The 123,634-nt window shown below is 41.7% G+C and overlaps 1 protein-coding gene and 1 long non-coding RNA gene across 3 annotated transcripts; both read right to left on the reverse strand.

Moving 5' to 3' along the window:
* Positions 1-2,905: 2,905 nt before the first annotated feature.
* LOC133221331 (uncharacterized) lies at positions 2,906-103,266 on the reverse strand. Of its 2 annotated transcripts, none has more exons than XR_009727973.1 (4): positions 103,065-103,266; positions 4,853-4,987; positions 4,121-4,256; positions 2,906-3,036 (listed from the first exon to the last, which is right to left on the reverse strand). It is a non-coding gene; the product is annotated as an uncharacterized LOC133221331 (long non-coding RNA). The 2 variants fall into 2 exon arrangements; XR_009727972.1 differs by having other exon boundaries at positions 4,121-4,253; positions 103,065-103,262.
* A 5,432-nt stretch (positions 103,267-108,698) lies between these two features.
* On the reverse strand, positions 108,699-113,389 carry INHBB (inhibin subunit beta B). The gene is made up of 2 exons (XM_061370109.1): positions 112,718-113,389; positions 108,699-110,071 (listed from the first exon to the last, which is right to left on the reverse strand). The coding sequence occupies exons 1-2, from the start codon at positions 113,118-113,120 to the stop codon at positions 109,296-109,298; spliced, it is 1,179 nt and encodes a 392-aa protein (XP_061226093.1). The 5' UTR covers positions 113,121-113,389; the 3' UTR covers positions 108,699-109,295.
* Between the last annotated feature and the right edge of the window lie 10,245 nt (positions 113,390-123,634).

The raw sequence follows: 123,634 nt of genomic DNA on the forward strand, positions 1-123,634 counted from the left end.
CTAAGCGGCACACTCCCACTCTCCCTATGTGCATCTTAGCACCGCAACCTCTTCACATCTCACGAGCTAGCGTGGAACAGATGCGTCCCTCCGTCAGGAGGCAGCAACACCCCTCCCTCCTCACATGACTCATATGATGTCAGAGTTGTCCTTGTCACCGACCCCAATTCGGGCTCACACGTCAGGGACATGCTTGCTCAGTGGATCCTCTCAGCATGACGGATCATCCATCCATTCTCATCTGGGTTCCCTACTTCCTAGCTAACCGCAGAAAAGGGAGGACTTTTTGCTAGTTGAGGAAACAGCTCCTCCATCAGTTCCAGCAGCACAGCCTCACCAAGAAATGTTGGCAGAGGCTGCAGGGTTCTGAACCTTTGACAATTAGGTCAGCATCTCCTTGTACAAAACCAATGCCCCCTCCCCCAGTGTCCAATACAGAGATGCAAATTATTTTCATAGAACAGTCATGTACTTTCGTGTGATCTAATATTAGCTGTGCTGTATATAATTATTTTATGTAGTACTCTGCGTTCTGGTTGCACTCCCATCGATATGTCTAGTAGATATTTGTAGTTCCCTAGTAATTTAATAGCTAGTTTGTGCCCTAAAGCATAAAAACATTTCTACCCTATCTAAAGTAACCGTGGGTGGTGTTATCCATATAAAATCTTTGAGTCCTAATGAGCTTTTGTTCTCAAGTTATAACCCAAAAATACATCACCCGGCTGTTCCGTTCTCTGCTGAAGATCCTCACTATGATGTGAAAGGAAAAGAAATTAAAACTTTAGATAAATGTGCTCGATCTGCCACAAAGAGGGAAAAGACACCCCTCTTTATTGTATCTTGTTAGGATTTTTTCCCAACCCATTTTCTGTTCATTGCTAAGTGCTTAAAGGCTGAAGAGAAGCTACATGTTTGCAAACCCTGAGCTGGAGACAGCTGCGGTCTGAAGTTTTAGGGCGGGAGCAGCATGATGGCCCTGCTGCCCTGCAGCAATACCACAATAGCTGCTAGAGCCTGGACACGATGCTGCAAAGCAGTACGATATTTGGGGTTCCTAAGAGAAAAAAGGCAGCAGATTCCTCTCTCCTTGCAGAGATGCTGTTAGGGAGCCCCCACCCTTCCACCTGGGGAAAAGATGATTCTGGGACATGCTGGGGAGAGCAGGTCTCTCAGGCAAGTAAAGCCCATCTCTTGGCCACCCTGAGGATTTGTTTCACCTTCACAACGATCTTGGTACTGTGAGTAACGTGGAGTACGGTGATGCCAGTGTATTCCCCTTCCCTCTTCCTTAACCCGTCTTTATTTGCAAGCCATGGATGCAGGCCAGAGCCAGGTGCTTACTGGGAGCCAGGCTCAAGCCTTCCCTGGCGTGCCCACCTCTGCTCTTTAGGAGAGGGTACAAGCTGTACAATGTATCATCTGTTATGCAATGATACTCGGTGTGTTCTGCTTTGCTTCCCTGTGGTAGGAATACATCAGCCCCCTCTTCCCCTCCTCTCCCATCCCATCCCCTAGCCCCATTCATCCCCACCACTTGCTGCTTACTACCAAAGCCCTGTAAGTGGGGAGCACCTTGGTGCACAGCAAACCGGCCATAGGAATTACAGTATTTTGGCCAGGGGAGGAGACATGCCAGGGAGCCAGCTCATAAGAGATTTTTTTTGGGCCAGTTTCAGTTCTGCCACCACTCTCCTGGAAATAATTGCTCTCAACTGCTTACATCAGGTCTGAATGTGCCTAGCCCTTCTTTCTATTACATGTGGTTATTTTAGACTGAAAATAAAACAAAAAGTGTGCGAAATATCACAGGGGAAGTTTAACATCCCAACAGAAACAAAAAAAGTACTTTACCAGCTAGGTAGCAAAAAAGTCCAAGATAAAATCCCTGGATAAGCACCTCCTGAAATACCACAGAAATTTGTACCCAATTCTGACCTTAGAGGTAACACCCATCTCCAAACACAGAAGAGAAAGTGCCTCAGAGGGTGAAGCCTGGCTGCTTCATTAAGAGTGAACAGCAAGTCAAGGATATTCATCTAGGAAGCAAACAATTCCTTATCACATCAAAGCAACAGGCAGAAATGCCAGCAAATCCTATCTGCTTTGTTCAAAAGAGATTTTGTAGTATCTATGCTTGGAAACAATGAAACCTAGATAGAGTATTAGCTGTCATTAGAAAGTAAATGAAGACAGTGGGAATTAATTCTTCCACTCACAGTTCAGAAAGATTTTGGCATTCAGCATTATCTGTAAATCCCAGAAGTAGCAATCAGCAGGTAATCTGTTCAGTGTAACTAGATAGTCCCATCACATATAAGGATTTAACAAGTGCATCACCCCAGAGAGAGACCAATTACAAGATAATCAACTTCCTCCTTCCTTGACTCTGGGGAAAACTTTAATAAAATTGCAATCCAATCCTTGCCATACCACACCTTACAGAGCCCCTTTCCTTGTTACTTGAACTAACCAGAAAGATGTGAATTGGGCGTTGGTGAGAAAACGACTGTTTTGCAAAATAAACAGCACAAATATTTGAAAATCTGGTCATTCCACTGTTTTGGTAGGAAAAAATCAAGATACCATGTCACAGATAACAGCCAAGTAATTATCACATTTCTTTGATTAGCTCAAGGAATAAGGCTTAAGATTTTGTAAGTTTAGAGGAATACTGACTTAAACCAGCATCTCAGGTGAAAGCTGCTGACAACCCAAGAAATACCCCCATTCTCTCAGAAAACGCCATCCTGAACCTCAGAAACCTACAGGAAATGTTCACTGAAATTGTCAATATAATAAAGAGAAATTCCTGTGTCAACAAATAATTTTTTTTTATCCTGAGAATACTTTTCATATACACTGCCTGTAAGCGTATCTACTTCCACCATGTACTTGTTGCACTTGCACAGAGGTCTGATGAGCTGTTTGGGCAAATACTTTGAGGAAAGGGCTCAGCTGCAAACATTTGCACCAGGGCAGAGGCCTTCTCTTCTCACGCTGCCCTTGAGCATGTTTAACATTAATCCACATTACCTGAAAAAAAAAAAATAAATCTGAGATCCCCAGGAGCCAGGAGAAGAGTTGAATATTCACCTCAAATGTAAAAAAGCACATACAGAAATACCCAACAAACAAACCTAAAAGAGCTCCAACCCCCCAAAAAACCCAACATAAGAATGTCTCTAATACCACCACACATGACTGCAATATATTTGTGCCTGAAGCACCCCTCTCCAAGGGTGCTAGGGCTCAGGGTGAAAAGCTCCTGCAGCCCCACTCTTCCCACCCAGCAGCTTGCCGCCTTCTGATGAACTGCCAGGTACTTGCCAGGGCACCTCTCAGGCCCAGGACCTATACCTCCAATATCTCTTCCAGCACCCAGGTATGCACATCCAGCTCCATTAGCAAGCAAAGGGACCAAAAAATACACTTCCCTTATCTCCCACCTCTTCTCTCCCTCCCATTGCTCTCCCTCAGTATATTTTAGCAAGGAAGTTAAAGAAGGCATAGCAGCTGAGACACTGAATGACAGCCATACAAGCACAGTTCTAGAAAGGGAGTGAATAAATAAGTTGTGTTCATCCCTTGCATCCTGCAACTTCTCTGTCTGCTGCTCTTAGTCCTTTCTAATTTCTTGCTGTCACTCACTACCCCTTTCTCTCTTCCTGCTTCTTTCTCTCCTCCTTTGGCACTGGAGCTTTAGTCTCTTTTATATTTGGGGAAGTGCATTCTTTGTTGTTCTCCTCCAAATGCACTCTACTCCTTTTTCAAATCTCTTACAAACACCCATCTTCTACATATTAACATCACCTCTCCTTATTATGCCAAGCTGCTCTGTGTTTTGCTTACACTGCACCTCTCTATTTTATAGAACATTTATGACACCATGTACATAGTACATAACCAAGCATTTCAGCATGGAAGCAATTGCCTCTTACATTGAAGTAAATCTGGAATTGACAGTTCTAAAATGCTTATAACTGCAGGACTGTCTTTCATAGACTCACAGATTTTAAGGCCAGATGGGACCATTAGATCATCTAGTCTGAGCTCATCTGAAAACCTGCTCTGGTTCTTCCCTAATAATGGGTGTCCATGCGATGCCATCAGGACTTACCAGCACAGCATCCCAGGATCCGTATTTCAGTTGTCACTATGCACAGTGCAGCCAGCGTATCAGCTGCATGAAGCATCCTTCCAACCTCCGAACCACCGAAGCACACAGCAACTATTACCTTCCTCTGACAATCCTACTTGCACAAAGGAAGCAGGTAGGTAAGAAGGGAATATAAAAGGGAAATTTGCCTTTTTAGGAAAAAGTCTCCAAAGTAGTTTTCAGAAAAATCACATATACCATTTCTGTCATTCCTATTGCAACACAGCTTAAATTTAAAGTACAAAAATAAATGAAAACCATAACCGGTTCCTGCACAAAGAAGCTAATTTAAAATACAACAAAATAAAAAGGCCTGTGCACTACTGCCTGTGTCCGCACTCCCCACTGATTACTTGCAATGTTTTATATTTCCTTAAAATACATATCCTATTTTTATTTTTCACCTTTTAGTATTATTAGAGTTGTGTATTTCCGTTATCAGGTAGCTCTGAAAACCTAGATAATTTATTTACACAACGCTCTCTATTTATATTTAAAAAGCTGGCAGAATTTCTTGCATTTGGATAACTCAGGTATATAAATAGGGTTTTGTCTTCAATAAATCCTTATGCCTTGCATGTACAAAATAAAACACAGAGAAAAAGTCAAAGATCAACCAAAACCCCAGAACTAACATTGAATTAGAGAACATAGTAACCTATCTAATTCAGGCTGCATATAATGGGAACTTACTAGTAATTTATCTATATGTCCCCATAATTTCAGTATCTCCCAAGAAGATGCAGCAATTTTCCTGTTTGCTTCCAATCCACAGGTTTTTGTGTGTAGGTGTGTTTTAATGCTTTTCCCCATTTCTGGTGTGCATATCTGCATGAGAATATGCACAATTATCATCTTTAAAAGGCTAACTTGAGCATCTGAGTTTTAAATGGAGTTCTCAAAGGGATAGATAATTTATACTTCATTCCTTGACTGTTAACTGGATTGGGAAAGTACAAGTAAAACCAAATTATTTTTGCCAGCTGATTTTCAGAAAATTTTACACTAGCCAATATGCAAATTTCTTAATGAAATCCATCCTGGGAATTTATTAAACTGTTCATACTGAAGAAAATTACTTGCATTTACATTGAAAAGTGAAATATTCCATCCTGACCTATATATGTGCTTGCCAAGATTCTATCTCTGCTATACTCAGGGTCTTTACCATGCTATCACCATGAAGAAGAACAATTTTTCCTCTTTTTTTTCTTTCTTTTTTTTTTTTTGTTAATAAAAGTTAAATAATAGGCACTGCCAATAGCCATTGTTGACCGAAGTCAAAAGTGTTTGAAATTAATTTATCCGCTTTGGATGGTGTATAAATTTCTCATTACGAGTGTCAGTGATGGACAAGAAACCATTCCAAAAAATGTATTGGGTATCATGCCAAACTCTGTAATCAAGGTCTCTTGCAGAGACTCTGGAGTATACAAAGGGTTTCACACAGTCAGGAGTGTTAGCTATGCATGCTTTCCCGTTGCCTGGGCTCAGCCAAATACTCTGTGAGAACAACACGTATATACACTTTGTTTTATTATGCCTCGCAGATGCTTTTTTGTTTTATATTTCAAGCTTTGTCAGGTCTAATGTTTGCTTCTTCTTCACCCTTCAGCCTTCACCCTTCCCCCTGCACCACCCCCCCTAAATTTCAGAACAGCTTCCTAGACAGACCTGGTATCGATTACATAAACTGACTTTCTTGGAAAGTAAAAGAGGTATCGGGGGGTGGAACTGAGATTTCTTCTACTTGCAACCGAAAATGGCAGCCGTTGAACAGATCTGGTCAATGACAGTAAGAGAATAAGCCCAGCAGAAAGTGGTAATATATTGTGTTACACTTATGCCAACTTGCCAAGTCAAGTTCTTTTTCTCAAGCGCATGTACAGTTTGTTCTTGCTATCCTCAGTTAACTCTGCTTTCTGAATAGAGGAGATGGGAACCGCTCAAAGGCCACAATAGCATGTTCTACTTAAGGTTTCCTCTCCACACTAACCATTGTGGATAGCACTCTTTACAGTCAAGCGCTCTTGAATAAGAATGCTCTCATTAAGGATATGAAGCTATGTTTTCTTTACCTTGCAAGAATTCTGCAAAATGAGATTTTCCTCATTACAGGCAAAGTACCTGCTGCTAAAAAGCAGCACAAAGTTGGCTTGATTTCCTCAAATGAATCTGAAGCTGCCTTCAAAACTAGCAGCAAAAGAGCATCAAAATGACAATATTGTACAAGAAATGCATCAGGAATGACTGATTAATCTATGTTTCTATGGGAACGTGAGAAATGACATCTTGGATCAGATGAGTGGCCTGTTTAGTCCAAGATATTCTGTCAGCTAATACCATACACTGCAGCAAGCAAAGGCTTAGTGCCCCGTAAGAAACAACTATCACCAAAACCCTAGAAAACACAGGGCAGCTTCACAGCAAATATCAGTTGATGCTCTGAAGTGGGTGGCCTAAGATGTGTTTTGTAACAGCAGTATGAAGAAAAAAAATAAAGGTAATTTTGCAAAAGCAAGTATCGTTTTATTATTATTTTTTCCATCACTGAAACTTGGTAACACTCCCTTTCTTAAGCTGAGTTTTTCAGACAAGGGAGTCTGCCAAAGGGTGGGTCAAATTCAAATTCAAATTTCAAAATTTGATCCAAATTTTTATAGGGGTTTGAGGTTGTGGGGTTTTTTTTCCTTCTCTTTGTTTAATGAGGAATATAAAAAACATATAAATTCTTCAATATTATGCATTAGAACCATCATGATGAAACCTGATGTAGCAGGCATGTATTTTTCTTTACAAAATACTTCTTAAAAAGCAGACGTATGTGAAAATTATTACCAGTCCAAGGAAGGACAAGGATGGATCTTTGATTCAACTAGCTATTCAAAGAGTACAGCAACAATTCTGCCAGTGCAATGTATTTATTGCAAGCAAATTTCAAATGTAATAAAAATCTAAAACTAGCAGGAAAATCCAGGTACCAAGATATTATGGGGTACAGTAAAGTAAAATTAAATATGGTAGGGTAAAATAATAGTAATAACTATTTTGTCCATGGATAAAATGTGGCTGAATTAGTAGTAATGTCAGTCATTTTAACTGGGGAGGAAATTCATGATGGAAAAAAAGACCCCAAACAATCACAATTTGCACATTTTCCAATCAAATTTTATATTTTTTCCTCACATGTTTCTTCTCCCCAAAGGAAATTATTCCTAAAAAGTGACCATTACAAGAGTCCATTCCTATGTGTTTCTGTGCCAGGAAGCAGAGAAATTATTTGTTCTCATTTTATTCACCAGATTTGAATGTTTACTCTTGTGTTCAGTCTTTTGTGGCAATTTTTTTGCTGTTTGTAAAAATAACAGAAATTAAATGTGATATCTCAAAATGCATGAAAAAAATGAACAGAGAAAAATATCTCTTCCTTTAGAAAAACAGAATATTTTTACTACAAAATGTCTGTGGTCAATTCTTGCTGCTACATATGTCTCTGGCAGTCCTTATGCTTTTGTTCTTTTTCATACATAGAAGTAAAAAACAAGCCAGAAAATTCTATTAAAATTTTTTTAAAGCATGTATTGAAACCTCACAAATAAAGACATGTAAAACTGAGACTGGAGGTTATTTTCAGCAGCAACCTTAACCTCTGCAGAGACAATCTTTTAATTACACCACCATATACCATAAGAACGTATTAAACAGCGCTAAGCATTAGAATAACATAGAATAATGATAATGAAGTGGCTGGCACGGTTTGCCCATCCACATTTGCAATTAAATTAACTTTCTAGTTAAGCTAATTGTTTCTGGCATGACAATATGGAGCAGTCAGTTAAGACACAATTTCTTTAATCACGCTCTGTTTTCCTGTGTCGAACAAGAATTTGATGGAATTAGATGCTGTATTCTGTGCAATGTGGCGTTTTGTGCTGGCATGAGTAAGGCAGAGCTTGCTGTGGTTCTCCATTGAGCCCAAAAGCTCCAGTTACCCTGGTTTGAGCCCCTCTGCTCTTCACTCAGAAACACAGAAAACCAGGATGATTTCCAGGGGTATTCTTGATAAGTAATGTTCCCTTCTGGCAAGCATGAAAGCTGGAGAAGGTGGTGAGGAAATGGACAACTCACAGGAAGCCAGGAATTTATAACCCCACACTTTTACCTCTCAAACTTGCACTTTCAGGTCTCTGGCTGCTGACACTGGGTCACAGCCATTTCTGTCCTCTGCTTCATGCTTGGAGTTTGTGAAAAAGCTGAAAACAGCATCCTGGTCTCAACCCTGAACATCTTGGCACCCCTAGCACCTGTGCCAATTATATATCTCACTTTTACTATTATTATAGCACCAACACAGTAACTCAATGGATTAGTCATTTCTAACTCCAGGGACTCTGGGTCCACAAGGTGAGATCAATCAGGTATTAGAGCACAGGTTAAAGACTAAATTTACTCAGCTAAATATTACACCTAGAACATTAAACCTTTCCCTTTAGTTAGGAAGAAACTAGCATCTATAAAAACGGTAGTTATTATCCACCATGCAGCATCTCCAAATCTATACTACAGATACTGAGACCTAGTCTCTAGTTACCCGTGTGAGAGGCTGATGCAGTTACACAATGGCCATATTCCATAGGGAAAGAGCAGCACTGAACTATGCCATGCCTCATGTCTCACTCCACTTCTTGCATAAGCATTTTTTAGAATTCAGATATTAGCAGTTTGCTAGGAGTAAAATACACATATTTGTTGGAAAGGAATTTGGAGTTTGACTTCAGTGTTGTCCTAAGAGACAAGAACAGTGGTCTGATGCAATGTCTTCAATTAGAAGTGAAATTTTTTTCCAAAGTTATTTTTGCATAAATTTGTCATTAAATAAAATCCACTTTATTTCTCTTTTCCACACCTATTCAAAATCAAAGAAAAGTGAAGAAAGAATCCTGAAGTTTTCCTAAATTAATAACTTTTAATAAAAACATCAAAAAAATAGAAGTCTTTTTGCTCCTCCAGAGAATGAATGATTTACAGGGAAAAAAAAAAAAAACAAAACAACCCAAAAAAAAAAACCTCTAAATTTTTCATTTAAGAAATATAATGTTCTCCAAACAGATCTCACCATCAACACTTCTGGAAACAGATGAAGGGTCAACCAGTAATTAGAGGGCCACTTGAGAAGTTCAGTTATGTTCACCCAAGAATTCACCCTAAACGCCATACAGCTGCTGCCCACCTGTTCCTGCAGTGTGCATATGCACCTCAGTAGCCTTCATCCATACAGCTGTAAGAAAGCATCACAGTGGGATTGACCAAAACTTGCTGAAATCATTGAGTAAAAGAACTGTTTTTCATTTGTACCAAATACAAATAAACATTAAGCTCATTTATAGAGCAAAATAATCAAAACAATGAAGAACAACCAAAGCATAAACATATGGGAAGTCTGGAATGAAAATAAGCCCTGGAGCCTAGACGGTTAGGACCTTGATTGGTAGCAGAATGGTTGTTTTGGATGTTTGCAAGAGAATCTCCAATCAAAAGCCAAAAGGAAGCATCAAAAAGAGCCACAAAAGCATCAACAGCATGACTTTGAGATAAACCTTACGGAAGCTATTGAGTCAAGAGTTGACTGAAAGAGACAAGGAATTGCAAGCAAGGGAATTATCGCCTGTTTGATTCTACTTACAGATACAGAAACCAGGACTTTGTAAATAAACAGGATTGCATCAAAGATAAATGACTCAATCATCAATTGCTCTTCTTCAAACTCTGGGCTTCCTATAACAGGGTTAAAGACAGAACACCCCCACATTCTGGTTTCCAGGAACAAACCCCGTGAGCTGCTATCTCTCCTGTATCAGCACAGAACAAAAGGCAGTACACAGTTCAAACATGTAAAGAACAGGAGGAGTTAAAACACCACCTGAAAACGTACTGGTAAAAAATAACCCTTATTAGAAAGCCAGTGGCAAAATGTCCAAAGAGACTAGGAGGCGCAGCTGCAACAGTTGTGGTTTGAAATAACATTGGAAAAGTCTACGAAAGCTTTGACCAACCTGAAGGTTGCTATCTGATAAACTGCATAAAGGGCTCAGAGAACTGAAAAGTGTCCTACAGAATGAAAATGAATCAGTATCAACAACTGTGATGCTCTCAAGGAAAGGAAGAAAAAAATTAAACCAAAACAAAAGAAACAACCCACCTCCATTTGAATGGGGTGGGAACAAACCCTTTCCCTGATATACTCAAGTATCAGTAAGGACCTCAAGGGCAAATTGGCTACAAACCAGTTTACAGACACTCAGGTAAGAGCCAGAAATAAAGATCAGCAAAAGACAAAAAGATATTGTACTGACTGTAGAATTTACTACAGATCCTGAACTTTTTTCACAGCTGCATACCACAAAAGGAAACAGCTGTGAAAAATAGAAGAAGATGCTAACAATTTGCCAAGATCTCTAAAGTGCAGTTCTCTATCTCAGATTCAGCTTGGCAATTCTAATATGGTTCATGCCATTATTTTGCCTTGTGGAAGGAGGGATGATCAATCTAAGTTCATAATCAAAAGAAATTGGCAAAAATGAAGAAATGCAGTTGAGGTCATTATTGATCCTGGAGGAATGCTTTCATACAAATACAGGCATAGTGAGAAAAGAACATTGTGTTTTCCAAACCAGATGCCTGACACCAAGATGCAGCACAGGGAGGAGGGGGGCACCAAGAAGAACCAAATTAGAAGGCTCACACACCAGTAGGTTCTGTAGGGAGCTAGATAGTTAATTAAATAAATTAATAATAAAAAAAAAGTAAAAAAAAAAGAAGGCTGTTTTGAGTGTAATAAGAAATAATGTGAAATGCACAAGAATCATGAAGTCTGAGTCAGACTTCATTTACCTAGCAAGGCCACTATTCTGGATTTCCGAAGGGCCAAGTTTGGCCTCTTCAATCAATTGCTAAGGGAAGTTTCATGGGAAAGGGTATTAGGTGGTAAATTCGCTCAAGATAGTTGGTCAGCATTTAAGGACCACTTCTTCCAAGCTCAGGATCAGAGTGTCCTAATGGGTAGGAAATCAAGCAAGGGAGCTAGGAGACCAGCATAGTTAAACAAAGAATTGCTGGGCAAACTCATGTAGAAAAAGAGAATCTATGGATTATGGAAGGAGGGGCTGACGACTTGCGAGGCATATAGGACAGTTGTTAGAGGATGTGGGGAGGCAATTAGGACAGCTAAGACCTCCTTGGAACTTAACTTTGCAAGTCGGATTAAGGACAACATAAAGGGCTTTTTCAAATACATAGCGGATAAAACTAACACAAGAGGCAATATAGGCCCACTGCTGAACGAGGTGGGTGCCCTGGAGACAGAGGATATAAAGAAGGCAGAGGTGCCGAATGCCTTCTTTGCCTCTGTCTTTACTCCTGCAGACTCTCCCCAGGGGCCCAAGATTCCTGTAGCCCCAGAAGGAGTCAGGGCAAAGGAGGAGTTTGCTTTGGTAGATGAGGATTGGGTCAGGGATCAGTTAAGCAGTCTGGACATCTATAAATCGATGGGTCCGGATGGAATACACCCGCAGGTGCTGAGGGAGCTGGCAGAGGTCATTGCTAGGCCACTCTCCATCGTCTTTGGTAAGTTGTGGGAAACAGGAGAGGTGCCTGAGGATTGGAGGATGGCAAGTGTCACGCCAGTCTATAAGAAGGGCAAGAAGGAGGACCCGGGTAATTATAGACCGGTCAGCCTTACCTCCATCCCTGGAAAGGTGATGGAACAACTTATTCTTGACACCATCTCTAGACATATCAAGGATGAGGGGGTCATTAAGAGCAGCCAACATGGTTTTACCAAGGGGAAGTCATGTTTGACCAACGTTATGGCCTTCTATGAGGAAGTAACTAGGTGGACGAATGATGGTAGAGCAGCAGATGTGGTTTTTCTTGATTTCAGTAAGGCATTTGATACTGTCTCCCACAGCATCCTCATAGATAAGCTAAGGAAGTGTGGGCTTGATGATCAGGTAGTGAGGTGGATCAAGAGCTGGTTGAAAGGAAGAAGGCAGAGACTTGTGGTCAATGGAACAGAATCTAGCTGGAGGTCTGTGACTAGTGGAGTCCCTCATGGGTCGGTGTTGGGACCAGTGCTGTTTAATATTTTCATCAACGACCTGGATGAGGGAACTGAGTGTACCCTCAGCAAGTTTGCTGATGATACTAAACTGGGAGGAGTGGCTGACACACCAGAAGGCTGTGCTGCCATCCAGCGAGACTGGGATAGGCTGGAGAGTTTGGGGGGGAGAAACTTGATGAAATTCAGCAAGGGCAAGTGTAGAGTCTTGCATCTGGGGAAGAACAACCCCATGTAGCAGTACAGGTTGGGGGTTGACCTGCTGGAAAGTAGTGAAGGGGAAAGGGACCTGGGGGTCCTGGTAGACAGGAGGATGACCATGGGCCAGCAATGTGCCTTTGTGGCCAAGAAGGCCAATGGCATCCTAGGGTGTATTAGAAAGGGTGTGATTAGTAGGTCAAGAGAGGTTCTCCTCCCCCTCTATTCTGCCTTGGTGAGGCCGCATCTGGAATATTGCATCCAGTTCTGGGCCCCTCAGTTCAAGAAGGACATGGAATTGCCTGAAAAAGTCCAGCGCAGAGCCACAAAGATGATTAAGGGAGAGGAACATCTCCCTTATGAGGAGAGGCTGAAGGAGCTGGGTCTCTTTAGCTTGGAGAAGAGGAGACTGAGGGGTGACCTCATCAGTGTTTACAAATACATAAAGGGTGAGTGTCAGGATGATGGAGCTAAGTTTTTTTCAGCGATGTCCAGTGATAGGAAAAGGGGCAATGGGTGTAAACTGGAGCTTAGGAGGTTCCATGTGAACATCAGGAAAATATTCTTTACTGTGAGAGTGACAGAGCACTGAAACAGGTTGCCCAGGGGGTTGTGGAGTCTCCTACATTGGAGATATTCAAGGCCCATCTGGACAAGTTCCTGTGTGATGTACTCTAGGTTACCCTGCTCTTGCAGGGGGGTTGGAGTAGATGATCTTTTGAGGTCCCTTCCAACCCTTGGGATTCTGTGATTCTGTGATTTAGTTAGGACACTGAGAAGAAAGGGGAATAGGTAATTCAAGAACACAGATCTCCTTTGCAGTGGCCAAGTCCCACCTTTAGGGGCAGAAACACCACTAGAAATTAGAGGCAGTGTCAGCTTTACAGCAAAAGAAAGATGAGGAGTGTTCTAAACTTGCTTTGAGACCCCTTATCTCTGGGACTTCTGGCTGCTGATGTTGTTCTGAATCTGAAATAAGAGTCAATCTCTATCTATTTGCTGAATGCCTCTGACAATAGTCAGAAGGAGACGGGGAAAGTGGGACCAGGATGGCAAAACGTGGACCTGGTAAATTAATACAAACTATAAGAAGATTAGGGGTAGCATATGATTGCTTATGAAATGTATTAGCCTTTAATCTGACACCCTACCAAACATTCAAAGAGAAGCAAGAAAATGGTTTTGAGACTGTTTGGTTAGAAATTACTTTATCTCTCTGACAAATATATAAGTTGCACTTTACTGCTTCTACATAAGAGTGATTCTGGGGAAATGGGCTACCTAAACTAAACAGCATTTTTCTTTTCAGCAGGGAAGCAGTAAAGAAGTCTTATATGCCATGGAAGAAACAGGTCAGGAAGATAGAACAGACCCTTCAGCCTGACCGCCAACTGAGTCCAGTTAAGGAAAAAAGACGACAGCATCAGATTATAGAAAACAACACAAGTCATCTAGTGTGTGTTTTTCTACTACTGTAAGCAGTATCCTAGATTCTGGTGAAAGCTTTGTCTGGTTTACTACCCTGAATCTTAAAAGTGTAGCTATTGGCAAGTGGAAGTGGATCCTGGGGGAGAAAAAAAGCTTTCACATTAGGACAAGGACTCTGGCAATTTAAAATAATGGCTTCTGACTAGTGAAATACATCAGCTACATTTAAAAGTCTAACGGAGAGGGTATTACATGGCATGCCTCTCTCAGCCTGTTTGTTATACCTAGATGATATCCTGGTGCATGCTAAAATGCTGGAACAAGAACTGATGCATTTACAAATGGCTTGTAATTAGCTTAAGGCTGCTAGTTTGAAACCCTCTCAAAAGAAAGCTAAGAGTTTATTTCAAAAAGAGGTAATTTACCTAGGGCAAAACCAGCAAGGAAAGAAGAAAGATTTCCTTGGACAATGAGAAGCTGCCAAGAGCTTGCCAGTTGCCCCCACGCTGTCGAAAGACTGTTTCTTTTTTTCAGGACTACCAGCATATTTTTCAGATGTGCAAAACCACTGAGTTGATAAGGTAAACCATCCCAATAGTTAGCCAGTATAAAGTTAACATTTCCAGACTTGAAAAGGGCTTTTGCGATTGCTTCTGCTACCTGCACCCTGAGCTTCTTCATGCTGCGCACTCAGTGCTTGGAGGCAGGTACAACTGCACACAAAACTTGGAAAGAAAGCAGATTACAGAGAAATAAAAAAGTGCAAGTATCTTGAAGGCACTTATTCCTCCCTCCACAGGGAGATGCCACAGCAAAATATTTTCCCCACTATGGGTCTGCAAAGAAGCTTCTGGTCAGCATAGAAGAAGCTTTCACAAAATGGCTCTCTTTGTGGGAATCTCAAGATGACTAGAAAACCAGCAACACATGGTTTCATAATCACACCGGTTATTGAACTAGTCTTCTGATGCCTGGTCAAGTGCATCGTTAAGGTTAATAATCACTGAGGAAACTCTGTCATCTACCCTTTTTCCATGATTTTCAGAAGCATAAATGCTCCTACTTCATTCATTGAAAGAGGATTTGTCAGCTTCCCAAGAAGAGGATCTCAGTACTTATGACATAACGCATGACATAAACCCAAATTGGTAAATGTTGCCCTTAGGAGACAAATCCCTCAAAATACCTCTCTGAGTCAGAAGACGAAGTATAGTGCAGGCAATGAAAAAGCAAGTAGGAAAGAATGCCCAGGACAAACCCCACGTATAAGGAGTGGTTTTGTTTGCAGTAGTGGCCATAATCAGATGCTAGATATGAGGAACAGAGCAATCCTATTTATGCTATTTCCCACTCATACTCTCTCAGATTCCAGCTGTTTTCAGCTCTGAGATTTGCTGACCCATATATAGTTTACATGCAGTTAGTAATTCTCAATGATTTTGTCTTTCTTGAACTTAAATGTGTAAATAAATCACATCCATAATGCACTTTGGCAGTGAGTTCCACTGGTCTACCACCCACTTTGTGAAGACATTTGATTTGGAACATCCTTGTCCTCTTTTGAAATTTTTAGCTTCCTGTCCTACAGAAATGTTCAGAAGGGAAAGGTTCAAAATGAGAGTGCATTCAAGGCGATCCTTGATGTTCTTTGTGTTGTCCTCAATGCTTTCCCTGGTAACTATTACCGTTTTTTTAATCATTGTGGAGGACCGAAGATTTCACAGAGCTGTCACATTTCCAGCACCTTGCTCCTTCATTGTAACAGTCAGCTTAGATCCTAGATCCTGTCATTAGGTTATGGGGAGACTTTGCACAGGGAGACCTGTGGGGTTTTTTGGCATGCTTTTTTTGCATAACATGCACTGGTGTCAAAAGGTGATGAATATCATGCAGATGTATGACAATGTGCTATCAGAGAGCATTGATCTCTTATCCTTAAGAAAAGATAAAGCTGCTAACCAGTATTTGCAGCTGATTATCAGCCTCCTTGTTTTCTTCTTCAATCTGATCTTTTTTTTTCTTTCATCAAATAGATCTCACTGTACCCATCTCTCTCCCAGCTATTTCTTCATTTTGGAGCTCTTCCTGTTATCAAGAGTTTCTTATTTGCTGCCTTACAGCTACCCAGTTTAATCTCCAGTCCCAGTTTTTCCCCAATCCTACTCCATTTCTAGTTTACTCATATCCCTTCTGATTTTTTCCAAGTTTCTGTCTGCCAAGCATCTGCACTGGGTGGTTTCTCTTTCAGCAGCACATTGAAGGAAAAGTCAAAACTCCTTCTCTGCTCTAGCATTTGGTACTTGCCTGCCTTAGACCAACTGTGATCAGCATGGGTCAGTATGGCTTTGCTTTTGCAGCTTTAATCTTGAGAGTGTCTCAGTGAAACCACAGGAGACAGCTACTCAAGAGATTACAAAGAAGGACAGATGTTCATCAGGACAAAAAAAAAGGCCTGAAACAAGAGAGGTACTTTCTGTCACTTTTTGGGGAAAAAATAATTACTGGCCCAAACTCAACCCAAAGCTAAACATGCATTGGTAACACAGGCTTATTCAGGGAAAGCTGTGTTTTTCTAAGAAAAAACACATTTGCTTTTCTCAAAACTAAAACAACCTCTCTTTCCATGTTGTGAAACTTGGGGCATATTTGGCAACTTCAATGCTCTTTAGGTTGGCAGTAATTTATGGAGGAAAAAACCCAACAACTATGTATTACAGATAGCAAAACTGAGTCAGAGCTTGGAAGAGAGGCTTGACCAGTGCTACATCAGACGTTGACAACAGAGATGAGAACAGAATATGTACTTTCCAAGCTTCAATCAAAAGGCACCGTATATCCCAGAACAGTGTCATTGCCTATACATATGCAACACTGAACAATGAATGATGCTGAATGTTCAGTGCACCTGCCAGTGTATGCAAGTCTTGAAACACAGAATGGGAAAATCAATATACTTAGAGTTTAAAATGTAACAAGAAAACAGTATGGATCCAGAGAAGTGAATTCTAGTTAACACAGCTGACAAACTGGAATGCAGCAATACAGTATACATGTGAGAACTCTTTCACAAGGTCTGCTGAAAAGAGCATACAGAGTAATAAATTCATGCTCAGCTTTCTCACAACAGGAAAAAATGTTAGAAAAAAAGCATCCTCCTGAAATCCAGCTACTTGAGTTTTCTCCCTCGAGTGTGATCATGCTCCTTTTGATAAACTCTGACCAGAAGTAGCACTACATGCAGCAAACAAGAAAGCTTTTCAAAATCCAGACCCTGCCTGAATGTTGTGCTTCAGTCAGAGGTGTAAAAACACCCAAGGACATAATTTAACTAATGTAAGCACTTCAGGACTCCTACTGAAACGGCTTGGAGTGGTGTATTCAGTTGTTTAAGGTTTTTTTGGTGTGTTTTTTTTTTTTTTTTTGTCAGAGGCAAGATATATGTTTACATGGCAGACTTAATTGCTGTTTTCAGAGGACTAATGCTGTGTAAAATCATAGTCATCAATACAGCCATTTATTTTGACTATAATTAACAAATCAAGTCACAGCACGTTTTACTTATTTGCCAATCTGTTGAATATTCACACTGGCCCCAAGTCGCCTATTCATTTAGCAGTAAACATGTAGCCTAGCAACTGACTGTCAATATCAACAGTAGCTGATGAAGTTGTTAATCTCTGGAAGACTGACAGGTTAAACCAAATTCTCCTATGCAAAACTCTTGTTGTCCAAGCCTTAACATTAGCCCACAAGGATATCTATGTTCAAAAGATACCACATCTCCTTCTACTATTAAAATTAAATGAAGTGTGCTAGAGGCAGGAAAAGGCTATGTGCTCTGCCTGCCATGCATGTTTTGCATGCACCACAGCATCCAGCATTGTGTTTGCAGGATGTATTGACCATTGCTAATTTCCAAAGACAATTGAAGACACTTTTGCATCTGTTCATCATCCTGGAATAAACTATCATATAAGTGCATGCTGTGCACCAGAATATTGATGAGGTCAGGAGAAACACAAATATCTCCTTTGCTATGCAAATCTCCACGGGAACTGCAAAAGAGAAAGCACGTAAGTATGGATAAAGAGCTTTAATATGGGGTATTGAGAATCAAAATCCAAGTAAAGGAATTTAAAAGGAGCATGAGCAGTTTGACTGCGATAACAAGAGAAGAATGTGATTTAGCACACAATAAAACTTAATACACCAGGACCGAGCTAAACAATTTTCTAATCATTTAGTTGTACAGCTCAGAAGTTCCACCAACACAGTACATGAGAGATGTGGACAGACTAATTATCTGCAAATATACAGTGAAGTGTTTCAGAACAGCAGGAAAAACCTGTTGTTTTGTGCTGTTTATTACAGGCCTGAGCTGGATCAAATTGCCTGCTGAAAGTACTTTCTATCTCACTTTGATATTGACAGCCATGCCAGTTGTAGCAGAAATTCCTGATGTAATATCCTAAGACAACTGCAATACCACAGTGATTTCATCCCTTCCCAAATATTTACAGAAGAGGGATGGTTGTTGTTAGCAGAGCAGCTGTAGAATTGTATGACTGGGAAGACTGTCTGCAGGACTTCTTCCTCCAAAATAGAATCAGCTATATGTTGTATTATTCCTGTTCTTAAAGCCCTCCAGCCACAAGGGTGACAATCTGTTCTAGGACTTGTAGCACTGCACCAGCTACTAAGAAGGAGAATAAATGACTGCTACTGCTGAACCCAGGACAATGAATTACCAGAAAACTCTTTTTTTTTTTTTCCTAATGTCCAATTTTTCCTAACAACCATTTCACCCCATTTCATCTTACACAAAATGAAACTTATTCCTTCCATTCAGCTCCATCCTTTTACATATTTGGAGACTCCTTTTAGGACCTCACAGCAGTCTTCCTTGACACTAAACAGCATACATCCATGCAATCCCTCCATGATGGCCATAACATCTTGACTGGACATGGTGATCATGTCCATTGCTCTTGTCTGGATTGTCTCTAAGTGGCCAACATCTTTCTAGAAGGACAAGAGTACCCCCAAAGTGAACACTGTTTTGGGAAGATGTTCACAGAATCATAGAATGGTTTGGCTTGGATTGGATATTCAAGGTCAGCTAGTTCTAACCCCCCTGCCATGGGGAGGAACACCTTCCACTAGACCAGGTTGCTCAAAGCCATGTCCAGCCTGTGCCAGTGCCCCACCACTCCCAGAGTAAAGAACTTCCTAATGTGTAATGTAAATCTACCCTCTTCCACTTTAAAGCCATTATCCCTTGTGCTATGCCTACATGCCCTTTTAAAAAGTCCCTTTTCATCTTTCTTATAGGTCCCTTTAGGCACTGGAAGGCTGCTCTAAGGTCTCCCCAGATCCTTTTCTTCTCCAGGCTGAACAAGCCCAAATCTCTCATCTTGTCTCTATAGTACTCCAACCCTCTGATCATCTTTGTGGCCTCCTCTAGACTTGCTCTGACAGGTCCATGTCTTTCTTTTATTGGGCCCCAGAGCTGAACACAGTACTGTAGGTGAGGTCTCATGAGAGCCTAGTAGAGGAGGAAATCACATCCCTCAACCTGCTGGTCATGCTTCTTTTGGTGCAGCCCAGTATATAGCTAGTTTTCTGGGCTACAAGTGTACAATGCCAGGCCATGCAGAGTTTCTTGTCAACCAACAACCCCAAGTCCTCCTCAGGGCTGGTCTCAATCCAAACTCATTGAGTACATCTCAGCCTTCTCCATGTCCTGAGTAACCAGGTCTCCTTTTTCCTTCTAGAGAGGGCCCACATTTTCCCTTGTCTTTATTTTATCACCAATGCATCTATGGAAGCTTTTCTTGCCCTTGACATCCCTGGACAGATTTAATTCTACCAGGGTTTTAGCTTTCCTAACCAGATAGCTAGCTGCTTAGACAATTTCTCTGTATATCCTCTGAGGCTACCTGTTCTTGCTTCCAACCTCTCTAGGATTCCTTCTTGTGTTAGAGTTTCTCTAGGAGGTCCCTGTTCATCCATGCAGGCCTCCTGGAATTTTTGCCTGACTTCCTCTTTCTCAGGGTGCAACACTGGAGTTTGCAGGAGATGATACTTGAATATTTACAGCTTTCTTCAGCCACATTTCCCTCGAGGGCTTTATGCCATGGTACTCTACCAAGCAGATACCTGCAGAAGTCAAAACCTGTTCTCCTGAAGTTGAGGGTAGTGAGCTTGCTGTGCACCTTCTCCAGCTCCCTAAGGATTTTGAACTGCACCATGGTCACTGCAGCCAAGGGTGACTTCAAGCTTCACGTTCCCCAGCAGCCCCTCCTCTTTGGTGAGAACAAGGTTCAGCATAGCACCCATCTTCCTTGGCTCCTCTATCACTTAGAAAAGGAGGTCATCATCAATGCATTCGAGGAACCTCCTGGATTGCGTATGCCATGCTGTGTTGTCCTTCCAACAGCAGTCACCCATTCACAAGCCCATGAGGGCCAACGCTTGTGAGTGTGAGTCTGCTCCTATGTGTCTACAGAGGAACTCTCTCAGTCTTCCTGATTAGGCTGCCTGTAACAAATCCCCATTGTAAATTCACCCATCCCTGCCCTCCCTTTTAGCCTGATCCATAAGATCTTGGTCAGCTCCAGATCCATCCCAGTGGGACCTCCATGCATTCCATCTGGTCACTGAGACACCCTATCTTCATTGCCCCTGCCCATCCTACCTAAAGAGCCTGCATCTTTTTATTCCAGCAGTCCAGTCATTGGAACTATTCCACCATGCTCCATGATGAGAAAAGATCATAACCCTGCTGGTGTGAGTACATCTCTAACTTCTCTTGTTTATTCCCCGTGCTACATACTTTTGATTAGAGGTATTTAAGTTGGGCCGCCAATGAAGCCAATTTACTGGCTGGAATGGCTGTAATTCCTTTGTGTTGCTCTCCAGGTGCTCTCCTGCTGACTTGCAATCCTTCTGCAGGCTTTGGACATCTCTCACTGGCACTAAACTAGTACGAGTGGGATGGATTGAGGCTTCCCTCCCTCAGCAACTTCAGTTTATAGCCTTTTAGTTTAAAGCCTAGCCCATTGCCAGTAGTAGGCATAGCAGAGGAGTTGTTCACACATCTTCCAGATTATATTGCCATTTATGCATTCCATGATGATATTTGCCATTTTTGCAACAGCATGATATTGCTCCATGTTCAGTTTGTAATCCACTATAATCCCCAGAGATTTTTCTAAAGAACTGCTGCCTAAACAGTTGCTCCCCATCTTGTATTCCTGCAGTTTATTATTTCTGCTGAACTTCCAATACTCTGTACTTATTTTATTGTTTCAGCCTATTCTTCCAGACCCTTTTCTCCATTTCTCAAGGCCATTGTGACCCCAGAAAGCTTTGCACTCTTTTTCACTTTGAATCTTCTGTAAATCAAACATGTATAACATGGATTACATCACTCAGGTCATGGTCTGATGGGAGCTGGGCCCTGCTCTACAGAATACCACGCAACACATCCTTCTGTTCTGATACTCCTTCATCCTCCCAAAAGTTATACTTCAAACCTGCTTCTTCCAGTTAGTTTTGTCCCTACCTAACAGCATTTTTATCCAGCCCTTGATTCAGAGAATGTCATGTAAGCCAACTTTAAAGATCTCACTATACTCAAGAGACATGATGTCAGCTGTTTCTTCCCTTTCCATGAAGTCTGTTACCCTGCTGCACAAGGAAATTCAAGCGGTTTGACAATTCGTTCTTGACAAATTCGTGCTGGCAGCTATTCATTTTCTTGTTATCCTTCATCTGCTTTCAAATGTTTGGTTTAATTTCTTCTTTTTTTTTCCAGAATTTTTCTGTGGACTGAAGTTAACACTGATTGGTCTGTAATGCACTGGCTCCTCTTTTTTTCCCCCTTTTTCAAAATGAAAGACACTATGTTTGCTCTTTTTCCAGCCTCTGGTACCTCATCTATCTCACATGAGCTCTCAAATAACACTAATGGCTTGGAGACTGCTTTAGGCAAACCCTTAAATATGCTAGCATAAAGTCCATCACAACCAGTCAATTTGAAAAAAATCTAGTTTCTCTGTAACTCCTTAAGTTGGTCTTTTGTACTTTTTGGCTAATATATTCTCCCTTTTCTGTTGTTTTTTATAGTTCTACTAATATGAGAACAATGAACCTTATTTAATGAAATGAATGCCAAAAAAAAAAAAGGGGGATTCTTCAGAGTCTTCCATTAGCAGCCTGTTTTCTCCTGTAAGCAAAGAGTAATCCTTGTCTGGATTGTCCTCTTATTAATGTATGTTGAGGGCGATTCCTTCGCACTTCACCAGCCCTAACTAGCTGCATCTCTTATAATGCCTGGACCTTCCTGATTTCATCCCTACATGCTTGTACTATTATTTGGTACTCAATCTTCTGACGTGTTTCGACTTCAGTGTGTTTTCTTCTTGTCATTTTTGCAGAGCCCAGTCTTTAGCCAAGTTAAACTTCATACTGAGTTTTTCTGTGCTTGTACAATAACACCATGTCTTTGAGGATCTGGCAGTTAATTCACCTTTACTTTCAAGTATTATATTTGCCTCTGGGGACATCTTAGCTATCATTCTCTCAAGTCCATTTTGTTACATTGTTGTTCCTCCTCCATCTCTTTGCGAAGATCGTGAAATCTCATTTCATGCTCAATTTAACCCAACTTGCCTGCTGCCTTTGTACTCTTTCACTCTCTGAAATCTAAAATATAAAAAAGCCTTTCCTCTGCATCCATTTCTCCATTCTATAAAACAAAATACAGATCAAAACTAAAACCCAATACCTTGCTAGTATGCTCAAACATCCTTTTCCCACTACGTTTTTTTTTTTTTTTTCCCCCAGGAGATGTCTGTACATAGTTAAAATTTTGGATGAACATGAAATTCTCATTAATTTCAGAAAAATCCTAACTCATCCAATGTTCCTGGCTTTGCAACAGATTATAGCCCACTTAATTCCTACACGTTTTCATCAGACGTCTCTCTCACAGTCTGGGCCTCAGGATATGTCCTCACCTTTCTTTTATATTCTCTCTTCAGTTACGTTTGTTGAGCCCCCCTCTCCTCCATATCCCCCCTTCATTAGGCTACAGTAGCAAATTCGAGACACTTACTCAGAAGTTCGTAAGCTTTAAACTTTCATTCGTTCTCACATAGCAGATGCTTCCCCACCTGCCATCCCTGGCCCCAGCAACTGCAAGGGCTACAAAGCAGGTCACACTTCATACTATTTCTTGCAAAACTGACCCAGTCAGGAATCCAATAGGTCTCCATCTTGAACAGAGGGGACAAGCTGTGGTCCTTGTCAGGGCACAGTCAAGCATTTGTCTGTCACCTTGGCTTGAGCCTAAGACGCAATTTATTTCACTGGGTTGAACTCCTGCCAGCATTTTTAGATTTATGTTCCAAACATCCCTCAAGACATAAATGGAGCATCTGAACTAGGTGGTGGAGGAAATGCAAAGGTTGGTGTCGACTTTGCACCTAGCACATCCCACGCAGTGTTCTTCAGTAATCCCCTGCTAACGCAATGTGTGTCAGTGGAACAGCCTGAAGCCTTACAGGACCCCACACAAGTGAACCTCTGGGAAGGAAAGCAGTTGCCTAACATGACTCTGGATATTTCCTCAAAGAGATTTAGACTGAAACCACCAAAGTACATTCTGTTCCCCCTGCCAGACAAGAGGCAGTCCACCCGTTTGCTGCCTGCTCTGCCTTTGGCTCCATATAGAACAGGGCAGAGTTTGCATTTTCATCTTATTGCATCCCATCTCAGGTGAAACACTTAGCTGCAAAAAAGTCCAAGCTCCAGAAACATGCACAACTTTTTAGTTTCCTTTTTATTTCAACTTATATTTATGCATACTCTCCCTGGTTTAAAGTTTTTCTCATCATTAGCAAACAAAACACGGTATCTGTCAGATACTACGAGTTAGCACTTTCATTAGATATTCATTTACTTGTTTAAAAGCTGTTCCATTTAAAAACAATATCCAACCAATATCATTGCTGCATTTATTCCCTTTATATAGGTTATTCTTCTATGAAATATTCATTCAAGTGGGCGCTGCTATATTTAGAAATCAGAGAAGTGTTTTATACATGTAGCTGCTTTTGTATTCTTGCTATGCAGGCAATATAAAAAAAAAAAAATCCAGCAAACTGCACTCCCATTGTGCTTCAATTCTAAACTACATATTCTGCGAGGTTCAGGCAAGATTAGATGTTTTGTTTCTGGCTAAACAACTTCTACAGAAGTCACCTTTAAAGCTTAGATGCCCAATAATCAATAGGTTCTGGATTGCATGGTCATGTTTTCAATTCCTCTTCTGATTTTAAATTTGGTGTTTAAATATGTTTAACTACTTAGACAAGAAAAAAAAGACCTCATTTTTTTCCTTATAGATCTTATTTTCTTCAGTTAAGTCTTTGCTAACCTTACGCAATTTTTTTCTTCCCATAGCTCTTTTTATGGTACACAAATCATATCAGCTTCAAGTACCTAGTATTTTTCAAACAGAGTCGCTTTAAGCTACTAATAAATTCTCAATGTAACTTTTTAGCCATGTGAAGCTTTAACAGCTGAATTACTACTTGACTCACTTGGTAGATGATTAAAACTACTTTACGGGAGAAGTATGGGTATTAGAAAGACTAAGTAAATGTGAGATCAGTATTTTAATTAATAAACAAATTACTTAAGGATAACTGAATGTCCTGAGATTGTAAAGTTTTTCTCTACTTTTACAGACCTCAGAGAATGGTAAGTATAAACTGTCTGAGGTCTTCTGTTACTTTGAATTCTGTTACTCTTTTAAGCAATTGCTAAGGAAAAGCTACCAAAAAAAAAAAAAAAAAGAAAGAAAAAAAAAGCTGCATATCCAGTTGTATTCCCATACATGCAAATGGAATAAAGGTAAAATTTGGGAGAAACCATGATTTTCATAAAATGGTAACATTTTTCTTCACAAACTACCAAGTCACCCCCAAGATCATGAAGCTGATGATGATAGTTATGAAGCAGCAACTGAGCACTGGAAACAATAATAGCTACATGAAGACAACACAGGAACTAGAGATGAAAGACATCTTGTTCACCACCTGCATCTCACTGTAGCTCAGGATTTATCTTCTGAACACTTCTTCCACATTTTCACCAAAAAGTTCAGTGCATTGGAACAGCCCCTGGATTTTTCTACTTCCAAAAAATGCAAGTATTTGGAATAGGGACTAATTGCATTCAACTTTAGTATTACATTAAGGAAATTCACCTAAAGTATAAATTCATACCATAACAAAGCCTGCAACACCTTTATTTTTATCCTCAAATTCCAAAAAATCAAGACAAATTGGTGAGGTGAGAATAAAGACAGAATAGCATTCAAAGGCATGACAGAAGGAATCATTGGGATGTGTTTTATGGTCTACCCTCTGGAAAATGAATTCATTTAAAAGTCAGAAAGAAAAAACATGAAAAAGCTTTTTATTTCTCCAAAATTGGGATTTTGGAGAAATCTCAGAAAGAAAAGGAACAAGAAAAAGAAACGCTTATGAACTGTGATATTTGTTGTGCTTCCTATCCTTTCAGGGCTCAGATAGTGAAGCTGCAAAGCCCAAGACAATGAAAAGTTCCTTGCATTCTTGATGGCATTTCCTTCTAGATTTCATTACAAATACATGTGCATTTATAATCTCTCAATAGATGAAAATGAGAGTGCTATTTCACACAGTTAATACATTCCTCTACTTTACTGAGAAAGACCTGAGATGCCCCCAGTACAGAGAGCTTTAAAGGTGCTGAACTTTGTGCTAGCTGTCTAAACACTGACATTTATAAAGCTAATTTTACTGGAATATTATGCATGCCTTACAACAGAGCAAGAATTTAACTGACATCAGTAATACCAGGGCTTTTCCATTGACTTATGAAAACAAATCCAAGTCTTTCATGGAGAACCAGTTTAAAAAGGAGAAAATGGATTATACAGTATGAAGCGTAAACACAACTATGAATCTGTCTGTAATATCTGCTATACAGCACTCACAGGCTGAGCACCCAAGTCTGACTCATGAAAGCTAATACCTGCCCTTCCTGTCTCCCACCACACTTTTTGGGGAGAATCATCTGAATTTTTAGACCCCCACTCCTCCACCACCACTACAAGACTGTCATTTTCACTTAACAACTTCTCAGTTCATCTGGGGATTGAGTTGATAATCCCCAGACTTTGAAAAAGCAGCTGTGTTGGATTAGCAAACCTGATACAGAGTCCAATGAAGTCAGCTGAGCCTTCCTGCACATGATGGGAAATCATGGTTATGGTAAACAACAGTAACCTTACGACATGTATGGCAGCCTTGTAATCTAACATGCATATGAGTGTCCCAGGTTACCCAGAATTTATTTTTTTTAATATGTAGACATATATAATATGTATTTGGTTAACATTGCTCATAACTGCTAAAAATAAGGGCCAGATAATGTCAGCTCTACAGATTTGTACTATGTGATAATAACAAGCTTTGCAAGGAATCTTGAAAGAGGTTAATAAAAAGTCAGCTCAAAATGGAATCATGTCTCATTCAGCAAAACCAAAGCAATTCAAAATTAATTGCATTAGAACACAAACTCAGACAAAGCTTTCCAAGGAGATTAAACCATACCAACCAGTGCAACAGGATTTAACAAACAGATGAAGAGCATCGAAGTGCTTGGAGAGAAGAAATCTCCTGTGCTGGAAAGGAAATTAAATACTTCTAGTACATTTTCAAGTGTATATCCCATCTGTTTTAACATTTGAAGTGACAGGACTCTACAACATCTGTTATAAGACAAATTGCTGCCTAATGGCCTTGCTGCCATAACAGTTTGGTCTTCTGGAATTCATATTCAAGTTCACATTTTTTTTAAAAGGAGAAGCTATTATTTATCGTAAAGAGCATCTCTCTCTGAAGGCAAAAAAACCTCTGTTGGTCTAAAATTTTTGAACAATGGGTAAATACTGAGCCAAGACAATCTCATGTATTTGTTTCATGTGCTGTCTCTCTTTGCAAACTATCAAATCAGCCTGTGAATATGTGAGATTTTCATTGAAGTTTGGACAGTGTTTGGATATAAGACCTCGAAGAAGAAGGGAAAAAAAAAAATTTACAAAAAACTTGGATTGTTGCAGAGGTAATTCGGTCAGAGTGAATTTTTTTCCTGAATGAACACTGAGCCATTATCCAGGAAAGTGTCAGGATGAACATTATCTCATTACCTGCTGCCTTTCAGGCAATGGTCATTAAAGGAGGCAATGGTCATTTAAGGTAAGTGATATCACAAGACAAATCTTTAACTGTAATATAAACTGCATAAGGTGCTCCCAGCGTGAACCAAGAGGCTTGGCCAAATTCCGCTTCCGGCAATTACTCTATGTCAGCCTAATAACTTCTCTCCTCCTCCTGCCCAGCTCCCACAGCTTCAAAGAAACAGTTTTCCTCTTTGTGTCAGTTGGCATCAAACTGATCTTTACTACAGGTTTGCTACCTGAAACTGCAAAGGGATTCTGCAGCGAAAGAGGCAGTAGCAAGCCCCAGCTGCAGCCTGCATCCATGGGCACCTGCAGGGTTATGGCCCCTCCAGATCACCTGAAGACCACTTACCACCCCAATGTGATAACAAGGGAGGAAACACACCCCTTTAACTCCTAAGTGAATGTATGCCTGAATGCTGAGTGTAGAGGGGGTTGCGACATAAATCAGAATAACCAGTAGTGTCTGTGTTCTGCAATACTTTCCAAGAAATAATTTGCATTATCAGCACGGCACGAATGACTTTTTCTTCCTTTAAATGGTGCAAAGATGGCTGTGCTCATCAGACAAGGTAAGGCACATGCTTCATGTTTAAAGTGCAAAAGAGGTCAAAGCGTTGCTCACCACATCAGGAGTGAGAACACAAAAAGGCATTGTAAATTCCAAGGGAGAGAACAAAACAAGGAAGGGAGTCAGGTGAAACTGTAGAGATATCACACGTATTAAGTTTAATACCCAGATGAGAATTAGATTACTATATTGCCTTTCACAAACTGCAAATTTTTAAATGTTGCAAATACTTCTCTGTGATAGATGCAAATAAATTAATGCTGTCATTAATCTTTCCATTTATATCTTTCTCACTTCTTATGTCTGCTTTCGTCGTTGCACTTACCATACTTATATATATATGTTAAAGAGGCTGTCATTTTCACTTCAGTATCTACTATTTCTTCAAACAAGCACTACCGGATTCTAAAGCAGAAAATGTTTTTTTTTCTGAAAATTATATTTTGTTCTTCATATAAGTTGAAGAATATTCTGGGTGAAGGTATCCCACTGAAATCCTTAGATAAATTGGGAATATTGAATAAATACATAATTATGTCCTCTGCAGAATGCTTTTGTTTCTAGATTATTAAGCAGGAGGATACAAATAGGCTATATAAAACCATCTCAATAGAAACTCTTTTCATTAATGCTTTAACATCAAAGTCTTAAAACTCCAATTAGCCACACTGGCAAATTTTAGAGTACCTATGTGACTAAGGGCAACTCAGATGTGTGCAAAGCTAACGGGGCTGGGCTCTTATTCTATTGAAAAAGGCTGCATTGAAGAGATAAGCAGACTTATTTGAAGGAATAACTCACTCGCCCAAAATCTTAAAGGCACAAAAGTGCAAGCTAGGAGGTATCTCAGATGTTCTGAAGCCCTCAGTCCAGTACTGATTGCCCAAGAAAAGGAACTCCCACTGAACCTTCTATGTTTTTCTGTGTGTAATGCCAGTACCTGAACAACTCAGCTCCATATTGCCAGCAAGTCAGTAGTGCACAAACAGGCTACAGCTGAGCATGGCATCTCAAAACACCCCAAAACAAAACAAAACCAAAAAAACCCTCACCCAAAAACAACCAACAAAAAAGAAAACCAAAACAAACAAAAAAACCCCTACCTACCCAAACCAGGGTTGTATCCCAAACACAGAGCCTTTCTGTAGGTATGGAATAGTTCAGTTTCCTATACTACGCTTCTGATGCAATTATGTCTAAACAGCAGTCTAAGCAGCTCCTGAGTGGAATTAGGATTGTTTCCAGATTTGTCATTTAGTCGCTATTCAACCTTAGTCTAACCACTTATCTAAAGCTTTCCAAAAGTGACTCTGCTACTGGAATGGAAGGCATTCTTCCAACATAAGCCTGCGACATTACTGATTGTCATCATCCAAAACTCCTACAGTCTTCTCAGATGCCAAAGGAAGTTAAATGCCCTCAGACTCCCAGAATATTAGCAAAAAAACTCTTGTTTCTTCTCAAAGTCTCCAATCTCTAGCAAAATTATGAGTGCCCAACATTTCTCATAGGAGGAGAAAAATAAAAGCACATGCAAAGTTCTTGGGATCTTCTCGACACATTCTATGCTCTTCCCAGCATTATGATAAGTTTCAGATTGCCCATTTAAAGACCATATTTCAGAAACCCTCAAGTCAGCTTTAGTATCCTCAAATTAGTGTACTGTACGTTTGTACCCAACGTATTACAATAGTTCTTTATTTTAACAACTTTGCAGCTATTTGAAATTAGAAGTTACTGCAAGTTGATTCAACAAACTTTACCAGAGCCAGACTGAATTTAGTTCTCATGTAATCCCCTCTCAGACATTAAAGAAAGAGGCATTATAGCGGAAGGGAAGTGCCCACCAAAATCCTCTGCATATAGCATCAGGAAGAAGTTCCTATAAGGCCCTTCTGATTAAGAGTAGTGCAGAGCCTACAGCAGCTCTGCACTAAGCAGAGTTATTCATGCTGCATAAATCAGATATCCAAATTGTTCTGCAAGACTGATTTACTGTTTCCTTCTCTGAATGGTATTTATTTACAGTCAAATTTGGCCCTGCTTACAGAGGCAGAAAGGTATTTTACTTCCCAGACTCCAGTGCACTGATTTCTTGCCCTGCCACCCCCCCAGAACAAAATAAATCTCAGCTGTTCTCAGAACAAGCCTTCGGTAGACAAAGTAAACTGAGGTGGCACAAACAGGAAAGAAGGATTAGTTGCATAAAAAGCAAGACAAAAAGTTAATTGCCCTTTCATGTCAATACTCATATTGGCAAAACAAAGTCTCATTTTTCATTTGAACGCCACGTGCAAGTCTTCAGAAACGTACACTAGCAAACTCCCTAAAGCAAAGGGATAAAGATAAGGCTTATGCAGACAAGTTTGCTAGCTCTGGGGAAAGGAACTAAAACTTTCAGTGTACGGTCATTAAAATTTTTGAAATCTAGGTCCATATTTTCAGCTGCAGCCTGTGGTTGTATGCTGACAGAGGGAAAAAACAACACATTCATATGCACAAATGCAAATTCGGCACGAACACAGCTGGGCCCATGAATAAAATTTGCATGCACAAATTTAGAAGCGAGTTTGAGTCCAGATGAATGATTTGATCGTAAGAGCTTTAAATAAGCGTTTATGTAAGCAAAGATTGGAGCCGGCAACTATTAAAGAAGTGTATTAGCTGAAAAATATTACCAGAGAAAACAGAGCTCTCTTGGATAGCGCAGGCAGCCCTTCTTCCCTTCTCCTTTCCCTGCCAGTTTTTGTGAACACATTTGAAGTGGTGGGGGGGGGGGTGTTGCAAGGATCTCTCACAAAGCTGGAGCACTGCAGTGGTCCTGGGGGAGGGAGAGAACCGTGGCTCGGAGCACCAGCATTGCTTGGGGTTTCAAAACTTTCCAACATCTGAGCCCGGACGGAGGGACGGGTGCTTGCTCCTGCTCTACACTTTGTCAAAGTGAACAGATCAACTCTAAGCGCTGACATTTTTTCACAAGAACAAATTTGCATCACAGCAGTGTGCAGCAGGGTGAGAAGCGGGCTTGCTCCGCACCCATAGGTATGTGCCTCGCAATCTGAAGTCGCAGCAAAGTGTCTCACTGGCATCACACATACACCATAAGGGCACACAGCATTTGCATTCAAGCATATTTTAGCCATCAGCCTAGGAGGATGGGGGCAATTGGAACTTGTAGGAGCAATGAATACAAGGCTGACTCCCTTGCCTGCTCCTTAGAAAACATATTAAGGATTTCTTGGGATAAGTTAAACACACGGTTTCTTTAAAAACATATCATGAGGAAAGCAAGGAGTTTGTGAACTTTGTGGAGGGACACTGACTTTGTTCAGTTGCATCTCAAGTGACAGGATAAAACATACTTTTCAGCAGCTGTGTTTTTTCTTTAGAACAATAGAGACACATCACCAAATTCCCCTACACAGCGCGAAATTAATCTAAGAAATATTTAGCTACAACAGCAGTATTGAGTATTGCAGTGTTGTCACCACCACCAGGCAAGGAGGCTGCCAAACCCCTGGAAATCCTGGACAAAGATTCCACTACAGTGAGCAGTGTGGAGCATCCTAGATGGGGAAACTTTTCTGCATAAACACCTGTCAGCCCTGCAGCCTCAGGTAGGTCAGACTTACCACCTGCAACTGTTGCAATGTTTTAAGGCAGCTTCCTGCAGTGCCTTTTCGCATATGCAGCCTGGCCAGGGGAAGAGCAACTGGAAATCTCAGCAGATAGGCTGTGGCCACTGTGACTACAAAGTTTGACTATAACATCATTGCCAGAGATGTATATCAGCTATGAAAGTATTATTAGCCCCAAGAAGAAATGTATCCTGCCACCTGGTAGCCGCAAAGAGATTTCACATCCCACTTGGTGGGTTGGATGGCCGCACGCTCCTCACTAGCCACCACTTCTCCTCCCAGTGCCTCCATTTGGAGTTACACCCAGACACACGTCCCGCTCCAGCGTGAATATTTCTCTTCTCCCCTAGGAGCAAAGCTCCTTCAACATGTGCCGTCTGCTGTGCCAGCGAGACCTGGCATAGCAGCAGGGTACAAAAGAACATCCCTGACATCCTATGAATATTCATGATTTATGAATATTCATTAAATTAGCATCTTTATGACTGGGCCACCAGATTCACAACTGGCGTCTCTGGAAAGGGGTTATTGTATTTTAATTAAATACCAGACAATTACTAAACAGTTATATTCGCTGGGATTTAACTGATATGAAAGGGATAGGTACTGAGCTACAAACGTTAAGAGCGACTCTCCCTCCACACACATTTAATGCTAATGAAAGTCATGTGTAAGCATTGAAAAGGAAAGAAAAAAATCCTCTATATGAGAAACCAAAATAGCTTCAGATTATCTTTTTAATAGATTCATACTGTGTGGGAACCTTCAGCATTTCCCTGGTGCCTAAGCAGACCAGAATAGCAAAGTAGTTATTATATCTGTCTTCAGTGAAGAGACCACATGTTCACAGATATTTGTACAGCACCTAGCGCAACAGGGCTCTGATCCATGCATCTGGCATTGCTGTAGTATTTAAACAGCAATAATAACGATATAAAGCAATCTTTGTCAATATCATGAGAGAACAATCTAATCTAGTTATCAGATTATAGCTCATTAAATGCCACCAGAAAAGGCTATCAACACTTCTGCACATTTACTGGCCTAAAAAGAATTTTAAGCCATTAATTGCTTCCATAACGTGGGGTGAATTTTCAGCATGGTGCCTGGAAAATTAGGCACGCAGGCTGTGTAATTGTTAATGGGAATTGTGACCCAATTTTCACGCCTGGCACTGAAAGTTTGCCCCTTGCAAAATATTTACATAATTTGCTAGTAGATTTGCCATATCTTTTGCATGTTAATTTCACTTCAGTGACAATTCCTTGAAAAAGTACTGCCACCAGTGTATTAAGAGTAACTTGGACATTTATGCAGTACTTCCTGTGAGTTATCTCAGGCTACAACTTGCAAATCATTACACACTGAATCTTCAAGGATATGCCATTAACTAGTATATTCATCACAGGATACAGCCCTTGCCTGTCAGGAAAGGGAATTGATGACCACTTGGGAAGGCACTTTTCCATTTGGGCCCTAATTCTACAGTGCAATAGGATGCTTTGTAGCGCTCACACCTGACCCCAGTGCTTTTAACAAACAGGTTCACTCGCAATTGCCACGTTTGATGTTTCAGTGCAGAATCTACCATTTTTTTCTTCCCTATAACACACACAAGAGCCTGGATTTTACATCTCCAGACCCTCCGCACTTCTCCAAGCTGCCACAAACTGTTTGTGGTAAGGAGGTGGGATCATGTTAAAGGTTCACAATTTCACACAGCTGCGTCTTTGCCTGGAAGCACAGTGATATTCTGCAGGCAGCTTAAGCTTTTAAGTACCAGCATCTGTCCTCTTAGCAGCTCTTGACGGTTGTTTGGGTGGCCAGGAGACTGACTACCCATGCTGCAGGGAAAAATAGGAACATTTTGTTTCATCCTCTCCTTCCAGACAGACATCCTTTCTTTTGCTCCAGAGGAAAAGCAGCAGCATGCAGAAGCACATCGAGCCATTTTCAGCTGCTCTGTAGCACTGACACCAGCACGGCTATGAAACAGCAGTGAGCTGGAAAAGCATTCTGGGTATAGAGATGCAAATGAACACACTAAGCCCTTTCCCAAAGGACACTACACAGGGACCTTTCATAACATAAGGTTTCGCTCAAACGCTTAAGACACAATTCAAAGGGGTTGCTCAGGTAAAACTCCCCTATGCCCAAATGGAAGACATGCACGAGTCCAGAATAACACCTGCAGAGCACATGGCTCCTGCCCCGGATACGGGCAGCAAGATATACTGCATCTTTTCCAATTTGAATATACCCAATCCACACTTCAAATCAGCAGATTTATGACCAAAGTTGCAATCAGTCAATATTTCCGGTTTGATAAAGCAAAGGCAGGCATGAACCAGGGACCAAACAGTGCTTTCCCTAACCTTTGGCTAAAACTAATAGTTGCGCTCATGCAAACACATGCTGAGAGGTCATCTCTCTGCTGACCCACTTTCTGCTGCAGCTCCTCCACCTCTGGTAATGCTGCACTTTGTCCAGTGAAGCTGCCTGCAGTAACTTGCAGCAGTGCGCAGCCACCTGGAGTGTGAATCATTTAGCAATCTTTCTACTCAAACAGGTAGAAGTTTTCCTGAAACAACTTAGCCTGCATACTGACTGCAGCTTCTATGAGTACTTACACATGTAGTGGTTTTAAGTGTGTTTTTTAAGGTATCAGATGTACTGCTAAACAGCAGATGATTGAGAGCATTATTCTTCAAAATAGCTAGAAGCAGATATGTATTTGATATTACCAGGACTCCACCTGAATGGAACAGGAGTGTGCATCATTCAGCAGAAACACAGTTCATGCACAGGCTTGGATATTTACATGACTAGGTTGGGAAGCGACACATATCATTGGAAAAGGATTCTGCTTCCCTAAACAGAGCACCTACAGTAAACCATCATTTTTTCCTAGCCTTACTCACACAAGAGAAAGATGCTGCCAACTAGAACTTGGTTTCCAAACTGATGGGTAGGGGTGAAAAAGGGAAGTGCTACTGTTTGCTAATGCAGGCTTGGGTAACATGGCTCCTAAAATGAAGCTGTAATGCAGGACCCTTTCTAAAACTAACTGCCAAGTTAGGACACGATTGGGATTTTTTGCAGCCAGTTGTACCAGACCAGATCTGTTTGAATTCAGTGGGGCATAATCCAGCCCAGCTACATGTATGATAGAAAAATGTCTATGATTTCCTATCAGATATTCTTTTCCGATATCAGACAACCTTTTCAAGTGTTTTAGGAGTCTAAATCTCTTTCTTAAACTTGACCTAGACGTTCAGGAGCCTCCAATGCATTGTCTTCCAATGATACTTAAACTCCTAGAGATGCCTGAAAGAACTGAAAATGAGACTATAACACTGCTGAAAATATTGCTGTCTGTTCAGAGATGAATTAGTGGTTCAGCCCAAGCCTGGGAAAGAGATTTTTTTTTATTTTTTTTTTTTAAGTTATGATGTTCCCTCTGTGGCCTTGGGAAAATCATCAGTCTTCCTGCCTCGGTTTCTTCATCAGTGAAACAATTATGTATGAATTCCACAAGCTGTTCTCAGGATTTGACAGTATTCATTAGACTGAATAAAAATGAATGCCCTTAAGTGTTAACCAGTTTTATTTAGTCAACAGATAAAATCAAAAGACAGCACACTAGGGCCTTTACTATACTGCATCCCAGTTCCTAGAAGACCCTCCACAGTCCTTCAGTCGTCGCCTTGCCCTCCCATCACAAGTTCCCCCTGCCACCCTCAGGCTCTCTCACTCTCTCTAGCTGCTCCTGATGGGTAACATGAAAATCCCTTTTTTTCCCCTCCCTCTTCAAAATTCCCTTCAAGAAGGGTTTTCTCCCCTGGATCTTTTCCTTGTTCAAGACTCCTGCTCATGCACGGTTGTCCTGGGTCTTGTCTTATTTCACTCGCAAGCTGCTCAGGACAGGAAATGGGCCCTACCTACAGTCCATATCACACACGATATTCCCTTTGGAGTCAACATAAAGTTAAACATACGCGCTATAAGCCTTTGTTGGATCAGGGCCTACGCTTATAAAGTGCTGCGTAAGCCTGTGTTGCCACAGCATAGAACTGTTGAGCAAATAAAATATTATAAAATATTTTTTGGTTTTAAAAATGGACCTGCTGCTCCATTCACACTGCTCCTCCGAGTTTCATGCAAGAGCAATATTAGATACAAAGCTTCCAGATAGAAGGACTGCAATGGGAAAAACGCTAGCAATTATTCAAAGCAAATGTAATTTTCACACTGCCGCTATTTAAAACACTTAGAGGAGAAAACAGTTCATCACACTTGGAAAAAAAAAGAAAAAAGCGCAATATCTTTTTTCCGCCTCCTCCCCCGCACCTCACACCCCCCCTTTTAACTTTTACTTGAAGTGTTTGAGGATCAAGAGATCTTCCCTGTTCATCGTGAAATAAATCTGACATCACACTCAAAGCTTTTCAGCACTTATCCTGATTAGCCAGATAGTAAGATGTTCTGCAGTGGGATCTGGCTAGGATTAGCCATTTTCCCATTCTCCCCATGTGCTATGTGCTGCCCCGTGGTCCACGGTGCCTCTTGTTGCTCAGGGATGCCAAGAGCTGTGCTCCCCCATCCCCAGCAGTGGAGTTTTGCCACATGAAATTATCGAGGTTGCTTTCCATAGCAGACAGCGTAGGGACCCATTCATTAGCTATTAAAGCTTTCATTTTCCTAACAAAACTAAACACTCAGCAGACTAAAGTTGGATGCAAAATATGTTTTAGTAGTAACAAGTGATTTCCTGGGAGGCATTAGTGAACCACTATGTGATAAACCTGTCTAGCTGGTAGGGACATATAAGGTGTGAAAAACACGCAGCTTGTTTAATCAGATTCAGCCAGCATGCTTACTGAAAGCCAGCTCTGCCATGTGGGGTTGACCTTAACTGAGGGTATGGCCCACAGACCTACAATACACCCTGACTTTAAACATCCGTGTAGGCCAGTGACATGCATCCACACATGGCTGCAAGTCAAAGAGGTCTGAGGGAAAAAAGAAGAAAAAAAGAAAAAAAGGAAAAGGAAAAAAACCCCTACTTGTGCAACTATTCCACTCATCCCTGGGGCATAAGATCACATACATTTAGCCTTATTTGAAAGTTTTCAGGGTCTTATGTATTTTTTCAAGCCAGACCCCAAAGGAAGTGCAGACAGAAGAAAAACACTATTCCAAGGCTCTGTCCATATCTAATGCTTCTTTCAAATCCATTCCAAAACCTGGGATTTACCTTCCCTGCCTCACACACCTGCACCTGGCACTTCCCAAACTCAGGAAAACTGTTTCAAATCACATCAGTTAAGCACAAGTTATTCTCATTTCCTCTTTCTTTAAACAACAAATAAGGTACAGTAACCATAAACAAATCTACATTTTAGGCAGCTGCATTATTTTCCTTCTAGAGAAAGAAAAGAAGGAAAATTTCACAAAATGTAACAGCCACGCTTTCCTGTGAGTATCTGGAAGTATTCTGGATGCTGTGCTGACAGGGGGAAATGAGGATTGAACCTAAAGACAAAGAGGAGCAAAGGGACCAAAACATCTGAAACAACCTTCAAACATACATTTGTAACAAACATCAAGAGGTTGGGAAGAGCTTGCACATGTAAGAAAATTCTCATTCTCTTCTCAGTGTATTGTCTCTCCATGCCAGCTCTGCCAGGGGCAAAGGACTTTTCCCAGGTCAGCCTGTGTAGTTAGTAGTGATGCCACACTTGCCCCCTTCTTTGTGCAGGACTTCAAACAGCGCAGAGATCATCTCAAAACATCAGTGTAAAACACTAGCTAACTAGCAATGCAGCTTCTGTCTCTCAATACCAAGACCAAGTTTAAGCATTTTTCCAAAACAGATGCTCCAGTTCATCTAGTTATTGAACTAGATGCAATCCCACAGTCTTCACATGCAAGAAGCCAGAACACACTGTGACAGTGACCTTTTGCAGTGTTTGAATTTTAAAATCTTAGACTGTCACCTGTTACAACTTTATGACCACCTTTGAGCCACAAACAGCAAGAAAAGAACTGAGAAGGATAGTAAAGAAGATAGGGAAGTCGTTCAGTGAAGAAGAACCACTTCTTCTCTTCCAGAGGAAAAAAAAAAGATAAAAAAAACCTCTGTGTCTGAATATATCACTTGAAGCAAACATTCAGACACCTTAGCAGGGACACTTACAGTAAGTAGCTCCCTTTGAAGCATCTTACCTTGAACATTTCTAATTCATCAGCTCCTAGAGTAAGTAGAAGTAAATACACCTACTGTGTTTCCGCATATTAGACTTTTGACGTACATTTAAAAAATGACCCTGAGCATCATATTTATACATGTGATCAAACAATCAGTTAGTCAATTGATTTATTCATGCTTAGTTGCTATTTTCACAGGCTTCAGAAATCGGTCTAAAGAGATTTTTTTTTCTTGCTAAAAGAGGTGGAAGGGATTCTGAGGTGGAGCAGATAAGACAATGGAGTACAAAACTAAAGAATGAAAAATCCAGATTTTCAGAAGACTTAGAAGCACTAACAAGCTGATGACTGTATATAATCCTTTATGAGGGTGCAAAATGATTAAAACAAACCCATTAGATTTTGAAAAAAAAAATAATCTGCAAGGTTAAAATATAACTATATAGTTGTGCCACTGTTGCAGCTGCTTAGAGACAGCATTTTTTGAAGTTTATTTAAACTCTCAACTGACTTGTCTCCAGTGTATAGGAGTTTGCTTAGTGCTAGGTCGATGTTTGGTCAGGCTATAACGCTTCATGGTTTTTGACACAGCTCTGAAATAGAAGCTTTTACTCTGGAGACAGCAAACAACATGGAAGAGAGAAATGGTAGGAATTCATATTTCTGTACTGTAGACATTCATTTCTCTACAGTGCTGTTTTGCAAACAGTTCAAGGTTTTGGAGCTTCAAGAGCCAAGTGTCTGGCAGATTTTAATTCTGAGGCTAATTTGATCTCTAATATTTTAATCTCCTCATACTTGCACCAATCTGAAGTTCTGCTTGTGGAAAGTTTATTAAAATACAAGTCTAACATGAAAACAAAACACATCACTTCCCCAAATGCTCCCTTAATTGCTTACACCATAAAAGTGAATATCCCAGGAAAGTTTCAGAAATATATTTCAGGACATTTTTTAATCATACAAGATAACACTTTTTTAGTGCTTTTACACTTTCAGTTTGTTTGGGGTTTTTAGTTTTGATTTGTTTATAAATTTGGGTACAACCACAACAGCCATCATCACAAAAAGAAGGGATTGAGCCTCCGACGCCTTGCACGGGCATCACTGTTAGTAGTGAAAGGGACACAGAGGCTGTTTCTGTTCATGAATGCAGCAGGAAGAGAAGAAAATGTAGGCTGTAGTTTGGAAATTCATCCAATTCTTGAGCAAGAGACATAAAAAAAAAAAAAAAACACTGAACCATTACCTATGCCAGGAGATCAAGGGGAGATTTGGGAAACGTGAGATCAAGATGGGTCTGATTGCCAAATGCTACAGAAGGTTCCTGCAGCCTCCATCTCCATCACCTGAGCGACAGACTAACAGGGATAGCCAGGACTATTTTTAGCTAACAGAAAGGGGGAAGCTGATAATGTGTTAATCACAGCACAAATCACGGATGCATATACCACTTCCAAGGTGTCACGTATATGACGAATGCAAGCACAGGGGGAAGTGGAAGGAATCCGTACACTGCTGTGAGCAGCCTCAATAATAAATGAGAGGAATTGGAAATGCCTGTGAATGCCAGTTTTGAAATGTCAGTGTAAAAATGCTATGTAACTACCTTGCTTAATTACAGTAGTACTTGTCACTTGTATTTCTGGGGTGCTAACTGGGGCCCTTCTCTTTCACTTACACTGCAGCTCACTGCACAGCAGTGAATGAATTGCTCTTAGGCAGCTAGAAATATTTTATAAAACCTGCTTTTTCATGTAACTGCTGGTGCCTACTCAGGTTACTATCCCACATTCTATTAATGGCAGCAGGTGAACCACTAATTCAATTGGTATAAGGTGCATATATCAGAGGCTAAATAAATGGCATTTTCCATTCTAACATGCTTTTAAGTCTTACCCAGAAATAGGTGAGGGGAAAGCACCAGATGTGTTATTCTGTGCAACAGATAAAAGATTGAGCCTTAAGAGACAAGGTTATTAAAAACTGCACCCTTCACCTAGGAATTCAAAAGATTTGATTGTACAATCACAATGACTGTCCAGTTACAGTGGGACTATCCATACATTATATGTGAGGGAAAAACGTATCTTTCACACTTCCTGTCTCCAGTGTCCCAACTTTAATATACCATTAAAATTTGTCAAGATTTCCCTTCAGCATATTGCTTCCCCTGTGAGGGAGTGTTCACTGTGGATTTCCTTAAGGGCTTTGTTCTCAAGAAGGCAAGATACATTTTAAATTATCATCATTTTATTAAATAAATATTTCTTTTTCTTTCTTTCTTTTTTAATGGTCATCAGTTTGGAAAGACTTCTCAATCCAAAAGGGATCCTTTTCCTAACTTGTAGGAGAACATTTACCTTATCCACACTGGGATGGAGTAGCTGAAAGAGAATTTCCTCTCTGGACACAGAAATGTTGCCTCTTTCCAAGTTCCATTTTCTCAGTTGTTGAGTGATTATCAATTATGTAACAGTGACATTTTGTAAAGTGTCATCTGTGGGTGGTAGTGAATTGGAAGTAAGAGAATGTCTTCCACAGAAATGAACTTGTCAAGGGTGGTCATTAACTGGGTTTGGAGGCCATGGGAAATGCAGCAGTAATGATAAACCATACTTTTTTTTTTCTTTATTATTTTTTGCCCTCCCCCTATATAAAATGAACCAGAGAAGATTATGCAAAAGCCTCTGAGCCCATTAGTAAGATCTCCAACAGCACAATATAAAACAAATTTGTCATTGTTTAATACACCAAGAAGTCACTCAAGCAATGGATTTTATATGTTTTTCTGAAATACCCAGTGAGCAGTTCAGTTCCATACCAGCATGCCCCAAGTAGCCAGTAGACTGCAGCTTAGGGTGTCAGGGAAAAGATGAAGTTTCAAATTCCTTTTCTAATGCTTACTCAACTGGAAATTGCACCACAGTATCTTAAATTCTGGGTCTATGCCCCAGTCACAGGGCTCTTTAGTCTTCACAGACACTGGGGATGACAAGGTGTGATCTCAACCCTTGTTTCATTCCTTTCCCAAGCCTCCATAAATTCCTGAAAATTGATAACTTCAACATCTCTTTAGCCATAAAAGCCATTTCAGAAACCTCCACATCTCACAAATGCTTACCACTTATCCCTGTAAGTGTAAGACTTCAGTGTAGGAAAGCAACACCAGTTTTAAAATACTGGAACAACTTACAACTGCAGTGGTTGATATTTCTCTGAGAGACGTAATGCAAAGTAATCAGAACTCCTTGACTGGTACTCCTAGTTTGCTGGTCTAACTTTGATTGTAATTATTACAGTGACAAGGAAAGGCTTGCATCACACAGAAATTCAAATTAGCTGATTCCCCTTTCCTGAGAAGGGCTTTGCAGATATGATATTCATAACAACAGGCAGAATTATTTCCTGTTATATGAAGAAATTACATAGATGTAGCTAAATGTCCAACCATCAGACACTGGTATATGCAAAACCTCTACTGCACAAATCTTTCCTGGAATGAATCAAGCTTTCAGGAGGTAAAGCGCTTTCAGGAGGTAAAGCACCTTCAGGTAATACTCTCATTGCACAGCACACAAAGTATGACTTAAAATAAGCCCTCATATTTCAGTTCTGCATCTATTCAAATGACTTGATCATTAACTAACAGTTTTGTGTGGCCAAATTTTAATTTTTTTTCAGTTAAAACCCCCTTTGTCTTTGCAAGACACAGAACGTTCAACAAGAAAGGAAAAAAAAAGTCACAGTGTGATGCCAAATCACAAAAAAGAAAAAACCACACACACACACACAAAACTAACCCAAAACAAACAAAAAAAACCCCACATACAAAAACCAACCAGTCTGTTGTCTCATTAAGCATCAAGGTGCTGTTTTTCCACAGTTGCCAAGATTGACACTTCACCATTTCCCACAACAACCTTTTTATTCCTGTTATTTTATCTGCTGTAATTGCTCACCAATTTTTGTTTTGTTCCATACAGTATTTCACCTACCTACAATTTATACTCAAGAAATTTTTCTCTATGAAAATTTTGCATAAGAAATGCCTATATGGTATTTTATGCACCTTGATAAGGTCTATTCACATTTCCAACACCAGAGATTGCTCTTCAGTTAAAATCTATTATTGTCATTTTACAAGCCCCTCCCATTTGAGAGCTCAGAACAGTCTAAAATGAATTCCCCTGCTATATAAGGAAGTATTACGGTTTTTCCCCCATCTGTGCAAAGAGAGTATCTTCACCATCGCCCTGCTCATCCAATGAGCTCCATTTGAATAGGAGCCTCTGTTAGAGTCAGAAAGGCACAGAAGAGCTGTTTGTTCAGAGGATTACCCATAAAGCACCTATTCCAGGATCAAGGCCAGTGTCTTTTTCAAAAACTTTCCCATGGTGATATATCAAATCAGAGTCAGGATAAGAAACAGAACTAGCATCTCCTGACCCCTGCTGCTGGGCTCTAAATGCAGGAGACTACCTTTCCTCTTTTGCAGCAATTCATCACTTCTGCAATGCAATGCCTGTGCAAGGCTAGTGTTACATAACAAACTCATGTAATAATGTTAAATTGTCATCCTATAAGACTTACAGAAGATTTTCATTTGGGGTTCATGTTTAAAAATAATATAAATTATCTTGCCCCAGTCTCTATCCATTTTCTAATAAAAAAGTTTGGCAACGATGGTGGAATTGCCAAAGTAAAGAATGCATTCCTCAAGCCGATTACATGATTACATTTCTGGGAAAGTATGTGTGCCAGGCAGAGAACTTGAGCATTCAGTTTATACAACATTGGCTCATCTCTATCATCTTTGTCGAAGATACCTACAATTTTCAGCTTACAGGTTACTCAGCTGGGTCAATTTGTTTCATCTTCTATATAAAGAAAAAAAAAAACAAACAAACAAAAGCCCCGCACCAAAACCCACCACCTCTGAACTTTTATACTCCTGTGTGGTTTAGCTGTGAGTCCTAAATGGAGTCTCCCATGAATAATTCATGTTCCTCAGTTTCTTATTTTAGCATCAAAATTGTAGCGATACGTGACTAAAGTAAGTATAGCCAAGATCCTATGGAGCTCTAAGTCAATTTGAAAATGAAATTATAGATACTTTTATGACAGCAATTAATCAAAATATTATAGTATAGCTTGTTGAAACAATCCCTAAACTCTAGTGCTTTATCTAAAACCATGAGGGAAAAAAAAAAAAAAAAAGCTAGTGTTAACCTATAATTAGGTAAAACTATGAAAAGGGCTATTGCCAATTTTGCCAATTTTGGAATGCTACTTATTTGGAAGGGTTCCAGTAGGAGCAATGGTGAAAGGATATAAAAGGTGATGACTATATCTGTATTACATAGCAATGATTTTTTCAAGGACAAGACAAACAACAGGTTTTTTCCTTATTACATCATTCTCCAGATTGTACCAGTTTAGCAAGTTTAGTCTGAAGAGGAAATGATTCAGATTTCATCACTGCAGCCTAATTCAGCTTTTGTTACTTGTTTGAAAGAAGAAGAAAAAGCACTCATGCAATTTCTAACCACATCAATTGAGTTAAAAGGTGACTAATAAAAGGTCTTGAACCTGTTGCTGTTTATAATTGAAGGAAATTTTACCTCAGTTTTACTGGTGGAAGAGTAAGTCCCTGTACAGTTTGGATTTCATACAAATTTTTTAACATACCTGGGACCTCCTGCCCCAGTAGAATACAAAAATATTTTAAGAAATATTTCCAAGTTTAAGAAAATTAACAGGATTCTAGGTAACAAACATAACCTATCCAGCACCAAAACAAATTGATACAAGCCATCGCCAAGCAGGCATTTATGTTTCACCTTGGTAGAAGGAAGCTCAGTTTTCTTCTGCAGAAATTCCCCTGTAAGATTTAGCTGCAAAGCAGAAAAACTGCAGAAAAATCCATGTGTAAACATTGCTGCCCACCTTTCCCATCTCACAACTTGTAGGCACCACATATGTCAGCTAGGAAATAACGCTACCTCCCTCTTTCCCAACACACCTAGCAGGTTAAGTAACACAAGAGCTAAATCAGACTTGAGGCACCTTTCTTCTACTGGTTAGCCATGATGAAATGAGACCTTAAATCCAATTCTTTGCTTTCTCTCTCTTAACTGCCCTTGGAGCCAAGAAAATACGTGTCTTTTGAAGTACATCTTAAAGCATTTTTCACAGTACTGGGAAGGATTTTATTTCCTTTAAAGGTAGAGTTTTGGCTTAACTACTCGATTTAACCAATAAGGTTTTTCTGCATTTTTGCCTCACAATATCATTCTCCCTCTTTTGCTTTTATACATTGAAGGTAATTCAAGGGAGTTGTTATTTCTTGTTCAGCTATTGTCATTATGACTAAACTTCTGCATTTCCCGTAAGACTGAGTGAAATACCACTTAGGTTCATTAGAATGCACTGGTTTAAAATATATATATATATATATATATATATATATATATATAATGTCAGGAAATTGCTTCCATTAACTACAGCCTCTCGCAGCTTTAAGTACTCTGTATGGCAGCAGATAAAAATATCATTTTTAGACCAATATTGCTTGATTTTATAGCTTTCCTTTACCTAGTAGGAGCCTGGTAAATAAGAAAACAAGTTTATACGTGAAGATCCAGGTTATGTTTTGTCCATATACAATCCACAGAGTTTCATAATCCTTCAAAACCTTGCTTGTAGAAGACCATCAGGCACAGCTTTGCTTCCCAACCTCTCTGGCTATGCCTGGTTTTCACTTACTTTAACTTAGCCTCACATGCCATTGACTTTACATAATATATTGCCACATCCCTTTTACCCTTTAATTCAATTACAATTTGTTTCCCACCCTCTATTGTAATTCTTTGCTTTACCAGCATCTTTAGCAGATGTCTCTGATTTGAGTTTCTCATTTCCCATCAGTTTCCTTAGATTAATTATTACTCTGAAATACTTGTTTTTGTATGCCCTGAAGTATGGTTCCATTTTGATTGATGCATTGCCCATCTTTCCTGCAATATCTTTCCTCCCTTAAGATGTCTACAAATGCCTAACCAAGTTTAAGGCCCTCTGCTCTAACATACCTATTTAGCTACACTTTGGAGAACCTGAGATTACCTTGACCTTACTGCACCACATAATGCTGGAGAACATCCAGAAAAAACTGTCAGAGAGGCCTTCTGTTGAAGCTTTCAGAAGTTAACTCTTCAAAACTCTCTCCTACACCAGTGCCAAAATATGTCAAAGGTTTCCTCTCAGATTTATCAATTATTTTTTATCTAATTGAGAATCACCAAGCAGTTTTGAGGTCATCCCATACCCAACTGTAGCTACAGTTATAATCAGCATAATAGCTGATTATCAGATCTCCCATTCCTTTGTAATTACAATGTCTGAGATGACTTTTATACCACATAATAGTTCTACTAACCAGACAAGTCCCTTCACTCCACCTTACAACCATCCAGGATTAGGAGATAAGCAATGAAGTGGGCCTACACAACTGTGAGAGTAATCTGAGACTCAGATCGCTAGAAAAGCTTTAAAGAGCAACTGTATGGATGGTCATGCAGGACACTGAAACATCATGGTGTGGCAAGCCTACAAAAAGTCATGACAAGACTGCTTTTTATAGACAGATCACAGGGATAAGCATCACAGAGGAAAATGTGTTATTTAGTCAAATTAAAAAGCTGGCACGTGACAACTGGGTGTGAGCTTGTCTTGAATTAAGCTGGGAGTCGAAGCAAGTTATCTATCCAGCAGGTGTGATAGTCCATCAGTGCAAGGTATGAGGAAAGGATTGACCTTTGTTTTTTTTCTTTTTTTTTGAAGTGTGATAAATAAAGATGTGGTTAATTGCCTCTGAAATAGCAAACTAAATTCAGAGGTGCAATAGATCTTTTCGCATCCTTTAGAGATGTATTCTTTTACAGACAAATGAAGGGACCTTCAGAATATTATAAAATGTCCCTTGCTGAATGCACATCCAACAGCTTACTGATAACCTAGCCTATATCCTCAGTATGTTTTCTAGAATTGTTACACCCTTTGGTACAGCTACTGCTCTTTTTTTTTTTTTTTGTACTTGAGTGCATTAAATGGCTAATAATCTAACTCAGCCACATCCAGGTTTATTATATTTAACCTCTCTAAGCAAGCATGGTTCAAATGGCTTAGTTCAAGAAACTGATTCTCCAAAGTCAATCAGGGAACTCCAATGGAAGGAACAAGTTTGAAGTCAATGTTTTTCAAAAACCAAGTATGAAGTATCTAGACTATAAAGTCAATAAGACAATGGAAGAAGTTAAATAAAGCACATATTTAAACGCTTTTCTTCTTTGAAGCTGTAACTATTGGATCCCACATAGATATCTGTGTTTTGTTTGGTTGTGTTTTTTAAAAAGAAACAACGTTTCTCTTTCTTTAAAAGGTCAGGCTAAGATCAAGCTTAATAGACCAGGGACTATATATCAAAGATTTAAGCATACTTTTGAAGTGGAATTAAATCATATTTCTTAGGTTAAGTGTAGCTCATCACAAGAGTTGAAGTCATCTCAGAAATCAGAGATCTGCAGGCTATTGAGCTCCTGTTATTATTTTTTCCATTTCAGCTGACTAGTGCCTAAAGGCTGATTGCACAGAATAGTTATAACTTGTTGGGGGAAGAAGGGGCAAACCCGGTCTTCTCTTGAGTTGGATTAATGAACTCATTATATATTACATATTTACAGGCATCATGAAAGGACAGACAACATGAATCTAAAAAATGGTCAGTATAAAGCTCTAGAAAATTTTAAGGAAACATACATGAGTCAAAAAAGAAAAATAGGGTGGGATTTTTATTTCTTGGATTTGGATTTTATATTGCGTATATTTCTACTCAAAGTACCATCATATTTTCCTTTATACACATCTGTTGTTAACAGGTACTGTCCCCAAAACCCATAGTAAGACAGAATAGCACATGAAAAAAAAAAAAAGCAGAGACTTCCTCTGGTAAAAGATAATCACAATTATAATATTTGGCTTTCTAATGTAACTAAAAACCAATTTAAAGCTGGATACTTTTATGTCCTTTGTTCTTTGTTTTTTTTTACATTGCAATCTGAATTTCAGTCAGTTAATTTAAAAGGGACAATTAGAGTCTAAATAGCTTGCAATAGTTTTTTCTTTTGTAGACTGCAAGTGCAAATCTAACAGTTAAACTGGTAATTAGTGATAGCAACTGATCACTTGTCCTAGGCAGTTTTCATCAAGTTTAATTTTATGCATCTAGGTGAAGAGTTGCCCAATAGACAAAAAAAAAGGCAGAAAACAGGAAATTACATTAAAAAAGGACTTTATAGTTACAGCTCTAGTATATTGGTAAGAAACACAGTAAACCAAACTAAACATATTTTCATTCAAACAGACTTTAAATGGTGCTCCACTAGAAGTATTACATAACCAGTCACAAAGTTTTTGCCTTTATATCACGCTTAAAGTGTCTCATCAAAATTGCATCTTGAAGGAAAAAAAATCACGACTTATTAAATATAAATATATGATGTTAAAAACTGCTTTTAGTGTGGTTATGTAATATTTATTGTTCTGTGGCTAAGGTCATATAAAGATCACATGTGACAGGTGATGTGTTTTATTACTCTTTTTATATTAAATGCCTTTCTACTAAGCTAATTTAAATGTTCTTGTCTTCTTGTTCTGAAAACTATTTAAATCATGAAGTTCGTAGGAACTGTTACACTCCAAATAATTCAGAAGCCAAACCAGAAGTATTTCAGAAGTTACCTTTTGGAGATACCAGAGTTTGAGTTCAGGTGTCAGGATTATATTCCTGTTTCTTGTGCCAGACTATTGCAAAACTACTACATTTACTCAGCTCTAACTGGTCCTGGCACAATTTTCACACCTAGGCTATGATCACCAAAACTACTATTTTCAAGGCTGGATTTACCGATATTGGAAAGCCACTGCCCAGCCTGGTACTAGTGCCAGAATATTGCTTAAGAGAGAGTAGGGCAGTGCAGCACGTGAGTATGGGGTGTAACTCCTCCATGACTACTCCTAGCTCTACCTGGCTATGCATGACCCTGTCTTTTGAAGCCATGGCATCCATCAGTGGGTTTTTATTACCCTAGCTGACACTCAAGGAGAGTGCTGCTCATTCACAGAGCAGGTAGGACAGAAACAAGTTGTGAAAGCACAAGAAATTTCCCACCCCTGTGCCACTAATGAGCTTCAACCTTGACCTGAAAGCAGCAGTAAATGTTGAACTCCAGGTCTATAACAGCCTTAGCTTCTCTTGGGCTGCAAAAGAGAACAGCCATTTGTGACTGATTTATAATTACCTTTTTCTAACTGTTGTACCATTGTAGTAAGGACTCTCTAGGATAACAAAAAATACTTGTTTCATTCTTTGCCAGGATTTTTTTTTTATTTTTTTATTTTGGTATCACTGAAGAACAAGTACCAGCATTTACGAAAGAGAAGATATCTTTGTTCATATCCGACCAAGGGATTTCTATTTTGAAAGAAGGCAAGCCGCACCTTTGGTAACACCTTTTGTGTGGCCAGTGTAAATGACTGTACACCTGTATCTGCGAAGTGCTGCCTCTCTTTTGACAAATTAAACATGGTCCAGAGTGCTTTTATGGAACCTAAATGAAGAGGAATAGATCTTCCTTCTTTTGAAGTTGTGGCTAACTTCCAAGTTACTTCAAAAGGGAAGAAGTTTGGGTACTAGCTGAGAGTTAACAAAAATATAACAGTGGAATTTGGCTTAAGTGACAGGAAAACAGTCCCATTAAATAGAGAGATAAGAATATGTCATGTTCAACCCAAAACCACTCTACTACTTTTGAAAGAAGACAGACTAGCGCCATTGATGTACTTGCTAGAAGTAGAAGAGTTTCAAGGCCCAATATCAAAGTTTGGGTCTGTAATTCAGGGAAGTCGAAGCTTTTTTTACTGAGATAGACTTATGTGTCTTTTTATAATCTTTGATAAATTCTCAAGGTACCAGTTACTTATAAGCATCAATAATTACTGTATTGTACAGTATCACACACTGAAAATGCAGGCAAAAAATGTAAATGGGCTGTAAGTGTCAATGCAAATTCTCCTATTCTGAGAATGTGCAATATGCAAGCATGGGTTATTTATTAATTTTTGTCATCACTGATTGATATCTTGATTAATTGCCAGAAGGCATTGGACCAGGTGTTAACTATGTGCAGATTGGATGCAGTGTTCTGTGAACTTCACGCTGTATTAAAGGCACAGACATGCCCAGTTGGAGCAATAAGCCTTTGTTTGCTTTGGCAGGGCTTGCAGCTCCCCGGGGCCAATGCCATAAAGAGGTTTCTGTTAGAAGCCGCAGTGCTCATTGTAGAAAAATTGCCCCTCAAAAAATTAGCATGGTACAATGAAGGATGCATAATGTTACGCAAATGACAGCTGCTTAGCTGAAACAATAGCTAGGAGATGGCATTTGCCAGGGTGCACATCTCATGTAAATTAACTTACTGTTTCAGGAAAAAGAAAAGAAGTGAAGCCTAAACCTGTACCACCACTTCACGAATCCATCCTGGGGGCACAGAAGAACTGCAAACTCCCACTAATAGCAAAGCAAGTCGGACTGGGCCCTCAGCCTCTGCCCTTTGGATGCCGCCTGGAGCCAAGCAGGGCACGGGCTGCCAGCAGCAAAGTTTGCCTTGTCAGGGCAGAACAAAGCCCTGGAATCTGCTTTACAGGTGGAAATCCAGAGTCATTTCCCCCAAAGCAGCATATCTGCAGCTTCTGAGCCAGCTCAAAAAGGAGATCACAAGAGCCCCCATCCACAGCAAAAAGCAGAGCCCATGGCAGAGCACATGGCTCACCTTGCACCACACTCTGCTTTGCCCACCTTGGGGAACTGGAGCTCCCCTATGGTTGCAGCTCCAGTTTCTAACCATATTCACCCAGGGGATGGGTGGAATTTCCCCTGATTTACAGCCACAGGGGAAAGGGCCCAGCAGAGCCAAAATGCTGCGAGGAGGATCAGAATCAGTGCCTGGGCCTTTGTGTCCTCTGTGCAGCAGAAGGGACATTGTCCTTGTTCAACCGATTAGAAATACTAATCATTGACATCAAAATCGAGCCTTGGAGTGCAATGCAGGTTAAACCAGAAAAGGCTATGCAACACACACAACAAAAAAAAAAAAAAAGAAAGAAAATAAAAAAAAGAGAGGAATAGAAACAGCATTAAGGGGGAAGTGAAAACATAGAAAAAAATTAAAAAGAAGAGTTGCAATCTGCTCTGGGTTGAGTTGCGTTACTTTTTGCATCTTCAGATCTAGAATTGCCTTGGTTTATTTGAGCATATTGGCAGAAAATAAATTCACAAGAGTGTACGGCAGTATAAGAGAGAAGAGAAACAAAGTCGTGCTAATTTTAACACTAATGCATAATTTTATTTATTTTTAATAGATTTGGGGGGTGTCAACCAGATGTGTCAACAGAAAGAAGCAAGAATCAGCCCCTGAATCCAAGGCCGTAAAAGAAAGTATGCTGAAAGCCAAGAGTAAAGCAACCAATCATTTGTCATTTCTAAAGGAGAACAATCACTTAATATATGGAAGCTAGAAGGGGGGGAAGGAGGAGAGCATAGAGCACTGGTTTGATTTACATAGGAGTTTCCCTTCATAGTGCACGGATTAACACAGCCCCTACTGAAAAGGCGGGAGAGCTCTAAAAGCAAACAAGGTGGTGTTTGGGTTTTTTTCTTTTTTTCCTCGTCTTCAGAGAGGGCCCTGTGATATTGCAACTGTTGCTCATCACATTAGCAGTGTGGGAACAGGAAAAATCCCTTACCGTGAAGGGGGGGAGAAGGGAGGAGGGCTTGGGCATGGGGGAGGGGGCCATCAGTTGACAGCAAGGCGAAGCAATTAAAACCTAAAATAAGAGGTGGTTGTGAAATGGCCTTTGCATTAGGACTCAGCCAACAAAAATGTTTACTTTGTAACAGAATTACTATGGTCTGAATAATAAATCAAGACCAAGTAATTACTCATCACCTATTTGGAGATGGAAAAAAGTAATGACGCCATGGAGGCAGGGCTCAGCCCAAGTGAGCCCCAACAGCCATGTTGGGGATTAATGCGGCTGCTACTGTTGGAATTGGGAATTGCATTCACATAATGTAGATCCACAGGTCTTGCCCCAAGCCTCCAAACTGTGTCTGGTTGGCAGTAACAGGAAGCCAGTGTGGCTGGATCAGTGTATTAACACCTATTTCAGAGGCGACATCTAGGATTATGGGCTCCAAATTTTAAGGTGGGTCTTCTGAACAATACTGGTGTTGGAGGACAGCGTCTTTTCTAAACAGCCCATAGACCATACTCTTGGTGCAATATAAAAAGTGAAATTAAACTTGTTAAACCAACACAGAGCTATGATTAAGCACAAAGCAGATGGTTTAAGTTCTTTGTAAATAATATCTCCTTGCAAAAATGTTACACATTGGGCACCAAAAGATTTTGAAATAAACAAAAAAACAACCACAAACCCCTCGGATTTGTTGACACAGTGAAAATCAGCAGTAAGCATTGATAGATATGGAGACAAAGAGCCGCATGCTAAGAAAAGTCCTTTTGGACAATTTCAGCCATAGGTTGCCATACCAACAAGATTAAAACAAGGGAACTGATGCAACTCCATTATGGATTTCAGTCTGCTAATACGTACCAGCCTATAATCCTATTTTATGTTTTCGGAAAAGGTTTTCCGAGTCTTAATTTAAATTTACCTAAATCTTAAACTGTCATCACAGATCAGTGCTTCATTTTATGCACTTTCAAATGCAGACAATTTCTGGTTCTGTTGTAGATAACTAGCTTTATACAACTTAGACCATTAATCTAACAAAAGAACATTCAGCTGTACTTTCTAATAATGAAACACTGCTAAAGGATGCATTTCTACAGTCACAGCTGAAAAAGCAATTCCTTTAGATGAACTGGGGCTACAACATCTAATTCCTTTAGATGAGATGCAGACCAGTTTCATGGCAGAACTGTGACACAAGCTTTGAGCATAGGAATACCAGGAACATCCAATACAACCCTTCACAACTGGACAACTATGACATATAATCTCACTCATAGACTTACTATACTGCATCTTAAAAGATGGCTGTCTTTGATGTACTTTTAGAAAAGTTTTCCAGAACTTCACAGTTGCGTTGACAATTAGAAATCTTTGATTTCCATCTTAACCATATTCATGACCAACTTAATGTTTTGCTTTGCTACCAACACTGTTCTTTGGATTAATTTTTTTCCCCACCTTTATTATTTACTCATATGATTTGTTTGTAGACAGCAATTATGCCCCTTCTCTGCTTTCATTTTATTGAAAGAGCCAAACTTTTTTCAGTTCCACTCATAAAATAGACTCCCTTCTCCCAGTCCCCTATGGTAACCTTTCTTTGAAGCTGCTCCAGTAAACCACTCACTGTTGAATATGGGTGACTAAAAGTTACATCTTATTTTGTGTATACAAAGCCTTATTTACAAGCGTTAAGAGTTCGTGCGTCTACTATAAATAGTTGCCTGCACTCTATTTGCCTTTTTCGTGGTTGGATCAGAAAGCAGCTTACAATGATCCTCTGTTCAGCTGCTATGCCCCGCAGTAGTTGTTGTACACCTAGACAGTACAACTATTACTAATTCTCTTACTTTGTTTCTGGTTGATAAGTTCAGTTTACAAGAACTTACGCTGACCAAACTCATGATGTCACCCCTTTGTACCATACAATATTAATTTCATGGTCATTCATAAACTGGGCTGTCCCGGGTGTTACAATGCTTCATGTCTCCAACACTGCTAACAGCAATGTATCTCATTGGCACACTAGCTATTTCCCCCCCCCCCCGCAATACTTGAAATGGTCTACTGTTCCTCTCTCTGGAATCAACAATGATGTTTTCTTCCCTTCACTAGTTCTACAGTACCTGCTTTATAACACCAAACCCTACCTTCTGCTCACCTAATATTTTCCTATGTAGCACTGCATTATGTGCTTCACTGAAAAACAAATACGTTAGATCTAGCACAGTTGGCCTGCCTATAAGATCAGTCATCATATCAAAGAACACTATAGGATTAGTCTGGCATGATCATCTTTTTGTTAGAACTACACTACATTTTTATCACATTCTCCACTTACTATGTTGTCTAGTGATACCTTCCTTCATAATTTGTTCCAAAGAGTTGTATACTTCTCAGGCCACACTAACAAGTTTATAGCTTCATGGATAATTTTTACACATTTCCTTAATGTCTATGGATAAATACGTTTGCCATTGCACAGTCAACAACATCAGCTTGACAAATGCATTAAAAAAATCTTCACTGGTGGAATTCCACTGCACGCTGTCAGTTTTTCCATTTTTTATTTTTTTTTTTAATGAGGGCTATCTGCTACCTGCATCTCGAGTGAATTAAGTTCTTTAGTCATACTTCCACCTCAGATGTGCCAATTTTCACTCCACACACTCATTCTCATTAGAAGTACTGGTTTCACCTTCACACTTCAAACTATCATATTTATTTAAAAACTAGAGGCAAAGTATCAACTTACTTATTGGGAGACTACAAACTTCTTGATTGCGTCACTGCTAAGCAACCTTGCTTCCTTGTTCCTTGCTCTCTTTTATTGGTATGGCTGAAGAAATTTTTACTATTTAACTTCCTTTGCAAGGACACAGTCAGCTTGACCTCTGGCAATTCTGAAAGTGGTACAGAGGCTCAAGAAAGTTTTCAGTTATCTGTTTTATTCATCTGTTGACTGAGCTGCAGGACTTTCAGGTTTGGCAGAACATGCGGAAGAAGAAAAGATCTCCTCATACACTGCAAAATCAGAAAAATACTGCCAGCTCCCCAGGATTGCACATCTACTTTGTAGAATAAAGACGACAATTTAAGTATCTAACAGGGTGTTAGAAAAATCTAATGAAAATCGGGTATAAAAAGCATTCACTACTGATTTTATCTAAGCATAGCCAAGACCCAAATTATCATTAGAACCTTATTTTCTCTCTTGAAATCATGCTTTGACAGTATGCACATATGCTCGCAAGCACTGTGAGCTTGCAGGAAGCAAAGTAATCTGTGAGGGAGGTAGCTTAAGGTCAACTCCCTTAATGTATGACACTCATTATTATAGCATTGCTCAGGGAAATACAAGGTAAATTTATGACTACAGGTCATTTTTACTTCTGAGACTTCCAAGGGTAAGGATGATAGGCATTATTCCATCCTATCCACCTCTTCCCCCACCTCCAGCAACTCTCATTTCAAACAACCAAACCTCAGTTTTACCATGCTGTTGAACAAATTCCTTGAATGATAAGGGAAATAATTTTGGAGAATTTGCAGTAATACTAGTTGACTATTAAAATGAATTGTACTGATTTCTTGTGTTATTTTACACCCCATTATCTATCTTTTAATATACTGCAGCATGTGATGTCTTCTGAGAAAATGCTAGATGGATAACTTGTTCTGTCTTAGCCCAAGCAGTGTCAAGTCTTGGAGCAAAAATACTTCATTGGATCTTGGAGTCGGCCTGAAATTTCTGAAAGAAGTTTTATCTGTGTGCTGTGCATATGGGTTGTGTGTCTTTCTGAAAGCACCCAGAACTGTTAAGAGTGTGCAGCCTTTCAGACAGGAGCAGAAAGCAGCTGTTCCCACTACCTTCCCACTCCAAAAGCGGAAAAATGAATTACTGTACTCCAGTCTCAAGGATCGTAATTATGAATCAAGGACTTTGATGGTCATATCCCAAAATAAGAACCAGCCATTTTCAGACTCAACATTTATCAGCAGCTTGGACACAGTCCAATTCTTCTAATTGAAGAAGGCAACATCAGCAGTCACCACATCCAGGTCATTCCTTGCAGGCTCATTGGCACAGATGCATTAACACACAAGTACAGGACTGCCCCTTACATTTTTTACTCCCAACTTCCCTCTCACCCAAGGTGAAGTCCTCAGGATGAGAGCCTTGAGACAGCCAGGTTTTGTGCAGGTTTTAGACTATGCCACAGCGCTGTAGAAACTTCTAAATGGTAAGTAAGGGGAGCCTTGTGAGGACTCCATTTTAAAAGAATGACACCACGGTCATTTCAGTGAATATCCAACTTCTGGAGGCTTTCCTCACCCTCCAGCTTCCTGGCTGAGCATCTCAGCCTGGCATGACAAATCTGAGCATGTTCGTCTGAACATGTTAAGGAATATGTGACAGCCTCAATCGGATCACAACATTACTGGAGAATGAGGTACATCAACATGAAAATACTCTGAGGGTGAGATCACCCTCTCCTCAGTCAGTTCAGCATGAGTCCTGCCAAATTGTGTGCCAGGCAGTTTAAAAAAAAAAACAACCCAGGAACTTTATGTAAAAAGTGGCTACTGAATATGCCCACATGTTGCCAGTATTTAAGGTGTTACCTACTCCCCAATTACAACAGCCTCAGATCATGCTAGCTACAGGAGGGTTATGCCCAGCCACACAACTACAGCATCAACGTCCTTCTTCATCTGTGTTGAGTTGCTTGTATGGACACAACACCCCAAGTTCCATATAACCACCATTAGTAATCAAATGAAAGCTGCAAGAAGAAAACATAACGGTAATTGCTCTTGTCTTGATGTGATCACAAGACATGGCTGGATTTCCACTGTACTGGAAAAGTTAGAAAAAAAGATAACATGTAAGCATGCAGGTGACTTGCTGCAACCAACAACCTCTACACAGATGCTTTGCCACACTTCAGACAAGACCTTACTCTGACTCAAAGCATCAGACTGGACAGATTGTATTACATCTGAAAACATTTCATGTTATTTCCTTCTAAGAAAATCCTTCAGAATGGCCAGCAATGTCTTTGTATCAGCGTTACTAGGATTTCCAGCTCAGGTGATAGCTCTTTAGTGTGGTCAGACTTACCTTTCAGTCCTACGTTCTCACTTAGTGCCAAAATGTTGAAACTCTGCTTGCTTAGTTTCATCACCAAAGTAAATTGGCCTGAAAGATCTGTTCAGCTGTTCTGAGAGTTATGAGAGAGCAAGGAAAATGTTTTACAGTTTAAAAAATCTTTTTAATTAAAAAAAAAAGTTGAAGCTGATTCACACACCATTTAAAAAAAAAAGAAAAAAAAAAAGGAGCAGAATAGAAGGGAAACATCTCCAAGTTTACCACGTGTCTCAACTGCCAAATAAAAATCTTGGGGTGGGGGAGGAAGCAAAGAAAAAAAACATATAAGCAGTTGTGGGTAAAAAGTAACATCAATAACCTGAGGAAATCATATCCTGAGTGCCACAGGTATTGAGAGCACTACCTATCCTTCCTCTCTAGCCCTGGAGAAGCTGCTACAATGCATGAGCGAGAATGCAATACTGAAATTGCACAGTCCTAACCTGAAACTCCAGAATCAGAAACAATTTTTCCTAATATCAGCAACCCAGAAGTACTGACAAAGCTCCCAAGAAAAGATGGATTCCATCACTGGAAGTTCTGTGTATTTGTTACATTTCTGTATAATACAATTGTCCAATAGCTTACAATATAACAATAGCGCAAGTACAGTCATTGCTACCGTATGGACAAGAGTTGCAAAACCAGGAGTTAAAAAGATATTTACGGTATTGGGGAAAGAAATTACAGATGTTGTGCTAAAAGGACTGTTAACTATCATTAGACACACACCTCACTGTCAAAGAATTTGAAATACAAAGAACTAATGCATATGAAATGGAAAATATTGTGTGGGGAGGGGACTTAACAGTACATCTTTTTAAGTAAGAGTAGTATCTTAGCCTCACATTTCTGAGCTCAGGGCTCATAAACAGGGGCTTTAAGTTAGGCCCATGGCTCCCTTCAAAGTGTGAAAATTAAAATGAGCTATACTGCAAATAACTAGCATTTTTCAATAATTACTGCCATGCTAACGCATCTGGAGATATCTGAATGACATATCTCTTCATTACCAGAAGGTAACTGCAACTTCACTTTGACTAACATAATTTAAAAAAACCATCATACCAGGTGCCTTATATTTGGAAAATCTTGAAAGCTTTTAGATGTACAAACACCCTTCCCACCGCTCTTGGCTTATCTTTTATTTACCCTACTGGGTATACAACAATTGATGCTTCTTCAAAGCAAGGACTTCCCAGCTGATTAGCTGTGCTGAGCTGGCTAAGCTTATTAAAGGTGATTAATGCATTCAAGTATTTTTTTCCCCCACTCGTTAGTTCAATTTCTTGCTCATTATGCTACTGGTCTTTTTATATTAAAACAGACCACCTGGATAGCAGAGAACTTCATAATCTCAGTCCAACAAGATCAACACCTGTTGTACATGTAATTAATCATAAGGCACTGCACGGCTGTATTCAGTTAAAAAGCTACGATTATCTAACAACAGAAGCAATACACCACGTTAGCAATCAGCTTTTGAATCCTTAAAATGCAGTTAAAAAAAAAATCAGAGAAGTGAGTCAGTACAAAGGGGCTCATAATTATTCTCTCTCCATATTTAGGAGTCCATATGGCATTTGTGACGTATAAAAGTCAGCATACAATTTTCTGATGAAAAATTCAGTTCTAAAAAAATTCACATTCTCCTTCAGGCTGAGAAAAATCAAATGGTCTTTCTGTCAATGACATTCTCACTCTACATTAAGAAATCAAAGAAAGGTTTTGGATATTACATTACATTACAAAAAGAACCCAGAGGTTCAATATACTTTACTAGTCTGAACATGGATTGGGAACCACAAAGTCCAATCATATCTCCATCTTTAACTCACTGTGTGGTTTGGCAAGTAGCTTAATGACTTCGACTGTGTTTCTTCATCTGCACAATGTGGGAAAAAATACTAACTTGATTGGAATTTTGCAGGATTTAATGTATATAACATGCTTCCAAATACTAAAGCCTCATATGAGTATTATCAGCTTTGCTATGGTGCATCAAAGTGGAAAAGACATGCTCTTTTTAACAGTGAAAAGAAAATAAATATCTATGATCCACAAGGAGGAAGAGATTCACTGTAAAAGATAAGGCCAGAAAAATATAATTGTTTGTTTTAAAGAATTACAACACCACAATACACACAGGAAAAACAGAAGCCCTGTAAGTACCACCAAATGAATAAAGCACCTGTGCAATTACACACACATACACACACACACAAAATAAAATCCTAATCCTAAAGCTCAGGCTGTTAGAATAATACTTTTTAAATACATCTGCCTGAATTTTCATACTGGAAGCTTCAGCACAGTCTTAAGGCAGACTGAATGAAGAACAAAAAGCAAATTAGAAACCTAAACCTTATTAGCACTGTAAAGATGGTTAAGAACAACCAAAACCACATGCACTACGTACAACCTACAGTTAGGACTGGGAGCTGGATGGTCAATTAAGATGAATGCAAAGATAGCATATGCATTACGTAGTAGTAGTTGTTACACATTTTTCCTAGAGAGCTCAGATTCTTCAGGGATCAGGAGTACTGTGGGTTTTATCACATCATGACCTTATACAGAGCAGGTGTGGAAGGATTCATACCAAGGTTACTGTATCCTTTATGGCTAACAGCACACAGGTCTAACCACCTACATAAGTTCCTCCTGTTGAATGTGTAGCTCACACTGCCAAGTTCAATAATCCTACCAAAAATTCAAATTTACACAGACTATATGATCCTTAACACAGATCAGAAAGCCCCAAGACAAAAACACTCTGCATCTCCTTGTTTGTTTGTTCCCATCCATCCTCCATCCTGCCCATTTTCTGGTCTCCAAGTTATTCACACTTTCTAATTACTTTTCCTCCAGCAGCTTTTCATCAATATTTTTGTTTTGCCAACAGTAGATGAGAAGAAATGGACGCAAGTTATCTTTAAAAAATACATAATATATGTTTAGATCCACTTTGAACTTGTTTGCATCCCTTCATTTTTAATTTGTGTCTATTTTCTGTTCAAGAAAGCTAAAGATCCACAAATACATGCTTGTCTAAAGGCAAGTAGCTGACTACGTAGCTGATTTCAGATGGCTCAATTCCTCTCCTCCAGACTGAGAGAAAGCCTTTAGGTGATATAATAGTATAGGATGTATATCATACAAGCTGAGGCAGGCAGAAGGTCCCACCCATTCTTCCTGAATAATCCTCATTGTTATCATCTGCTCGGCTCTGAGCTGCAACCAGCTCTAAATTACCACCTCTGCCAAGAGCTAGGGAAGCAAAGGAACCACTGAACACAGGTCCAATGAGAAGATGATTAAAGATACAAGTATCAACCAAGCTTCAGTGATACTGCAACCCACATAATTTTCATAACCTTCCATCTCGGATGCAGGGAAGGATCTGAGAAACTTGCAGTCAGTCTTCAGGATTTACACAGTAATACTAAACTCCATCCCTTTCATATCCTCCTGTCAGGGAGGGAAATCTTCCTAATTAATGATGTCAGCAAAGACCCTACTGCAGATGAGGTGAAGATGGCTTCTGATGATACGTTGTGCCAGACACTCATAGCAAAGATCACATGTGCAGACAAACACACTCCTAAACTTCGACTGATGCAAAAAGTGTCTGGGAATCTAGACAATTCACATCAGTTTCTGCAGATGTCTCACTTGTTATCTTAAACAAAGTTATATCAAAAACCTTGGTGTGTTTAATTTTCAGTTGCCAATTTCAGCTTTGTCACTCTCAGCAAGTTATGGCTATGCTGCCAGTGCTGTCTGCTTAACTCTACTACCAGTTCAGTACAAGCTCACCCTTCTGTGTTTGTAAGAAATATATAACACATGTAATATGAAAGTGCCTGTATCTCCAAACGCCTCTGGCCTGCCTAGGGCTTTTACAGCTCTCAAGAATCGAAAAATAACATTAACACCCAACTTCATTGTTTCAAGATTTTAACTATTTTTTTAAAATGCCCATTGTCACTCAGTGGCTACTTTTCTGTCCTTCTTGGACATTGTCTCTCTCACCTACACAGTATTTCCACCTCAAAGGGACTTGGGGCCCTGCAGTCACCTTCAACTGTAAGCTCTGCCAAGCATGCCAGGAAGAGTGGGTGGACCACGCACAGGTAATGCTCAGTTCTAGAAAGGGGCACATTAGCAATTCACATTCAGTGGTGATTCAGTTGCTCACGAAACTGCCTCTGGTGAAACCAAACACTACATTTGTGATACACTACATTATTTGATTATATTTTTAAAAATACTATTATAACATTACATGTAATAAGTGTGAGGATACAAGAGAGGGATAAGCCATTTGCAGTGTTTCAGATACTGCTTCTTTTTACAGATGTTTGGTATTACAAATTGTTTAGTATTTCTCTGCATCTTTTTTCAGACAGATTTTCTCTGATACTGATAAACAAGGGGACAGAGGGAAAAGATGAAAGACTTTCAAGCTTCTTTTACTGCAGAAGTTTTGTTTAGAAAATTTCCAGCAAAGACAGTTTATAGCATTATACTAAATCTAATAATTAAAAATTAAAAAAAAAAAAAAACAAAAAACCAAAAAACCCACAACTTCATTTCTAAAAAAGAGGTTTTGAAAGAGTAACTTAATCATACTGTCCAAGACAGACTCTGCTGTAGGCTCCATTATGTTCATTCCTACCCCTTGCTTTTAAATTTGACATATTTGCCTTCATTTCTTAAACTACTCTAAAACAGAAAAGAAAGTCCACAGAAATTTTCCTGCCTCAGTTAAACTAGCCTGAAGACTCTCTCTCAATTACCATCTCATCTAACTTTCCCACTGAACAGCTCCCACCTGCTGCTCACAAAACATGCCAGCTTCTACTTTCACACACCTGAAGCTACAAGAATCTGCTCCCAAGCTGCAGACTGAATGCCAGAGAAAATGTTGTGGTTGTAAAAATGCAATTGCCTGTACCAATGGATGTCAGAGAAGAACGTTGAAGAGGTAGATCACCTTACACTGAGGAGCATGGCTCCCAAACAGACTAGCCTTGCAGTGCCTATAATTTTACTATCCATGGAATGATTGCTTGGGGTGGGTCAGAGGTGAGTGCAGTGCTGCCAGCCCCAGCTGACTCAGTCACCGCTGTGCAAGCCACCAGCAGCCACAGTTGCTGTAACAGCCTGGGGATTCAGCAGAGACATTGAGGACTGAGCTGCTCCTTCATTTTACAGATGGTTCATTAACTGGGTGGAAGCACATGAGAGCACTTGGAGAGCAATAGGAAGAGGCAAGGGGCAGGAGAATTAGACTAAAGTTGTTTGGCAGCAGCTTCCAGATGAACTAGAAATCACACACAGCAAAAATAGCAAGGCTGATTTGCCAGCTGAGAGTGGCCATGTGCCAAGTTTGAGGTCTTAAAAATTAACTGCTTTTGAACTATACAAGAACAACAACAACAAAGATCTCTTATTTAAGCTCAAAAGATTTTTCATGCCTATCTAAGCTACTAATGAGAAAAAAGGAGGAAAGAAAGAGACAATATCTTCAGGCTGAGGCTGAGAATCAGAAGAGTCAAGCCCTAAGCAAAATGTTTGATTATATATTAATATTAGGGCCTTAATTACACTAAACAGAAATGAAGCATCCATTTCAACTTCCCTGATAAATAATACACACACACATACAGAAACCTAAGGAGTTCTCCCATATCCCTAACTCAAACTGCTCAAAAGCAGGTTTGGGGTTTGGGGGTTTGGGGCAATTCCTCTCAGGTCCAAAAATACCAAGTATCAATGAGAACATTCCACCAACAATTTGGTATATGTAAACACCCTTGGAAATCAGCCCTCACAAAACTTCACAAATTTGCCAGTTTGTGTATAGTGCTTATTACACATTTCTATTTAAAACCAAAAAAGTACCCATACAATATTCAGTGGCTTGCCTCCACAGACTAAGGGGCTCAAAAGCTGACACCTCTTTCAATGTAAGAGTTTGCACAGATACACATAGGGATTCCAAAACCGGCACAGGAACCAGGAACTGGGATTTCTGCCCCATTTCACTATTTACTTATTTTTTTCTAAAAAGCTACACATAACTTCTATTTATTTTTATATTTCTATAATAGAATCACCAGATTATGTATAAATATGTACCCTTCAAAAACCCAAACTTCAGATAATGGATATTATAAAAGCTCAATATGAGGCAGCATTATGGCTTGAAATATGGAAAACTACTGAAATTTTCACTGTGAAGATTTTTTTGCTTATACTCACACCCATATGCATGTAACTATTATATATAAATAAAAAAAATTAACATCTTGAATTGCTGACCCAATATGAGAATTACTAGCAGCTTCTCTTATAAAGGACATTGCAGAACGCTTTCCATTTCTACTTTCAGTAAATTTTTCAAGCATTCAAGACAACATTTTGGATGTTCAGCTGTGATTACTTTGCTAAAATGTAATGCTACATACATTAACGAGTTTAATTCTTGGAATGCAAAATGGTTTCTTTCTTTTTAGCCATAATTTGACAGCGAGAATTGTGAATTTACCCCCTTGCCAAAATAAGTTTACCTCCTAAGCAAACAGGGCATTTCTTCCACAGAAAACCATGAATGACTAAACTACGAAAAATGAAAGTTGGCAGGTAGCCTTTTTGATCTTAAGTGCTTCCTGACCCTGCCAAAGAGAGTTAAGCTGGGTTAATATGCAAGTGGGAGAGGAAGGAAAGAATGGGGTTCTTCCAGAAGTGCAGTCTCCTTTCCCCACAGCCAGCAGCAAAGCAGTGCTCCTGCAACACGTTTTTGAAGATCAATGTGTTGGAACTGTTTGCGATAGTCAAATATTTCATTTTTCACTTTCATGAGCCTAGAGATGCAAGCACAGATCCCCAGATCAGCTTCCACTCTGCCTGGATTTCTCTAGCACATAGTAGATATTCTGCTCAAAACTGATGTGTGTGTTGAAACTGCACGACCTACCCCAGCACTGGCTGCATTTCAAAACTAAGCAACAGGAGACATCTCAAAAACCTAGTAACTAGCTTCAGCAGTCCTTGACAGCTTCTGCTTTTGGATAGCTTTTGAATGCAAGGCTCCTGATCATGCTCTGGAGAAGAGAGTGGTTGAACTCTGGAAGTAAAACTTCTCCCTTCCGCTAACCTCCTCCTCTTGTTGTTCAGAGTGTCTTCTCTTCTTCTCTATTTGAGATTTCTTTACCTGGAATATCTAATTCACAAACACACATGGCTTTTCAGCACATCCCTTCCTCCCCCAGTGCTGACACCCACTTCATCACAAGCATGACACAGAAGTTTAAGGCAAAAGGACATGGGTGTGGTGAGGCCAAGAGACACACCCTGAATCTGGCAAACAGGATGGTGACCTGTTCCTGGGATCCTTTTCCACTAACTGGGAAGGACTTCATCCCAGAAAGCTTTCAGAGCCTTTCAGAAATGGGATGAGGCTGCCCAATACTCAAAAGTCAAAGGAACATTTTGATTTCCTGCATAACTGAGTTGATCCATGCTGGCCACAGTCACAGACTTTGTCAGCTGATTTGGTTGTCTTTTCTAATTACACGTTTGCTATAGGAAAGGAAAACAAATTTCTTCTTGCACACCTCGGGTCCTATCACATCAAAGCACTTACCTCTTACCCTGTGCTTACCTCAGTTGCAAGCTAAACATTCAGAAGACTTCTGTTCAGGGTTGTACTTTCTTGAGATGGCAGTATCTCAAAAAAGCCATCCTTGCTATAAGCACTACCTGGAACAACCCTGGCTAAACACTGTTGTAAAATGAACTTGGGAGAATTTTCCCAGTATTTCCCAACTCTATTCCCAATAACTTGAAGGAGATATACATACACCAGCTTAAGCTTGGTTATGCAAATATAATGATTCTTGCTTCCTCGGTGGCTCCTGGAGTTGTTTTCTAAGGTATGAAATTCAGGTATTTCCCCCCTTCCCCCACAGCCATTTCCCAAACAAATATGCTAAGGAGTTCTATCACTGGGACAGAGGATTAGTCACCCAAAAGTGGTTTATGGCAAGTAGCGTTGCCCAAATAAGGGGACAATAAGAGAGGCTGCAGCACAACGCTTACATACAGCTTTGTGGACACCATGGATGGCAGCAGGGGAATCCTATAGACTGCCATTATTTTAAGCAGTAGGAACCTCTGAAAATGTCCCAGCAACCACACGATGAAGAAATGTTCACATCTTGAGTATGCGGCTGGCCCTTGCCACCATCTAAATGCAGTTGTCCAAACATTAACCGCATGATCACTTCCTGTTCTGCTGTAAGGGAAGGAAACTAATGAACATGATTCCCAAGTGTGGTAGGAGTTTTCCAGTATATCCTCAAGTTTTTCAATCCTCTTTTTCCAGACTTCTTTCTCTTATCTTAACCATGTAACACACATTAGTTGGAGACTGTTTTCTTGTTAGAGCAAAACACATAACTTACTGAACAAGTTTCAGTCCGTTGCGAGTTGTCCACAGTCACGTTTGTGGTTTTCTTCAAAGTCACTTAGCAAATTCTTTACGTGAAAAATAATCATGCCTGTAGGCAGCTTGTGTGCAGATTGTTCGGCAACTGATACTTAAGTCTTGTTGGTCAGTTTAAGCAGACCCATTTTTGCCTACTTTTTTTAAAAAAGAAAAGGAAATGTTTCTCAAGAAACAGATTAAAGGGGAATCATGCATATTCACAAGTTCACAGTTTGTTCATAATGAATATTTTATACAAAAAAAAATCCACTCCAAACCATTCATCTAAACTTTATCATAAAATGTGCCCTTCTTTGAAAGAATAGACAAGGGCATTTTCCAAGAGCAGGTGAGAATCGGAGCAGCAGGTCAATTATATGGCAAAGGTAAGTTCATTGTGAAATCCACAAGAAGCCAAGCTTCCAGAGGAACTTCAGTTTCCTTTGAATGACCTTGTTTTATTTGTTATGAGCTTAGACCAAAGGGTTGCAGTCAAAATTCAAGATTGCTTTGAAAGCTTGTCTTATTTTCCTAACTCTACTTTTCATCTCTATTCTCACCTCAAACATGCAAGTCCCCCTGTACATTTCCCTTATGCTCTGCATTCCACTTATATAAAGAAGATATTTCAGCTGTGGATGAAATGATATTACTACATGATCATTCATGCAGAGTATGCACATATAAAAAAACATGGTGTTGTTCATTTATCAGCAGTTAGTTAAGTTTGTAAAATATGAGGCAATCCCTTCAGGCTCCAGGAAAGTTCTGCTGTGCTCTGATATGGCAACATAATGTTTTTGTTGTACCTTGGTAGACAGGGAAGATGTTTCATTGACAGCAAAAAGCCCATAGTGGTTACACCTTTCAGCCGAAGGCTGATCAGAATGGAGTATCTGCTCTTATCTGGAATCATCAGTTGTAAAGATTTCAAGTATACATGTAATTTTTATACAGGTTGAGCCTTAGCTTGTAGCTATCAGTAAAACATCCTTTTTATGTGGATTATTTGCAAGGTGGCAGCTGATCAGAAAGCTAGATGCATCCTAAAAATAATAAATAAACAAACAAAACTAGGGGAAAATAGTTCCCATTGAAGGTCAGCATTTTGACCATGTGAATGATGTACCCCACTGCAGTTCAATTTCTATTGCATAAGTCAGTTTTAAGAAGATTGCCTTGCTGTTGTCAGGGGATGTGCGACAGATTCACAATTTTCTGTGCTTGACAGCCAGAGTACTTGTCACTTGGTTCCATCTGGTAGAGAGATAACATTTCATTAATGTTCATGCTTAACCTTATAGCTCAGCGCTTTGACTCTGCAAAATCCTGAGCATCTCTGAAAAGGTGCTGAACACTGAGCACCCGACTAATCTTGCACATTTCAGCTGCATGCAGGATCGAACCCTGACTTTCCTTAGGAAAGATATGGTATTTCTTTCCCCTGGCTCACTGCTGGACTCTTTCCATTTTAAAACTCTCTCACAGAATAAACTCAAAATCCATTGTAATTGGCCAGGTTGCCATTTTCAATACAGATGGTGCAAAATAACTTCACTAAAATACGACTTGCTGAGCCAACTGGACAGGAGATGTCAGTGGATATGAAACAAATGCTTGCAGGTCTCTTGGGCACCAGGTTACATGTTTCTGTGGCTTCAGCAAATCAAACCCTTCAGTCCTGTCACCGCATTTAGTATGGATTATCCTAGGCTTGGACATTTGGAAACAAATTAAGAAAACAGAGCCAGGATTCCCCAGTTCCTCCCTGCTCTGCCACGGGCTTTGGCTCTGCCTTCATGCACAGACCCCAAGTTGTCACAGGGACCTGACATGAGACCAACTGATCCACCTGCAAACAGACTGTCCTCCAAACAGGCTTCCCTCATAGGAATAAGGTCTGATCCTGACCTTGGTCAAGTCACTTAACCTCTGCTAATTCACTTGTGTAATGGAACTAATGAAATACAGGGGTATTGTCAGGCTTAATTATTTAATACTGTTTCAGGTACCTAGAGATCCTTGTGGGAGAGACAGTGTACAGCTGCACAGCATTATTATTTTATTAAATGAAGTACCTATCAGTATTTCACCCTCAGTAGAATGACTGCTGAGACTGAATTGCCTCCTCACATTAGCTGTATGCATTGATGAACAAAAATGCATTAAGAAGTGGTGTCGAGGGAAATGAACTTATTCTTCACCCAGTACTTCTGCAAAATGATGTCACTGAATCTTTGAAATGAAGCTTATTTGAGTTTCTGGGGAAGGGGCTGCAGTTAACCACCAATCTGGGGGACAGCCTGGGAAGAATAGGCTCACTGTTTCCTCTAAGAAAATAGCAGATAAGCAGGGAAGAGTTTCTAGTAGTGCCTTGGCTGTGCTCAGGTTTTTCAGTCTGATAGTAGTCCAAATATGCTCCTGGTTCATTAAATGGAAAGATACATACAGTCTAAAACTCAAACGTCATTAATGCAGAGCATCTGAGGAAACAAAGACTTCTTGGACAATAAGTTACCCAAATTACAGCCACACATGCTGCAGGGGGAAGGACAGATGGTACAAGAACTGGAGATACAAGAAACAGATTTGTGACCACAAGGAAAAAGAATCAGGAGACATTTCTACGCAGCTAGAAATATCTAATATTTAGCAAAGCAAATACCAAGGAATCCTTAGGGGGAACAGAATATGAAGATTGTGGGTCAAAGAATAAAAGATATCTTCACTATAAGAATTAAGCAGCTATGAAAGGAGGCCTTTCAGCTTTCCTAAAAGGGCAAGTAATCCTGAGGGACTCCACAGTAAGAAATATGGAAAGAAAATTCAGTGAGGTGCACAAGGACGACAGGCTGGTATGCTCCTTCTGCAAAACATAACCATGAGACAGAGGCAAAACTGAGTGGGAGGATGAAGTCACCTGGCAAATCTCCACTGGTGATGATACCTTTGGAATAAGTGACACAGCATCCCGTTGTATTACAAGGCTTATATAAGACTTCAGGGAAATGTAAAGCCCAGGTGGGGGAATATTAGTCCATGTTTGTTTCAGACCACCAAATCACATCAGGGAGCAGGATGATTCAATCCCTGAACACTTGTTTAACATGCAGAAATAAAAACGGCATTACACATGACTCCAGTTTGCTGGAAGCCCCCACAGTTTGTAATGAGACATTTCTGAGAATTACAGATAAATTTTAGTACAACATTTATGCATAAAAACCTTTACATGAGGAATCTCTATTTCCTATTTAGTATGGTTTTGAGGGTTCAAAATGAACTAGTTACCAGCAAACTACATATCTGCAGTCACCAAAAGGACTATTTCGGCCCAAACTAATTTAGCATCAGTGGCTCCACGGCCAGTAAGTAGTATGAATAAAGTTTAGCTTTGAAAGACACAGATAATGCTGAGTGGGAAGAAAGAGTTAGATCTCAAAGGTATGAAGGAAAGATTGATGTTCTTTATGAGGAGCTGATTAGGAGGCCATAAAGCCAATCTTCTTCCTAAAAACAAGTTAAAACCATTTCTGCCATTTCTGCAGTTACTGACAATTTTACCACAACTCCCTGCAGCAACCAGCCTATAACATTCCTACAAGTTTGTTCTTATGTATGTGAACTACAGAGATTAAGTACTTTCTCTTAGTAATGATTTCCAATTTTTTTTTCTATTAGCAGCAAAGAATATTTATCATTAAAAAATGTTAAATAATGTTTGTTAATGAATAGATCCAGATATCTTCTAACTAAAAATATTAAAAGACAGGTACCTGAAAAATGTGTCTTACTAACATTCTTTTGTTATTATTTTTTAAAGATTGGAACATCAAGCTGATTCCAGAAGATCCCAAATATAAGTAAGTAAGCAAAGAAATAAATATATAAGTAGGGTAGCCAATGAACTTGTAGATTATTCAGACTAACATGGGCAGAGTAAAAATAATCAAGAAACCAAATAAACCTGATAGAGGTTCAGCTAATAAAAAATTCAGGGTTTGATTTAAATAGAACACAAGTCAATATTATTTCAACACAATTATATATAAACACAAAAAATATAAAATTTTCCACATACATACACATATACAAAGTATATAAATTCTTTGCAGTGGTGACAAGATCAATATAGCTACTTTCAGAGAAGTACAGATTTTGCAGCACTTGGTCCAATGTGACATTTTGACATTAGAAACTGTAACAGTATAACTATCAGTAACACACATTTCCCAACTAATGTATAATTAGCTATGGTACAGAAAGCCATCACAGAAGGGAGTTCTGAGCAGTTCTCTACATTTGGATGCACACAGAGCATTGAAACTTTCACTGACATAAAATTATGATGTAGAAGATAAACCATCATAAAATGCATATAAGAGACACCTTCCCCCCAGGACTGACAGTAAACAACAGTAAATGCAGAGCTGTTGTACAAAATAATTCTCATCAGTTGCTAACCTGGACTCATTCAAACAACACATTTCAGTACAGATATGTAAAACTGTAAAAACAAGGAACTCCTATAGAATAGACAAAGAGGTGTTCCCACAGCTCTAAAAACTGATGTTAAAGAAGTCATCTATGAGCAAATTGTACTGTTGCTGGGTTTGTAGGGGCTGTTGTTTTGCACCTCTAATATTAGGGTACATCAAGTTAAAATATGCAGACAGAAAGTGAATTTGGAACGGATCAGATTTTCAGATGGTGTCAGCACAACACTGCTATACCAACTGAAGATACCACCCTTAAAGTCTGTAAAGGACTTTGAGCCACTTGCCAGATAATACTATACAAATGCAAAGTGAGGCATCCTTGCATATTGGTGATGAATCACTGCCTTGTTCTTCTTAAGAGCAAAGATAAACAAAAGACCTAATTCAGTAAAAGGCAAGGTAAAATACATGCACATAAAATTATGCCACATTAAAATATACTTAAATTATTAATTTCCTCCTTCTTCTTCTCTGACTCCCAGGGAAAGTTTCTCCCTCACCCCAAGAGTCTGCAATACTGATGCTGATCTCACTTGCAGTCGTACGGAAGCCTGATGAAATCACACACCTAGACATATTTTTGCACCAGGCAGTAAAAATTAGTCATCAGTTATTTGCTTGGTTGTTCCTTTCAGCAAATCAAGAGTGCTATAAATGCAGAAATATTTTTAAGCTTTATCAAGTATCATCTGACAGACCCCTCTGGTAAAACCTCAGACATAAGTATATTCTTCACATACATTAGTCTGCTACTCATGACAACACAGAGGTGACCTACAGGCTAAGAGATCATACATACCCTTTTCTCCTTGAGCCACCTCAATGTTTTTGCTACCCCAGAAGCTGTACATTCCTTCCCTTTTATCTATACCCAACCTCTACTTCCGGGAAACACTGTAACATTGGGTATCCTGAAGGCTACCCTGGGTCCTTATCTAATGTTTTCTGGTTTACCTAATCACTTTTGACCATTAAAAAAAATAAATCTCTTATTAAACCAGCTCCCAAATAATAATATCCCACTCTCCCCAGTAATGCTTCTCCAAGATAGGAAACACTCAATATTTTAGTTCCTTAACTGTACATCAAGCCTCATCACATAGGTTCTACCTATTCTACGTACAGTGTTAAAGGAGGCCAGGGACCAAGCTCAAGTATAAGCATTCCAACTGTCCACTGTACTCTGCCATTAGTTCAATCTGTTTGAGGCCACCTACACTCCTTGCAAGACAAGAGGTGTTCAGCCCTACAGCTGGAGGGGATCAGGCAGTGCTACTTCAGCAGCATAGGCAGGAAGGCAGCAACCAACCCAAACCTATGCAGGAGTCCAGCAGAAAGGTCATCACCACACTCAGACACCTTGCACCCCACTAAGAACCAGAAATTCAAAAACTCTTTTCATCAAGTTAAGTACTACAAAGAACTGGGGAAAGGGAAAGTCAGAGAAATCTGTTTGCTGTTACTGGTCCAGTCATACTATTCTCTTTTTGGATTGCTGGATCACTGCTTATGAAAGCAGTTCCAAACCCAAAAATTTCATGACTTTAATATAAATTATCAAATGACGCACTTTAAGAGTGTATTGCTCCATTATTCCTCTGTGCTCAAAAAGTTTAAGCCATTTACTCAGAAAGAAAAGGAGCGCAGACTGACTTCAGCAGCCAGTCAAGCACATCATGAACAAACACCAGCTAGTTACAGAGCACAGGCCTCATGAACAGCTCTTGTCAGCTGAAAATTATTCAGAAGCAATTTGGCAAACAAAAGGGAGTTGCAAATAGAAGCAAGGACCAGATTATGAAGGATTTAAAAGCAAAAAAATCACAAAGCTAAATTTTGCCATATATTATTTATCATCTCTAGCAATATGTGAAAGATTTATCCATTTTGATGTTTGTTTATTCTTCTATTGTTCTAGTGGAGGCACCTACATGTTGCTACACGGTATCCAGCTATGCCATTACCCATCTTAATGCTTGTTTCTCAGCAAAACTGTACCTTAATTAAGTTATGTTATCTAATCCCAACACCTGATGATTTATCTGACATATTTTATACCCTCTGGTACCGAATCTGACGGGACAGGATCTATTACCCTGCAAACTTCTGAATGCACATCTAAACTTTCCATTGTCCTGAAAACAAGTTGCCTGCATTTACTGCTTGGAACTCCATGGAAAATGAAAGCTTGAAGCAGTGTTCATTTTGGGACAGGAACCACCAGGAAAGGATAGTGTACAGCCCAGCATGCACTAACCATATACGTCCCAGCAGCCGTAAAGCAGTCAGTACAAAACCAGTTTTCTACAAGGATGCAAGAGTTTAAAATTACTTTTCCCACTATGACTACAGATCATATATTCCTGTTCAACCGGTATTTGAATTTTGACCTACAGAGGTCCAGGGCTGAAGATATACAAGCTGCTGTATGAGGGACTCTCTTCCAGGCAGTACTAAACTTCCATTACTTGAGAAACTCTCCTTCTGTGGAGCAAGGAGAGTTATCTGCAGTATTTGAAGCGCCCAGGTATTATGATGAGCAGAGAGCTGGGGGAAGGGAGTACAACCTGTGTGGCTGCCACTACAAATGGATCTTGAAGTGTACAGATAGCATATCTTTCCTTTTCCCCAAAAGGCTGTAAGACACTCCACTGCTTGTGATAACACGTTTTCACAGGCTACTTTAACCCCTCAAGCAGGTACTTAATGAAGTAGAATAATACAATAACTGGTCTTCTGCTGGGATTTCAGCCTCTGGATGCTGATAGAAAGCCTGGTTTCCCATAGCCCCTTGACTTTGGCAGAACATCTAAATGCATCAAAAAGAAAGAAGAGCACAAACCCAAATGCATACCCAGACCCTGGCTTAGCTGTGTTTACTCTGGACATCGCTGTTATCAACTGTGAGTTACCACAGGAGCCAAGGATATTGCATTACCAGCCCTGCTTTAGAGCAGTAAAGCTTAAGCACAGAGCAGTTAATGGATTTGCCCATGGTCCCACATGTGACCCGACTCACCCCCCAGTGAGTCCTGCAGCACTGACCTTGCATTCCCCTTCATTCCCTCATCACAGAGGCATTTCTGCACCATCTCCCACACCTTCTTTCATGCTTGGAACAGCTTTCCAAGCTCTAGTCAGCACACATCAGCCCCTCACCTCATTGAAACTGCTCCTGAGAAATCCCTTTGTCTACAAACATCAAAGAGTAGCCCCTGTGCTTAGCTCATCATTTACACAGCATGAGAATCTGGCCTCACATGTTGGTATAAACAGACAAGGCAATAAAATATAGGTGCATCTAAACTCTGAATCCACAAGCTGTAATACGCTGCTCCACCCTTTTCTGATGTCTGTTATATCTTCATTTATGAAATCTGCTATTTAGACCAACAAGAGATTCACGAAAGGGACCCCTGCCCCTGGCTGTTTCCCCAGGTATACCTAAAGCAGGCATGGTGATTATACAGTAAGAGAGTCCAGAGTTTCTTTGTAACAGCACAGCTAAGGCTTCAGACAGGCTGACTAAAAAGTTGTGAATGCATGAAAGCAACCTGAAACATTCTGTTTTGAAAATGCGATGTCTGGGCACTTTCCCGTGGTTGATCTTATTTGTTAAGGAGTGTTTGTCTCAAGAGAAGCTAAGCCCGCTGAACCTATTCCAAGACTGAAGAAAGGATATCAGTCCAGACGCCAGCTGTCCTAGTGAACATTTTTCCTCCCTCTGTCCCCAGGCTGTCTGACCTCTCCTCTCGATCAGTGGAGTTATCCTGGGCTGAGTCTGCTCCAGCACGCCAGTCTGAAGAGGTCAGAAGTACCACACCATCAAAGCTGCTATCACAAACACCTCCACAGGATTACAGCATACCCAAGAAACCATGGCAAGCTTCCTGGTAGTTTCCGAGCTGCTGCATATGCAAAGAATAATGCAAAGTCTTTCTCTTTCACTGCCCTTGGAATATGCCACATCATGCAATAATCCTTCATTCCCAGCTCCTGGGGATGGCCTCAGTGTTCCTGCTTGCTTTGCACAAAGATAAGTGAGGCAAACAGCACAGGTTAATCCCAGGTGTAATTCACTGAAATAACTAACAGTTTAGGAGATTTGTTTGTTTATCTAGGAGATGAGAGAAAAAGGAAGCAACATCCTCCTGACTACAAATGTGACCCTGAGTCTTCCCAAACCCAGCTGTGTCTCAGTCTGCCTCAAGCTGCTTCCCACCTTCTCTCCAGCATAGCCAGTTGAGCTGCTTGCACCAGCACCCCTGGTCCACCCACTGACAGCACTCAAGCAAATGCTTTTGGATAGCATAGCTCACCTGGACTAAAATAGGTCTGGGAGCAATACCAGCAGGTTGCTCCTCTGAGCAGCCAACCCCCAGGACACAGAAGCAATTCAGGGCAGAGCTGGGAGTTAGAGGCTGACTCCTGAGTCCCAGCCCTGCTTTAATCACAAGGTGGTTCTTCCTTGCCAGAGGGAGAGCAAGGCAGGTTGCTGGGCCTTCTGCTGCCAGAGGAGCTGCATTCAGCTCATGAGCAGAGTTGACAGTTTCTGTGCTGCTCCTGGTGTGACGTCAGTGCAAGCCTCAAGAGTTGAAGACACACAGATCACCTAATTTTCATCTCTCTAAAGTGTAACTATAAAAATACTTTAGAAGATTATCGCAGGGTGAAAAAATCATTTTGGCGGAACTAATGAAAAGTTACTTTTTTATCTACAGCCACCTTCACTGCCCTCACCTGAAGGGCTGAGATTCTTGCAGGAGATGTGAGCAAAGTTCAGTGTCTGCAGCTTTGAGCTCTGCCAAGTCCCACAGCTCACAGCAGTGAGTTTAGCTCCCACAGATAACAGCCACCAGGCACCCGCTGGCTTAAATCATTTTCCTACAGCAACTACTAAACTGGATTGGATTCCCATGTACAAAAGGATATGAATCTTAATGCTATCCCGTAAGATATCCAGGCCCAATAGCCATTAGATTTTGGAGAGAGAGATTTGCCTCTGGAAGGACACGCTAACATTTAGGAGCTCACCTGAGCACAGTTTGCAAGGCTGCATTCCCATGTCTCCTCAGCCAGCATCTCCACCTTTCTCCACTTTCAGAGGTGGATTTAATTAACTATAGCAATTAATCTGGCATTTGAACTCCACCCAACCTCAAATGTCACCTCATAGCACCTGCTTCACTATAAAACAATAATAGTAATTACTCCAAGACCTCACAAGACTTTTGGCAACCATGCCCCCAAGTGGACCATCCCATGGGAAATGACAAATCATCATGTCGACAGGATAACCCTCTCCCACTGCAGCTCAGGACAGGCATGCTGTTCTCCAGGTGTTTCAACCAACGCTGTCAGACTGCAGAAATCCACAGTTATTTGGAAACGAATGCACTGCTACTGAGTGTCAGGTAACCCTCTGCTAGTTTTTTCTTGGATCTTGGCATACAGAACAGTCTGTCATCCAAGGAAAACAGCCAGCTATCATAAAGCTCCACTGCTGTCACCTTCAGGTATCACACATGGAGGGTCTTCCAAAATCTGGAGACATGGTCCATAGCAAGTTAAACTAAAGGTTTATTCTTAACAGGAAATAGACAACGCCACATAAAACCTTTCCCCATGGGCTCAGCCATCACAGACATTTTCCTTCATGAAAACAACGTGGAAAGCAACTGAACTGTAGGCCTACCACACTGTCTGGCACTGCTTTTCCAAATTCTTATTTGCTACAATTATATGCAAAAGGATTAGCCTGAAAAGTCTTGAAGTGCACAGAAATGTTACGAACAGTCGGTAAGGGAGCAGAGATTAGATCCCATGGGCTGTTAGGCACTAGTAGAGTGCATTTGCCCAAGGCTATTCTGTGTAGGAAAGACTATGTTGTGCATGACATTTTACTAGATGGGCAGGAACACATGACAGAATATCTGACAGGAATATGACAGCAAGGTTTTTACACAGCTCAACAATCTTCACATGGATCAATGAAGCAGCTCTGGTCCAACTCAAACTGAAGGATGTGCCAAAAAAATAAATAATTACAAGGGTGGAGGTTTTTTCCTCCCCCTTTTTAGGAGTCTTTAAATCAAGAAGAAGCTACATATTCTACCCATTTTCAAACCCTGCAGATACTGCAGACAGGCTAAATACTGTACCTAGGGTTTCATTTGCACCTATTCAGTAGGAAGGGTAAGCACAACCCAGTTCCTCCCAACACCACAGACAAACAGCTCATGGATCCTTGGAAAAGGACAAGATGTTGGGTGAAGAAGACTGACAGAAAGAGGTAGCCCCAGCTGGCTGCCCCACAGGTCAGGCCTGTTACACTCAACAACAAGCAGCTTTCTTCAGTGTAAGCAGCAGAGAGTGCTGATGTACCTAGAGTGTATGCTGGCCCCCCTCTAAGCTTTCTGCAGCAAAAAGGACTATGCTGGCAAAACATTCATAATTCTGTGGGTGACTAGAGGCCCCAGTCTGGTTTCCAAAGACAATTGCATTTGCTCAGCCAAAGCCAGAGCTCAAGAAAAAAATTCATACTATGTATCTGGCAAATACAGGAGGATCGTGGTTTTTTTTTCTATCCAGACTAGCAGAGCACTTTGTCACTGCTATTTCCCCTCGTACTGTTTAAATTCACACCCAAAACTATAAGGCACAGCTTGTGCAGTCTGATCAAGAGGTATAAACTCTTATGCTTAGGTGCAACTCTTGAAGATAAAACAGCAGAGATCCAGGAGGTTCTGCTACTCTCTCAGTACTTCTTCAAATACAGGCAGTAGAACCCAAATACAGCAAAACTGAAAGCACAGCTCACAGGCCTTTGCTTTGGCTGCATGTTGCAAAAACACACAAGAGGACTCCTCCCACCCAGTCTCCCTGGAAGGACTGTGGGTGTGCTGGTGGCATCACCACAAAAGACCCTGGTCAAGAGGATCACATTATCCTCCCACCATTGGCTCCAAACAGAGCACCAGGTTCAGCCAGTAAGGTGACCTCAGTGGCTTAGAATCAAAATGCTACCAATTAAATTAAATTCTGCTGGCCCACTTAACCTCTCATTTGGGAAAGAAAAGTAGAGCATCCTCAAAAATGTAGTTTGCTTAAGTTAATTAAAAGTAATTGCAGCTTTTTTATTATTCGAACACAGGAAAATGTATTGTTACACAAGTTAGTGATCTTGCAAGTCTTGTCTTTTGGCCTAAGCTTCCACAGATGATGATGCTGGTCTTCAAGATGTCAGCCCTTATTTTTAAGGCTTAAACCTGTTACAATATAGATAAATCTTAAATTAAGAACCAAATGCAGCTGGCACTCAGAAGTCTACATGAGGAAAGCTTGGCAACATTCTTGACAACTATTTTATTTATCAATTTATTTCAGATCAACAGGGTTTGATATTGCATGTCAAACTTGGAAGTGTATATTGAAATAATTGAGAAAAACAACTTCTACAAGTCAAACTGTGTCCGTCAGGCTTTAAACGAAGTTCTGGGGGTTTGGGAGGGGGAGGAGGAGAAGAGTTAGACAGCAAAAGGGGGTTTAATTTATTTAAGTTCTTTTTTTAATAAAAGTGAATAAAGGCTCAGATAGCAAGAAACGAAAGACACTGGTTTGGACAGAAGTGATTTTTGTTTATGATGCAGCAGAGTCAGGCTGGACACAGTCTGATGCCAATTCCCACCACAGCACGTGGAGAGCCCTGGACCCCACCAGATTCAAAGCCTGTCCTAGCTCTCTGCTCCTGGACACCCATGGCTGTATGGCTGGAAGCCACCACTGCAGGCAGAGTTGGGACTCTGCCACCACAAGTTCCTCTCCTTTTCTAACTCCAGGGGCCCCTGAGCACACCACAGAGCAAGCACAGCTAAATCCCACCACCTCTTCTCAAGAAGGCATGAGATCAGCTAGCAGAGGCCTATACTTGTTTAAAGACCAGACACTTTGTACAACAGAAACAATCTTACTCCATTGCTGCTCTCTGGTACGCAGGATGACTTTAACATCTACAGTTACACCCCTCATCTTGCCCAGGAGCAGCTGCTCCATTTCTCTGCTACAGTGGTTTATTTTGGCATGTTATTCTTATTTTGTAAGAAGTGTTTTGCGTTTGTATAACCAGATAATTTTGTAGCTGCAACTTTCCCTTCCTTACTTAACAGGTGATGCTGTACCAAGGCATATGCTGGTTGTCTGTTTGACATGTTGGGGCTCATCAGCTTTTTGCTGGGGAACAGCCTTTGTTTCCAAGACCTAGACCAGAGAAAGACCCTTGCAGCAATGTTAACTCAAGGCTCACTAAACAACAAGGCAGGAAAAAAAAAAACCAACAAAAAAAACAAACTACCCACTTTTCTGAGTCACAATTGTACCTGATACCTGCTTAGCCTCTGGGCTCCTTCAGGGTCAGAGGCATGGGGTTAACACTTTGTTTCCCTTTATGTGCATGCACTTTATGATGGGCAAGAAGGTGGCAGATAGTTGTGGAAAGGGTATGATAGTGAGGAAACAGATCATGTTCAGTTTTGAGAGCTAAAGCTGTATGAAAGCTCAGCCCATGAACAAAACTAAAGTGTCCCACAGTCCCAGTGGGAACCCCAAGCAGCAAGAGATGTCTGTTCAGATAAATCAGGAGAAAATGTTCTGTTCTTCACAGGTCTCTACTCTATTCACCCAGGACACAGTTCAGTCTCTTCTTAGGAGAGGCCATAACCACAGATCTCAGATTTTGCAAGCAACAGAAAGGCACATGAACTTGGCACTGTGACTCAGCCCATGCCAGCGAGAGCCCTGAGTCATGCCACTCTCACCCACATCTTGACCTTCCCCAGGTGTCAGCAGCACCAGAGCCAGTTAAGGCACAGTAGACTCACTCCACTTCCAGTTTCTTCAGGAGGACAGTTTTGATAAAATCAAATAAGCCTGTGCCTAATGTTAGTTTCTTTCAAAGCTTTCAAACAATGCTCAGTTCAAATCAGTCTCATTTGCACTTGTTGCATAAAACTATGTTTTACCTATGCGTCACTGTACTATGTTGAAGACATGGTGCACCCAAGACACATCTAAGAATCTCAGTTTCTGTCCAGCACACAGATGTTGGAGACTAAGATGACATTATCACTGCAAAAAACACATTAGATCAGTTGACAAAGGAATGACTTAAATCACTCAAAGACCAAGGGGGAGAGTGACAGTCTTTTCTAAATTTACATTTTTTTTTTACTCTTTAGCAAGAAACGAAACAAAATCTACATTAAGGACGCGGTTGAGATTTACAAAGTGTAAGCACTTGGAGTTACAAACTGCCAGAATTTCAGATGTCAGTGTAATCTCAGTTCAACACTCTTGTGAATGTGCACTAAGAGACAGGTTTTACTTATTCGTATCACCCACCAATGAATGCAGGCACCTCATGAGTGGAAAGCAGAGCTGCATTACCATAACACATTGACAGAAGTTTAGGAAGGGGAGAGGAGAGAGGAAAAAAAAAAAAATTCAAAAAACCCACTGAAAATAAACTGGGTAACATAATACTGGAGAGAAACAAACTGAAAATGCATGAGAAGTTGCTAGCATAATAGCCAACACCAGACACATAGAGCTGTAGGATACACCTCTGTGACCTACAGAGTCATCTTTAGCAGTCAAAAGTAGAGTGGACCTTAAATATTTTTGTTGGGTTTTTTTGTCAGTTTTGTTGTTTTTGTTTTTTTTTATTGGGGTTTGGTTTCTGGAGGTGGAGGAAACAGAAGGGTGGTGGTAGTTTGGGGGTTTTGTTTGTTTTGGTGCCTGCCTTTTTTTTAAAAAAGAAATAATCAAGATTTTCAGCATCTTTTCCCTATTAATCTCAAGAAGCATTTCTTTCTGAGAATGTACTTCAAAGCAAATTACTGTACAGGTATAGAACAGTATTCAAAACTGAACAAAAATGTAAGTAGCCCACAAGTATCTCTTATACAACTGCTTATCTTCATTTTGATCTTCAACATAGATGCAGATTTGTTGGGAAGCATAAAGAAGGTCATGCTATGTATTTCTGAAGCGCCAGACAAAACCACATTCAATTATTTAAAATATCATCCAGCTAGTATGGCATTTCTGCTTACCTCTATGATTGAGAAACAGAAGTTTTTCCTTAATTAAAATTGCAGCCTGGTTTAAATCTTAAGGCCACTCCTGGTCATCCTTCTAAAACGTTCAAGAAAATGGTTGGTCTCAGACTTGTTCAGCTATAGACACGACTGAAGGAAGAGTCCTGAACTGATCAGAAAAAAAAGAAAAGCACAGCTCTAGGGAATAAGTGTGCATTCTTGGAAGAGACAAATTAAACACAAATACAAAAATACCATTTCAGGCTTTTTTTATTACATATTTTCTCTGTAACTGAAAAGAAAAACCCTACAAGATACAGAGGTAAAATAGATTCTGTGGGGTTGCCCAGAAATGCACTCTCATTTTAAGTAGTGCTAGCATTGCCAGCTCAAAGCGTTTAAGCACCATCATGACTTTTCAAGCCCTGAGAATCTCGTTATTTGCCTTATGGCTTTTTCACACATGAAATGCACTCAGATCACAATTTAAGCTTGACTCCATAACCATCTTGGTAATATTGAGACTCCATATCTTTTCAGAAGAAACTCGAGAGTCAAAAATACAGAAAAGCAAAGGATTTTAATGTAACTATGATTTGATGGACTAGAGGGTGTGAGCACAAAATACTGCAAGAATAATAATTAAAATCACAGGACTTGGAAGTGCTTAGGCAACCTCATGAAATTCATTACATTTTCTATCCTGTATTCCTTTAAGCTCACATGTCTCCAAGGGCAGGGGTATCACAACTTTCAGCAAAGGGTGTTGCTGCTGTCACCTTAACTTTATCATCAAGATTTTATTTTAGGTTTATTTCTTTCCCACAATTGTAGCTCACACATCTTTTTGTTTACTTCCCTCCTCCTGCATTGCAGCCATTCAGATACTAAACAGGGGCTTCCTAACTCGCACTCCCTCTGCTGACTCTCCAGTGGTGCAGTGGATTTTGATTTTTTATTTTTAATGAGCTATACATAATGCCCTTCATTCTAAAAGCATCCTGGCATTCTCACAGACCTTTTTCAAGTTGAGAAAGAGACTCCAACTCACTGATCTTTAAAAGGTTCAAGTCAGCTATGTCTGTGGATTTTTTTGGTGGCTTGATGCAACTGGACAGTGTCACTGGTTTGTCTCTGCATTTAATTATGTGTTCTGAGTAAACCAGAAACTGTTCATAGTTCTACTAGTTTCAGCATAATATATAAAAGGAGAGAGCTACTTGTTCTTCCCAGAGACCTTGGTATCATCAGTAGCCCTGGATTGCATACACCACAGCCTTACATATTTTGTGTTGCATAGTGCTTGACCTAATATTATACTGATGAGCTCACTCTGTACCTAAAAGATGCCGCAGAGGAGGAGAGGAAGGGAGAAGAGTTTGGGGTTTGTGCCTAAAACACTTGCAGAGTTGTGGTGTTTGTGGGCCTCAAATTCAGGTATGGAAGAAGACCATAAGGTCATCTGCTCCATCTTCCTTCACATGGTATGTGTGCATGCATGTATGTATTTAACCTTCAGTTTACCATTGCATATTACACCTTCTTAGGTGGCTATATCAAGGTCTTAAATGATTGCAGTAGCCAGAGCTTTTTCCTTTTTTGATATTCACCCCAAGCTTCCACCACCTTCTGGTATGACACCTCTCCTTGGCTACACCCCTTCTATACCACATTGATCCCATCTTTTCCTGTGCATACCCAGCCTTGTGCCTCTCTTGCCTGCTTGTGGCCACAGTTTAACCTCTCCTGATTACTGCCATCCTTCTTCAATTTCACCTTTCCAAATTGTTATACTCTTCTGTTTCCAACCTCCCCCCACTTAATCCATTTACAACGGAAGTCATAATATGACATCGCACCATAAATTCAGCAACTGGAGGAACAAAGGAATCGCCCAGTGCTTTACACAATGAGCACAGGCCCATTCCTTAGTACAACACAATTCTGATTCAGTAAGTGCTGTCAAGAGGATTTTACAAGAAGCTGAGCCAATATTGGGGAAAGAAAAGAGATTTTTTTTTTCTTACTAACATACCATGAACATTTGTTAGAATTGAAAGGCAAATTTCTGATTAACCAGATTTATGACCTCTTTAACGTTCAAGCATTTGCAAAAAGTGAGTGCAAAGTTCTGCGCTCATGAATATTCTACCTCACATGAGCAAACTGTCGCCCAAGGTAAATTCCAAATTGTTTGTGTTTGTAAAATCAGGAATGCTAATTAGTTATATAAGTCACAATGTATTGTTTCTGTTCCTTAACTTGATGACAAAACTACTTAACACATCTTATATTGCAAAGTGTGAAAACTACCGATATATAATTTATCACTCATTTTGGATTGGTTAATTACACAAGTTCCCACACAGATTGCCTATGGCATATTTGTCTAATGATCTAATTATTCCCTGAAGAAATTAGTGAATAACTTTACATGACAAACCTGACAATTTCACAATCTGCTCCTGGACAATTTGTAAATAGATAAGTTTGATGATATTTTGATTTTTATCTATTGGTGAACTAGTCAATCAGAATTGCGGGTCTTCATCACCTCCCGAAAAAAATCAGACTGTTTTTATTTTAAATAACTATTTCCCCCACAGGCGAACTGGGTCTGCCCCAAGCATTACACATTTGCCTGTTTGTTAAATGGGTTGAGAATATGATTAAAGTAGATGGAAAAATAACCTAAATCAAGTGTGGATTAGACAGCCAGTGCCTATGGTTTCTCTTTGGAGAAAGCTGAGCAGCATGTACAAAAATAACGTATCTAGAGGCTCATGAAGGCTAGACAGGTCACTTAAAGTCTGTCTGCCTAGAAATTCAGTCTGCTAAAATTTCATCAGATTTTTATGTCCCAGGCCAGCAAAGAATTGAGCAGTGTAATCTGCAAGCTGCAAAATACCAAAATTCCTGTGCTGTCAGAGCCCACTCATAGTAAGGCTGATGCTTGGTATCAAGGTCTGTAGTCAGCACCTGCATTCACAAGGCAATGCGGGTGGAGCACTATGATGCTCACTTTGGCTCTGTAATACAAGACTCTGAACAAAGGGATCATGTAAAGCCCTTCAAAACCTGATCCCTTAACCCTTGAATAGTCAGGACTGTAATCATCAATGGTACTGCCCCGTGCTCTATATGGAGCTGTTAGCACAGGAGAGCTTTGCTCCTACATTCAGCTTACCAAGAGCTTCTTGATATTAGAAAGGGTTTTAAAGACACAGAGACTGTATTTCTTACAATGCTACAGTAAATATCTTCTGAAGGTGCTCAGTAACAAATCAGAAGTCTTCAGGGAAGGGGAAGAGCTATTTTATAATGGCCACAAAAACAAATAAACAAACTGAAAACAAACCAGCAGGAGAGCTGCTAAGGCTTTTTTGTAGGACAAAAAACATCGATCAATTCAACTGCAAAAGGACACGAAAAACTGGCCTTTTGGAGCACAGCCAGCCTGGTTCGGTTGCTATGACTAGAAAAAAAAAAAAAGTGGTCCTCCTTGAGTTAGCTTCATTTAAAGATACTGAGCATTGACTTCACATATAAAGCCTATTTTCACCCCATGTCGTACCCTGCACATAATAAAGTCTGACAACAAGTCATTTCAGTGGCTAGGGGCATAAACAGCTTGCAATAGAGTACACATCTAGATGCAATCACTAGTCTACATTATCTTCACTCTGCCAGATATATGAAAAATAGTGTTAAAATACTAAAGGTCACCCTGAAACGAATCAAGCCTTCCAGCATATTCTGATCCATACACAGCCCTGATCAGACACAGAACAAGTCCTGGCAACCACCACTGTGTGGAAGCTGCACATCTTGAATGGAAAGCAAGAACCACACCTGTAGTCCCAAGCAGTTGCGATCCCTTACCTGTTGCCCCTAGAACCTCATGAGAAGGTGGTCTTTAAATAACAAGGAAAAGAAATAGGTGAGAATCTTACTAGAGAAAGATCTCAGAAAAGCCACAGTGACAATCAAGTGATCTCATGCATCTCTTGGCCCCAAAGAGAGCACAAGTAGCTATGATTGCTCTAGTGCTGCTAACCATGAAATAGCAGAAAGCAACTCAAAGGCTAATTCCAGCCTGGCAGTAAGGTTAAATATTTTGCTGGGTGTAAGTGCTTGTCAATTTTTTAACTTAATTTTGGCTTGGAAAGAAAAACATGCTATCAGAACCTGCATCTTTAAGGACTGAAACCCCGGGGGAGGAGAAGGCTGGAAAGCCTTGTTGTTATGCACTGCCAGTTGGAACCAGACCCAGATTAAAGCAGATTTCTCACAAGAATGTGAAGCATTGAGTGATGGCTGAATACCACATGTATCGCACCTTCACCAGCAGATCCCTGCTTCTGTCAGTACCTCCACGGGCTATCACACTGCAGTCCCCACTGCAACCAGCACCATTAGAAAACGAAAAATCACTTGAACACACCAGACAAGCCACTCAGCTGTGCTTGCCGCTTGCTTATGCAAAGTCCGTCTCTCCCTTCAAATTTCAACCACACTTCATATTTCAGACTGAAAACAGAGTCCAAGCCTGAACATTTCTATATGTACAACACCTACTACTTTTTCCGCACTATCAAACCTGCCTAGCAGATCAATCACAAAAGACATATTCTATTCTTCAGCTCAGCACTCCCCTCCGATCACAAGAACAAGTAGCACTCAGGCAGCAGCAGATTTCTCAAAGTGCATCCAGCTGTGCATCACGTAGCTCTGTTTTTATAACGAGGATCAGATAAAACAGGAGAAAAAAAGATGACATTATAAGGTACAAGCGAGCTAACAAAGGGATGTGCTCACTTATATCAACAAAAGCGGAGGATAAGGTGATAACAGAGCCTGACAAAAAATACTTTGGCTTTTCCGCTGTACCAGAGGACAGCACAGCCTCTGCTTACCAGTCCTTCATCTGTCACAGTTATCCAGTGAGGAAGCCGAGGATTGAGAAAAGTGACAATTATTTTGAAGACTAGATTTTTAATATCTGCACCTGTAGCCTTGCTGTAATGAAAACCTTCATGGCTATGGCAGGCAGAACACACTGATTACACAGTACACAGGTGTACTATGAAAGACTGAGTCACCTTCACCTGAGAAGGATTGTACCCCAGGAGATCAGGCAGACAGCTGCTTCCCGTATTTATGGGTCTGGGAGAAAATAGAAAATTGTATGAGACTAGGACATATACCCATCCTAAGGGAATTTGACAACTTTGATGACTGAAGAGAGATAAGTAAGAGTGTATTTGGGAATTATAGATTAATTACCTGTATTAAAAATTGTAGATAATACAAATGATAGCCATAATGTTCCCAGGTTCATTAAAAAAAAAAAGTGAAACCTTAAATGCACATCTGCAAGCCAGAAAACATGAAAACAGCTAGGAGAAAGCATTAACAGAGCACACAGTTAACCAGTGGAACTCTCAGCCACAAGACATTATCTTCCAATTGCTTGGCTATGATTGAATGAAAGGTTTTAAAATGGAAGCTAATTGCTGAGGCTACAGAGGCCCTACTGGTTTGTGTCTGTTATCAGTTTTCTTACACTTTCCTCACAGGCATTTTTTAACTGGGCGTTGCTGCAAATGGAATGTTGCAACAAGTGGACCTCTAGTTTGAGCCATCACAACAGTCGCATTTAGGAGTCCCGGTTTTTTCTGAAGATACTGTTTCAATGTAGAGTAGCACAAAGGGCACGCAGAACAAAAAAAAAAAAACAACCAACAAATCTCAGAATAAGATCTCAAGGGAAACATTTTAGTCTCTTTCTAGCTAATTCAAGAGTTACCTATAGCATATAAAGTAGTTCTAACCACACAGTTATTTTCATAATTGCAAAGGTTGGAAGTTTAATTAGACAATCAGAAGGAAGCCCTCAAGCCAGCCCATTTTCTTAAACAGCTTTACCTAGGCACTGGGAGCAGCATTGTGTAATGCAGCTATTTACTCTGAATAGCATAACGTTCCCTTATCTTTTTTACCCTGATTAATTTCCTGACTGAAGTAGCACATAAAACCAAGCTGGTTAGACAACGTGTCAGGAGCCATGTGTCCTATTCAAATTTGAAACAGAGAGAGGCAGAACAGAGAGATTGGGTCTCTTCTCCTTTGCTTTCACATCTGTTCCAGGTGCGCCATGCTTCTACCATGACACCATTAAGACCATCTTCAGACCACAGTTCCTTCAAACACTGACTATGTGGGATAGAATTTTTTTTTTATTTAATGGTCTTCAGGGATACAGAGTGAGGCTTGAAAACAGAAACGCAGTGGAGTTGGGGTTTGTGATGCAATTGAGCATCAAAAAGCCTTGGTGGCCTCACAAGAATCGCTGGCGCAAGTAGGAGACCTTCATACCAGGCCCTGGGCTGGTATACTTTCATCACGACATCTCAGGTTCAGTTGCCTCCCTCCCCAAACACGCCTGCATGCGTGTACATGCTCACCCCCTTTTCAGGAATTTTATTATTGTTTGAGACACAAAAGAGCACATCCAAATTCTGCCAGGGCCTCCACAGATCAACAAGGAGGGATGAGATTTGAACGGCTGAGGATGAAGACAAGCAGCAAGTCGCAAGTGAAATAAGCCCCATTGCCGAGCACCAGGGTCTGACCATGGATAGGAGAGAACAAGCAGGCTCTGCAGGAAGGCTCTGGACTGCCTCCAGTCCCCACCAGCCTCCCCATGGACACCAGCCCCCAGCTGACTTTCGGCAAGCCACAGTCACTCTGTACGTCTGCTTCCTCCCGCAGAGCATAAACAGAAGCAGCTGGGCCCAGCTCTGCTCCGTCCCACATCTCGCCTTGCTATTTGCACCCACGCGCAGCAAGCGGTACCCAGCTACAACAGCAGCAATGTTTTCCACACACGTGACCGAGGTGCAAACGACAACCCGAGGAGCTGGCACATCCACCACCTGCCAGGCTGGGCCTCGCTCACCCCACCTTCCCCTCCTCCTCCTCCAGCCCCTCTCCTCCGCAGACTTCTGCTCCTCTCCCCACCCGGTCCCCATGGAGGAAAACAACCTCCTTTTCGCGAGGCTTGTTTTCTCCTAAGTAGCAAGCAATTATCCTCTCCCCAGCGCACAGCAGCCTGGGAACAAAGCTCACTTTCCCACCCTCGTTACCTGTTTTGCTCCCTCTGGAGTCCCCCATTTCCCCGACAGTTTCCAGCAACAACATTTAACCTCAACATTTAAAATCCCGGATGGCAAAGCATGACTTTCAGTGCACAGCCAGAAGTTTGCTCCACCTCAGCCCCGCTCATCAGGCTTCCCCAGCTGCACAGCATCCCTAATTAATTGTACCCAGTAAGGTCCCTGCCCTGGACAGTCCCCACAGGAGCAGCTCCAGGGCTGAATTCACTGGGGTTTCACATCTTTTTCTTTTGCGGAGGTGATACTACATTGCCAGCTACACTTTTTTACCATATGCAACACCAACACACTGGCAGTTAACGAGCTACAACACAGAACCACTTGGCAACACACAGAAAGTGGGCAGAAAATCCTCAAGCAAGAAAGGAAAAAATAAATAATGCAATGAATTGTTCAGTATTAAGTATGCAAGAGAAAAATGCAAAGGAGAGGCTGCAAGAGAGTGAAGGTGCTCTTCCAGGCCTAAGTGCCACACCAAGGAGAGGGACCTCGCAAAGGAAAGCAGCCGCTCATTAACCATCAGAAAGATGAGGCACTCGAGTAGTTTTTGAAGAGCAACAGAGGTGAAAAACCAGCCTGGTTTTCATGTCAGTTCCCCATTTGAAGTCAACTGATGTGGCTGCCCGCCCTGGCTAGGGATTCAGGAGCCCATGAGGTGCCATCCAGTCCTGTGGGACCTCTGAATTTGACTGTCCTAGATGTTAACTACAATATGGACAATACTCATTTGTAAAAATCTTGGTGTAACTGTACCAAAAAGATCTGCTGTGGGCAGCGATGCCCTGGAAAGCAGAGGCCCAGGCAGCCTGGCTCTGCCCCAAGGTGCTGGTACAAGGAGCTGACAAAGAAGAGCACAAGCAGCAGTGGATTCAAGGTGGGAAAACCAAGTTTTGTTCCTACTGCAGGAATGAAGTTTGGAGCTGTCTTCACTTGTAACACCACATAATTCTAGGTGGCTGCAGATTTATTACTGTATTTTCCCAAATTTGGAAGGCTTCCACTTTTGACCACATAAAAGAAAGAAGCTTTTTCCTTTTCTCAGTATGACCTCCATTTTCTATTCTGAAACAAAATCCATTATAGCAATGCCTGGAAATACAAAACATCTAATAATTTTTCCCAAGAATTCCTTCGAATTCTGCAACAGATTTAGCTTGGCCACAGCCCCTCTCCCCGCCTCTAGCAAGCAAAATTGCTTGCAAGATTCTCGACTTTTGAAAGATAATGACGGTTCAGTGTTCCCTGCAGTGATTTCTCATGTTATCAATTTGATTTGCAATCACAGCTGAAGGCCTATACCATGAATTACTTACCAATTAAGTAGTGCTTGCATGAAGGCTTTGTATTTTACAACTTGACAGCTATTACAGTCAGAGGCTAGCTAGAGCTTTGACTTAAATGAGAATTATCAAATACTGAACAGTCTGAAGCAGAGACCCAAGCTGACATGGACAGAAGACATAACAGAGATTAATTTGCTGCTAACATTTTATCTTGGGTGGGATTAACAGCAGGAAAGACAAAATCAAAATATCCGTATCTTCCTTGCTCTTTAACATTAGACTTCTTAATCCTCCCTGAAGACATCCAGAAATATTATTTATGTCATGGAACAGGTATTGAGGAAGATAGCTGCCCTCTGCCACAACTAATACGATTAATATCCTTGCATCATCTCCCCCCCCCCCCCTTTAGGGAGAGGAGAGAGTGATGTCACTGCTCTAACCACATTGCATTATTATGTACCTTTGAAACAGAAAAACAGGTAGGAAAAAAAATGTGAGGAGATTTTATTCTTTATTCCAGACTTGTGCCTCAAACCGTTGTTAGTTCAGGATCCCCAGAGTATCCCATGAATACTGTCCACAACCACATTTAGGACCCAAGAAATTCTTCTCTATCCCAGGAGAGACAGAGCAGTTGGACTATTCATTTGGCTGCAGTTAAACCCTTTAGTAAGCACAGTGTCCTTGTACTCAGCCAAGCACTGAGAAATATTTCATTTTTCACTTGTTTCCAGAAATATAGGAGAAAAGGTCTTTAACACATTTACTAGAGATTCCCTTTACTTGTTCCATTGATTTCAGACATAATATATGCAAATGTAGGTACTTTATCAGTGTCATAAAGCCTATTATCTATTGAATTTCAAGTCTGGGGTAACTCCCAGCAACCAAATACATTATTTAATAATAATTCTGTCATAAGTGAAATCCTTCCCCAAGATAGATACTGAAAGCAGCCTGCCCACATAGCAAAAAACAGCAAGATACTTAAACTTTTTCAGAGGCTTTTCAACAGGGTCAGACCTGTGAAAGTGGCTATTACAGTGCTTTTATTTCATCTAAAATATTGAGCAAGATTGCTTATAGCAGAGGACTAAGTGGGCTTCCTATTTTGTTCACCCTCTTGCTCTACACTGTTCCAGGATCCTGCATTTTCTCTGTAATCCTTATCCAAAGTAGAATATGAAAATAGGTTTTTCCAAAATGAATACTGGGAGTTGTTGACCAGATGATAAAGATTTTAATATTCATAAAACCAGAATGTCAAAAAAACACATCCTGCAGGAGAGTGTTCCCAAGTCATAATTGTCATTCCCAAAATGCATGCAATACTAGTAGGAAAAGTCTTGCTCTCTCCTCTCTCTGACATGAGGTAGACACAAAAGACTGAGAATTACCCGCTGGAAGTGTTCAGCTATTCTTTTTTATTCTTGTCTATGCTGGCCAGCAAGCCAAACCAGTTTTGATTTCCATCTCTTTTATTTGTATATTGTTCAATCAGACATGGGCCAATTCCACATTAAAAATAAATATGCTATGTCACCATCATGAGCTGCACTGGCCAAGACCATAACATGTTGCTGGTTAAGGCTGTGCAAATAGAGTATCCCCTAAAGCAAGAAGAATGGGCACCTGCACTCATGAGAACCAAGGAAGCAGCCAGTCTGGCACTTCAGCAGTTCTGATGACCCTGCAGAGGATTATCAGCTCCTAACCCTGCAGTGGAAAGACCTGAGCCTCCACAGCCTACAGGGAAGAGAAAAAGAAAAGCAAACCTCAGATGCAGGTGATGTTTTTAGTCCTGGTTTTCCACACCACGAGGAAACAAAAGAATGGCAAGAAAACTCATCCATTTCTACACCAGCAACCTGTAAGGTACTGAAAGTGCAGTTCCCCAAAGTACTACAATATAAATACTTCACCACTAGCCTTCTGCACCCCAAGGGCTAGTCTTCTCCTAGCTCCCCCCATCTGCAGTGCAGTTCTTACAGTAGGGTATTTCATGGCAAAGATCAAAAACTTAACACCATCCTATGTATGCCTCTGTACTCTGCATCTGCCAGCATTGCCCTGATTTTCATACAGTAAGCAGTGGGCTTGTGGCACATGTGTGCTATTGGAAGTCCAGAAATCTGAGTTCAGTTTCCACGCTAATATACATCTTCTGTTTATAACTAAAAGCTGCACTAATTTAACTTAAAATTAATTTTTGAACTCTGGCAAGAGGCTTTGTACAGATGCATATTTCCATTTAGACTAAGCTTTTTCAGGTGCAGATCAAACTTGGGAACTTGAAATAAACCTGGTTTACACTGCAGTAGATTGCATTTGCAGATTTCACATCTGAATCCATTCGATTCATATTGAATCTATTTAATCTCCATTTTTAGTCTCCATTCCCTGCTTTCTGTGCCTATTTAAGTGTTAATCTCTGCCTTGTTCATATGAAGAAATTCACATATTCATGCCAAAATGAGAAATGCGGGTAGAGATTTTATAACCCTTTGTCGTGGTTTAAACCCAGCCAGACAGCTTTCACTCACTCCCCAAACTGTGCCATGAAATGAATAGTTAAAAATCATCACAAAATATGTTGACCTAATTCTCACCTATTGTAGGGAAACAGTAGTAATTTCAATTTCTTTCAAAATACTTCACAGTTTCTACAAAAGCTGTGTGTAAAATCTGGGAGAGAAAGAAAAACAAAATACCAAATATTTATTTTAATTTACTTGCACACTATGTTTCCTACTTTAACTTGATCTCTTTGCCCTGGTCACACCTCCATTGCATTCCTTTCCTTAGGTGCTGGCCACCTCCACCATATGTTCTCCAAAGGCCTCCTGTCCACGTTATTTTGACTGGTATTTTAATTTGTCTCCACACTTGCTCTCTTGCTTTGCCATTTCCTCTAGGGCCAGCTTTGGTCCTCCAAGGCAAATGAACCTTACTTCCCACAATTTCAGATCTTTTCTATGACCCTCCTTCAGACTTGCATCCATGTATTTCTTTATATGCCACTGCACCACTTCCCCCCCCCCCCCCAAGAAGAAAACCAAACAAGCAGTGTAGTTTCATCATTTTGCAAGCCCCTCTTTTGCTCTGCTGGGCTAAAATATAGAAGCTCGAGTCTCAGAGTACCTTTCTTAATTAAAGATGAACTTCAGCCTTCATACCATTAGCATTGAGCAGTCATCAACACCTGCACAACAGCAGATCTGCATTTGTCTTCTGGAAACTTTGTCCTCCCACAGTCCCCATGACAATGGTCCTCATTAATCACTTCCACTGCGTCCCCTTATCATCTTCTTTCTACCTTGCCTCTCCCCAGTCCCAGTTTCTAGGAAGATTTCCTGGCCTTTACTGCCTCTCCTTTCTGCAAGGCGATAGCACAACACATACACCCAGGTCTAGCAGGGTAACTTGCCCTGCAGCTTCTCTGCTGCACCACGTAAAAGTCTCTGGCTGGCTTGTCTATATGGGTAAGGAAGCTCAACATGGGTAGAAATACCCTTTTAGTCTTCTCTGAAGTGAGCCTTGTTACCTCTCTCACCAGTCATTTTGGGCCATCCTTTTTGTCTCATCCACTGGCCTTTAGCTAGATCTTGACTTTATTGTTCTAGGTCCTCTTATTAATACTAAGTAGCCCTTGCAGAGTCACACCCAAACAACCTAAAACACAGCCTTCCACGAACCTCTGTATGAATGTAACATGGACCCTCTTACAGTATCAGTAGGATAAACATGTGCCACCATTGTATGTATGCAGCTTTGATCCACTGGTCCCCTACAGGATTCTGCTGCAAAGACCAATTGATCATTAACTACATTTTGTTCATAAGCTCCTTGGGAAGGCACCATATTTTGTTGTTTGCCTGTGTATTGCCTAGAGCAATAAGGTCCCTTCACACCATCGCAGTGTCGATAATATATACTCCCAACTGTGCTAGGTGCTATACATACATACAGCAACACGTAGTAGATTGGCACTACCACTTTTTTCTTTGTTGTCTGCTAATCTAGGTAACAGATGATCACAAACAGAAGAATAAATGACCTTGCATTATATAATTTCACATCCCAAACAGTTAAAACCAACGCATATTTGTAAGCAATTTGACTGGAAAAAGGGTGACACTACTAATGGAGGTAATCTGAACCACAATAGAAAGTACAGGCACAATATCACCAAAGGGATACCTAGAGTAATTTGTAATATTTTCCAGTAAAACAGAGATTTTGTTAACCTGTAGTCATCAAGATATGGTAGGATACCTAAGATACTGAGGAAAAAGAAACTCTTTTCACTAGCACATAATAGCAGCAACAGTAGCAGTCATGCAATACGAAAAAAAATTGACCTCAAGTTCACCACCACTGGGAGATAAAACCCCAAGGTTTGGGTATCTGCTCCTACCTAGTCTCTTTCCATGGGCCTCTGCACAACAGACTGCAGAAATCAGGCGAACACTCCTCTTTATGAGAGAACTGCTAGGCTGCTTTGGTTTCGCTGTGGAATAAGCATTAACAAACTGTATAACCAGAAGTGCCACTCCAGCAGCGCACATGGGTACCCACAAATTAATGCTACCTTCTCAGTGATAGCATCCCATTCATGGGTCATACTCAACCAAACTTCAACCCTCTTACAGTTTCCTCCAACACAGCCCATGCAGACCACAGAGCAGGCTGCAGAAAGGTTCAGAGCTGTGCTCACTTGCAGCATACACAGCCTGCAAGAGACAAGGAGCACTCCTGCCATGCCCAGCATCACCTACAGGAGCTACTGGACAGCACTGCCAGGTGTACAAGCAAGTAGCACACACTCACTCTTCACAAACTCCTCCCAAGCATGAGATCAACTTTTCATTCTTACTCAATGCATAGATGTTTGCCAGAGATTAAAACAAACATTGCTGTGGTTTCTGTTAGCATCAGATCAGGAGGACTGTTAGGCGCTAATGCTTGACATGGTAGCTCCATCTGCAAAGTTACCTCTCCACCCAGATGATCATCTCAGGGTATGCCAACCCAAGCCATTCTATGATTTGATGATTCTTAGGGGTTTTCATATATTTGTGCCACTGCTATTCTTCCATGGTGTCTTTCACCCAAAATCATTACACTGCAGTCAAAGAAGCAGACACGAGGAAAACCCTCAAGTTCCTGTGTTGCAGGGCAGAGATTGAAAGCAAACCCTCCTGGTACCCAACCTTTCTTAGCTGGCTGTATGACACCTCCTGAGCTGTGCAGCAGAAGCAGATCTGAGATTGTCTTTGAGTTATTGATGGAGCTACCACAATTTTATTACACTCCCCCCCCCCCCCCCCGTTTTCCTGGAAGCAGGAATATAAAAGGTCTCACACCCTAGCAAGTCTTGCTCCCCATCTCCTGCTGCCTGCAGCAGAGGCTGTGACAGCACACCTCTGCCATCATCAGTTCTGGAGGAACATCCCCATGGGAAAGGCACCTGAGCAAATGCAATTCTCTGTTTGATGCCCTGATCACTGAAAAATCTTTTGCTCTTTTTCACATCACACTGGCTTTTCACTGTATGATGGGAGAGGGGGGCATCTTATCTGAACTGAAGCAAATGCCAGTTCCAGGCCGCTGCTTTCCTTAAAACACCCTCATACACACTTTTCAGGCAGGCAAAGATGTTTCGCGGACACAGGCCTGATTCTGAACTCATTCCATCAACATTAAAGAGGAATTACTCCAGCAGAGTCAAAACCAGCATAAAACAAGCACAAGTGGGATAAGAATCACATCCTTCATTTCAGCCTGTGTAGCCTATTTTCCCCCTTACATAAGCCTCAACCCTCCAAGTTCAAGGTAAAAGCTTGCAATATTTCTGTGTTATTCTCGCTAATGTGACAAGAGCAATTACAGAGTCCAGGGAAGCTAAGTAACACTGCTAAAACAGTGGGTGGTCTAATGGCTTGAATAGCTTCTGTTCACTAACATTGTAGTGGGACTCCCCCAAACTCCCACTTTGTACCCTAGGTAATTCAACCGCACTCTGCAACACTGGCCTTTTTGTCTGCGACATCCTGGCAGTAGCACTGCTTAGCTGACTTGAGACGTACCCAAGTTCTTTCAGGTGGTCTGCAAAGCTAACTCACCCTTAAAAAGTTTGTCCTTGGTACCCACCATACCTCCTTTATTCTCTGTTTCAGCTGAAAGCTCTAGGCAGAAGCACACTGAACATTTTGCAAGGAAATCTGCTCAGAGACAGCTATTCCAGGTGCAGAGGCTTTTGCTGAGTACAGCATTATTTGGGGCATTCTCTGAAAAAAAAATTATCTACTTTTACAGTAAAAGAGCCATTTGCCATGTGCAATGCACTGAAATACTTTGCCACAGCAAAGTCTGGTCTAAACATGTTGTTGGCCAATAAAAGGGGGGAAACACGCTGCCAGTAAACATTTGCGTGGTATGTCTTTGAAGGCTTCAAGGCAGACTAAATGGAATAATTGTGAAGACGTATTATTTATAATACAACAAATCTTCCCCACAAGATATAGGTCTCCATTAACCTAGTACCCAACTGCTTTTAAGTGCATTTTTTAATGTGTTTACCCTGCTAAGGGAGTTATGTTTTATTATCTCCATTTTGCATTTGGGGAATTGAGGTACTAGGAGATTAATAGATTTGCTCGAGGTTACATAGCAAATCTCCAGCAAAGCACAAATGCAGACCAAGTGTCCCAGATTGTTCTTCTCCACTGGATGTATCCATCGATATGCCAGGACACATTAAAACATCAAAGGTCTCTTGTGATGTGACTTTTTCCTGTATAAAAAAAAGACCAGTCTCATGCAAGAAGGAAACACTGTACTGGAGTCAACAGAAGTTTGTCTGTTTACACAAAAGCTGAAGCAAAGCCTGAAGTTGTTGATGGAATATCCTCATTTTTCCAGCTACCCAGCGCATTCAACCCAAATTCACAACTACTTTTTCACTGATGAAACCTGCTGCATCTGGCAAACAACCTATTCACTGATAAAGAGTCACCGACACACAGTCATATATTTCACCTACTATCATATGGATCACGAATCATAGAATAGTTAGGATTAGAAAGGACCTTCAGAACATCCAGTTCCAACCTACCTGCTGTGGGCAGAGACACCACACACTAGACCATGTTACCCTCTGTCCAACCTGGCCTTGAGCACTGCCAGGGACAGAGCATTCACAGCTTTCTTGGGCAACCTGTTCCGGTGCCTCATCACCCTTACAGTAAAGAGCTTCTTCCTTGTATCAAACCCAAACTTCCCCTGTTTAAGTTTTAACCTCTTACCCCGTGTCCTATCACTACAGTCACTAATGAAGAGTCTTTGCTTCACATCTCCCTCAAGCTTAGTGGAACTACAAAAGGGTTCAGCTTTGAAAGTCTGCCCACATACTGAAGCTGCTGGATGTGGCTTTGAGACCCCTTCTATGGGAAAATGGTTTTCTGGATTGGTTGGTGTGGTTTTCATCTTGACACAGTGAAGAAGTGTTGGGAGACAACATCTGAATCTTTCACTGTATTGTACACCACTGTGTAGGGGAAAACCATTGGGGTGGATTGTTTTATGAGATTCAGTGCAGAAAACCTATTTTACTATGTCCTCTTTATCAGCTCTCCATTAAGTCAATCTACCTGAAAGCAAGACCCATAGTGCTCTCCAGACCATGGCAGAGTTCAGGGAACTGAGAATACTGCAAACCCCTCTCTCCTATTCCTCAAATACCAATTTAGCCACCTCACTCAATCCTCCCTGGGAGGAAGAGACACCAACCAGTGCAAGGAGAATGTTATAGCTTTCAACAGGATGACATTTCCATTAATTTCCAAGCTCCAGTTTAAACCTAAGAGGAGTTTGAATAAGATGGCTGATGGCAATGGGAGCATGGCATTCTATGCCACGCATGATCTTGTCAGTCCATAAACTGAGATGCCATAAAACCTCTCTGCACTACTACAAAAATAAGAAAGAACCAAGGACTTTGCCTAAAGCATCTTACTTGGGAAGGCAGTCCTGGGACCTTAGATTATTCACTTCCAATACTAAAAACTCGCTTTAGCAAAAAGTGAGTTACACCAGGTAAGTTCTATGGAGAACATGAGACTGGTGACCTCTTTCTCATCAGCATGAATTATGGATACACTTTCTTAGAATAGTTAGGGTTGGAAAGGACCTTAAGATCATCAAGTTCCAACCCCCCTGCCATGGGCAGGGGCACCTCGTACTAAACCATGTCACCCAAGGCTCTGTAAAACCTGTCTTTTAACATTGCCAGGGATGGAGCATTCACAGCCTCCCTGGGCAACTAATCTGTGACTCACACTCTCACAGTAAAGAATTTCCTCCTTATATCCAATCTAAACTTCCCCTGTTTAAGTTTTAACCCATTACCCCTTGTCCTATCACTACAGTCCCTAATGAAGAGTCCATCTCCAGCATCCCTATAGTCCCCCTTCAGATACTGGAAGGCTGCTATGAGGTCTCCACGCAGCCTTCTCTTCTCCAGGCTGAACAGCCCCAACTTTCTCTGCCTGTCTTCATATGGGAGGTGCTCCAGTCCCCTGATCATCCTCGTAGCCCTCCTCTGTACTTGTTCCAACAGTTCCATGTCCTTTTTATGTTGAGGACACCAGAACTGCACACAATACTCCAAGTGAGGTCTCGCAAGGGCAGAGTAGAGGGGCAGGATCACCTCCTTCGACCCCTGGTCATGCTTCTTTTGATGCAGCCCAGGATACGGTTGGCTTTCTGGGCTGCAAGTGCACACTGAAGCTGGCTCATGTTCATTTCCTCATCAGCCAACATCCCCAAGTCCTTCTCCGCAGGGCTGCTCTGAATCTCTTCTCTGCTCAGCCTGTTGCTTTGTCTGGGATTCCACCAACCCAGGTGTAGGACCTTGCACTTAGCATCATTAAAATTCATAAGGTTGGCAACACTTTACCTCACAAAACATCAGTGGCAAACTTCAGTAAGTCTGCTCTGCAAGTCATCACATCTAAGTCACCTTCATGACTTAAGCAAGCAAGATTTAGTCCTCACTGCAAAGCTGCCACCAAAGAGAGCACAAGCAGGCTTCATTCAGCAAGCAGGTGCAGATTGCATTTTCCATTTGAGGGATACATACAGGTAAACAGCAGCAATGCACTTCCAGGCTGCTCCATGCCTCATGTCACTTTGTATATGGTTACCCCAAGGAGGGAAGGTGATTTCAAGGCAAAACACAAAACTGAGTAGCTCAGATATCCTTACCTTTCTTCGCCAAGGTAAGCCTGACATGCAGAACACGATACTGTGCCTCCAGCACAGTGTCTAGGCTGCTCAAGACATGCTCAACATCCCCCCCACTTGAAGATTATTTGGTATCAAATGTTCACCAGTGTTTTGAACAGCTAAACAATGAATTTTCCCACTGCCTCTCCTGCTAATGACGAGCAAAAAAAGAATCCCCTAGGGAATTTCCCTTCATCTGCTCACGAGTGCCACTTCGCTAGTCACATTTATCTGACAAATCTTACAGATGGCTTGGCACGAGCCTGCAACAAGCACACCATCTTTGGAGCTGGGATTGGCCGCACAAGCCACGCGACGCTTTCTTTGGCAAATTGGGCAAGCCTGCAGCAGAGCCCCATACTCATAGCAGCAACCAGAGAAACACCCTTAGAAAATTTACAACACCATCCAGGACTGTTTCAGCAGAAGACACCAATAAAGGTGATGGCATTTCCGACACTACAGCCACGCCACAAGGAACAGTCTCTTGGCATAAAAGTTTTGCTCTGACCCAGAAAGAAAGATAATCCTGGAAAATGATTCTCATTGAGTCAGTTTTCCTGCTGTTATTGTACTGAATGCGTTTCTGTTAAAGATGAATTTTCCCCATTAAAATAATGGGGAAGAGAATATGAAGACCCAGCTGCAGACCACATTTTAAGAAGGTTTTTGTTTGTTTTCCAACACTGTCAGTGAAAAGTTGGTTGAGTCTTCTGAGCTCTTTCCAGATGTGTACTTTCCTCATGCTACATACTCAACTGTAATTCCAGTTTGAAAGCTGGTTGACTCAGGCAAATGAATAGCAGGATTTTGAAACAGATACAAATAGTAAAACTAAGGCTTTGTACAATCCCATAGGTACTATAGATGGGACTGTCCAAACACAGACCGTTCTAATCCACCAAGAAAATGCCCTTAAGACCTGTTCAGAGTCAGACTTAAACCCATAAAATCCAGGAAATTCAGAGATAAGCCTGGATATCTGGACTGATATTCTGTCCTCAATTCACCTTACTGGGTAAATGTTAATGAATGCATTTGTTTGTTCCATACAGTTCTATGCAGGGAATATCTACAATCTGATATTATGGGAGGAGGTGATTTTTTTTTTCTCCTGTATGTCTGTGTGTAGGAGTTGCTCAATATAATTTATTCTCTTTCACAATAAGAATTTACAGCTCCTCGATCCTTTTAGAGCTATGTAGGGTCTGCCTTGTAAAGCTTCAAAGAGGAGGCCTCAAAGAAAAATCGGTTATTACAGAAACGTGGCTGATTTTCAGTACTCCACAGTCTCTACTTTCCATTCATACTAAGCTGGTATTCTAGCACAAGACATCATCCATTCACAGAGGATCTGAACCCAGACCTTTATAGGCAACTTGAGACGGAGTTCCCCAGTCAAGATCAGAGGAGAAGTGGAGCACACAACAGCTTTGCTTTGGAACAATAACCCACATATGCCTGCTGCAACAACCTGCATAGCAGAGTTACCATATTGAGTACAAGCAGAAGAACAGCTATACCGGTCCATCTAGCCCAGCATCAACTCTCCTGTAGCAGTCAGCCAGAAGACAGTAGAAGCAAGGCAACCACTTATGCTATTTCCCTCACATTTCTACTAGCCTCCAGCTGTTTTCAGATCAAGGTATTTCCTAAGCAGATGTGGTTTCTAGCTACTTACTAATCCTCCATGCATTTCTTTACACAAACTTATCCAGTCATCCTTTGAACCCTAACAAGCTTTTAGCCTCCACAGGCACCTTTGGCAGTTAATTCCTTGTGTCCACTACCACTTGCATGGAGAACACACATCTCCTTTTCTCTGCTTTGGGCCTGGCTTCTCCTAGTTCATTTAATGACCTGAATTGATGTACTGCCACAGAACAAACAATCCCTGCTCACCACCTGACTGCTGCTTTGCAGAATTCACTCCTACCCCACCAACATCTCTTCCTTAGGCTGAGGAGGTTCAGTACAATCGGTAGTTCCTCACATGGAAGCCATTCAGCACAGCATTTTAATCTTTCTCTTAAAGTATTCCAAGTTCTGCTATATTCAAGGTGAGCAGTCCATAACTTTTTGTGCAATTCTAGGTAGTGGCAAGTACGGTTGACGTACAAACCATCTCTTTTGTTTCCTTCTGAGCTCCGGGCACAATTCTTTCACTTCACTCTCTGGAAACACTGTCTTTCACATGTTAGAGGAGTACAAAGTAGTTAAAAGGTTTGTCCTTAGTTTTACAGGTAACCTGCAAAGTGGCAGACAAGTAGAACAAAGTCTCCAGGACCCATTTGGACACAGGGGAGTCCAGCAGAACTTTCCAATGTTGAGCCTTTGCCCTGGTGACTTAGGCAAATTCCCATTTGGACAAAGTACACTTTAAAATTTTAAAGTCATATGAAGCAGTCTTAAATTCAATTATAAAATTATGCCCAGAGAATGAATGAGAAAGAATGGGGCTATTCTTTTACCCTATCAATGATGATATCATGACATATACGTAATTTGCATCCTGCTACATTTAGGAACACATGTCTGAGCTTCCAGGTTTGCTCAGAGCAACACAAATACCAGAGTCCTGACATTCCCAATCCAGAAATTACAGCTGTGAAATCAGCTTCTAGCAAAAATGGCAAACAAAACCCACAGCCACAACTTTGCCACCATCAGCTGGTCTTCTCTCTCTGTCCCCAAAATACACAGTACAAATGAGTTTAGGCTAAGCAAATACTTCTGCAGCATGAAAAGGCAGATGTGGCAGAGACTCCAAAAGTCTGCTAAAGGTTTTGCTATTGCCAGCTGATTTGATGTAAAAGATATGCAGATACTACTGTGATGGGCAGCCCTGCAAGCCCATAGGATAGCTAAAACTTCCATTTATGACAAAATTAAACCTGGTTAAAAAATGGCAGTATTCCATTGAAATCAATAAGGTTGCACCTGTGAATGCCAGCTGTGAGTTGAGTCAATTTGAGGTTCTCAAATGATGTAAAGTGCTCCAGGAGGAAAGATGCTATATTTAGGTGCCATATTATTGCTATGTAGACATTTTCATAACCCCTAATTATGGGGCTTTTTTTGCAAGCTCTGTAGTATTAACTGGATTGGATAAATATATAATTAGAGAGTGTTTCAACATGCACACTCTTGATGCTGGAAGCTTTATCAGCTCTTTCTTTTCTTCATGACCTGTTTTGCTTTGCTTTTAAAGCTGTTTCTATCAATTATGGTAAGATTCACTCAGAGCCCCAGTAAAGGGTCACTGTAGACATCCCAGCAGAATAGATCTACATTTATGTTCCAGAACTCTTCTGTTTTCAGGAAAGACAGCTCTAGGGTGACATTGACAGAAGCTGAGCTGATCAGACGGGGGGGGGGGGAATAGGAAAAAAGAGGAGGACATACACAACAACGATGAAGCTTTCAGATGTTCCCTGACCCCAAATTATTTATAGGATAAGAGTTTCTACTCTGATACCTTTGATAGAAGATCTGCTGCCTAAATACTTGCTTCATCCTGCTCCTCTCTTATGCCAGTGGACAGAAAGGAAGACCTAAGGAGGTTCATTTTCTGCATGGTACCAGGGATGCACAAATAGCTTCAAAGACTTCTAGATAGCAGGCAGATACATCCCAGCCTAAAAGAACAACCACCCTAACAAATTACTAAATTGCTTGACACAAGAAAGGCAAGCTATGGGTTTGGGAAGTTTTTTTTCAGTATCCTGCTTTACCAAATTAAAAGATACCATTAACTTTTCAATCCACTCAGTAGTCCAGGGCTGGGGGGGCGGTGAGGGGGTGGCAGGTAGGGGGTGGAGGAGGGATTAGAAAAGCAGCACCAGCATTTTCCTTCCTAGGTGTTGATAAAGTCTGTTTTACCCTTTATTGCCAAGAAAAGAAAAAAAAAAAGCTTTAAGCAAATAACACTTGTTCTCACTTTTCTGATCAGGCATGACCAATAAATTATTTGGCAGGTTCTTTCAACTGTGTTTATGAACCTTTTCCCCTTGTGCCAGCTTACATCCAGTGAGAATTTGAAAAGCTAAATTAAAAGTATAAACACTTCAAAACAGAAGTTAAGAATAGAAAGAATTAAGGATATTGCTAGAGTGACATGATACGGATGCTGTATTATTAAACAAACAGCTCACAATGGCATTATGACATGAGTAATAATTCCTGATGCCATGAACATATTGCAGAAAAGAACAATAGCTGCTATTACCAGCTATGGAGACAGAGAGAGCACAATACCAAGAGGCTGGCTGCTGACTGATCTAAAGCAAGGGTTTTTACTAGCCAACAGGATAAATTCACACGTGGTGCAAATGGGTGCAACAAGGGAAGTTCACGGAATTGCAGCATCTTCAGTTAGGCTCTGATATTGCACCAAAAGTACTATGGGCTTTGCTCTGTGCGGTCTTGCAGCCTGCTTATGGCTGTAATTGACTTGAGAATTCCAATTTTGTAGGATTTTGAACCTCCTTTGCACAGGTGTGAATAACTGAATTTGGCCCTACATTAATGCTAACAGATTTTTAAGCCCAGCAAGTCACAAAGCACCTCTGAATTGTCCTAATGTTCAACATCATCACAATAAAGTCCAACAGAGACAGGGTGCTGGTGGTTATCAGCAGATGGACTGGTTTGCCATTCCTTTTGTTGTTATATCTAGTAACTCTGGAGTAAGACTGGTGATGCTAAAGAAGATTACCGTGAGAGTTAGCATATTCACAGGCTTGACAGACAAAGCATGGAATCAAATCCTGGGGTGCACTTACAGCATGTGCTTCCTGTAATTGAAAATCTATTTGTGGCACAGAGAGCAGAAAAAGCTTTCATTTGGGGTAAAACTTAAACATAAGCTTTACTTCCCCTGTTTGATGCAGTAACCCCATTCAAGACAGTATGGTCTGGAAGCAATGTACTCCAAGATTCACATGTCTACAACTGCCATGGGGTGGGGGGTTAAGAACAAAGTAAGGGAACCTACCCATGAAATATAGGGCTTGATTCATTGTCACACACTGTTAACATAGTGATTTGACCACTGTGGTGTGCAGCTAATATAAACAGAGACAGCTTAAATCCTAAGTATCTGTAGCTATCACATAGTTAATAAGAAACACTCAGCACAGAGGTTTAGATGGGCTCACTCTGCCCAAGTGCTGCCCAGCAGCTCCCAGTATAGGAAGCATGGCTCAATGCAAAACGTGTGACCAGGGTGCTATGGTGTTCTGCGTTTCTCAGCTTTTACAGCAACACTGGGGACCCCTGACAGCTATCCTAAAGGCAGCCTCAAGGTTGCTCCAAACTGTGCTAAAGTCCAAACCAGCTTCTGAACAATTTCAAAGCACAGGTTAAGCAAAAGTGGTTTGCTGCACTCTCTTGGATGTGGAGCTGGCTGGAACACAGCCACATCTGAGAACAGGCTGCCTTCGCTTTAGCCGTCACAGGAGCACATACTTAATGCAAGACAGCATACTTAAGATGAGGCACCCCAAAGCCAAGAGAACTACTCAAAGCAGTGGGCAGCTACACTGGATTACCTCCAATCTATCATCAGGGTCCCCCAAAAACACATTTTACTACAGAGGCATTAACAAGGCAAAGTTGATTTGCTTAGAGAAAGCCTTGCTTTTCTTGTCTGTGTGTTTGCACATAAAACGCACGCTCACCCATGCAAACATGCCACCCCGATCAAGTCAAACATACACAATGCATTTAAGACATAAATAAATAGTTATGAGTCACTGATAACCACCTCATAAATTACATGGTCTTACAAAGTATCACTGCTAAAGATAATTCATACAATTGGATACAAAATATGTATGTATGACTCTCATTAGGACAGATAAGAGTTGTTTGTTTCCTTTCAAAGAGCCTAAGGCCTCAATTTACAAGGTCCTGAATCATTTTTTTTTAAGCTTAAAGCCCCACATCTGTAGGTCAGTTCCAAAACCTGACCCAAAACCAAATCCTAATAGAGCAAACCTGAACCCAGCGAACATAGCGAATAGGAGATGGGACAAGGGGTTCTAAAAATCCAAGAGCCCAGTCTTTTCCAGCTCAGAGGAGCCAGTTCTGCTAGAGTTAATAGCCCTTTTCCTCAAATGGATGTTGCTTCAGCATCCACTTCTCCTACCTCACTCCTGTTGCACTGGCCAGGACAAGGCTCCCCATCACTCAAGCGAGGAGCTAAGTTACAGCCGCAGTAAATCACAGCCACTGCAGCTCTTCCACAACTTGTGACAAACTCTTCTGTGGGAGCGGGCACAAGACACTCCATCCAACAAAGCAAAGAAGGACAAGATCAGCCCTGCAGCCTCCGCTTGGGCAAAACCTAAATGCCACTTTGGTACCACTTGACTGACACAGCCCAAACATGGCGTGTTTGTTTTGCTGACACATAGGTTTAAGTTTTCTCCCCAGCCACATCTTCTTTCCCGTTGGATACAATAGCCATCTTCATAGCACTTATTATAACATATTGCAGCAATAACGTGCAATTATCCTCAAAACAAAGCAAAAGCTCAAGATAAAAATAACAGGCACTGAGCACACTTACCAGCTGGAGGAAAGCAGTGAGGCAGTACTAGCTGCAGCCTACTACAACACAGCCATTTTAGAACTGCAGCTGCCTCTCTCAAGCCTGTTTTGAAAGACCAGTCTACAGGAGGACACACCAGAAGATGAGCTCTCTCCAAAAGAAGGTCCAAAATGAGAAAGAGCAGGCAGCAGCAAGGCTCAGCAGAGCACTCATTAGGCAGAGATGTGCCTCACCTGGGGTCTGTGTGCTTTGCAGCTGGATTCAGTGATTGCATTTGGGCCAGGAAAGATCTTGAATTGCTTCACCACCTGGGAGGGCTGATCCTTTCACTAGGAGAGATCTGTCAGGTGGCCAGCAAACACAGCTCTCATCCTAGGTCTTCCTTGATGGTGATGTCTGACCTAGGGAAATCAATACACCTCTCAGGTTTTCTTCTTGCCCTTTTTTCTGTTTTGCTGGGTATGCTTACTTTGTCCAAGACAGACTCAGCTGACCTTACTGTTTCCAAGCTTTCACAAAAATGTACCTTGAAAGCAGGTTATAGTAAGGGAAAAAAACAGTTTCAAGAACCAAAAAGAGAAAGCCTATGAATTTAATAAAAGTATTTGCTTAAAATTCTCAGCAGCAGATAACAAAGATGGTAAACCTAATGAAGTACAAGGAAACTATGCATATCTCACATCTCTGATGGCTTCAGAGATCTTTCAGGTTAAAATGGCATGTGTATAAAACTTGACATCTCTGCTTTGTACAAGAAAGTCTGTTTAGAGCTGCACACATTCAAGGAGGGCCTCTGTTGAATAGAATTGGCCAAATCAGATTAAAAACCCAGTATCTATGATGAAGGCTGCAAGCTGCCTGCTCGGAGAGGTTCCAGTGATGTGAACCAGAAGTTGCTTGCATGTGGGCAGACCCTAAATTTGATACTGGAATTTAAAAACAAATTAAGGTTCCCATGCAATATTGACTTTTTTTTTTTTTTTCCAGGGTAAAAGATTTTACAGCATGGAATGCTATATGCAGTGGTTACATGAGTCCAAGTAATTGTACCAATTATATAATTTGATATAATTGCACTAATTACATAAACACATAATAATGAAATATAAGTTATTCCAAGAGCTAAACTGGAAGAACATTAAAGAACCTAAATCTGCTCCCACTTATTCTAGTACAAATCAGAAACAATTCCCCTGAAATCAATGAAGGTACCCAAATAAAATTGGCCCCTCAAATTACAAGCGGTCAGGTAAATCCAGCTTTGGTTCAAGGGTACTGACTGGGCAAGCAAATGAAAGCTACTGGGGTATGTTATACCAATAGAGATTGCTAATTCCTGACCAAATTCCAGAGATTTTTCCTCTGTTCATGACCAGGTTTGGGGTCTTCTCTTTTTTTCTGATCTGTCATGCAGCATCTGTGGGTTTTGGAAAATATTTTAACTGCCCTGCTGATTCCAAAGCAGGCAAAAAAAAAAAAAAAAGACAAAAAAAGAAAAAGAAGTTTTAGAAATACTGGGATTGAGCTGGGCCCGATCAGGATTTCAAGAAAAACAGATTCAGGTGTGTCTTTGGTGCTAGCCTGAATTATATCTGCAGACCTTAGGGGAGCTACTGCAAACTAACACCAGTATTAACAGAAACAGACTCTCTTCGGAGGCAAAAGTTTGCACCTCTGATCCATTTTGCAAAATGTTTTCCAGCCCTTCACTGTAGAAACCACTCCAAACAAAAATTAGTCTTGAAAAGGATTCATTCAGTGAGGGATTTCCCTCTTCTCCCATGGCAGGGAGAGTGCAGCAATTAATTTCAGCTGCTGACTTCATCTCTCACAAGTAACAAAGCAAAGAAGGTGAGAGCTGGCAATTTTGGAGCAGGTGTCTATTATGTGTGGAAATACATGATGTATGCAGAGTTAATCCACCAAGTGCTCTGTTGCACCACATCATGACAGTCACCCCGTTCACACCATCCTCATTAATGCCAGTGGGAGGTCCAGGCACTGGAACCAGGGTTTTGCCTGCATTAGAATATTTTAAAGGACTAACATTTTCCAGCTGCAGAGATTGATTCTTCTGCATGATAGAAGACCCTGATTTAGCATTTACAGGACCAAATTCAAAGCCTATCAGAGACTATAGGGACACCTAGTTACCTCAGGGAGGGTATGGACCAGACCAAGATGGTTTTTTAGGTACAGTACTTAACCTGGCATAAGGCAGTGAAACTGGATGCTCAGTTTTATAAGGATGGGAGTGACAGATGGGAAAATAAACCCCAGCATTTTCAAAATGCAGCCATTAATCTTGGGCATCTTGCATTTTGCCTGATTTCAAAAAGGCAGGAGGTGGAAGCTGGAGAAAGTGAAATTCCTGCAGCTCCCTGCAAAAAGCTGGCAAGAGCACTAGCCTTGCCACATCTCTGAAAAATCAAGCCCAACTGTTTCAGATTGGTCCCACAAAATTAAAGACCTTTTAAAATGTATTTTATTTTAGCCTTAGAAATCTGTGTGACAGGTTGCTGATGGCACCAGGACTCAGGAATTCCTCACTACCTGCAGCACACCCAGAGCACTGACTCCACACTGCAGAAAACTCAAAGCATGTTCTGTTACAATCAATATCCAGAGGCCGTTTCACACAAAATAAAAGGAACCTGGACCATGATCTAGCTTTTCCCACTCCTTGATGATGCCCCTGACACCGTACTGATTCATGCTCTTCTTTGCATTTCTGTTTCTGCCCCATGAATATCAGGGCTGTAGCTGCAAATGGCTGAGTGGGAAAGGCAGGGGAAGAAAGCTGTGAAATCTTTTTACCAAGAAAAGGGATGCTCTCTTCCTGAAAGAGTTCAGGCTCCTGGTGTTGCTTGTGAGTTTGCAGTGGGATGCAGGGCACAGCCCATTCCTGCCGCTTGTTTCTGGCCAACCCAAGCTCATAGCATCCTGGCTGTCAGTAGCTCCCTACTCCTCAGGACTGCAGGTACAAATCCCATGCCGAGACACCCTACTCTCCTCCTGGGAGAGAACAGGAATCCCAGTGTCCAATGCGGGGCCTGGCTTCAACTCCAGAAACCAAACACTTTCAATTAAGAATGAAACCTAACCGGACCCAGCCTCCAGGGCCTTGCATTTCAGTGGGAAAGATTTCTCAATATATCTCATTTTTAAAAGTGCAGCCCAGTCTTGTTCATAACGACAGTGTCATATTAGGTCAAATGTGCCTTCAGACTGAAGGGACATCTATTTTCCACTGATTTCAAGGGGAATTTGTTGAATTTATCTGTAGCACAGTTGAACAAAGGGAGAAGGCTGCTAAGAGGTGGAGCAGAGAGCTTTGACAATTAATGTGCAGTTCAAGGTGGTGAGAAAACGATGAAATATTCAAAACATTTGGTCTGGGGACAAAGTTCTGCACAGCAGGTTGTTGACACAGCCACAGCAAATTGCTCCTACAGGTCTCCTGAAACAGTCATTTCACTCGTGTCTGGCTTTGGGGAGGGGTGGCCAGAGCTATGCTTGAATGTGAATTGTAACTAGAACCCATCATTTGCTGCATGAACTTGCTTCTTCAACACTTTCCAGGTCTCAGGGTCAGACCTAACATTTGCTAAGTCAACAGAGGCCCTTCTGTCAGCTTTAGCTGGCATTTGCTCAGGTCTCCAGGAGGAAGAATTTATCTGTGAAGATCAATGAAATCAATATCTAGATACATGCACAGCTGCTGAGAATTTCTGTATTTTGGGGTTTGTTAGTAATCCCTTGTTAGTAAAGGGGATGCATTTTACTCAAAGAAAACCTCTCCTTGGTGCCAGCTAATTAAAAAGAAAAAAGTTCATCAAACAGTATTGACCTCTTTTTCCTGGAAGTGCTTTCCACATTATTTTTTTACCTCTTGTAACCACTGAGGGAGTGACCTAGACAAGAAGTTAACATTCTTACACAGCAGGTGAACCAGGAACTTGCTGTAAATGATCTGCAGGTATGCGGAACAGCGCTGTTCCTTTGCCCAAAGACACTGCACGGATGCAGATAGAAAGAAGCAGATGCTTACATGTATAGACAGCAATAAAAGTGGAGTGTAACATTTTCAGGAGCACAGCTGAGCTCTCAGACAAGGCTTTCTGCAGTGACTAATACAACTACAGTCTAATGCGACAGTTCAGTGTCTGCAGCCGTATGCAGTCCTGAAACTGGCAAGTTTCCCCAGATGTTACACACTGAAGGGGGGGGGGGGGAGAAAAAAGAAAAGCACATCCAGTTTTCAATCTTTTTATTTATTTAAACTGTACACAAATGTAAAATACTTCCAACAGCAAATCTAAGTGAAAATTGTTTGGTTTAAATTATTATGGAACAGAACCTAAAAGGAACTTTATTAAATAAACATAAAAATTGGATTTAAAGGATGCACATATTGTAATGTATTCTACAATAGTCTTTTTTTTTTTTTCACTCTACATTCCATGTGCGTATGGTATAGAAAAGACACTGAATAGAACAAACAGAATCCATTTTGTACCCTGAAACAATTGGTAGGCCTCGTGAGGGATTGCTCAGTATGACTACATGATATGATGGCTTTGCCATCTCATAAAAATTATAACTAATATGTTGGCCTCTTTGGTTCCAAAATTTATGTATAATACATTTAACTGTATTCATTTTTTGCTGCTATAAAAATAACATTTTTTTCAAATGGCAGTTTTTTGACTAATCATGCAACTAAATCAGTGCAAACATTAAAAGCAATCATTCGCTTTAAAAAAGAAGCAAAAGATTTAATTTCAAGTATAAAAAAATATAAAAAAGTCATATCATAAGTCCAGTTTTGTCTAGTATGGGTCAACACTTTAAATTGCATAGCTCATGCGGCACCTGTTTACCTAGATAGTGAGCAAAGATAAGTGCACTATCAAGTACCACTTTTCAAGGCATTGAAATTTGCAAGTGCTATTATACGTGCATTCAAGCAGTTTGCAAGTGCTATGCTGTATCATTATTTTCTGATCTTTATGGCCATCCTGGACACCTCCTGGTAAGGAAATCGAAAGCACTCTCCTCTCTACTCCTTTCCAAGACTCGTTAAAATGTTCCTTGCCTGTTACTATACGCACTGCATTTTTCAGAATGTCTCCACTCTGTTACTGTCACTCCTCTTTAGGGTTCATTCCTCTTTAGGGTTCATTGGTTTAGCCGCAGTGGCGGTTGCTTGTTTGCTCGCTCCCCACATCACATGTCCTTTCCGCTTCTCATTGAAGAACACAAGATTGCAACTCTGACTTTTCATTCTTTGAACAGCGAGAGATGCCAATGGTCAACACAGTCCAGATACGGTATCCGATACCCTTTTCCAAGACACGGCGTGTGTAGCCATCCACAGGCTGCTGGTGGGCAGTTAAAGCATCAGATCATGCCAGCCCAGCTTGTGACTACGCAAGGGTCAAATGTTAGTAATACAGCAGTTGCTTATGCATCTGTCCCCTTTTCTCTCTCTCTCTCTCTCTCTCTCTCTCTCTCTGGTGGTACCATGTGATTCCTTACTGGAAGTGCTGTAGGAAGATGCGGGTATCTGTGATGCTTACATTTAGGTATATTTAAATTAAGAGGAAGTGATCACCTCCCAGCGCAGTGTCCTGCAGCTTCTCAGATTTTTTTTCTTTTTTCTCAATTTTCTAAGTTTGGTCGTTTCGACACCTGCAAGAATACATCATGTTCTCGCAGTCTGTGCTTTTGCCTGAGCAAAGGGAGCTCATTTCGATCTGGCTTCACCGGCAGGCGGGGAAACAGCTGCTTAGCCGTTCACTCATACTGGCAGGCATTTAGGTCCGTCGTCACTGGTCGCTGACTTTCTGTGCTCATGTCCCTTTTCCGAGCTGCCTTGTGTGTGTACGTGTGTGTGTCTGTGTGTGTGTTTGTGCATGTGTGTATGAGCGCGTTTGTGTGCGTGCCCATGTTTCCTGTGTGTGTGTGTCTTTAAGATATTTCATAGCATTAACTTATAAGTGGTAGAATATATGTGTCCAAGATCCACAAACTGCCACTGTCCTGACACCAAAGTGAAATGATTTTTTTTCTTTTTTTTTTTCCCCCTTTTTTTTTTTTTGTGTCAAACTTTTCCACAGTGACTTTCCAACACTGATGCCTGGATACACAGTGAAACTTCCTCCAACACCATCTCGTACGGGAATGTTTCTTTCTCTTGCCCTCTCTCTCTCTCTCTCTCTCCCCCCCAAAAAAACACACCTTAAATCAAGCACAACCACATTCTTCCACAATCATATTGGGAACGTCCCTTTTCACAATGTTGTATTCATCATCAAAGTACAGCATTGACATTGTGCTAAGTTTGGTTGGAATGCAACAGGAGTTCACGGTGCCCGGGTTCAGCCCCCGCATTCGGTACTGATTCACGACGGCGGTGTGAAAGGAGGAAGCCGACCCCGGGACGCCAGCCAAGTAGGCCGGGCAGCTCCCTTCACAGTAATTCCCATAGTAACCTGATGGTGCTATGATCCAGTCATTCCACCCAATGAGTCTAAAGTCAATGTAAAACTGTTGCCTGCAACATAGATTGGTCCTGCCATCGCACTCCAGGCCTCTTTTCCGGATCCTGTGTTTGTTATCAGCGAGGCGGGCTTGCACCACTAAAAAAGGCCGGTGGGATTCCTCCCCGGGGTCCACATAAATTGGCAGCACTGAATACTCTTCACAGCCCTCACATTGAACATCCAAGTTCAGTCTCCTTTCTCCTCTCTCAAACAGAGCTTGGATCGCCTCTGTCATGGGAAAAGTGTGCCAACCACTTCTTTTGAGATCAACTTTCTTTTCAACCACATTCCACTTGTTGCTAGTGTCCGGGTCTTGGAAATAGACTTTGACTCTTACTTTTCGCCTGCTGCCTTTCTCTAAGACATATGGAAGCAGCTTCAAGTAAAGCCACAGGCTGGCTTGAACGACAAACAAGTTCTGGTTCCCTTCATTCGAGATGAAGAAATAGAGGCGGACTCTAGATGAAGCCAGATCGTCTGCAAGATAAGGAGAGATCAGCAAGATTAAGTAAAAAAGGAAACATTAGCTTGTGTGCCATTCTGGATTTTGGAACAACACTAGAGCACAGCAGATCGAGGGAGCGGTGACAACGGGGCTGTGCCGGCCAGAAGGCGCGCACTGAATCAGATATCCCCAATTTGCAATCAAAATGAATTAAAAAGGGGACTTCCCACAGCAACGCTCAGAATCGGGATTTAGTTGGATGTGTCAGATCCACAGACAACAGTGAGAGCTCTCCAGAATATGTGTTTTTTTTCCAGCCAGCCAGCTTTAAAGACACCACAGCGGCACCTTGAATAGGCGGACACTAGGACTCTGCTATCTCGTCGGTTTAAGAACAGTTTTGACTTTCAGCTACCTGCCAATTCTCCCGGGGAGAGCCCTTTCAATAACCACTGACACGCCAATGCCAAACTGCGGATTTTGTTTCAATTTTCACATATTCTCATGGAGGTTTAACAGCGAGGATTCAGGAGACAGAGGGAAAATATTTCAGTAATGTGTCTGCTTGTTCAAGCTAATCCCCACTCAGCCTGGTAGAATATCTGCTATTATTGATCGTTTTGATCTCTGCCTTTTCCCCCTGAAATGATAAACTTCCATACAAGGCAAGGCAACGAAGCGGCTGCTCTCACTGTAACACCGTCACTGCCTGTTCTCAATACGCTTTTCAGTAACGCCAGAATTAAAGAAGTGAAATTGTCACGGAAAACCAAATGTCACCAAATGTCTGCCATAACCCCTTATTTGTAAACAGAAGAGCCTGCTGCCTGAAACGTTTCAGAAATACCAGTGGCCCTCCTGCATTTTTGTGCTATATGTCCTAACTAAATTTGGCGTAGGTGATAAATGTGTAAGCTGGCCTTTATGGCAGAGACTGTAATTCTGGTCCTTGAATCAAAGCCTCCCAATCATTATTTAAAATTATTGCTGGAAAGGCATTTTCTCATCTGCCTGTATCTGTTTCGCTTCTTTCTGTACAGAGACAAACGTGGATTTTTCTTCCCTTTCTTTTCCTAAGAATCTTTATTATTATGTCAATCTCTGAATGGGATTTTTTGCAGAGTCGGTGTCTTCATTTGTTATCCTAGACGCCTTTCAAATGTGCCTCCAGGGCCCATTCATACTACCTTGTAATATTTCAGTGACAAAAAAATTTCACTGTGTCTACATTTTACACAAAGTCGATTTTGGAAGTGTTACAGAAGCCAGCGATTGATTGAATACCAAATGGAAGTACAAGCCCACCCCAGATCTCGCAACAACAGCCTATTAAAAAATAATAAACCCCAAAATGTATGCTGAGAAAGCCTTCCACATGTTAGTAAATACACAACTTCTTTATAAACTGTGGTGACAGCAACAGAAAAAAGAACAGTACAGCATTGCTGCACTGATCCACATCATTTGTGTTGTGTGAGATTATGTGTACCCATAAATTTTGTATGTGAATATAACAATCACATGTATAATGCAACAGATCCCATAGATACTGTAAATGTATATGCCTTTGGTAAGTGGGAGGGTAGATAAAGAAGATGAGTGGGCAGTATACAGGATAGAAGGAGATTTATTTTGTGGACAAATGATACAGAGATGCCAAAGGAAGATAGAGAGAGAGAAAAATGAACTGAGCGATAGAGCGATGAAGGAGAAGAGAGATGGGCAGATAGACAAGGAGAGAGCTAATTTGCAGAGCAATGTTGTTAGAGCCAGATGTGCAAAGTTCACAGGCACAGCGGTTGCCTGAATAAACTGCTGGAAAGCTGTGCTGGAGGGATTCAGTAACACATAACTGCAATGGCTGGACAGGACTGAGATGGCTGGTACTGTGGAGATGGATGGCACAGTTAGTAAACAGACTGACGGACAGAGAGGGGACAGACACACTTGGTAGGAGGTTGCAGGCAATGGACAGACAAGGCCAACGCTACAGATGAAAGCTAAATATATGGAAAACAAATGGAAAAGCAGAATGGGCAAATATGAGCCTCAACAGATAGATGCATGCAGTCAACCAGACGAATGTGTAGGGCGGACAGATGAGGCAAGGGATGCAAGAGACGGCGGAGGGATGGGGGATGCACAGGGATGGTGGCAAGCCACGATGCAGCTGGAAGGACCAGAGGGAAGCCGGGGGCACAGAGAGACTGCAGCGAGTTGCGAAAGGATGGAGGGATGCAGTGAGAGGAGTTTCAAGGCACAACCCGGGGAGAATCCCGGGCACCGGGGCACAGGCAGGGAGGGCAGGAAAGAGCGGGCAGGGCCGGGGCAAGACGTGCAGGGCAGAGGGGAGAGGATGAGGCGAGGGACATGCAGGAGAGCCCGGCAGCCAGGTGCCTGCAGCAGGCAGGAGGGCAGGCAGGGCGCGAGGTGTACAGGAGCGGGTCCAGGCAGCGGGTCCAGACAGCGGTCAGGGGCTCTGCCAGGGGTCAGGCGGGGGGACAGAGAAAGCGTGTATGAGGCCAGCCAAGGCGAGCGGGAGGTCTGATAGGGACTGACAGGGGTCGAGCGGGGGACCCACAGGGGTGAGGCAGGCGGGGCGGGGGACCCGAGGCTGTCCGGGCGGGACAGGTCACGGCAGGGCGGGCGGCAGGGTCGCGGGGCCGGGCGGCGCCCACCTGTCTCGGCGAAGCTGATGATCTCGGAGACGGGGTCGTGGGCCGGGGGCCCGGCGCTCGCCTGCCCGTCCAGGCTGGGGATCTCCACGCGGCCGTCCTCCCGCACCTTGCCGGCGTGCAGCTTGCGCAGTGCCGTGACCATGGCCGCCTTGGGCACGGCGTGCGTGATGTTGGGCCGGTCCCGCATCTGCAGCCGGCTCAGGATGTGCCTCTTCACCGCCTCCAGGAAATCCCCGTCCACCTTGCCCGGCTCCTCGGGCCGCCGGAAGCCGCAGGAGGTGCATGTGTCCTGCGGGGAGCTGCCGGCGGGGGCCGGCGGGGTCGGGGTGGCCACGGCGCCCAGCAGGAGCAGCCCGCAGGCCAGCAGCGCGGCCAGCACCCCCCGGCGAGCCGCCCCGTCCATGGCGGAGGAGCGGGGGGCCGAGCTGGGGGCCGCCCCGAAGCGCCGCAGGGAGCCCGTCTGCAGGCAGCGCCGCTCCGTGCGCTCCGCGGCGCGGAGGGGGCGGTGGCAGCCAAGCTGGGGGGCCGCAACCGCTCCGCGCAGAGGGAGAGTCGCGGCGGAGGGAGGGGGCGCCCGGGGAAGCGGCGTGTGCCGCCGGGGAGGCGGAGGGGGAGGCTGCACCAGCAGGAACCGAGGGCGAAGTTGAGGGGAGGGGGGGAGTGCAGCGGGCTCGGCGTGCACGGAGATCCCGGCTCCACGGGGGTGGGGGACGGCAGCAGGTGAGGGGGTGGCTGCGGAGCCCGGGGAGGAGGGAGGGGGAGCGGGCAGGGAGCCGAAGGTGCGAGGGTAGCTGGGGAGCAGGGCTGGGGAGGCGGCGCCGCGCTGCCCCGGTGCCCCGCGCCGCTTCAGAGGGGCATCCCCAGGCGCAGCCGCTCCTGGTCCATCGCTCGCTTCGGCAGGTCCTGGCGGGCCGCGGAGAGGAGCTCTTTAGTCCAGCGTCATTGAGGGGGGTCAGGGAGATAAACGAAGCAGATTTATATACAATCCAATTTATAGCCTGGAAGGGGGGGGGGGGGGGAAGAGAGAGAGAAATGCCACTTGTACCCCCCCCGCCCACTCCGCCCCCGCAAGACAACAATCCACAGGCCGTGGGTGCCGGTCTCTGGGCAGGTCGTGTCTCCGCCGCTCGGCTGTCCCCGTTCAGAGCCCTCGGCGTCTCAGCGTGCCATCGAAGCTGACCCGGAGCATGGCTGGGGAGGGAGCCGGGGCTGCGGGGAGGAGGGACGCGGCCGGCAGCTCCTCGGTTACGAGTCCTCTCCCCGAAACACTCCGCTTATTATCAGCGAGATGCTTTTATTTTCAAGGCAGCGCGGAGGGTCCGAAGTCCGGCGAGGATGCTGCGCGGCTCCCGGCGCGTGCAGGGCACGGCGCACGCTGCGCTGCCGCGGAGCGGGGAATCGGCTCGATCCCGGCGATCCCAGAAGGAGAAGCTGCACGGATCCTCTCGGTCAGACCAGCTCTTCAGCTCGCTCCCTCGCTCGCTCTTTTTAAACAATATCTCCTTGTTGGTGGTTTGGGTTTTATTATTATTATTGTTATTATTATTTTAAGTGTGATTTTTGTTGTTGTTATTGCTGCTGCTGCTGCTCCAGTTAATCTGTCTCCCTCTCTCTCTCCGCGTCTTTTTGATCTTTCGCTCGCCTTGTGCTGGCTTGAAAGCTGTGTTTTGTTTTGTTTGTTTGGCTTTTTTTGTTTTGGTTTGTTTTGCTTTTTTTTAACGCGTCTGATGTTCTCTCTCGGATCCGCAGTGGAAGGTCTCGGGGAAGCGGCTCGCTCCTCGCTTATCTTCCTCTGATCTCCTCCTGCTAATTTTCCCCCCCTGCAAAATCACGACATTGTGGCACTTTCTACTGAAACTTTTATACAGGAGTTAAAACCACGTGGGAACTCCAACCTATAACAGAGACGCCATGGGTTCCTCACTATTTAGGAGATTAAGTTAAGTCTTTTGCCCCCTGGGCTATTACAGTAACTTCCTGATGTGGAAATATTAACTATGCTGTTTCTTTAACTCCCCCCATCCCCTCCCCTCCCTTACGGTTCCTGCAAACACACCCACCGCACACCGACCCGCGTCCGTGTCCCGTCCCCCGGCAGGACGGACGGACCCCGAGTGCCAGCAGCCCGGGACCGCCCGCCCCAGCTTAGAGATGGATGCCCCCATTCCCCTCCCCCCCCCCGGTGTTCCTGGCCTTTTAAACACTTGAAAGAAGAAGTCATTAGAAAGTTTACCGTCGGGTTAGCTTTGCGACGGGGAGGGGTTTTGTTTGTTTGTTTGAATGGGCCGGGTAATCGGGGCGGGTGCCGGGGATTGTGTGTGTTCTCCGCGAGGCAGGACGGACGCGGGCGCGGAGGCAGGCAGTGAGGGAGGGGGGGCACGGGGAGGCGGCCGGAGGGGCCGGGAGGGGAGATAACGGGAACGCCGCTCTCCCGCCGCCGTGGCTGGGAGCCGGCGGGAGTGCCGGCCCTGCCCTTGCCCTGGGAACGTTTTTACTGCGCTTCTCCGCGGTGCAGCCCCGGGGTTTGCGTGGGTCACCAAGATGAGGGGAGGGCACAGGACACGGTGATTTCCCTCGCCCCCACCCCCCAATTCCATCGCAGGGGTCAGAAGTTCCCACACGGCTTCCCCCAAAAGCCAAGCCCTGGGGCGAGCTGCCGAGGAAGGAGGGGGCTGGGATGTCACCGCCTTGCCTACTTAGCCGCGGCACCGGGGCGTTAAAACGCGCCACGGGAGCTGAGCCCCGAGCTCCGCGCGGCTGCGCGGCAAGCCGCTCAGGCACACATCACCGCGCAGCCACCCCGCGGGCCAGGCACCCGCTGTGCGCAGCGGGAGCGTCTCGCCTCCGTTGAGCGCTGCCCCAGCCCTGGGGCGGCCCAGAGCGCACGCCGTGCCCCGTGGCCGCTACGCGCTGCCCCCCGGGCCTGAGCGCCGCCGCCGCGGGGAAGCCTGGGCAGAGGGCGCCCCCTCTGGGCCGCGCCGGGAAGCGGCGGCGGGGCCGGGCGGGGTCACCGGGGAAGCGGGGCAGAGCGGGAGGCGCTGGAACCCCAAGCTAATTAACGGGAGGGGGCTGCGCTCGGACCGACGGAGGAGCAGGAGGTTGCTGCCGGCAGGGTCGGAGAGTCTGGTCCCGCAGAGGCGGGGGCTGGGCTGGGCGCGGGAGGTGCACACTGCAGCTCTGACCTGGGCAAAGGAACACCTTGCGCTGAGCTTCCTGCGGCCAGGAGCGGGCCCGGGCCACGGGGCCACCGGCTGTTCTGACTGAGTCTTCTGTTTTCATTTATTTCTCTTTTTTTTCTTTCCTTTTTTTTTTTTAATACAAAAATATAACTTCAAGAATGGAAGCAAATCTTCAGACCTGCACCTTTTTCATGGAGCTAAATGCTGGTTTTTGAGGGGCAGATGCAGGACACACAAATTCCAAGCCTAACAGCAAAGAAGCCCTTTCTGCACATTTCAGTTTTTAGAATAAAACTTCTCCTGTGCCCCTGGACTGCACACACGTGAGCTCTGTTAGTTGTCACTAATACAAGCAATGAGGGAGCCTAAGAGGGTCAGCTGGAGGATCAGCTTGCTACTGTGGTTTAAGAATGGAAGGGACAAATGCTATTCTCATCATAAATATTTCCTTTCTTCTGTGCTGCAAAAGGAAAGACAGTACTGTGCTTCAAAATCGCATTGCAGTCCCAATCTGACTGTTCATGTTGGGTTTAATATAAACACAGTCTAATTGCATATACAGCATTGTAAAGCAAATACACAGTACCACTGGAGCTACCCTGATGGGAGATCCAAATACATTATTTCCTCCCTGCCAGTAACAGGTTTTGAATGGAAATCCTGGAATGTAAAAAAAGAAATAATGCTAAAAATCCAATCACTCTGACATCCTGTGAGCTAATAAGAGCACGTGAATGAAACCAGCTTAGTACTTCACAGTAATTAATTTGACAGCAAAGAGCTAACAAGAAAACAACAGGCAGAGCAGTGATGACTAGTTCATAGAGGTCACTGTCAAACAAGAACTAGGTGCAAACAGTCCCTCTCCCTTTGAAAACAACTACTGCACTGCCCCAGTGAGAATAAAATGCCAAAGAAGGAAAATATCACGGCTTCAGTGGGGATAACAAATCTGGGAAGGTATTATAAAACAAGGTGGTTTTCTTTCTTGCATACAGTGATTTCTGATCATCCCTGTTACTACAGTGACATGCTTTGGCTTCCTCCACCCCACCCCACCCCCGTTTTTTTGGTTAGCCAAAGCCATTTTGTATATTCAAATGTTGGGAAGACTTATCTTCTGTAGCAATTACTAAGAAACTAATATACTAATAACCTCTATTGTTATTTAAAGTGTGTCCAACACAGCATTCTGGAGGCACTCTCACACAATGGACTTTCTCTGGCTTCCTCCTAGAGAAGAACCTTATCAAATCTTAGATGTTTTCAGGCAGAAGAGCCTACAGGGAGAGCAAGGAGGGTTAACAGGAAGAAATGTTCCATTTGATTTCTAATCTTGCTCAGGGAGCACGGCCTATTGATTGAGCCATAAAGCTCTGTTAATTTTAAGATCGCCTCAGCTTTCAGTTCTTTCCCTTGGGCATAAACTTGTTGCTTACACGTAGTGGCTGAACTCCAAGGGAAAGGGTAGCTTCACACTCCCCCCATGCCGCTCTCCTCCCCTCCTCCCCTCTATTCTATTTGTTCCGAGCTCATCTGTGTGAGGATACATTTTCACACACACCTTCTCAAACCGGCTGCTACTCATCTGATTCAGGGTCATGCTTTTCGATACATTGAATGCATTAAATGGGGAAAGGAAATGGCTGGGATTTGTGCTTAATGGGCAAGCACAGGGTTAGCCAGGGAGCTCTGCTGTGAGAAGGTAAGGTGTCGGAGAGTATTTTTAGTAGACATACCAAGTCTCGTAACTGGGATCTGATGCTTATTAAAGCTACTAGTATAATGAAATCTGTATAAATTGGTGCCCCTAGCATATGTAAATCAGCATGTTTCCAAGGCACCACACCGCTACAACTCTTCCTCTATAACCCAGATATTTGCTTATGCACGTTTTTGTCAGGGGGCGGCAGATGCAGAAGTCACGCGCTCGGAGAGGCCAGCCAGTGCAGCTCTGCACTTTCCTGCGCTGGTGGGAAGATCCAGAAACGAGCACAGCCACCGCACAAGGCAGCTCCCTCACTGCCCTGTGTTTCTGTGATGCCCTCCAGGGGAAGATAAACAATTTACACTAGCAAAGGATCTAGCCCCCTCACGTATTGCTAAAGCACCTTTTATGTTCTTAAACCATTAATAATATCCATTAGGTAACCTTACTAATCCCTCTGAGGAAGGATTTTCTTTACTGTACTGATGGCTGAACTGAATAAAGCTTCATATATAAGAGGCCTGGTTTGCACTAGAAATGCTTCTCCTTCAATAACCAGCAAATACAAGTTTCACTACAGCAAGCATCTTTTTTTCTGCAAGCATTTCCAAATAAAATAGGCTGTAATGGTAAAAGCACTTTTTTTTGTTGTTCATAGAGCTGCATTATACAAGGGGGATTTTTGCACATAGTGAAACACAATCTGTTTTAAATGGCACTTCAGAAGAGCATTGCTATCCCACAGAAGTTTCAAGGCTAGACCTTCAAGTATATACTCCTGCCTTGTGTCTGAAAGAGCTTTTACAAGGTGGCCATTGTCATCTTGCTGGAAATACAGAGAAACTGAGACGCATGGTTACAGAGGCAGGCTGGGAGCAATGTGCTCTATCTGGAATTTGTATTCATGCCATTCTTTTGCTTCAGATGAAATTATGTATCCATAATCAGGCTGATTCCTCACTAAGCATGACTTTTTAAACAACTGCAACAAAAACAGTGGGTATTTCAAAAGCACTATAATTCTGTAGAAAGCAAAGTCCTGTTGAAAAGCAAGTAGGTAAATGCCATTCTGAATGACCTGGACATTTTCTGAACTGGCATAGGTAGACCTAACTCATGAAAAAAATCCCCAAAAAAAAAACAAAAAAAAAGCACTTAAAGGTTAATCTTGCTTCTTTGCTCCTGTCTGTGCTTTCTGGAAACCACCCCTTAATGAAGATTGATTCTCTCTAAGAAAAGGAGTCCTACACTGAAGACCACTTGGAAGAAGGAGGTATAGCAGGCAGAAACAAAGGACCTGACCAAACTGGGAACTCCTCATCTAAAGCAGGTACAAGAAGAATCTGAAAGATGGGTCACAGAGAAATAAATCAGAGTCCTCAACAGGGTTTGGAGAACACCTACTGAATGCCAGCTCTTGGCACAAGTGTCAGGCAGGATGGAAACATGGGGAGGCAGCAGAGAAGGTTACAGGGGTGTACCCAGAGCCTCAGCCCCCCATTCCCACTGCACCTGCTTTAATGCGGCTGTAGTCCTGCTCCCATCAGCTCAGCTACCTTGTGGTGCCTCACGGGCACCATGTTGGCAGATCAGTCCTCTTCAACGACACCTTCACACTCTAAAAAGGTTTGCATCCAAGCTCCCAGGTTCACTGTGGAAAATGAAGTGCGGATGGATCTGGTGTGCTGTGAAGGATGCAGTCAGGTACCTCGCCTCAGGCAGGTCTCCACACAAAGCAGTACGTCCTTTGGCAAAGGGACCGAGTTCAGTGATCTGCTTTGATTTCCAAAGTAGAGGGATTGAACACCATTGATATTGCTAGATACCCGGTGTGATATTCAAAAGGTATCCACTGCTTGTTGACAGCTCAGAAGTGCTTTTGTTTTCCTCGTATAGTCTGTCCTCTGCACTCCAAAGCTGTAGCCAAATAACCAGGCAGTGACTTCCTCTGAAGTTGCTTGTATTGACCTAAATAGGTTGGGGCAGGTGAGGACACACAGACAACATGAAAAAGGTGTGCTGATTGCCCAACAAAGAAGTGTCTGCTTTGTGGTGAGCACTTTTAACATACAAGCACTTTTAACATACTGTTAAAGAACATGATTTTCATGTTTGTTTAAGTTCACACCAAAAGTCTTGCAAAGTAGCAAAGTGAGTAGAAATAAAATCTGCATTTAAGTGGTAAACAAAATAGTTAAAACTTGACTTCTTGTAATTTGGATGCCGCTTACTGACTCAATGTGTTTAGAAGTCAGCTGATGCATTTCTTCTACACATCCAGCTGTGAGTGACACATCTAATAGATCAGGAAAACGAACAATAGGATGTCACAACATCAAAACCAGCTGTCCTGAGAAAATCAATGATCATCAGGGAGTGATGGCAAGATGAAGACCTTTCCCTTCAATTGTAAATGGAGCTTAGAAGCAAAAAATGGCTGGTATCTTTGCAGTGTCACAGGAGGAATAGAGTTCAAGTCATCTCACGATAGCCAATCAATAGCACTTGACAGCTACCTGAACATAAACTACATTCTCTTTTGGAAGTTACTGCCTGTAGGACAGGCTGTGGTTAGACCTGTGCTTAGGCCTGAATTTCTCCCTCTTTACTCTGTTTTTGCTAGCTGTAAGTTGAGGATGACACTGTTCAACACTCTGTAGGTTGCTTTGAAATGAAAAAAAGCAGCATACAGGAATTTATCCTCTTCACGGAGCTTGACATTAACAGCATGGTCTTGGTGCTGTATGACAAAAGTAATTTTCAATCTAATCATACTTAAATTTTGCAGGGTTCTGGTTTTTTTGGGTGGTGTTTTTTTTTTTTTTCCAAAAGTCTTCTGTTATATCAAACCAAAACTGTGGTGCTGTTTGCACAAGAACATCAGTGCGGTATTTAGACATGGTCGTGATGTGGTTGACTGGTGCAGTCATTGCTATGGCCAGGTGGAAGCGACTCCTGTAACAGCACCAAAATCTCACAGTTTAAGCAAGGAGGTTCTTCCAGTGAGGCAGAGCAGTTGCATTGTCACAGTTAGTGGAGCTCTACCAACTTACCACAGCTGAGAGTTGGCACACATGATTTACAGTTATTTGCTCAGTGCTATTTAGCCATTCCAGGCCTCTAGCAAGTACATTCAGGCTGTCTGACCCTCCACGCTTACTATATTCACGTTAGCTGCAAGCAAGGTCCTTTGCTACCACCTGTCAGTGATGTTCTGGTACTCTTATATCACAAGAGAAGGTTAACAAAAATGTCCAAATCACCTTCTGCCCTGCTCAGTATTTATCATCAGTAAATCAGCACTGCCTGTTGCATTGCAAAGGAGTTTCTTGAATGTGCTGTAGAATTAAAACACAACGGATTGCAAATGCTATACTTGGTGCTTGGTTAGACTTGAGTGCAAACATCTCCCATTTCTTCTAAAACACCTGAAAAAAGCATGTACACTGTGACAGCCCAGGCTGTCCCCATGATTGAGATGTTCCATCAAGGAGGTTTTAATATCGTGGGAGCTTTTCACTCCACAGGTTCAAGCAGGTCTTCTTGTTCTGCTATTTTGCTGTCATGATATCCACAGAAGTGGGGCAGCTTATTAATAAAAAATAACCCTAAAGCTTCTCCACAGCCTTTTGCCATTTCTGAGTAATAGCATCGGCCCCTGACATTTATTGCTGTGGTTTAGATCCTTACCAAAAGCATTATTAAGAATAAATTATAGTATGTGGAAATATTACTGTGAAATATACCAGTATTATTATACAAGGATAAAATACCAAACCACTGCTCTGGAGACAGCAAGAGGAGGAGCACATGGATCATATTAAGTAGAGTTCAGGTCTACCAAACCTACACAGGTACTGAAGTGTCAGGAGGGTGCCGAGCTACAACAGGAAAGTGCATTGTTCTAGGCTTGCAAGATGAGAGAGAGGGCTTAGGGGAGGCAAATGCATGAAAAAGAAAAGGATGAAACCTTTTTTTTTTTTTTTTCATTTTGGCTACTCCAGATGGGGTTTTCCTCTGTTTAAATGCTGAAGGACAGAAAGATTTTAAATTAAAATCTTAATAAATACAGCCCTGAGGCTAGTAACATTATTACATCCAAGATGATTACAGCAACTAAGCCACAAAAGAAATATATATATTTATTTATTTGAAGTATAATAAGCCTCACTATTTAGTCAGAAGGAGGCTAAGCAGCTAACTGACTTCCAAACTAGTGAATTTTCCATTCCGCTCTGCTGAAAGGATAAACACAGCACACAGTTTGCAGGGCTGGGTTTCATTTCTATACAAGATAGCATTATTACTGCTTAGACTATATACATAGATGTATAAAAATTACAATTGCTCAGATCATGTGCATGATGGTTGGTAGGAAAGAACACCAAGTTTGCAATATGCAATTGGAGATACGGGTAATTAATGATCTTTATTGTGAAAGAGCAATCTAGGTCTCCCAGCTTGCTTGAGTGAGGCATATTCTCATTGAAACATTTGCCTTTTTCAGTTGATCCTAGTCTCAACACGAGGTACTGCACTTCACTTGTGTGGAGTTGTTTTTTTAATTATGGGAACGCTTTAATGAAAGATACAGGAAAATGAAAGGATACAAAGAAAAGGATACAAGCTGATAAAGATGATTAAATCATAGAGCAACTGCAGAGTGGGTCATGAAGTGTTATAATCCCCAACTCCCCTCTGCTTTCTGCCTCAATGTGTTAATGCATCACACTTTAGTACAGTGACACTTTCAGCCCTAGGTGGAAATTCACACATGATGAAGAGGTGGAGGAGGATTTCCAGATGGTCAGACCTCAGGGAGTGCGAAAAGGTGGGGGGAGGAAGGGAGAAACTGCTGAAGGGAATCGGACTTTGGTCACATCAGTAATTTCCAGCTGAAAATGGAATATTAAAAAACCCCAACAAAAACAACAAACAATCACCAATGATCCCATACCAGAGCCAGGTGCATTCAGGTTTAGACATTATGTGTGATAAATCCTCACCAATGCTAATTGTGAAAGATCCCTTGGAAATATTGGTTTATTTGTGTGCAACAGTGAAAGGTGTGAGCTTCATTTCCTTGGCCAAATTTCAGTGTGGGTACTAAAGCATCCCAATGCAGAACCAATTAGTTGTTTTATTCTCTTCAGCTCCTCTTTACTAAAGGTTATTGTAAAGTGGTACTTGCTCTGAATCATGCAGAAGTTTTCCCTTCAGCAGAGGCTGTATTTGGCTGCTGCACATCCTTTGGGACCTTCATCTGCAGGGCCACCTCTACTAGAGCAGTGAAGGGCACAGAGATAGAGAAAATGAAAGGCTTGCAGCCAGTTGGTTCCATCATGCCCCAAAACAGGCCCCACTTTCCCTTTAGGGGAGCATAAGGCAGCAGCTGCTATCACACAGCTGGACTTCTCCAAGAAGACCTCATTTACTGTGGCCTTTTGGGGGGAATGGGAAGGTAGTCATGGTCCAGAGTTCAAGAGGTCTAGTCCTTCAGAGTGAGAGGTCCTAGGGCTGTATAAAGAATTAGCAGTATATGGTACTTTGTATAGCCACAGCTCTTCCAGATGTCAGGGTTAGGGGAAATCTAAAATAATCAATTATTTAGGCATCACAGTACCCTCATCAGGAGGGAGGGGGGGGAGAAGAGAAGGAGAAAAGATAGTCTCCAACTCATGACATAAAAAAAACCCAAGCATTAAGTATGATGGCTCATAATGCAGTTCTAAGGGCTACTGTTTCATTTTCTTAGGTGTTCCTTGTGTCAGAACATGTTCCCTACCACAAAATGGAGACTAGAAATGCCTATGGTGAGCAGTCACAATAGAAAGAATATTTTGTTTAGTATCACTAGTATGGTTGCATGCTATTTACATGGATAGCAACAAAGTGAACTGACCACAGCATGATGAACTACTTGGACAAATATCATGAGAAACAAGGCTGTCACGCAGTTTCCAGTTCGGAGAAATGCTTGTTTTATGTCCACTCCCTGTCACTCCCAGTACAACCTATATTGTGCATGCA

This window comes from Neopsephotus bourkii, unplaced genomic scaffold (genome assembly GCF_033783945.1).
Source record: "Neopsephotus bourkii isolate Nb327-2 ecotype Australia unplaced genomic scaffold, CSIRO-AGI_Nbou_v1 NB_1526, whole genome shotgun sequence".
In the NCBI taxonomy this organism is placed as follows: domain Eukaryota; kingdom Metazoa; phylum Chordata; class Aves; order Psittaciformes; family Psittacidae; genus Neopsephotus; species Neopsephotus bourkii.

Bases quoted from the DNA above. Each gene is read 5' to 3' on its own strand.
- INHBB (XM_061370109.1), bottom strand. From the start codon at position 113,120: ATGGACGGGGCGGCTCGCCGGGGGGTGCTGGCCGCGCTGCTGGCCTGC. The intron at 110,072-112,717 runs GTGGGCGCCGCC...CTTATCTTGCAG, and splicing joins CATCAGCTTCGCCGAGACAG to ACGATCTGGCTTCATCTAGA.